Source organism: Trichoplusia ni, chromosome 12, assembly GCF_003590095.1.
Source record: "Trichoplusia ni isolate ovarian cell line Hi5 chromosome 12, tn1, whole genome shotgun sequence".
Lineage (NCBI taxonomy): Eukaryota > Metazoa > Arthropoda > Insecta > Lepidoptera > Noctuidae > Trichoplusia > Trichoplusia ni.
Window position 1 is genome coordinate 12,122,311 of NC_039489.1, and position 123,819 is coordinate 12,246,129.

General features: G+C 33.3%; 1 protein-coding gene across 1 annotated transcript; it reads left to right on the forward strand.

Annotated features, from left to right (window-relative positions):
* Positions 1-7,430: 7,430 nt before the first annotated feature.
* On the forward strand, positions 7,431-120,565 carry LOC113499241 (aryl hydrocarbon receptor). Its single transcript, XM_026879638.1, has 9 exons — positions 7,431-7,823; positions 68,760-68,950; positions 107,986-108,080; positions 110,550-110,639; positions 116,064-116,273; positions 116,562-116,749; positions 117,766-117,872; positions 118,108-118,249; positions 118,345-120,565. The coding sequence occupies exons 3-9, from the start codon at positions 107,991-107,993 to the stop codon at positions 119,120-119,122; spliced, it is 1,605 nt and encodes a 534-aa protein (XP_026735439.1). The 5' UTR covers positions 7,431-7,823; positions 68,760-68,950; positions 107,986-107,990; the 3' UTR covers positions 119,123-120,565.
* The last annotated feature ends 3,254 nt before the right edge of the window (positions 120,566-123,819 follow it).

Sequence of the window (123,819 nt, forward strand, 5' to 3'; positions counted from 1 at the left end):
AAGTAGTTTTCACCGAAATAGTCGGCGAAAGTAGGACCAGCCTTTGGTTAAACCAGTATAAAATAATTTTCTAACGTAGGTCACACGTTTATATTTATTTTTATGGTGACTAACGTGAGGATAACTTATAATTTAATGATATTTCAGGAATCCGATTGGGTCCGAAACTAGTGGGGCAATCCTGATAAATACTCGTAAGCAAACTGTTGCACCTTTTCATATGTTTGTATGTAGGTATTTGTCTAATCTAAAAAAAAGTCAAATGTAACGGTGAGGTGGGATCATACTAACCAGATGATAATACTTTTATACGACATTCAAATAATAAAAAATTATGCGCGCTTTTATTACATCACTTGTAACCTGAAATGTGGCTGGCTGTGTTGTGGTACAAGTTGAAAACTAAAGAGGTTTGTTAATTTAATTGGAGGTTCCTTGTTTTTTATCTTATTTTATTTACGGGTTTTTTTCTGTATAGAAAATATCACCCCGATGATTTAGACAAATATTTTTTGAAAGTACCTTCTTGCTTATCGTTATAACTTTAGTGAGCCTGGGGTATCTGGGTATGAATAGGGATCGCCCGTCTAGTTTCGGACACAACAAATATCAGTTCGGGATCGGAAGAGGTCGTAAGTCGAATTGAGTCTCTTTTTAATGATGGAAAAGATTTTAATTAATAAACACCAAATAACGAAAAAAGTAATATTAATCAAAAAATTAATGAAATTACTCACTGTTGGTTAAAAAATTCTCATTTTGGGTTTAGTGGAGGTTAAACAAATATTTAATTTTGAAGAGTAAAATTTGTACAAACAAATCACATTTTGCCTCTATTACATTAGTTACAGCTTTCACGTCGATTTAAACTAATCCATCCAATGAAAGAAATCTTGTACGTTTTGATTTACGTCTAAAATCATTTAAAATGACGCAACAAATACGATTAAGTCAATTAAAATCATAAATGTAATGAAACAGTAATCTCAGGTTAATTTTAATTAGAAACGAATGATTACAATTACAAATGAATCTTACTTTACCTAAGATTTCTTTATTTTTTTAGGGGTCTGTATAGAATGCAGTCGAATACTTGAAGAAAATTTGCCATCAATTAATCCAAAATATTTTGATCCGAATTTATTTTCTTATTCTTATGGTGCCTGCCTTTCCAGACAATGGACTTAAATTTCTAGAATGGTCAACGTTAATAATTCATGTTCAAGGGAATAGAAATGGCATTTAGTTTTGGTAGGTCACGTGACCTTGACCTGTCATCTTTATAAATTCAAGCGTGTTATATTGAAGTAAATGATTACTTAAATCGAATAGAACCTATCAGAGGCCCACATGCCTCTGATAGGTTCTAAAAAATTTTGTCCAAGTTCATCTGCATATTATTATTTGTGTATTTAAATCTCATGTCATTTCTTTTCTCTTTAAAACGTCAAAGAAAGCTTAGTACTAAAAGTGACTTAAAACTAATCACCTTTTCAGAATCAATCGTAAAGGGCACAAAGTACAGAGTTACTTATATGAAAAACTTTAGAAAAGTATCCAATTTTAGAATTGGGTCATAACTAAATTATAGTCATATTTAATCGGGTATATACCATCACGCTGCGACTAATAGGAGCGAAGAAACAATGGGAAATGTAGCAAAAACGAGGAAAAACATGCATCATCGACTGCTTTCGTTCACAAATTCCTAACTTATAGCTTCTACCACGCGGACGAAGTCGCAGGCAACGGCTAGTAATATATAATTACAGTTGAGGAAAAGAGATTCTACGCTTTATAATACAAAAGTTTTTATGGTAGTACCTAAGGTACATACAGAACCCCTGACTCACCTTTTAAACACACTTGGCTAATTGTTCCAAACGTCAAATTGTCCATAAAGAAACGCAACGCATCATAATCGTTTTGCACCAAAATCTAATTGAATTGTAAAACTAAACGGTTGATTGCCAACTGGATGAGAAATTAACATTATCATTATGACATGTTACTCTATACTTTGCTTATTCACTGTCAGTTGTTCCTAAATGTTAAATTGCTGTAAACATTAACTAGTTCTTTAGATCGAAAATAGATTTCGTCTGTTCGGCAAAGCTTAAAAAAATGAAATTTGAAAAAATAGCCTTTAATTAGTGATGATGATGAAATCCTGTTATATCTCATCAGGGACATAGGGCTCGCAGAAGATTTTTCCACTCTTTTCGATCATGAGCAGCAAATTCGATGTCTTTCTAGCCTTGACCAGCTGAGGCAGCCTGCTTCTCAACTGAACGCCTCCAAGTGGCACCTGGGCGACCCGTATTGATTGGTACGCCAAAAAATCTTTTACAAGGAAAGTGTTTAAAAAAAAAACAAGTTATTCACCAAAATCTTATACTTTAAGGCACATCGGACACAGACATTCGTAATGCGTGAGATTCGGCAGTTTTACTATGATTTACAGTGAGCCGCGTCGACGAGGGGCGCGGGACCATGTAAATCATAGCGGCTCATATTTTACGGTTTTGAGGTATTCGCTATAGCTTGTTTACTTGTAAAACGTATGGATTCAACTGATTTGTTTTATAACTCTTATGTTATCTGTGTAACTAATTTTCTTGTTAAGTCAGATCATATTGCTTCCATGGAGGTTTACTCTTAAAAAAAGTTGTTCATTTGTAACACCGAACAAAAGTAACTGAAGTCTCCTCGAGTCTAATGTAGGTTATCATGCCAATGATGATCGTGCGCGTGGTGTCAATCTCCGCATAGGACAAGCATAATCTAGCATTCAGTTATTTGTTTAAAAACATTGACTGTCTGCATTAAATGCCTCACGACTCCTTTTTAGTTGCCAATTTTTTTTTTGGAGTGGAGCATCGATTACATGCAATTTGGATCACGTGACAGCGATCCCGTTGCTCCGAATAATGCAATGAAGGTGGTATTTTAATCAGTGTTAACTCTAATAAATCCTTAGCTTGTTGACTGCAGTGTGTCAAAATCTTCAAATCCTGTGTTTGTGTAACACGTTCCACTACACACCCAATAATTTTGTCAGTTAAACTGCCTATTGACATTTATATTATGCAAGACAGTCTGCCAAAAAACAAATGAATCTAAGATACGTAATATACATAACTGGCGAGAAGTGGCTAAAGATCGAGTAAAGTGGCGCTCTCTCTTATGCCCAAGACACATTTTGGGTCGCTGAGCCAACGGAGTAAGAAAGTACGAATATACGATACATACAAAAAAATATATTACCTAATATTGTAGTCCCTAAATACAAAGGTCTGTCAAGTGAGTCATTTCCTTTACTTCTTCAAGTAATATAAATGAGGATTCCGTGAAGATCGCAATGTTTATGCTGTACGCTACGCTTTTAATTATAATTACTTATTTCATTCCTTAATGTCACTACAGCTATAAAATATAGTACCCACCGCATAGCCAATATAAGTAGATAATAACAATTTGCCATAATTATGTAAAAACAACAGTTTTTATAATTCACAGTTAGGGGAGTTTGTAGAGATTTTATAGCAGAAAGTTTATTTTTTATTGTGCTATAATGTTAAATATTCCTCTCTTTATTACGTTACAATTAAATTTGGTTTATGGTGTCATTAAGTCAAAATTTCTTGTCTGTCTATGAATGTAGACTTGGGTTTTTTGTTAACAGTTAGAAATATTATAGACAGATTATAAATGTAGGTATATAAATTTGTGGTAGCCTTGCGGTTACATGCATGGGTTTGTATTTGTATATACGAGGTGCAAGTTTGATCCCAACTCAGACAGGGTATCTACAACCGAGAATTTTTCAAATTTAAACTTTAATGAGACAATAATTTTGAAACAGAATATGTTTCAAAATTATTGTCTCATTAAAGTTTAAATTTCTCATTAAAATTTAAATCACCACAGAGACGGTAAAGGAAAACATCGTAAATAAACATAGATTAAAAATAATGAAATCTGAAATCGACAACCTGTGAGCTAGCGTGGTGATCAACGAAGAAGGTGCCCAGCAGTGAGACGTATATAGGATAGTATTATAATGATAGATAGATTAAAGTTATTTTATCAACAGTTAAACCCCATATATCTAATTGCTATGAAGATAGGAAGCCTATCTAGCGGTTTTGTCCAGCTCGCCTAAACGAGCAATCTGTATGACAAGTAGTATTTGTGAAACTCCCCGCGATACAAAGATTTCATTCCTTAGTGTGGAAGCCATTTTTAGTTAAACAAGAAAAAATAAACACACATTGGTTTCACCTTTTCGTAGAAGTCAAAGTAGACTCTTCATTGGTTGTTAAAAACGACAGGCAAAATAGTCTGTCGTTTTTTAACAACTGTATCCATTTTTTTTGGATATTCAATTATTCTAATAAGCAGGTTATATAAGACTTCAAAATAATTTTAGAATAGCATAAACGATTAAAATAAAAACAGAAAACCCACACATGCACATAATTTCTAATCAACAACTTTTATTAGGTATTACTTTTTTAATTACTAATTATAATTAGTATATACCCATAAAGTTTGTTAATACATTTTTTACCTAGATCTCATTAAACTGAAGTTCTTACACATGTATTTGTATAAGTCACAAAAAAACACAATCAAGTCGGAATCATGACACAGGGGGGTTCCGTAGAAATAGGCTAAAGATAAATAAATCGGTTCTGGTTACCCACCCTCAAATTTATTTGTTACCCACCTACAAATTTAGGACCATAACAATTAAAAGCTCTTTATTTTTAGTAGGCAGGTACTTGTTATAAGAGCAGAAATACACCATGTGTGAAAATTTCAAATAAAGATTTCGGTTCATGAGATACGGCTTGGTGATAGACGGACGAACAGCGAACTTCAACAATCGGGTTTCAATTTTAACTTTTGGATATGAAATTCTAAAAAACAAGACCTAGTGCCTCTCTATAAACTCTATCGGAAAGAGGTCAGAGATAAATATTTTTACTTTCTACAAATATTACGATATACACATACTTGAGAATATAGGACAGGAAATGTCAGTAGGAAAAGTCTAAAATTCTATCAGATTAACATAAAACATGCAATATGACTCGAATAAAAAAATACGATTGGATGATGCAGAGGGTGCAGCTATCTATTGACATACATACTTTAAAAATCTATTAATTTTATTTATTCCATACATAATTCTATCCATGTGTCTTCTATCAATGTCATTAGTTTTTAAATTGTTATGTCCTAAAGTAACAATTTTACACAAATCCTTCAGAAGTTATTGAATTCATCCCGCCGCATTACCTTTCTGTCATTTTTTTATTAGTTTTCTACTAAAATTTTACTTTTGTACTTTCATTCGTTTAAAAAAACGTTCTCAAAATTATCACAAGTTTTACAAAATACAGTAGCTTAATTTTGAAGTTATTTTCTGACTTGAAATGTTTTTAAAGTGAAATAAAATGAATATAAACATAATTAAATAGTTAAGTTATAACTCTGCAAGCAGATAGTATCAAGTATCAATTACAATTTATCTCCTGCTTAGGATTATAAAAAAAAATGGTAATTTAAACATAGGGTCCGTCCGCCCGATCGTAAGGTCGAGGGGAAAATGCGAAAACTCGCCCTCAGCCGGCGGCCATGTTGTGACGTCACCGCTAGCCGCAGGGGACGCATTTAGACGGATATTTTTTATTAATTATAAATTACGTTTTTGTTGGCAATCGTTGCACTTCGATTTAATCATGTATCGTATTGTTTAATTTAAAACTTGAGGTTTTTTATCGTTTCAGAAACTGATTTAGCTAAGCAACGAAAAACGCGATTTCAAATAAAACTCTTTGTAATTCAGCATACGTAAACTTAATAAGCGCTAGCAACGTTTCTTTGTTCCACTTTAAATCACTTGTCAATTCGTGTTTTTTAATTTTCATGTTGTCAACTGTCGACGGAATTGACATAGAACAATTCTAAACAAAAAATGAATTTCCACGAAACTTAAAAACTAATGCACTTTACAAATGCCAGTTATCCTTTCTCCTGAACGTCGACATTGCAACTGACATTGCAAACAAAACCTATACAATTTAAAACAAAACCATACAAAAAAGGTGCAAAAGAAAAACTTGAGCGCAATTGTTAAGAAAAATAAAAATGTGCGCTCAGTACGTCCCCGTGTGCGCTTTGATGATGCCGGAGCGCTGCGATTGGCGGACGGAAAGTGCCGGGCGTGGTTTGTTTTCGCCCCTCCCTCCTCCGTTAAGGGTCTTAGATTGTGAGGCTCCAAACGTCATCGGGCGCTTGCCGGCTGCGCCACGCGTACTCACAACACATATTATAACCTTCAAACACGTGCTCCATACAAGAAAATTAAACAACCGGTGATATTGACCGTGCAGTGACGATGTGGTACATTTTAATGTGACTCTACAAGAATATTAGGCCCAAACTGTGTTATGGGCCAAAATTATGATATAAACAACTGAAGTTATGAAAAGTGTTCAAACTAATGTTTTGTGTTTAGTGTTGTGGAATCGATCGTCTGAAAAGTGACCTCTGGCGGTTGAAATTGGCCGCGTTACATAAAACAGTAACAATACAGATATTTTGTGGAGTGATATGTTCAGTTGATCGACGGTTTTTTTTTATTTGGGCCAAAAGATCTTCCAATAAGAATCAATTTTGCGGCAGCTCAATACATTCTTCCAAAATTTCTTCAGCTTCTAGTAGCATCTCAGTTTATATTTTGAATTTAAATTTTACATTTTCTTTTAGTAATTCTTGACAGCCGTTTTAGGCTTTATTTGTGCAATATTTAAACAAAGATATCTTAGTGTTAAAGAGTGTAAATAAAGCTCAGGCTAGATCGAATTTAAGATCTTATTTTAGTGTAAATAATAGGCTCATTAGAAGATACAGATTAGATTAAGCAATTAGTAGAAAATCTAAATTTGATTAATTTGATGTCCTAAAAGATCGAAGTGATATCGAAGATCTCAAATACGTAACAATACCTACAAACAAAGGAACAATTGTAATTTACGAGCGACCTTTACAACCGGATGAATTAATTGCTATCAAACTATTAATTTTTGCAAGGAACATCTAATTCGAGGTCTTTGTTCACGAGTTTCCAATACAATCAAGATTTTAAGTGCCTGCAATTATTTGTAATATGGAGTACACACTTATAGAAGAATATGTTTTAACTGACGATAAATTGCAAAATTGATGACCGTTTAATATATCATTGGCAAAAACGAATATATTTTACATCAAACTGAAAATCTAGATTAATTTATCGACTAAGACACTTTCAAATGCTCTTGCGTTAATATTATCTTCACCACTGACAATTGAAACGAAATCGTGAATTAAGTGCACTTGACAACCGAAGCTGTGAAGTGATTGTCAGAGTCAGATGCACCATTAACCATAAGTCGCTTCGTTGAGCATCTGTCTATCGATCAAGAATCTTCAGTAGACTTTGCTACTGATAACACCCTCAATAAAATCTTCAGTAAACTTGAAAGGAAAAGCTCCAAAGTGACTCCGTCATCAGGGCCCGATGCATCACTGACCACATGTCGGTTTTCGGCTGACCGTCCGACTGTCGTCGAGGAGATCTCTTGCGTGGAGCTGGAAGCCGTCAAGATAGCCACTGAGAAGCTGCAGCTGTGCGGGGGCTGGAGTGGGCAGGCTAGCTACGCGCTGGATGGATGCGTGGATGCTGGCCTGCTCCGACCACCGCCGCAGCCGCACTCCAGCCAACTTGGAACTGTTTATGCTACCAAGAGGAGACGGAGGAATGGGAAAAGGTTAGTCCGATGTTTCATTACTTATGACAATCGATTTTTATCAATCATTTTTTAAATAAATGGTTCGTGTGGTATTTACACACGGTGCTTCTCGCCAACTTGAAAGTTGGAGAACTTGAACTTGGCTCGACATGTTACCGCGTGTCTAGATTATAATCCGCATAGATACATTTTTGAAAGGTATTCTTTAAGGTATTCTATTCGTTTTATAATACGGCCCTGTACGGATCTGTGTAAAATTTTGAGCATATCTAGTGTTATTAGAATTTAACAACTATGTGAGTATCTAAATGTTGTAATGATGACTCTGATATTATGATTTTGATTTTCACTTGGTTTCTATCGAAAAGAATTTAAAAGTAACGTGTCACAGTGACGAAAACAACAAATTACATTCATACTTCTGTTCAGTAATCTTTAACAGCCTATTATAAAGACATTGTATCTTAGATCGCCATGCAACTGTTTCCTTCGGTTTTAGCAAATCATTCCACGTGTTACTACGATTTACGCATCACGTACTTACTTACTATGATAATGTACGATCATCTTAGCGTGACAACTCGAAATGGATGGGCAATTGTTTAACGTTTGTAGGACTTGCATTCTATTTGATACTTTAATAGACAGTTTTCATATTTATGTAGATATATGATACGTAAATTTAAGAGTGGTTTAAAATGTATTTAAAGATTTTTAAAATTTCTTAGATCATAAACGATTTAGAAGTATTATAGACACGGACTAAATAAAATCTTAAAAAAATGGGATCGAAAATAAAACAGTATCTTATAGAATACGTTCAAATGTCAGTTATTATTGTTTTAAGCAAGCCGTAATTTTTTGATCAGTCAGTTAAATCATATTTTTAATTACTTTTCTAAATTCGACATTTATATTGTATTTTGTTGTTAAAAACATTTCGTTTAACAAGTTCTAATAATTTATATGTTTTCTCTTATATTAACGATTTAAATACCAAGTCAAGTTTAAGTGTACTCGAATTTATTTTAGAGAAGTTTGATAGTAGAGATTTTCTTCAAAATTAAATAAGTTATTCGTACCTAAATATTTATGATATAACTGAATGACTAATAGCCGATATAACGGCAAATATTTTATGTGACAAGTAATAAATAAATCACAATTAGGCGGGAAAATAAATTATTATACCCAATGTATTAGTTATTTTACATAATTTTACGTTATATCAAATATATGAAACGATTGAATCATGTACTTGTAAGTCAGCGTTTAATTTGCTGGGTATTATTTATTTGTTCAAGGCTTTTTTGGCGAAAATCTTTAAGTATAAATTAACTTAAAAAAAAAGATAGTATAATAACTCCTTTTTATCATTGAACTCAAATTGAAAAATTAAGGACACATTATACAGCCAAAACATTAAGCACAAATCAAATTGAATAAGGAACAACATTTCAATGCCGTTTAACACTTACCTAACACCTAAAATGCCGGATATGTGATATAAAATAAAAAATAAAGTTCAATAATCGTAGCAAATCGATTGTTAACAATTAATAATTTTTGGAAACATCAAAATTCTCAACGCATTTTGTCTAGGCCCTAGACAATTTTATACAAATCTATACTCTTTGAACGTAATTTTAAGGTTTAAAATTGATAGGTAGTGATGTCCTGTCAAAATGTGACGGCTAGCTGAGCTACCAAAGAGTTTGATTAACTAAAAGTGACTTTGAGTAAATATAAAAAGTTCTGTTTTGTATTCTTTAAAAGAAACAAATAAAATCAGTGGTAGAGGTATTTGTGAAAAGTGTAAGAAAGAAATATACAATATTTACTAAATATATTAAAAAAAAACGTTGTATGTAGTACGCGCATCTATATTTTATATACTGCTAAAATGCATGCTAAACTAACGTAAAAAAAGTTAGTAACCAATTACATTGATGACGAAATCAACCAAAAATATAAAAAAAAAATCATTAAAAGTCAATATATTAAACAGGCAAAAAGTCTATGTTTTCCATTTATATTAATTTAAACTCAAAACTAGAAACATTACGATTATAGAAACATAGTTTCATAACGAAAGTGTCAATGTAATGTATTGTGTGTAAATTTTGACATTTCGTAATAAATTGTTGATGTGACCTGAATGTAACAATGTATAGTGGTTTCTTAGGTTTACGCGAATATTAGACATTGAAATGAAACTACTTTTACGGATTTTATCGCGGTTTAATTTTAGATTTTTGGTTCCCGACGTTTCGAAACCTTTGCAGGTATCATGGTCACGGGCAGACTGAGATGGCGTTCGTCTTGACAGGAGATGTTGCTCGTTCTACCTTCATATTTTAATTAATTATTTGTGGTCCGACCTACGCAGTATGAGCTCACTGTGTCTTGATGTCTTGCAGCGGATGTCTTGTCTTGATGACACAGTGAGCTCATACTGCGTAGGTCGGACCACAAATAATTAATTAAAATATGAAGGTAGAACGAGCAACATCTCCTGTCAAGACGAACGCCATCTCAGTCTGCCCGTGACCATGATACCTGCAAAGGTTTCGAAACGTCGGGAACCAAAAATCTAAAATTAAACCGCGATAAAATCCGTAAAAGTAGTTTCATTTCAATGTAACAATGTAATAAAAAATTGGTTATTTACATTCGATGCGAATTTCAAGGTTTTTGAGTGAAAATGTATTGTTACAATGTTTTAGGTAATTTTTATTGTCGTTTTTTGTTGTGACATGGCTACTCAGTTTAAACACTTTGTTTTTCAGATCGTTCATAGGTATTTTAGAAAAAAAAAATGATCCGATAATTATACTGTAATTACACAGAATAAAAAGAAAAATAGTGTATACTTAAAAAAAAAGCACAGCATACATGCAGAATAATACAAATCAGAGCGTTAAAAACTATTATTCCATCAAAAACATGAAAGATGAATAATTAACATTCCCATAAAAATGATATGCAGGTAGCACGCATGTCTACTAAAATAAAATAATACAATAGACCGCTTTCTGCACAAAGTTTATTACCCTTTCCTCACATTTTCCAAAACCGTTACAGCTCAATAACCTAAAACACAACAATTAAAACATTGCACCAATTTCTTGCCAATAAAACTTAATATTCAATCACATCTAGAAAATTTCGACATCCATAAAACCAAGAGCGTTACGAATGGTGCGTTCAAAAATCAGTACTGGCCTATTAGGTTGATTCGATTATTAATTTATGAGGTGAATAAAAGCCGTGTATCGATACACTTGAATCGATTCTACTCGGTACGACCGTATCGATTCATTCGGATAACGGATTTCGAATGTGTTGAATTTCGAATTAGTGATTGTTTTTTGTTTAGCTGGCGATTCTGGAGGCAAAGACATTGTTGTCAGGGTATTGATGGTGTATTATGACGTCACAAATTTGCAATATGGCCGCTTTTGATTAATTCTGCAAAATTATAATAACATTATTTAATTCCGCCTTAAGGATCTAATTCCTTTGAGCAAAAGGCGCCTTATTACACTATTTTATTATAATAACTATAAATCATTGGTTATAGATAATAATGCTCGTTCGTTTCGAATCGTTTAATATCGTCGGGAAGAGTGTAGTACATATATTTTGTACTATTTTTTGCTGTGTTTCTAATACTATATTTCGAAATATACGTGTCTTATTATTAAACTGTGTAAATAAATCGATAAAACATATATTAACATTATATGAATAAATAGATTTAGTATTATGAGATACTTTTCTTCATTTTTAGTTTGGTTGACAACTTGGTCTCACAGTTTTTGAACCGCGCGTAGTCATGGTCACGGGGCCAAAATGTTATAATTTGCCGTTTTTGAAAAAGTTTCAAAGGATGGCTGAGTTTGCGTAAATATAAATGCCTATTGTGTTTTGAAAAACATCCAAAACTTTATAAAAATCTCTTTTACTATCCACCCCGAAAATGCCTCTATTTACTTGGTAAGTAACGGCCTTCAACCATGGCTACTAGGTAATGAATGTAAGGCTGACTTTACGAAGGCTATCACGAAGCTGTGACAATGTGTGGCGCTGGCTTAGTGGTAGGACCGCAGGACTGTCAAGTCTAAGGTCTCGAGTTTGATCCCCAGGCACATACCGACCTTCCGAGTAGGTTTTAGGAATAAACGTCACAGCTTCCGTGTTTCGGAAGGCACGGTAGATATAGGTCCTGCGCTTGATCTCCCCTCCGGTTGTGTCCGATTGCAATCCCATTTGGCTATGAGAGTTAGGGGAAAGAGAGTGCATCTATGTTAGCGCACGCACTTGTACATTATAACATGTCCCGTGCAACTTGCTGGTGTCCCGCGAGACTAGCCGAGTTGTATTGGTCACCACTCCAAACCCAATGTTCGCGATGTGTCGTGGTTATGCATTTGCTCTAACTCTGGGCATATTTATGCATGTGGCTTGATTTTTTGTGAAACCCCCTTCGTTCAATTCCTGAGTAAGAGAGTTGCTTTTTCCTAACGAAAGAAATAAATTGTAGGACAAGGAGTCACAAAATTTTCCGTTTTTTCTTAATGACTAAGAATTGGTATAAACAGAGGCGAAACCGAGGGGGTATGACGTCATCACCCTCGCCTATTCTAGGGTGTTTTAAATACCTACGGCACGCCTACGTGATCAAGTCTAACTGAGTGATAATGACCTTAAATAGGCTAATATCGTTATTAGTAATAGCTAGATATATTTTAGGTTTAATAATATACCTAGTTTTCAAGAAAGTTTAATAATTGTTTGTATTCTAATGTGTAAGAAATCAGGGAGAATGATACTTGTAACTAATTTCTGGGCTATATTTGTTTTTTAACTGAACATTAAAAAAATAGGACATAATAATGTTTATTTGTCATCTTTGTGGAAAAAACTTAACAGTTAAAACCACCTGCGTGCAACTCTAGCGCATCCATTTTGTCTATCTCAAGGACATAGACAAAATGACACTTTTTATCCTTAATTATTAATTCAGTTGTATGTTTGCACTTGGGTATACTCAAATTAAGCCTAACTCATCTTTTTTTTAAGTTTTTTTTATTGAAGCCAGTTTAACAATTTTATTTTGAAACTTAATTCAGAAGTATTTTAGTTTTACATAAAACGACTCTCCATTTTAACTTACCTTATGGTAATAAAAAGACAGTCTCCACATAATAGCGAAACATTTGCGCCAAATCTATTTGAATAAAAACAAAACAGGAATATTTTATGCATTTAATTTCTTAAGCATACCAATTCCACTCAACACTAAACAATCTATCCAGAATAATAACATAATTAAAATGAAAACTCTTAATTAAACTTGTCAAAAGTGTCTTCCTAGCAGACCCATTAATGAAAAGCAACAATTATTCTATGCGATCGTGAATAAATTACACACATAGCTTTAACAATATAGTGTAATAAACTATGGTTTGAACGAAGATAATGACGTAATTATTACGTCACGGACTCGTCACATACAGTGTTAGTAAGGCTGTTGAGGTTTTTCTGGTTCTTAAACTTAAAACGTGGGATTTTCTTAACGTTGGTGCAAGTTTTGATTGAAATTGATTTTTTTTGTTGTTTTTTGATTGTATGTGAAAAGACTTTGATTTTTGGTGTGTCTATGAGTCATTTTGTCACATATGTAATGATTGGATAACGTTGATTTGGGCATATAAAAGGTACAAAGGAATATGTTTTACAATAAGGTTTACTTCAAAATGTATAATAAAGTGGTGAAAAATATTTCATTTGGTGCTTGAAAAGGAGTTTGGTTAATGTTACCTATTCCTAGCCATATATATTTTTGCTTTGTATAAGTAAAGCATTGTCACAGACTAAACCCAACCGGGTCCCCGCTAATGGAGTTCTGGGGTTGCTTGCGCATGCTCTGTACGACTCCGCCGCCGCGCGCCGCGCCGGTTCATAATTACGGTCTCATCAAAATATTGTATAAGGGATCTCTAATCCGTGTATACGTTGTAACTACACTCTACAATTATCACAAAACTTTAACTTCTAAAACAAGATTGTCACTTGTTTGTAACTTCACCTATGCAATGCGACCTCATTTTTTAACTACATGATAGGTAGTTAAAGATATCTCAACGAAATTAAATGCCATCACACATGATTAATACAACATCATTTTCGTTTGGAAAACTAAAAATCGCTAACTAATTTACCGCAGTTAGGGTTCAAATGGCAAACTTATTATTTAACAGACTGACAGCGAGCCATCTGCGCGCGCAGGTGGTTCTGCACGTCGCCGACGCGCGCGCAATTTTGTATATTTCCCTTCTTTTTTTATAAATTCGACGGTTTTATTTGAATTTACGATTGTACGGAATGTTTAGGTAGCTTTTTTTGTATAGTTTTAATGTTTTTTAGTACTAGAAAGATATCTATGCGTCCTGTATGACGTGGGGAAATTATGCTTTATATGTTTTTGTAGTTTTTTGTTTTATAGAGTTCGTATTTTATTTCGAATTACTATTCTGAAGGAAGGAACGACAGTATCATGACAAGCTCATGTTACGCATCTATCATTAGTAGGTATCAATAGCAAATACATGAGCCAAAAATTTCAACAGCTTTTGAGCACTATGCCGGGCAGATTCTATTTCCCAACCAGTTTCATTGAAGATAACTTGGCCTTCAAACTCAACAAAACTAACTAAAACCAAGCACTTTACAAGTAACAATAATTTATTCTAGATTTGGGACTTTATTTTTGTAAGCGGTAATGCTAAGGAGAGGAAGCGCGTAGTGTCAGACTCTTACTGACTAAACCTGAACCGCCGTGATACGTCATCCGCGTTTTGGTGTCGGTGTATGGCAATGCATTGTCAAAATCAACATCAAAAGTTTTTATTTCAAGTGGGCCGTTACAAGAATGACTCTAGTTGCGCGGTTCCAACGTATCATTCTTAAGAAACTCCATAAGTACTCTTTTACTCATTGTAATTTACTCACATCTATTCCTAGATTCAAAGTGAAAACATAAATAAACAGTTCTAAACACACGTTTACTAATAAACTTGCATCAGTTCGTCAGTTGAATAAACTGACAATATCGAAACGTTTTTCTTATCACTCATAATTATTAAACAAACGCCAGTAAAAAATGATAAGCGATAGAAATTCTATGTTTAATTTATAAGAGTACGGTATCGCAAAAAGATTCTAGAATTTCCTACAAATTTAAATTTCTTTTTCCTTGTATGGTTTTTGTAAAAAGTTCTGACTAATAAGGTGGAGTAAGTATTTTTATTTAGATAATCTGTATGTAAGTTTGTATTGATCTTTTTTTCTGTTACTAACTACAATCCCTACTAATATTATAAATGCGAAAGTAACTCTGTCTGTCTGTCTGTCTGTTACGCTTTCACGTCTAAACCACTAAACTGATTTTAATGAAATTTGATACAGAGATAGAGTTGACCTTGAGAAAGAACATAGGATAGTTTTTATCCCGGATTTTTGAAGAGTTCTCTTGGAAACGCGATATAACCGACCTCGACGCGGGCGACACTGCGGGCGAAAAGCTAGTGTTCTATAATCTTCATGTTGATTGAAGAAATTTTGTAAGACTACCAATTATGCTGAGATCAGAAAGTTTAGTAGGGCCACAGAAGTAGTACATATGGCTAAATCAATTGTCAAAGTACAACTTTACTGTAAGATAATGCAAGTTAACTCACACTGGATACAGGTGGTGAAATGCTTTATTTTTTTTTACGAGGTGTAGACAATATGATTAGCCATAAGTAAAATACAGTAATCTTTGAATGTTCTAACGGTATTATAAAGTGCTGATTAAAATTAAATAGGTATTCTACACCGTACTTATGCAAACTGTGGCTAAATTTTCAAATATTATGCTTAAAATAATTAATCCCAAGTACGTTAAAACTAATAATATAAAGCAGTTTTTAATGTTATCACCATGACTTACTATGAACTATGTATTAAAAAACGATAGACAAGAATTATCAAAATAAACAGCCGCTCTACAAATCATAGACAAAGCCAAGTGTTACCAAGCTTCACAAGAAAGTAACAATCTATAAAGAATGATAATTTATGGGGAATCGCCTTTAAATGAGGAGAACCCTTTGATTATCTGGCGATATCGAAGGAACATCGCCTCGGGCGAAGTACGCCTATAATTTCGCGACTTCGCAATTTCGCAACTTCGCAACATCGCATTTTCGCCACTTGTCCACTTTGCTACTTAGCCATTGATGTCGCGTGCTTATTGATTGTGTTTATCGATGATCAAGTGTTAGTGATGTAGATAGGCCTTAATTGACACTTGTAGTATCACCCTTTTTAATGTAGAGACGATGTCTTGACTTGTTGTTTATCAGAAACCGCCTTATGTTTGTTTGTCATTGTAATAAATGGTCAAGAACGTGTCGGGATCTTGACACTGAGAATTAAGTACAAAAAAGGTTTAGAAAAACAAATCCGTTGAATAACAAATAAATTTGAGGTTTGGTACCCACAAATACCATTGCTTAATTTATAAATTTGTATTTCTTGGTAAAAAAATACATCATCTGTGAAAACTTCATCTATTTAGCTATAGCGGTTCGTAAGACCCAGCATGGTGACATATGTACGCACAGACAGCTGTGTCTTAGCAACATGGTTTTTGATTTTTGGTTACTGAACAATAAATATTATCTTAAATTATGAGACGGTATAATTTTGGTATAAAACCTCATAATGTTAGGTTGATTTGTTTCGTTGTCTATTTGAAATAATTTCGAATAGTATTTTTTTTTAGATCTATGCTGACAACCAATGTGCAGGCTTTTATAGCTTCACTGGAATAGATATGAACCGGTTATCGGTCATAAAAGTGACATTTATCATTGTAACTAGTTTTTCCAAAAAAAAAAATAACTTATACCAAAATTTTCCGAAATTTACTTTCCTACTCTATCAATAAAACTTATTTCATAATTAAGTACTTAAAATTCGGTTTTCTCATTCAAAAAGCCCCCAACAAAATGCAATGAGCAAACTCGCAAAAATTGTATCCTTCATTGTTCTAAAACTATTAATTTCAGAATAAAATTGAATGTCTTCATAACATAATACATAAAGTAATAATTTTACCAGATAACATGTATGATCAAACGATATTAAATATACTGCACTGACATTAAAAGACCAAGCAATAAAATAGACCTTGTAATTTCCCCTTACACTTCGCTATGACTAGAATTTGAAATGCTACTTCAATATTTTTCACCTTTAAGTTGACCACCCAGTGTCGAAAGGGGATGTTAATATTATACGAGGTTGCTATTTTTATGTTACCATATAAAATATTATATTTTTATATTTTAGTCATTGTTGTTCCACTACTTTGCAAAGGCTTACCTTTATCATAAAACCTAGATAAAGGATATTTTAGCAAAAAGTGTTATTTTCAAGAAAAGTTCTCTTCAACCGACTTTAAAGGGATTCTCAATTCTCTCTACTTTGTACTAGATGAACTGATTTTGAATTGATTAGCAACATAAAAAATATCAATAGTCAATGAAACTACTTCCTTCTGAACCGTTTACACCCATTTAGACCCCTTTACTATATCTTCTACATACACCAGCATGTAAAAATAATGCAATAGGAAATTAGAAAATTTTACATTGTATCAGCAAAAATCTTCAACAAAAACTTCATTATTCTCCTCCACAATTATGATTATCTCTGATCCGTAATTTATTATTCTGTATTTAAATTACTTTTTTAATTCTGATTAAGCCTCATACAACCTGCATACAAAAATACATTAAATTTAAACATGCAACCTTATAATACGTTCGCGATTATCACGTGTAATTAAACATGGTAAGTTTACATTTTTAACGTATCGCAGCAGTATTTAAGATTTTTAAATGTCCGGTAACAAGGTTCGTTTAATTTGAAGCAGATGTATTGTGGAGGAGCGTTTGAACGTGCCAGTTGTTAAGCAAGTGACTGGAAAAAGTTGTGCTTGGAAAGAGGGGGTGAGTAAAGTAGAAAATGACCGTGATGTATTTTATCATTTTAAAAACTTGGGTATAAAATGTATTTTTACTATATCCTTATGAAATAAATGGGGACCACTAGATTCCTAGACTTTTAAAATAACTATTTTTGTTAAAGCAGCCCGGATCAGTGAATTTAACGGGAGTGAAAATTCTGTAACTAAAAATTAGTCTAAAAACTACTTTTTTTTCTACTCTTTGTGAAAGTGATTTATCATAGCTATTATCTTATCTATCATAGATTAAAATCAAAATTAAAACAAGGCACTATTTCAATAATAAAAAAAAAACAAGCAAATGGACAGCAGTAACAATGGCTCCTTCTTTTGAATGCTGTTGCTGAAGACAGGGTTCAACAAACTCAATAGTACATAAACCCTCCAATATATTCGTACCTACCACAGTATACTAAACTAGCCAATTCAAACAAAGCACAATAACCATTAACCTAACCAACAAATTGCTATCAAGCAAACTCGCAAACACAAACGCAGCACCGTTTTTGCAAGTCTGCGCGTGCGCACGTGACCGCAATGTCGATTGTCCTAATTAGATCAAAGGTGACCGACGCAAACCGATGCCGTTATGATAAGAATTTTAATTTCACACCAGTCTAGGAACAGTTGTTCGAACCTAAAATAGTAATACTAATTGTATCTGTACTAGTATTCAAATTACTTGGAGTTACTCGTTACGAAATAAATATATGCAAAAAGCCCTTACCTAGTGCACTCTTGATAAGGGTTCCATTTGCCACACGTTTTTGTTCTTAAAACAAATGATTTTTTGAATCTAACGTTCTAAGACTTACAACTACATCTAAAACTAAAAGTATTAAGGCTATAAAGCGAGACAGCATGCTTTGCTGTATAGAGCGGCGTCTCTTTCCCATTATGACAAATGTTTGCTACAGATTACACATTCCAGCTAGCTTAAAAAAATCATGTAAAAGTGATGACGTCAAACTTATTTGCAGAAGAAGATTTTCATTTTATTTCAAGCCCACGCTATTTGGTACAACCGTCAAAGTGAAATATTTGCTTAAACTAAAAAAGCGCATTTCTATTGAACACTGTATAAAAATTATTTTCATCATTCTTCGAATAAAATTAACGGCGTCTTTTTAATATTATTATACGCAACATGCGCTTGATATTTACCCCCTATGACGACTGAATTTTTACTTCATACCAGCTATAATTAAAAAGGGAATATCAAAATTTCTAGAGAATCCTCTGTGCATTTCAAAAACTTAAAGTGCTAAGTATAATAAGTTCTGACAATTCATCATTTATAAACGTTATAATACTTTTTTCCGCAGTCTTTTCACCGCGGGATCCCTAAATCACCAATTAAAATACCATAAATTATACTTTAATAGTAAATTAAATGGCGTATCAACACCTTAGCAACGGCGTGACAATTGTGTAACAATAATAAGCTATTTCTTCGTCAAATGACAAACATTTCTAACCTTAAATGGGCGATCTTAATCACTATGGTATGAGCAAATTAGTATCTGAATCCTCCTAATTGGGTTCACGGACCATTTGCTTATTTTCATAACTTGTTACTTGAAGAGGGCGAAAAAAACGTATCACCCTCATAACGAGATGTGTAACACTCATCTTTTTATCAGTCCTTTGTCTCACTGAGTATTAATTTACTCTGTTCATGTCAAATATGGTGTTGACATGTGTTATTATTGTTCCATTATTTTATATGGAATTATTTTCATATCTTTATGCATGCACGAAACGTGGGGAGTCAAAAAAGTTTGCATTTCTTCGGGTAAAGGTCTCTCGGCAGCTTGTGGCCTGTTTCTGAGCAAGTTTCACTTGCGTTTGTATCAGAGTGTTTATTTAAATTAGGAATGAACTTGAATATGATTTGAAGAAATTATAATACTGGATTGGGAGGTAAGAAACCTTTAAGGAGAGTGACAAAAGGTTAAATAAAAAAATATCTGACTAAATTAAAACTGTCGAGTGATAAACAGTATTTAGAAAAACTGCAATATCCATATTAAATAAACTGTATAAATATATCTAGAATGGTCCTATGACCACCATGCATCACACCACTTATAGATATCAGATCCAGACTAGTAGCAAAAGGATAGAAAAGCAGCGGTATCAAAGTAATAGACTTCACCAATTGGGTAAGAAACCCTAAAAAGATGCAATTGATACCGAAACAATAGTATAGAGAATCAGTACACCAAGCTGAAGTTCAGTGTTCTTTCGTTCTTGACAACCAACAGTTTCCCTATGATATATCGATTCATATTTCCTCGTCATAACAACCTAGATTCCAGGTAAAACGAATCAATCAGTCTTATTCCCATTTGTGTGTAAATCCGGAGACACACAGCCATACATTTCAGTCTATATCTCAAACACATGTGTAAGTAAACTGTTATTTCCTACGTACCACAAAAAGTTGTTCATCCGTGTTAATTATGGCACTCATAGCTCGCCGATCCAATAAAAATATCAGCAATTCTTAGTTGGAATATACGGGATCTTATTGTGTGTGTTTACGTAGCGTCTAATGTAAGGTATGAATAATTCCATAGTTAATTTCATTCCTTGGCATAGAATTTTTATCATACTTAGTCATAAAATGATTTCGAATAATTCCGAGTATTTCAGATTTTAGATACCTACTAAAGATAAAGTTATACAATGATAATTACGAAAATGACTTGTTTTTTTCGATTACAAGTAACCAAAAAGTTTTTAGAAAACATTACAACAAATTACAACAACAAACATCATTGAGAACTCCGGTTGAGTCCGAATACCCATACCCAGATAAGCAAACTCACTACACGGTCAAAAAACGTAAGACATTGTACCCAGCCTTGTACTCAACATTTCAATCAGTTCTGACTTTGACAGGCCCGTTCGCAATACAGTTCCGTATGTTCCAAGCGCGGCTGCTTCTAAAGGAAACATCATGCAACAATGGTGGAATGGTATCAGCTCACAGGGTTGTCACCTGTCGTAATTACAATAAAAACTGGTGACTCTCACATGCGATTATACTTGCTACGCGTGGCGTGGAGTTTAGACTTTTTTGAGGTTAGGCTGTGGACTTGATGGTGTGGCGAAAGCGATTTCATGTGTGTATGGAAATGCTGGGTATTTTGCTGTACTGTTCGTGTATTAGTCGACTTCGACTAGAGTGGTCATCTTGCCAAACCCGCAGTGCGCGAAGGGTCGCGTTTTCGATCCTCTGCTTACAACCATCACTTGTGTGATCCAAAAATCACGCACTCTTAGTCTATGTCTTGTGCAGGCAACCTAAATGTTTGTGTTACCGCGTATGTCTGATACACGTCACTTTGCCTTGAAAAATCAGAAAACACGATTGCTGAGACACAGATTACTCCATTCATACTCAGCCTTTTCCCATGTCAAGGGTTTTCAACCAAAGCAGGAATTCAATTCTATCCCTAAAATAATACATTTGATTTTCAATTAATCACTTGCTATAATCTTTAGCGTTCGTAATCACTGTAAACCAAAACTCAGAATTTCCCTTCCATCCCGCTAAACTCTAACCCCGAACCGCTACCTAAACCTACCTTCACACTAACCACAATAATTGTCTGCGCGTTAAATGTTACTCCGCTATTATTAAGCGATACAGTGTCAAGCTATGAAAATTGCCTGCAATGGATGACTGGCATTTGTTACCGTCTAATCAAAATTGTACTTGACAAACTATGGACTATCTTGGGCTTAATTTTTACCCCTTGACGACGTAATACCGTTTTTGTAGTCTGAAGTGATGTTGATGAGTTTGGACTTGTGTAATTGTGTATGACTTATTGATATATTATGGGAGGGACTGTTTATTTTTATGTCAAAGTGGACAGGTTGGTTGAAAGGGGAAATCGTTGTTTTTCTCTGATGTGATGTGATGTGGCAAGATCTAATTTGTAAGTTAACATGTTCTCTAAGCATTTATTAGATACTATTTTTTTCGTTTCACATTATCTGGATAAACATTAGGGACGATGATGCTATCCATGCCATCTGCAACCGATAATTAATTCATCATGTACCCAGCCCACAACTAAATATAATTTTACCAGCGCTAAGCTGATCGAATCACTCAAATATATTGTACAAGTTATATAACAAGTCAAAAACGAATGTCAGAAAACCATCTGATCAGTCCATAGCCTCGTCCGATGTTAATTTCATCAATTCAAAGTACTCCATCATAATCCCAGAAATTCTCACCAAAAATCATACCTAAAACAGACACCAAAAAGTCTAATTAAACGTTAAACTTTCGCATACGAATCCGCGTAAAATCGCAGCGATTTAACGCTCATGTAACGGTCACATACGCCTATTAACTATTTAATAGCTTCACGCGTAATTTTACTTAGACATTTATTACTCAAGACAATGGAAAACTATCGATGTATGGTAATAGAAGCGTGAATTAGAAAAAAAATATGGCAATTTTGCCGTGAGGTTCCGTGGTGGAAAGATATGGGTAATGATAATTAAGCACATTGTAACAGTCTTCAGAGACAAACGTACTTCAAGAATGTATTTTTCCTTGTTTCTGCTTTTGATGAGGTGAAAATAACCGTGTAAACCGTGTAAGACATTAAAAAAGTTAAGCTAGAATAATACATAATATTGAGATTCTCCCCATCCAAATTATTTCTGGTAATAATAAATCTTAAAGTAGTTTTTTTTTGAAATTTTCTACTGCATTACTTACCCGAAAATCGATCTCAGTGGCGTGCACTGGGAGAGGCCTATGTCCAGCAGTGGACTGCGATGGGCTGATGATGATGATGATGATGATTACTTACCCGTCCAAGCCCATAGAAAGTTAATCACATTTTTAAATAGAACACAGAAAAGTGCTAATCTCACAAGCTGGTGCTACCGACCTCTGATCACCACCTCCTTTTTAACTAACACAGCAATAATGTCAATTTACTAGAAGCTAATATACCGAGAGCCGAGACACTGGCAACGCTACATTTTTACACCGATTTGATGAATAAACAATAGTAAAACAGTATTCGAAGTATTCATTACTCTACTGATTGGTAATCAAATGATTAATTCATTTTACTCTTAATTGATTCCGTTTATTCAATTAAATGATTTTTAAAAGACTTTTACAATTCATGTTTGTTGAAGCAGGTTTTTTAGGAGAGCAGGAAATCACCTTGAGTAAAGGAAAGTGTTGATCGCAATTTATTGACACTTGGGTTTCTGCAGGTAATGCTATAAGTCTAGTTAGTTTATAATTATTACCGTGGTTTATATATGGGTTAATTAAGTAAAAAGTTTTTGTAGGCAACAGGCTCGAAATAACCTAGACCTTTTTTTAAGTTGCTCATGGAATTTGCGGTATGATGGACTTACCCCCGTTTATTTTAAGATACTACTGAGAGTTTGGATCATGTAAAAATAAAATTGAAATAACTAGGCAGAGCACATAAATAAATAATAATAATAAATAAATGTGGACAACATCACATACCTTGTTCTGAACCCAAAGTAAGTTGCTGAAGCACTTGTGTTATGGAATTCAGATACAACGAAGGTACCACAAACACCCAGACCCGAGACAATGTAGAAAATGTGAATTTTTACATTGACCCGACCGGGGATCGAACCCGGGACCTCAGAGTTAGCGACACCTTGAAACCGGTGCGTACGCCACTCGACCACGGAGGTCGTCGACACAGGGTTGACGATGAAGATTTACTAAAGAATCTCAATTATTATTGAAACTATCGCCAAGATTCCTGGATTCCCCACGAAATAGTGATCAAGACTTGGACTGCGGATTCCTCTTAGGACAAGGTCCAGATGGGCAAGCCATATAAAAAGATAATAGGGATAAAATATTGATTTTTGGTGCCTTCAAGAGAATAGCACTACGATCCATTTCTAAATTACATATATCTTTAACAATTTTGTATACTCAGAAAAGGTTCTCGGACTATTCTTGATGAACCCTAAAAATCTTATTCTAAACTTCAGATGATTCTATAACGACTAATAAAGATTATTAACAACCATTGTGCTTCGATCACACGGCCATATAAAATGTTTTTATTTACACACAACGTGTACAGCGCATTTCATAGACCCATACCTACTTAAAGAGCTATACATTTTAGCCCGCTATTTTATTGGTTTGAAAAACGTGCTGTTTAGTATAGAAACCATTAGATTTAAAAGCATATTATTTGAGTTAAAATGTTGACAGTATTACAGTGGAATGGTGTGAAAATTGTCTGTTTCACAGTCAATATGTTATTTTAAAGTATGCATTGAAATTGTGAGATTCATTTTGTTGGTTGTGGTTCACATGTCGTCATTGCGTGCGTTGTTTGATGCTCGGTTATCAATATATGAGCTCGTTTTATTATAAACTAATATTGTATATTTTATATGTCATGTTTTTTTTAGAATACAATAGATACATTACTTTAATGTTAGTCATACCCGACATCTTTAAACACTGTCTCATTTTGCAGCGTTTCCTTAATAATGAATTCATATGCATGCTCCTATTTTCTACACTATTGTAAAAAACTGACAGCGTGCTATGCTGTGGAGTTTGTTGCGCTGTTTGTTCTTCAAAGCCAGAGCACTTGAGAAGTCACTTGTTGAAGGGTGGACGAAACGGGGAGCTGGCTATATAATATGATTCTTTGACGATTAAAAAAAGTCTAGTTTGTAGCCAGACAAGTGGGAAATATGTATTACAGGTAGGTATTCCATCCATCGTTTTTTGAGTTACAGACATTTTTGAACTTTATTTACCTATTCACACTAACTTCTATCTTTCAAATTTTATTTTGTTCCGCCCATCTTCAAACTAGCGGAATTATAAAAGGGTTTAGGGGAGGTCTTTGCCCACCTTAGATTTTCGAAAAATAATATTAACTGTTATAAAACTGTATATTAACAATACTTACCTACCCAAAACCTGGACGACGCTTTATATATTTTTCCGACCGGGAAATCGCTTTGGGTTAATCGGACAGAAGTGTCAGACTTATACCAATAAAACCCACCCAGATTTCATCCTTGATCCTTTGTAGAAAAGAACCACGGTAGCTACCTAACAATCCATTAAAAGAGGTTGCCTATTCCGCACTCGACCATTAAAATCAATCGAAACTTTATATAGTTTTCTCAAACAAACATCCCAATAATTTTACAATAAAGGCCTCTGCATAGGCACGCGTATCACTTGAAACAGTTGTATCAATACTTGTATAAATGAATTAATTTTCTGCAATGCTCGCCAGACGTGTTACGGTCGTTCGGCCCCGTTATACTGCGCTGGCCGGTAGTAAACATTGTGCATGTTTCAAAAAACATGAAAAAAGTTTAGATTTTTGTTTTTAAATGTGTTTGAGATGAGGCATTTCGGGGGGATTTTAAGGGATGGTTATATTTCTAGATTGTTTTCGTTTTATTTTTACTTTTAATTCCAATTAAGTGAATCTTAACAAAGGATGACAAAAAATATAAAAAAGTTTAGCTTTTGGTTATTTATTTTTTTAAGATGATGAATTTCTGGGAGTTTTTAAGGGATGGTTATATTTTGAGATATATTTTTTTAACAGTAATTAGGAATGTTGTTGTTTTATTTCTACTTTAAATTCCGAGAAATTCAGAACTTATTTAAGAAGTATAAATCTTAACAAAAGGATGATAAGTATTTATACTTATATTTCGTATTCCTTATACAAGAGTGTTGTCAAATGTAAAGAGTGCAGTTTGCCGCTGTGTGATGGCTGAAGCACTGCTAGTTTAGTTGCACGATGTGTGTTTTTGGGTCAAAAATACTCAAGCCTGTTAATTAACATCCAAATATATTTACAGCAAAGTAGACGGAATAGAACAAACATTCATAAACGAAATTAACACTGCACAAGATTTGTTATTCACTCATTTTGTATTGTCCACTACGATTCACTATGTACTAATATCTATCTATGTATTTACCAAGTTTCATCCAAATCCGTTCAGTGGTTTGAGAGTGAAAGAGTAACAAATATCAAGACAAACTTTCGCGTTTATGATGTTAGTAGAATACTAAACTTAAAAACAAAATATAATCGATTTTTCAAAGAAAATTACCAGAGATAAAGTAATGCTAGAAACTTGTTTTAAAAAAGAGTTTGACGTTCTCGGTAGTTCACGGTACATAGCTAGTTATGTATTATGCTAATGTTTGCCATGTAGGGATATAATGAGCTATGCTTATATGCCTATGCTCATAGCTGTGCTGTGATCATTGGTATGGCTATGGACTTCAAATGGATGTTTTCTATTTGTTATGAATTTATTATGTAAGTGTGGAAGAAAAATTTTCTCTCTGAAAAATATGGAGATAATAAAATAAAATTAGTTTTTCGGACATTGTTTAAGAAAGAAAAAATATGTTGATGGAATGAACGTTCAATAAACAATATTTGATGTTGTATGTTTGCAATAAATTAACTACAAATAATACAAAAGAAAAATAAAAACCTCGGGCAGGACTCAAACTGCTGGAACAAGGCACCACTCCCTTTACCTAGAGCATTACAGAAATATATTTTACTTTGCTGTATAATACTTACAGATTTAATGAAATCACTCCGATTGATAAAAGCAGTTCTCAAAATAACAATAATATAAAAACACTGTGTAATCAATTTTATTTGGCAACGTATAATTCTTAGCTTTGAGTGACAATGATAGATTATTTTATACTTGGATACAGTACATCAGTTTTTGTTTCACACTAAATAATGTATTGTCATTATAACAATCTAATGTTATTTTCATAATATCTTCCTTTTACTTTCTAACTAAGCCAATATCGCACCAAAGTAATTAGTATTCTAACCCACTCAAAACTAAGTCCACATTACGATAACAAAGAATACTTCAGTAAAAATTTCAACACAATACCTAGTGTTACTCACATTAATCATTCGAAACCAAATTGTTTTAGATCATTCGAAATGTGAAATTCCATTTTCAATCGTATCTTTGTGGGATAAAGTTGTAAATTGATTGAAGATTTTCGAGTACTTAAGGCGCAGTTCTTACTGAGAGCAAAAGATTGACATTTAAATACTTAAGTGGAAGTGAAAGGCTGAGAAAATGATATTTTTGATTAAAATTGGAAAATAATTGCGTCTCCCACGTAGCTGCAATGGTTCACGTAATGGTTATAGTTTTTTTAGTCGTTTAGTCGCATCCCGGCTGCTACTAAACTGGTTATTTCCGGTTATTTAGGCGTTTTTTGGCGGTTCCTATTGTTGGGAGTCTGGTTATCGGAGATTGCATCTGTGATAGATATGTGAAGAAACAGTGTCTAGTAGGTCAGAAGGAAAGGTGAACTTAAGACCTAACTGCAAAAATATTCGCTGTTGATTACAAGGCAAGATTAAGATCGGAATTTCCAGTTTTTGCTGGGTATTTGTATTAAGAAATACTGTTCGTCAATAAACAAAGCAATTTGCAAGATGTCTATGCACCCTACTGTCTGGCACAATATAAATTTCTCTATAACAACTCTATTAAGTCTGTTCATATTCCTTTAAACACACACAATTTTGCTCTTCTCCATACAATATCTGCCCGTATCAATTAACTTCGATACCATAAGAAGACATAATAACTGACTATAACAGTAGTTTTAAAATAGCAACTATCGTCTAGTCTTCAAAGATATCTGATAACTAAAGACTTGTTTGCTTGTGCAGGTCTTAGTATACTGGTTTAGATGCTATGAAATTTAATGAGGCTTGACCGCTTCACCGTATTGAGACATAAAAACCGGTCAAGTGCGAGCCGGAGTTACTACTGTAAAGGTTCCGTACAAAATTAAATTGACTCTATATAATATTTTTTTGGGGGAAATGTCACCCATTACATTTCTGACCGTAGCGATCGTTGCTTCACCTCGATTTTTCTTATTTGTTACATACAGCCAAAATTAACTGGGTGCCTTTTAAAGTTCAGCCTGGTTATAGACTTGCATACAGTATAGCTTTAGTAATTTGGTGCCGTTTTCACCTTTGGCTAGAGAACCCTAAAAAGAACGCAATATCAATAGATTGTAGGTATTATTGTTTTATACAAAATATCCTACATATACCCTGTAAGGAAGGCCAAATAGTTTATTTATAATACTTTTAATAGTTATAAGTATTCTACGAATAGACAGTCATTTGTTAATACTAGGCATTACTTGTAAATAGGTTTGCTTTGTAAATAGAATATAAAACAAATTTCAACTGCAAAATTCTTGTGGATCTGATAAGTATTTTTGTAGCTTTGTTTTTTTTTACTTTGTTCGGTGAATAAACACTGCAGTTTTATAAGTTCACCTCACATTTGTGTAAATCGCAAAGCGTTTTTAGTTTAACATTGGGCAGTACATTTTTAACCGGAGAATCGTACCGCCTAATTCGTCATTTAATACAAAATTTAAGAAAATCAAGTATCCTTAAAGTTAGAAAAACTAATACAATAGGGTGTGCTAATTTGATTAAAATCAGTAGTTCTTTACAGTTACTTTAAGAGTAAGAAGATTTTTCGCTTGAACATATCAATTGTCATCTAGGGGGGTTAGGTCAGTTAAATAGGAACTGTAAAAACGACTGCAGCATCCAATAATTAGTAGTAAAACAACGAACGGAAATATGTCCTAAAATAAATAATAAATGCAAAATCTTGCATATAATTTTGTGATTCAGAGCAATCGAAAAGCGAAATACAACTTGCTGAGATGGCATGACAGCTTTACTAGACGAGCTGATAATAGAAGTTAAAATAATACTGCTAATTGGATTTAGATTAAAATATGTGCTAAACACAAAAGCAAGATACAAATAAACTACATTTTTATCCTTACCATGCAAATATAACTATATCCGGACAAAAAAATATCTCAAACAATCATTATAATACCAACTAATGAAACTTAAATTATCATTTCAAGTCAAACGAAAATGATATTTTAATTAAAACAAGCTACAAAAATTAGTAGCAGTTTAAAAAAGCAGTTTTATTTAACATTTAAAACTTGGAACGCCGCATCTGTCGGTAATCACTTGGATTAAAAATTATTTTTTAAATATAGCAACCCTGTGTGGTCTAATAATAATATAATTGTCAGTAATTCATTCGGATAATTAAGAGAGTCAAGGAGATATGCGTTAAATGTGTTTTTTTTCGCATTTTGTTCAATGATACCTACGTGATTACCTAATTATTCCTCAGCTGTCTGGTAATGAAAGATTAATTCTGAATTTGTTTCTGGCCATGTCTGTTGAACATTGGAGAAGGCATAACAGTACTTCGTCTATAAAAGATTGCAACGCATTGCCATTCACCGACACAAAAACGCGGATGACGTAGCACGGCGGTTCAGGTTTAGTCAGTTAGAGACTGACACTACCCATTTCCTCCCCCGAGGGAGTAGGTGTCTATGAGAATTCCCTAGCCTTCCCGATAAAAAAGGCATAAGAGTACTTGAATGGAGACCTCAAATGGTCAAACGTCGTCTCCCAGGCCCGTGGAATGGTGAGCTATATGACTGTTGACAACAATCATAATAGCATAACAATGAAGTTTATTTCCAAAGTTAATACACTCATTCTGTGGTAATCATTCTCATTCATTCGCACTAAAGTGTTTATAGTACCACATTATGAGCAAGCGAGATAGCGCTATGCAAAACATATATCTCTATCTCTTTTCAAAACAGGCTTTTTATAAGGCTAGACAAGTCAACTTTAAATTTAAACATAACACTCTATGTACCTGTTATGTATTCTGATGCAGTCAGCTAAAAATAACAAAATATTTTTACATTCAATTCCATTCCATTGGATTTTTTACAATCCAGCAAACCAATTTACGCCAATAACGAAATAGTTTCGTACAAAAATCTACATAAAACAAAAAACTACGAATATAGTACAAATGTGAGTTTTTTTTTAATAATTGGGCCTTATTATGGCGCATCAAACAAATGCTATGGAATTTGTTCCACGAAAACTGTGGTACGGTCAGCAGCGAAATTACTATCGTAATTACCACAATTATTAATAATTATTAACCGAAATTGTATTATTATTTTCGGGAAAGCTGCCTCTATTATGTTATTTGAAGTGTTTTGTCGATTCGAGATAAGATTCGTGAATAATGTGTGAGCTATTGTCGGTAGCTTTTAATAAAATATATTATATGATGATTATTTTTGATTAGAGTATCTGTTGCTTTTAAATTGATTGTGACAATTTATTTTCGACACTTTTAGTAAGTCATTTTTAATAAATAATAATAATAGATATGGTATGGTAATGGCCAGTAATGTACTTATTAACAAATTATAGCACCAATCTATACAAACGAAATAGACTTTTAAGATGACGAAAACAATTCCGTCCAGAAAAAAAAAACAATAACATTTTCAGATTACAATATCGTTGCAATTAAACCATGAATCACACATACAAAATCTGCAAGTCATACAAAATTTCACACATAATAACACCTAGTTTCATCCAATTTTTTTGCTAACCATACATCAATATTAAGTCCACTACACCCGCACCGCAGGGCAGCGTTTAAATGACTTATCATTATGTAATTACTATCATTGTCCGCGCGTACACATACAAAAAACCCATACACACAAATCTCATACAAACACATACAAATCCTGCAACACATACGTACATTTACATAAACAGAAACGTGAATATATAAACGATTCTGTGAATGTATTTGTATGATAATTGTATGTGTGTTTGTGTGTGGTATTTTGGCAGTTATAAAGGTTGTTAGATTTTATTATGTTTTAATACTAATTGGATAATTTAGATATAATCCAACCACTTAAGGTACCATTACGCCTTTAACAGTGGATATGGGCAGAAATGTATGGTATTTTTTTATTAAGATACAGAAAATAATAATTATGTGTAACTTACTTTCGTAGGGGATATACAAATTGACCAGCTTAGCTAAAATCTATTCTCCATGTATTAGTGAAACCACGTATATTGTCGAGTATATTTCCCTGATACTTCGACAACGGTCATGTTTTTATGATCATATTAAACATCTCAAATTCACATAAGGTGAGAATTAAGAAGAAATGTGCAAGGAACGATTCCTGTAAGAACAGTTTATCGACTGACCAATTTCAGAACCAACCAAAGTCCTTAATCAAAATCTGACGCGGTTACGGAGAGTCAAACTGAAAAACTAAAACTCTCCAAGTGATTTGACAAATACGTCTGAATGAACAGTTGTTTTAAAGAATTATGAATTTTCCTTACAACAGTTATTATAATAACATTAATAACTATAATGCTACTATATGTTATGTCGCCGGTAAATTTCAATTAAAAGATATTCTTTATCAAAACTACCAAAAAACGATATAATTGCTTTAACAAAATAATTGATGGTTTCAGAATCAAATCTTGCAATCAAGATTCTGACAATGCCCAGTAGACAAATTGAAACCATGAAGGAACAAAACAGAAGTACTGCTTTTGGTGGTGTTTGAAATTAGGTATAGTTTCAAAAAAAACTAGTAATTTAACCATAATGTTAATAAAATTGTCTAGCTTCTAATTGAAAAGCAATTTTTGATATGGTTTCAAGTCTAAGCTAAGAATTTTATGAACTTTATTTTTACACGAAATCCGTTCGTCTTAATATACGTCAATATTCCTTCAGTTTATAATTTATCCGCTCTTAAAGATGTGTTCTTGTTTCGGATCAATACAAAAAGCTGCATTGTTATAAGAATATCAAGTGAAATAGATTTATACAAATTCATTCTACTGACAAAACAAATATAAACATACCTCATCTGAATGGTTTATTGTGTGACACAGATTCATCATCATCATCACCATGATCATCAGCCCATATTAGTCCACTGCTGGGCATAGGCCTCCCGTATCAATATGACACAGATACAATACCGACTTTTTTTTAATTTTGCACATCAAAAAATATTTTTCAACTTTTTAACACTTCTGCATGTATCTCTAAGGTAACATAACTTTGAATCAAGCATTGGACCGCTTCCCAGAAACTGAATAAACTTTAATCAAACTCATTATAACTGCTTTGTGACAGTCAGACTTAATGGTTATAATTATACTAGCCGGTCAATGACTGACTTTCATGTAGAGTCATGTTTTGGGTAATAGTCCTTAACTATTATGGATAGACAGATGAGAGAGAGATGTAATTTTGCTCTTTTAGTCAGAAACGAATACGTTGAATGCAATTGAAGATTTTAACTTTTTTTTTTACATTTGGTTATTTTATCTAGGTGAACTTATTCATAAATAGTGTTTTTGCCTAAGACAACTTTTGCCCTTAATTTTTCAAGCCTCGTTTACTTTAGCTTACTCTGTATTTAACTATATCAGCATAAGCAAGAATTGTGAATCGAATTTACAAAACAAAACAGGTTTAAACAGATGATAATACTTTCTGTAGCTATGTTTAGCTAAATATATATATATATTGTTCTAAATACATTTTTCACGATTTTTTCTTAAATATCTTGAAAAACATCATTAAAAGGTTAAAAGATATTCCTTGTCCAGTGATTAAAAGTGATGTTTAGTGGCAATAACTAGTACCATTCGCACAAACATTTATCCTATAAAATGTCTCTTTTAAGCTTGTTTCAACAATATTATGTTCTATTTATTTATTTAAACGCACCGGGCTCATTCAACAAGTAATTTAAATACAAAACAACACTGAATAAACTTTAATTGAAGTCCTTCTAAGGAATCTAATTTCCTATTCCAGCTTAACTAAAATGTAAAACATGATTATAGAAATTCTACGCCGTGCTATTGTTTTTATAACCTCTATTATTGTACTTTACATTATTTATATCTTATACAATAGGGATGATGACTGGGTATAAAAAGAATAAATCTCATTAGTCCCTCAGTTAGATAATTGAAAAGTATGAGACACGTATTTTTTCCTTTTTCAGAAAAACTAGAATTGACAAAGATTAACTGCTTTAAAGTCTAGGAGAGAGGGCTTGTGACGTAACGATAGAGTAAAATTTATACTCAATCGTGACGTCACGCGTAAGTTTCGTTCACTGTAATTTGGACAATTTATGTTTGCGGGACAAATAAAAAAATACGTATCCATTATTATACAAAAAACTACAAGACGGACACTGCAAAAAAAAATTGTCATCATCCCTATTACGGCACTCCTATATAATGAATACAATTTCATAGATCCAGTGAAGAATCGAAATAGTTCAAAAATTTTCGTTCGTTCGTTGAAAAATCTTGGTTTTAATAGTATGCTCTCCCAAAGTTTAGTATTAAGTATAGAAAAATCTTTAAAAGTACGTTAATGACAGTCTTTTTTGACAAGTGACTTTTCTAATCGTTTCAGTTCGTTGGCGACTTGTATGCAGGAACTACTCTTTGCCAATTGTTATATCAAAAGCAAACATGGATAACTGGCTATTGCCAGCAGCTCCGCTCTTTGTAAATGGAAAACGATCCCATCAAAACAAACTTGAGCTAAAAGCTATCCCATTTATTAATCCAGGTTATTAACTGCAACCAAACCAAATGATGTCCAAATCTGTCTAGTGGTTTTGCGTGACGGAATAGCAAAACCTCCATACATATAAATAAATTAGAAGACTTCCAGTATCATCCAGGCTCAAGGGTTATGTCCAGCAGTGGACGATTGTCTGGGTCAATTGATTGTTATATAAGTAACGATTGCTATTAAAAGTTTAAAAGAGGTCAAGAATTAATACCTAAATTTATTTATTCAAGTAAAGTGTGATATCAATAAAACCCTTAAGTTTTAAGTAGCAGTTTAAATGTCAACAGAAATTCCGGTGTGGACGGGGCTTATAAATAAGGTTTAACTCATTACACCTCTCGCAGCAGTCGGCTAATTTAATTGGATAAGTATTGTACTCCGCTATCTCCGGACGGCCTCTTATCTTTTGGTTTTAGAACAAGGAGTGGAGTGGAGACGTTAATGTTGTTTGTGTTTTTTTTTGTTGATGGTGTCATGGAGACCGTATTTGCAGGATATAGCCTCCGTGATTTGCTTTATTTATTAAATCTTTTAATGAAAATAATTACTGCTTGAAAGTTACGTTGGAGGCAATAATTCGGACCCATTTATGACTAAACATACATGCCACAGTTTTACTGCATAGATTTGTTCGAAAATAAAATTAAAAAAACTTACCAATGCATTGGAGAATGTAGACTAGGAGATATTTAAAAGTATTTTTTTTTAATAACTGCTAGCATTCATACTATAGAGGAGGCATAACTCAAACTCAAAACTCAAAAACCAAAAAGAACATAACTGCTTAAAATATAACAATTTATCCTCAAAGTATGTCTCTACGGTTTCCCTGTCCAATCCTCTGGTGAACCAGCGGCTAACAGTTTGACGTACGATGAAGGAATTTCGCGATAACCGGGCGACTCCACGTGTTTCTCTGTTCTGGCCCGATTGTCCACACCGCGAGCCTTCGTTAAAATGGCTTTTAAATGAACAGCTGTTGTTTTTTAGTTTCTGCCGTATTTATGTTCAAGCTTTTAGGAATATGGGGTAGTTTGAGTTTGTTTCTAAGTCTTCTTGGTAGAAATTTTACATTTTGTAGCATGTTTAAGTTGTTCCATGTTTTAATAATGTTATTTTTCAGTTATGTTACAAATGTCGTTTGCGTCTTTGGACCTTATTTTTATTTACCATTTTCAAAGACACCTCCCACAAGTTTTGGCAGGTGCAACTTTTTTTTCCACATTTTTTACCTAATACAAAAATATTATATTTCATTTCATTTTTAATATTATATATTTATTATACTTCATTTTCTTATTAAAGCTTTCTTAACCTTTTTATATCTCATTTGACAAAAAAAATGTGGCCAATGAATTTATTTTTTTTTGAAACCACTTATCCTGAATTGCCTTTTTTCACTTCATTTCTACTTCTTTTTCCGGAGCCCGCTCAAGCAGATTCTTACCATGAATGATCAAAATCATCCCTTTATTCCCAAAACCACCGTCTTCTTTTATATTCTCCTCGCATAGTACAAATCCTGCATAACGACAACCGGTATTAGCGTGAATATAGTTCATCGTTCGCGAAATCACGTCCTTTCGTCTTATTAAATGCCTTGATACGATTTGACGGACTGATGTTTACTGATTAATGGAATGGAAAACTCTTTGGTTTTGTAACTCTATACTTTACACCTCAAGAATTTTTATTGTAATCAAAAATCAAGCTTATCCTTAAAATTTTGAGGTACAATTTCCTTTGGCATAATCTTTGTAACTTCTTCAAAGCGTTTTGTGTTTTATGTTAGTGTCTTAAGGTTGCTTTTCCAATGGGGGAGTGGATTATTAAAAAGTGTAAATAAGCTACTGTTTTAGTGTCAGTTTACTTGTACGTTGAGTTTCGATGTCCAAAATTCGATTCTTGGTCAATTAAACATGTTATAGTATTCAGCAGACACGGCTGTATCAAATCCTTTCATGAGAATCTTTGGATTAGTCGTTTTATTTCTTTTCGAGAAATTAACACATTTAATTTTATTTTTAAAGTTTTAAGAATAATCTGGGGCATGTCCTTTATTCATAGCATCATCACCATCTCGATGGAATCTGCCAAGTCTATTACAGTTGCTTGAAAACACGGACTTTACATTCGATTTAAATTAATATACATTAAAATTATTTATTACCTTTTGTGTTGTTTAAAAACTAAACAATAATAATAGCAATAGCAATAAAAATAATAATAATAGCAATAGCAATAGCAAAAGCAGACAAATCCAATACTCAAAATCGGAGTTCCCTTCAGAACTGTTTTGTTCGATTGTTCTGGGCCAGCAAGTACTTCGGTTCACATACTTTTGAATCACTTTATCGCCCAATAGTTCATAAGTATTATCTTTCTTTATGGAATCATCTACTTTTACTATAACTAACCAATCTGCAGTGTCTTTTGCTCACTATACGCCAACAGACGCGCTCAGCTCAGCTTATATTCTCGACACAGTGTATAATGAGTCAAATGCGTGTTTTTGGAACAGTTCAGCTTTATTCAATGATATAAATTTAATCATGTAGTAAAACAATAAATACTACATACAATACCAATTCCTCCACAACGCCAATACGAGAAAAATATCCGACATCTTTATTCCCGTTACCGTAATTTTAAAACTAATGAGCCTCGATTTCTGCTCATCTCATAAGGATAAAAGAGCGAGATAATTCCAAGCTATATTGAATACTAACCCCCACTGCGCTTGCGCATACCGAGGCAGTAATTGAGACATATATCAAGTCTGTGTGTTTAGCCAGACAGTCCCGCGGGCCAAAACTCTACAAGTGCGGAATATTTTTTTTTTGTCTATAAATTAATGTGACCATCATAAATATTGATAATTAATTGGTGCCTCTAGCTGTTTGTGTTATCTATTTATAAAATCAAGTCTATTTGATTATTGATTTTTTTTCTTTTGTGAGCCCGGAGGTGTGTTGAGAAAATGTAGGAAGGTTGATTAATTAATTTTATAGGAGATGTCGGTTGAAAATTGAATTATGTTTTTTTTGTAAGCCAGCGTTCATTTTGATATTTTTCTAGAAACATTATGTTTAGGATTATCCATGAGACATTGTTATCCTTTCAAACGTATGACCAAGTAAATTGCGATATAAATTGTACCATTACACATTTTTCCAATACCTTTACTAGATATATAGGTATGTAATAACAAGCAATCTATTAGAAATCTTAGTTCGACTGTTTTCATTTTATCGTTTAATTAATCTAGTGCATATGCAGCAAATCCAATGAACCCTAAAACCGATAACAAAATTAGAAAGCATAAGAAATCTTTAATACCCACATCAAACCATTCATTACACGGTTCCGTATATTTTTTTCGTATCAAAAATTATGGTTTGCAACCAACAATGAGGTATGCAAATCGGTCGGGAATCGAACGTTATACTAAAATTAGCTGCCGTCTAAGACATCGAGCATTTGCACTTATTATAGAGTTTAGCCGATTTTCAGAGGTTAATGCCTGATCGGCAGGGATTTAAATACATGCCCTCAAAATGTTTTTGCAACCGATGCATCTTGATACTTGAAAGTTTTGTGCAATTTTAAAGAGCAAAACGTGTTGGTCCTTGGCTATAATAGTATTGATACCATTTGTATATTAGCCATAAAAAACAAAATTTAATTAGTATTTTTTTATAATTCAGAAATTTAAAAGTAAGTAAGTATTTTTAATTTTATGCATCTACATCATGGTGATAGCACGCAAAACCCCCTGTCAAGAATTTGAGGAAACTGTGTTCTAGAATAAAATCTAAAATACCCAATCCCAGAAAGCAAGCCTAGATGTACGTCTTCTGATATACGAAGAGAACTTATCCGGAGGTGTTAGAAACCGACGGCATTGAATATGAAATGAAATCATTTATTCTGCAAGTAGCATATATCATCACTTTTACATGTCTTTTTTGAGAACGCTAGAGTCGACATTTCCTCTCCGACTTCTCTGAGAAGAAATGTCGAAACAAACTCATGGGTCGCAGTCTCTTTTAAAGTCCGTATCCTTGTCCACATACCAAAAACCTTTCACACAAAAGATGCGTAGACGTGTTGCCCAAAATCCATTGAGGATCCAACTGCACTTTCTCTTTCCCATCATCTAGCACCATTACCAAAGTAAACAAACAACTGCAGCAATCTCCAAGCTTGTCCAAGCTTCCACAGTCAAATGCGTGCCCGTCTCGCGTGCTTTCATTGCGTGTTATGTAACCAACACGTGTTCAAAACACGCAACCAACGTACAACTGTACTGATAACACTATGTCTCAATGGATAGCGTGAGGTTTGCTGATTTTTAATCATGGGCTCGATGGGATGTTTGCGTGACAGTTTCTGATGTTGAGAAAGGTCGATGATGATGAGAGGCTGTTGGAGTTGTGTTTGTTTGTGGGGAGTGAGGAGTTGAGGATTTCAAAATTAATTAGAAGGTGAAGAAAGGTGAAGGCAATATCCCTGATGACCTAATTTGAGTACTAACGGATGAGATTTCGAATGGTCAAGTGTCATGCCTTAAATTTGAAGGTTAATTGGTCCCATGAAAGCCAGTTTTTGGTTGGCTTAATACAAAAATGAACACGAACCGTGTATCCCCAATTATAATCTTAATTTAAGTTAATTTGTACTTCTTAGTAAGCATCATGCTCTTAAATTCCAAACAAATGATACCAAAAATCGTTAACTTGTTTGTTCATCGAAAACCAAGCGAAACTGATTATCATTTGATAGAGGATCAATTAACTCCATTTACTATTATTTTTTTGCTCGAATATCATCGTAAAGGATTTATGCATGTGTGCATCCGTTTATTACATTTCTCTATGTGTGTGTTCTTTTAATACTGAGTTGAATAGTTCTGAGGCTTATCTTTTAAGAGCTTGGTCAACCAAGCGTTGGAAATGGATAAAAAGAGATTGTTAATAAACTTTCATCTGAGCGTAGGTATGTGTTACTCTGAGAGTACGTACATTTATTGAGCACTAAATGTCTGACATAATTTATTTACCAATAATAATAATCTAATTATCTTTATTGGGTATCTATGGCCTAACGGTAGATGTGTACATTGGCGAATTTACATAATTACCAACTTTGTTTTTAATGAGATATTGTCCTATTTCAAGCTGTGTTTTATTCACCTGAGGAATGCTTACGTCCAGCATTAGATTTGAATGGGCTGTATTGTCCATTTATAATTAAAATTTCATTTATTGATGATATTTAAATTCTTGAATCAAGTTTCGAATATTTGACGAATTTAGCTTCGAACGATGCGTAAGTAAATGTTCGTTCATGATATAACACGAATCTTCAATATTCTGTGACATTAGGAACTGACAGTATGTGTGAGAGTTTATAAGGCGATACATCACGAACAAAATACTTGGCCTCGGAAACTTACACTGCCATGTGAAACTTAAATATCTTTAACTAGACAATATATCACTTTAAGTAAAAACTACTGAAAACACATTTCTAACAATAACAAGCCAGACTACAAAAGTCCCATTTCCTTATAGAAAATTCAACACAAAGCTTCCAAATCCAGAGGTAAACACCCTAATGATTATCCCGGGAATCGAACCCCTATCAGCTGACCGCAGTGTACCGTGTCTTCCGTGATACGAGCACATTTGGCCTCGGACACGAAAACTATTTGCTATTACTACGTATGTGTATCGTCAGCAACAAAGGTCGATGGTTAAAATGAGGCTTGCGAAATGGCGAAATAAATCGCTTTGTAAATAAAATATTTTCAAGCCATTTAATAACAATATTAATTTATATATAGTATGATGTTTAATATTACTTTTAGTGTTAGGTATAAAAAATAAGAAGATATAATTACTGACAAAATTGTTTAAGTGCCTGAAATATCGGTATTCTAGTATTCCAACTACTTTCTATCTTAGTCCTTATATTAATTTAGTGTGTTTGAGATTGTAATATGTCCACTTTTCTTGTTGACTGTACCAAGTATCTGTTTCGAAATGTATAGACAAATTGTTTTTTATTTGAGGAGCTAAACGTTCTTGGTTTGGGATGATAGATAATATTCTGTAGAATACAAGAATATTGAATTTTGGTCAAGGTGTTATTTTAAACTGCTTTTTTTTGTTTTCATTTATCTTTGCTGTTATCTTGAGAGTCGGTTTTGGCTACTAACCGGACCGTAAATGAACTAATCCAATATTGCCTATTTAAATACTAATTACCTAAATCATCTGAAAATTCCACTTACAACAAAATAAAATCCCAACTCCAAGTCAATCACAATATAATATATAATATAATAATTACAAAAAATACTTCATTTTCTTGATTAACAAACCCCATTATGACTTCTATTTTATATCGAAGTATCAGAGTATTTCACTAGAGGTGCACCCTAGTAACCAAGTGCAATAAACTGGCTATATAGTCACCTATAGCCACTGGGCGTGACGCTGGCTGCACTTTTATGCACCTTTCATGTTCATTATGTTGGTTAAACTTTGAATGGTGTTTGTGCAATTGTTATAACACGTATAACGTGTATATCAATCATAGTATTTATTGATAACTGTTAATACCATCTACTAAAGCTCAAAATTAATGTTCAAAAAGAGTAAATCAATGAAATTGTTTATTACTATCCCTAATGTACACTTAAAGTTGTGAAAATAGATATAGAAGCAATATGGGGGCACATTTTGCTGTAAAAATCTCCATCATTTAATGATGCGACGGTTAATTTATGCGTATTGAACGGGTTTTGACCCACTATTGGTTTTGTCGGTGGTTTGCCGTGCAACCTCGTCGCCGTCAGCTCATGATTAAAGACTTGAGACGTTAGGTCCATCTCAAATAACCATACGAAATTGCATTAATACTAGGTAAATCGTGCAAGAAAAACGAGGGCAATTGAGTAGACTATGGGGATATTTTCCAAAATTATCGAATAGAAACACTACAGATTCGGTAGCATCTACCATTCTTTAATCTATACGCAAATCTCACACATTCCGAATATCAATTAATAAATGATTTAATAGATTTAACCCAATAATTATCCTGTCACCATTATCCGCAAATTTCAGGCATTTTCGCATAACTTTGTTAATATTGATCATTAATTGCATTAGTTACGTACATTATAATCTGGGTCTTGGCATTGGGAAGGCTTTCAATCGTGAAGGTCGGTAATTCAGTCGCTGAAATATTGTTCTAGTTTCATGATATAATGATTCGAATATACGATTGGTTGTTTTTGCGTGGTTGTATTGAGATATAATATTGGTATTTTATTAACTAAAAGAAAAATGTAAGAATAAAAAGGAAATTTTATTTAGTTATGTTATGCAGTCGTAAAGCCACGTGGAATAGCTGGCTATTAATATAAAAAATATCAAATGACATTATTTGAATAGCTTTAAGCTACGATATTTAACTTATAAAAATAATCCACAGAATGTCTAAGGTATTATATTTCAGGGAGTAATGTTAAAATAATAAAAAAATATGTATGTATACACCGGTAAAACAATATTATCTAAAACAATTTGGACTAGCATAATTTCCTTAGCCTTGGCAACTAGAAAACAATTCACAAAAATCAAAGTCACCCCGTCTTTCTACAACTTGAAATTCATAAAACATTTACAAACTCCATACAAATTCATAACCCATCAATCGTATAGATTCAAATGTCGGCCAACTGCAAGCCATTACCATAATTTACCATGGAAATATTTACCAAGAAAGTTACCAATATCATTGTATCTAACTTTGGAGGAACTTGTGGCTAAGCTACAAATGCACAAGCTGATCGATCACAGGTTAAGCTACGTTTGATACGATCGATCCGTGGATGGCATAGCGAGTAACTCCGTGTTTCGGAAGGCGCGTAAGTTGTGGGTCCCGGCTGTTATTTGTTTGATACCTTAGGGTATCTGATATGTATGTTTATCAATCAAAAATAGTAGGTACTTATTAATAAAAACAATTGTGCACATTGTTAATTTTCGAGGGCCTTATTTTGATTTTCATTTGTCACAGATTTGTTCGCTTACTTTTAGCTTCATTCGAAACAGACTTCTTCAAAAGGCGTACAACGAAAACCATCAACAGAATCTATGACTTAACATCCAAGAAAGTAGAACCACAATATCGTCTAATTAAGTACCCACAAATTTGACGTAAAATCGAATAATTCAAAAGCCTAAACATGACTCACCTATCTTATATTATAATCGCGAGCTGAATCACATTGTGAATGGACAGGGCATTGCGTGTCTGGTAATTATCTACGATATTGGTGGAACTTTCATTACGTTGGGGCCTTAAAGGGCACGCGCAGCACAGAGGGGTTGACTGATGTAGGAAATAAAACTTCAAAAGTGCACGGCGTGTGAAGGGTTGGCTAGACGCCTGTATATGATGTATGTTTCTTGGAATCATGTTAACATTTAACTTGACGTATGTTCCCATTTTTTTTTGTAATAGAGATATATAAATAATGTTATTATGTTATTGAGGAAATATAGAAAATGATAATAATTATGAAATAATTCGATTTAAACGTTATTCTTTAATTTTATATCTCAAATGATGTCAATAACCTTGTATTTAATAATAGGACACAGTTCTTTGTTGCAAGCAATCTTATTGCTATTATAGGTTCAGCTTATTACACAAAACATAACTATCAAATGACAAGATAACAAAAGAACTGGGAAAACTAAACAATACAAATAAATAATCAATACCTATTATATCTTAATCATAATTATTAGCAAGAGCAGGTAAACATTAATATCTACTCCTTTCGTACTTAAAGGTTTGAAGTTATATACCTGACATACAATACCCAGCCACAAAAACAGACAACACCAAGAACAAAACGAAAATAACCTTTTTTCACAAAACACACCCCAATTTTCGTACCCCGAAAACCGAACCACGTGCAGGCCAATTACGTCTCAGCGATCATTCACCCCTGAACATTACAGGGCACCTACTACCAAGTATTAAAGCAAGATGTCGGTAAAGTGAGATAGAGAGCTAAATTCCGTAGAGTGCCATCCCACTCGCACAATTGCAACAGTGTAAGTTTAAGCTATAGTGGTAGGAGCCAAACAATGTGACCCTCGAGACTTCCCTCTAAGAAACAAGAAAGGGGGCGTGGTTAGGGTGGATCTTCCATCTCGTTCTTACTTATAGATTTCTTGCAATTTTTCAGGAGTAAGCTTTCGATTTTATTTCAGTTGATGTAAGAGTTGGTTCGTTGCTATGATACTGTTTACTTTCAAATAGAATGCTGTTTTAAAATATACATTTTTTTTAAACATGTAGTAAGCTATGATGCCTACGTATGAAATATGTTAGACACTTAAAGATATAGTATTATATATAAAATACAGGTGCTCATGGCAGCTTCAGTAAGAAAACTAGTGCTTAGGTTATTGGTAACAAATACACAAACGGCAATTTATTTCAGTCTACTCATAAACAAAATAATATATACATCATTAACCTCTATTTTTCATCTAATACAAAGCAATAAGCAAACAGTTCGACCAGATAGGCACTTAAAACACTAAAACACTTGATAAAGTAATGCACTCGTAACGTAGTATTCAATCCGTACCACCTAACTACGGCTACAATTCCCCATAAAAAAAAAACCATCACGCAAACAAAACAATTTCCCTACTCGGCAATAAAACAAGATCAATTATAAACCAATCAATTATTACAAACATCTATCATGACAGCGGATCGTAATGTACGACTCATTAACTAAACGGTACCGCCCAATAATTATAATGAAATCATGACATTTCTCTTTAGAGGAATGCTGACTTTCCATGTCCAAGCTAAGAAAAAGCGGTCGCGAGACGCTTGCAGATTCCGTACATGGACTTGTTGAATCATATTCTATTCTTTGTGTTCATTTAAAACAGGATAATAAAGTAACTTGGTGCTGTGGAAGTTATGATCAATGTGTAGAAGATGTATTCGTGTTATCCACGAATGCTTAGTCTGGGTGTCTTTGTGCATGTGACTTGAATGTTTGTTAAACGCCCGCGACAGGATGATTGTTTTTTTTTTGTAAACAGATTTTTTTGCTATTTATAGTCGTAAAAGATACAATAAAAATTATGTTTTTAGACCAATAACCAATATGACAATATAGCTAGTCGAACCCCTAAGAAATAACTGAAAACTGTTTTTTTTAATAGTATGTATTAGATCTACTATTAATTTATCGCATTGCCTTCAAGAAACTAGCAACACTCATGTTATCACTACTTCAGAACCCACTGATCATCCATTTCTTCATAACATCAAAAAAAGAAGACCTTATCACGACACTAATTCCGCTATATACAATTGCCGATAAATGAATGGAAATTGGATTAAAATGACACTATTTGCATTCTCCGAAGCATTTAGCCAGCAAAATAATAGGAATTCAGTACGGGTCGGAAAACTCACTGTCAATATATTTTAAATAGCGGAATCGGTGACCAGAAAGTGACCTAACCACGAAAAGTGAATCGCAACCCACTAAAACTTATTTAAGTTGTAATATGAACCCTAAAACCTGTCTATAAACGTTCAAATCCCACACTATGATTACAACCACTGTTTTTCACCATTAATTAGTTTATTAATTATTCAAATTTGTATGCGAATTCGCGATGCTTTATGCGATTATTCTTATCGAGATTTTATGCCTGATAATGTTTGGTCCAAGTTATGACATATTGAGATAATTGTGACATGATGTATTAGTTGCTTGTTATTCGTTTGTTGTGTGATAGTATCTTGTGGATCGTTATAATGTATTTATAGATATAAATGAGTGATGGTTAATTAAATTCTATAGTGTTGGCTGTTTTTACGATTGTTGTTTTTTATTCATTTTTGTAAACAAATTATCCGTGTGTTTCTGGGGCTTTTAAAACGTTTAAGAGTCATGCTTTAGGCTATGTCGTGTTGTGTATCGATATCTAATTCGAATAGATATAAAACAAAACTCGTTCATGGCAAATCGTAATCGCTTCAACTATAAGAACACTGAGGAAAACTTAATTTCAAAATTGTCAAAACTACGCTTTGGCTTCAACAACTAATCTACCAACCCGTTGACATTTATCCATAAAATAAAATCAGCAAAACCGCTCCCCGCTACCGCCTATGCACTTGGACCATACAAATGAGTGTTTGCCTTAACTAACGCCAGTTATTGCCTTATTGTATACATACACTTTGTCTACAATGTAAGCGCTTATTTTGTTCTATCACTTGATAGTTACACTGTCAACTTTTCACTTGTTTTACATTTTAGTAACCATAGAATATTGAAACTTAAATGGAAGTGGTATGGGTTTGGAATTATTAGGGCTGACGATTAACCTTGACGTTTATAGGTTAGGAAATAGATATTTTACCTATGTCTAATTGAGAGATTTTTTTTCTTTCTGCCGTCGATTTTTATACCACAAAATCCAAGTTCTAAATTTTATTTTATATTTCTTGCGTAAAGTAAACGATGCTACTGCTTCCAGGGGACTTACCGCAAAAACTTCAAAATAAAATTATTTTAGTAAATCTCTTAGTATTTCTATTAGCATCTCTCTTCTACAACTGCATTAATATCACTTTAAGACGAGGTGGCAGGTAATAGGTACTATAACAGTGTATGGCACTTCTATCTATTTTTCAATGTTCCATGTTTGTAACCTTTTTAGCATCAGACTTGTTCTTCGAGGGTTGCTCGGAGATGGGACAACGTGTTACAATATTTGTATGACACATTCTTTTGTTTAGCATTCGTTGGAAACTTTGAATGTGTCATCGTCTGCATGTGGCTGGAAATAGTACTTATAAGCGATTGCTTTTTTTTTGCTGTTGGAGTCACATTTTCGAATTTGATAAGAAATAATTTTATTTGTAAAGACTCGAGGCAACAGATTAATTATTTCTTTTGGTGTAATTTTGAACTGAATGAACCAAAATCTATGTCAGTAAATAAATAAATCAAAAATATAAAACTGACATTTTTTTGCAAAAAGAAGCGAGTGAAATAATGCAACCAATACCAATAAATAAGCGTGGCTATATATTAAATAATTATTACAAACGAGTAGGTCATTCTCAACTAACAATAAACTACCTACCCTTGAACCACAGTCTTACCCAAAGATTCCGAAGAATCCCATCAAAGAAAAACGCCACACCTTTACAACAATGTGACAAAAACATCATTTTCACAGCCTCTCGATACCTAGGACAATGTCACCGATTGAAAATTAATAGATTCCTAATAGCATTGTTCAGATTCTAGGTCGACTTAACTTTTTTTCTGAAACCGAACAAAGGTATTATTCAGTTTGCTGTGCATCAAGACGATGTAACTGTGTCAGCAATTAAAATGATTAGGTACTCGGGTGCGGTGCGGTTGGGAGCGGCGAGGGTAGCGGAGCGGGTTATGGGCACGTGTAGAGATTATTTGGTTAAAAAGAATCTTAAATAGGGAATATCCCTTTTGTCATCCGGAGAACATCTTCATGACGAAAGCAAAGTTGCGCGTCGGCCCCTTACTGGTTTAACCGCCGAAATGTTTTACCGTTTCCTCAAAACAGGAATGTTTTCGCAGACTGCAGCGGATTGCACAAACTACTAGGAAAAATAGGGAAAATACTTAGAGTTAATTTACATTTAGGTAGGGTTTCCTTCGATTAAAATACTGTACTTTAAATTTACAAAATAAACAATTATATTGTATAACCAATTTACTTTATCAGATGACATTTAACCCTAAAACGTATACGTGTACTTTTTCCACCACCCGCCACCATTAGGACCACACTCATCAGTCGGATGATTATGAATTATGTAAATTATAAATGTTAAACAATCCAAGAGATTGTTGATGCGATGCCATGAAAAAATACTCCCTCCATGCTTCGGCTAACGCTCATTAAAATAATTGCTTTTTGCAACCGTGTTCTCTCCGTCCGTCTGTCTGCCCATGTGTGTGTCTACACATGCACAGCTAAATTTCAATGTGTGAGTGTGTAGTGATAAACTTGGTTTCATGGTAGAGTAGTGGCTGGTTTAGATAAAGAACTTTTTATTAAAAAAAAAATTGAATGGTAAAAAGAAAGTTGATTTGAGATTTATGATTCGACGTTAGATGTTACGCCTGTGATTCTTTTGTATTGTTTGTCATAGTTTCTGATGATGATTTTAATGTTAATTTTTCTTTATTTTCCTTTTGGATCCGGCTAGAGAATGAAGGAATTCTGATTTAAATCTGTGGGAATAGTTGCTTCCTGTCTCATTTTACTTTCAATCTAGATTTCTAGTCAAAGTAACGTTGTAACTAGGAGTAGCCCTTTGGCTATTGCATCTGCGTTTTTTCTGAGAAAAAAAAACCTATTTATACAGAGATTGCGTATCATGATTACAAGAACATACACGCAGACGTGTGACTGTCAGGGTTCTTAGACAAAAAGAGGAAAAATAACTATTTCCTATTTGAATAGAAAAAAGAAAATTATTCCATTACATTTTTGCAGTTAACAGAATATTTAAGACTAATGAATATAGTATAATTGAGGGGCCTACAGACACTTCTTAAATATGATCAGTGTATTAGTTGACGAGAGACACCGCCTTGCGCCGTGTAATGAGCTGTCACGTTTCAATTATATTACTTTTAGACACAACGCTAGATGCCCAGAACCTTTCATTGTTTATTTCCAAGCCATTAAGTAAGACGTAATAAACTTAATACACACAGAAAATGTTTACAGAGATAAGGAAAATATTGAAAAGCAGTCCACAACCCAACCCTTTAACAAAAGCCACAATAAAATTAACCCTACAGATACACTAGAATTAAAATAAATAAATCACATATAAGAACTAAATCCGGTGCGTTCACCTTAATTCAATCAGCGGCGTATACTAATCGAATAAGCCGCTAACTTCGTGGGGCAAGCGTAAGGGGCGACGCATAGCGTGCGGGGGAAACGCTGAGTCACACTGACTCGCGAAACCGACGACGGCGGCCGATTGAAATGCAATGTGTGCTAATTTGATGATTATTTATTATGGATTTGATTGATGAGTTTTATGTTACGAGTTTATGATTTGAGGTTGTGTTAATTCCTGTTCGATTGATTGGTTTTCTGACGTGTCTTTTTAGTTAGGTGTCGTTTGGAATCATGAAATGTTATAACAGATACGTTACTGCACTTTTGTGGAAACTTGGACGAAATTATATTGTAATGAGAAAACGCAGCTTAAGTTTGGTGTAGTCTCTCACATTTAATTATTTAATTTCCAAGTAAAATGTCATAAACAAATTATAAATCCGCTGAAGTATTATTTAAAAAGGAAACGGCAATGATATGTCATTATAAATAAGGTTAACATGATAATATATTTTAATGACCACTCACGTCTTTTTTATATTTTAATGTCTAAACAAATCGTGCGTTTATACGACAGTTTTCCAGCACAGTATCGGCTGCACCTAACCGCCACAAAATGCATTGACGACGCGCCGCCGGCAAATCCAATAGGTTTTCATTTAATAAAACCCTTTTATTGGCTTACCTCAGATTTACCGGCTTTATAGTTCCCTGGCTTAGCGTTATGTGGACTATACGCTTTATTTGCAATGTGGATGTGGTACTTTAAGTAAACATTACTTCAATTTTGATCTGAAATTATGGCAATAAAAGTTCAAAAGACGAATATTTATTTTCTAGACTGAGTTCGTGTGAAAAATGGGAGTTAAGCAAGCTGTGTTTGAAGCAATTTTTCATTTGCAACAGTTTTAACAAGTTTTGTACCTATATCATAGGTTTTAAAGGCTTTTATTTGATAGTTTGAACGTGGACCGGTTGCCCCTATACGTCATCAACGTAATTGATTAGCTGTCTGTCAAAATATTACAGAAAACAGACAGGACGATCTGAATAATACATTCAGCCGCCATACTCGACGTAGTTAGCCACCATATTGAAGCGGTAGAGCTCCGTACCTACGTGAAATCGAAACAAAACTCTTTAATAGGATTTAATACAATAATACCTGTATAATAAAAACAAGTAATACTAGATCTTATCCCAGAATACTAAAGACTATTTTACTATAATCACATTTTCACATACCCTTTCACATGGCAACTGGTCAGCTCTTCTCCAACGTGAACAGGGCGTGGTTGTAACCTCATAGGTCACTTCGTACTAGAAAAATATATAAAACACAGGGAAAGGTGTAAAAAGTGACGCCTTTAACAAATAATTGTGTTTACAAAGTGGATTAGTGTTTAAATCGCGTTAGCGACCACACCTCCGCGGCAGCAGGGTTAATTCAGATGACAGCGTTGCTATGGCAACGGAACGCCCCGAAATTTTACGAGTCTGCGCTGTTGGTTCGAGACGTTTTCATTCTCTTAATAAATATGGACGAAAATTGATCAAAATTTGAACCGTTACTGTCAATTTTTTGCTGGAATAGCGAGAAAATTTTGCAATTGTGTTCAATTTATGATCATTTGTCGTTTATTTTGCACATATTTACTAGAAAAAAGATTAAGAGCTCTTACAAAATCTACAAAAATACAAACTCCTACCTTAAATCAACTACAATATTTTTGTGAATCAACCCTAAACTGCCAGTAGAAAAATAAGTAGAAAAATTTATTGGACATAATAAAAATGTAAATTATGATAATAATTTTCGTATAAAGATATTATTTGTCACCTTTATTGCCATAGCGACCTAGCTCCGCGGTCATAGGGTTACGTGATGATACCGTTACCATGGCAACGGATCGCCATAAGTACTTCGTTTCCCATGCCGCATAGACGCGATAAATGTTTGCAAATCACAATAAAACCTAGAATTGTTCAGTTATTTATTATTTTTTATACTCTACCTCACGTAAATTTAACTGTTTATTTTGTTCATTTTTTAATTTAACTACCTTAAATAACTAAACTCAAAACATATTATGCACTTAAAATATCCTGCAAGGATTAAATCCCAATCCCAATCACCCAACTGTGGGATCCCACTGCTGGGCAAACTAGGTTTATCGACTCTATCCAAATCTATAATACAACTCTTTACTCTTCAAGTACAGTTTACAATTTCTATGAAAGTTAGCCCTACAAGCATTACCTAGGAAATGTAACATAAAACCTTAGCCCTTGACCTTTCAAAGGCAACAAAGAAGCTTAAAGGTAACCCAGGCAAACCTATGTATGTTATAGGTCATTGCCATTTTGAACTCTACACTATGCTTAACAGGAATCAAATTAGCTTCGTTAAAGTTAATGTTTTTAATTTCACCATGTCTTAGCCTCTATAGGGATGGTTTGAACATGATTCATCGGCAAAGGTACCAGAAAAAGTTTTTGAAAAACAATTAAACATATTATAAAAGGCTCTAACTAAGCAAAGCTTGTATTATGAGTACTAGACAACTAATGGACATACTTAAATTTCTATGTTTCTAAATAAATATATAGATAAATTACACCCAGAACATCACGATCATGCTTATCCAACAAACATTTATCTTTGGTGGGCATCGAACCTACGACCTCTGGTGTAGAAGTCAGGGTCCTACCTACCTAGTTTAATTGATGTACCAAATCACAGGCAAAAGCTAGTCTTACAAACGAGAGTCACAATTCATATCATCCAGATTAATAAAACTAGACTATATTTTAATATCAATTCTATCGAAAAAGTGCATTTTATTATGATTTACAGTGAAATGTTCACTCGAGCAAAATTTATTCTTAGAATACCAATAATTTTATTATAAGGGAGCTTGTACATTGATCGGAAGATCGTTATGTACCGCTCATCAAATGTATTTGACATTTCTTTGATTTGATTTTGTTTTTCGGAGGTTTTTTTTATTTTCCGTTTTTTTTTTTTTTTGGGAAACCGTATGTTTATTGTATCGATAAAATTTAATTATTTTAAAGAAATGTGACGTCAATAAATTTCCAATCATTTCTATTTTCTCTTCATGACATGATATACATAATTTAGTTTTAGTTTATTAATAGCCAGAAAGATATTCCATCATACATTACAAAATATTTACTTATTAAAATACTAAAATCAGAAACATGAACATCCAACACAATCAAAACCTCACAAATACGAGATCTCGCTAAAACACCAACATAAACCCATTTATTTCAAACGTTTAATTTTAAAAGCAATTTTACTGCGGTCGTGTAGTGTATAATCTCTTCAATTCATCTACCTATCACGTTGACTACTGTTTTGCCCCGGCACCGCTCGAATCCGGTTTGTTTTTTTACCGGTATCGCAAATCAAGCGTTACGGTACGTTTTCGTTTTGTGGCAGCCATCTTGTTTTCTTTTGTTTTTGAGTATTTCGTCTTCGCGCGAAATTTTGAATTAATTAGCTGTGTGGATTTAGTGTTTTTTGGAGTTTTTATTTGATTAGATAATTTCATTAGGTTTTTGTTCTTAAGTTCAATTCTTCACGGTATCGGAAGGGCTATTTGTCCGCGTAATGAAACCGTTTTGTTTTCGATTATTATTATTTTTCTTTTTGCAAATAAATAATAAAAACTATAAACAGTATATTGAACATGCATCCAAAAAATAAAATACAATTTTTAACAAGTATTTCGTTGTCACTTCCTGACATACTAATTAAGAAATACCGCCAAAATGGCGCCTCGAAAAAAAAGCAAACCAAAGCAGACCAAATCGACCGTTAACGAACAAATAGCTGCAAGTTAAAATGTTTTGTGGGTTATTTATAGTAACCATACCAAGGCCTACTCAACTCTTAATATAACATCATTGTAGATGTGAAAGAGAGAGACAACGTTCTACACCGTGCGTGCGCTATCTTGCTTCCACAATTGCAATATTCTTACTATAAAACATGGAGGTTGGGAATCAGGGTAGAACCAGTCAATAAGATATTAAAAAGTAAATAATAATATAAGGTTGAGCACATCACTATAGACAGGTAATAGCTTAGTATTACTAACTATGTAGGTATATTATTGTACTCAACTCGACGGAGTAACACAGGCATGTGTAGAAAAGTTTTATAGTTCAGTATTTAGTTGTGTATGTGCGATTTCTGTTCATTTTAAGTTAGATTATATTTTTTATGTTTAAAAAAACCTTAACAAGATGTTAAAAACTAACTATGGAGGAACTTTAACTTTTATAATAATTGGTAGTGAAAAAAAAATAACTTTAGTTGGAAACTTTATGTCTGCATAAATATTAAAACACGGCAACCTTTTTTATAGGAACTGAGCACTCTATTTCTAATTACAATTGAAATTGCCACCGTCGTTTAAAATATCAGCCAATGCCAATTAGTGTATATCATAGGCTACTTAACTCACCTATTTAACTGTCTCCAATTTCAATGGCCACAGGTTTAATTGTTACAAACAAGTTCACACTAACCCTTCGCAAGTCCAGTTACGCGGTAGTTTTAATTAAAACTTTTTGCAACTGAACTCAAGCATACATTAATACTAAAATAATGCAGGCCGGTTTAAAAAAAAAACTGCCAAACTCGTATTTTTAATTTTTTCGCTCTATTTTCGAATTGTTTTTTTTTTAATGAGCAAGCAAACATCTCGATTAAGTAACGGTATTTAGAAATGAAAAAAAAGTTTCGATAAATGCGTTTTTTCCTTGACTGTTTTATTTTCTTTTTGAATTATTTATTTCTCGCTTTGTTCGTTTAAAATCTAATATATCAAGTCGTAATGCGTCGTTTAATGAGTACTTTTATCGTATTAATCTATAGAGAACCTGTTTGCGACACCTTTTGGTATAAAATTTTGTGAGTAATAGCATTTATTTGCAGTGTGAGGTTAAGTACCGTTGGATTGAGTTTTTAATTTTGTCAATTTATCAAAAACTTTATTATTATAACCTTTTTAAGTAATAAAAAAATATAATATTAAATTATTACGAATGAAATTTTGCTGGAAATAAAATAGTAAATTCTTATTATACGAAAGTATTAACTATTTTATTTCGCGAAAGTGAAAGTCTAGCCTCACTTTAAGTCACTTTAACGCTAAAAAAACGCACACAAATAGATAAAAAAATAAAAATTTCCACAAAAACAACAAAATCCATTTTCTTACAACTCTTACTTTTCGTAACTCACATACCCATTCTAAATCCATTAGCAAAACCGAAATCGCACGATTAAAAGCTAACCCTCGAAATGCGACCGGTACTTAAAGGGCATTAGTTCCGCTCGTGTGGTCACATAGACCGTATTGTGTGATCACAATGACGCTGCAGGGGTTATTGGGCTTACCTGTTAACCGATAGCTGTGGTTAATGGTTTGAGTTTATTTCAATTGAAGTTTTAATAGTTGTGTAATTAAAAGGGTGGGTCTGGTAAGTGATGTGCGGCGGTGATGTAGCTTTGTTTGCTTGACGGGTTGTGTTTCTTATGCTTTAAAGTGTGGAGTATTTATTGGTAGTGCATATTCTGGTATAATTGTTTATAGGAGATAGGACAGTAAATATTTTTTAAAGTTTTTTTTTTCTGTCCAGGACAAATTCGTCTTTCCTTTTCAAATAAAAACTTCTAAATTTTTCTTACTTTTTTCTGTATTTGTAAAAAAATAATTTTTTTATGAGGATTGTTAATGCAAAATGTCCCACAAAACATTCTATTGCAATGCAAATCATAGATACAATTATATTGATTGACCTATGGTGTATTATTATTAGTATTAGTATTATTTTTATACTAAGCGACATTGAACTAGATATTCTTTTATACCATTTATACAAATAAACAAAACAACACTTGTAATAGATATGATACAAGCTGCGTCATGATTTGACCAATGTTTGATGACGCGTCATTAAGGGCCGTTAGCCCGAAGCGTACTTAATATAGTTATAATAGGCTCTCTTAGAACCATGAGTGAACATCTTGAATGCTTTCTTATTCCTTTTTTGTGTCGATCATTTCGACCACAAAGTTTATTGTTTGAATCTAAGTTAGATTTGAGAGGGTTGAGATTTGGTAGAATTGTTCAAAAAGCGATATCAAAATGTGCTTGTTTTTTTTTGTATTATCTTGCAATGTTGAAAATCGTTTAATAAATACCTAATGATACGATAAAACTTATGAGTGTAAAATATATAAGACAGAAGAACAATAAATATTAATTGAAGATTACTATATTATTGAACAACAAATACCTAATAAAGCCTAATACTCAAAGAGAGCTTTTGAATATGAAGGACTAAGCTTTTGCCCAGCAGTGGGATAACATAAACTACCATAAAATCCCCAAACAAATCTTAAACAGTACGCAATAGTTTTAATATGCTGTTTATTTAAACATTAACATTGTTTTAAAAAGACTATCTAGACCGAAATCCAAGCTTGATCTAGACAATTAAATAACGGCTATATTGATAGAGATCTTGTTTATTGTGTATCAGTATAACGATCGTGTGGGAAGGGAACTGTTGTGATTAACAACCCAATCACATCTCCTAACGTTACTATTTAATTAATTTTATGCTGTATATGGATATCATGGATAAAATGGAATGAATTTGATAAATAAGACAGTCTTCTTTATTGTTACATACGTTTTTCTCTTTTTTACCTCCGGCAGTAAGGAATTTAATCCTTGTGACGCGTGGGTTTAACAAACATACAAATCACGTGCACAATGACACACAGACTTAGAACAAGATTGGTGGAACACACAAATGCTTGTCACAAAGTGAAAATTCGATCCCGACACAGACAACTATAAAAAACGACTTTTTCAAAGTTGCATGCATTTTCTTAACTATTCTAAGGCCCCGCTAATGGTAAGGTAAAATATCGTGAGGTAACCTGGATTCCAAATGTTGGATCTGAAATCAGCAACCTGTAGTAAGGTAGTGTGTTGATCAATGCTCAAACTGTGCCTATGTGGCCTATGCCCAATAGTAGGATGAATATATTGTGAAACAATTACTTTTTATGGAATATTAATGCTTCTCATAAGCAAGTAATAAATTCAAGAGAAAGAACATGACTAAAATGACAATAATACAATTCCAACATTAACCAATTAAATACACCACAATAAGTTATGTACTTATACCGTACAATAATCCGTATTTTCACGCCCAACCCTAAAACGCGATCAATGCCTTTATATCCAACCCTCCGATCGCTGTCTATGGACAAAGAGACCGCGTTTTGTATTTTGACAGGAGTTAATGTTGCAGGGGTCCTGACATCTCTACCTGAATGGTACAATAGGCCCCCAGCAACGCGTGTCGTATTTGCAGGGTTAGATAAATTGTAAGTGCACTTGTTGGATTGGGGGTTACATTTTATTGGACATTTTCTGGATAATGTTTCCTCTATTAACGGAACTTATTTTAGTTTATTGGGAGGGATGGATTTATTTGTAAAGAGTATTCTTATCCTATTTCATTGTGTGTAACAATTACTATTAGTAGTTGAAATTATGATTTGATGAATTATGATGAATATAAAAATATCCTATTGAACTTCACAACCAAAATCATGACAAATATAAGCACACCTTTATACCAGCAACTTTTGCTACTCCCTCAAATATTTTCAAGTCAATAACTGAATGACTCCTAACTGTATGTCTATCTATTACCATCAAATGTCAGATAATAACGAATCTGTTTACGTAGTTAAGCGACGGTTGTCCACTTCTATTCAGTATAAATTGCTACGATTTGTGGTAATCATGCCTCTACTTACCTAGTTGCCTACGTATGCCCCATTTGCTACAATGATATAATACCAATCCGGTTAAAAGGAAGTTTCTATGCTTATGTTAAATTGTTACTCAATTTTGAGTAGCTGGTAAAGCAACTGTCATGATGACTTTAATATTGAATTGTATTTTTACTTTAATTATTATTCTACTGTTCATTCAAATATTACAAAATTGGTCCAGCCGTTTTTATAGTTGTAATTTGCATTGTCATCGGGTTTGAAACTTATCGGTTAGTGCCCCAAAATTGGGCTGCAAAATCCAACCGGAACGACAAACAAAGAGATAAATAGAAACGTGGGAAAAATAGGAGAGGAGGAAATATTGTGTCTTTAAAGGCGAACGCAAAGCTATAAGATAGCCATTTTTAGGAATCCGTATCTGAGAGGTTAAAACAGAGCAATATTTCTGAAACTCTGCTATCCGTCCGTTCATTGGAGTTAGAAATTTAAAAATTTTACTGATAATTTTAGTGATATTTTTTCACATATCTGACGAGTTCCGTTTGAAAAATTTAATCCGTGTGACGCATGGTTTATAAACATTCAAGTTACATGCACAATACGCACAGACTCAGAACATGCATTCGTGGATAACACAAATGCTGGTCTTAGGCGGGGATTGAACCCAAGTTACGTCGCGCACATAGGGTTTTTTTGTGACTTATACAACAAGGGTATTATGCAGTCATTAAATTGAAAGTTTACCAAAACTTCAGCTCGTAGCCTCAACAAATATTATTTTCTCAGTGTTAAACGACCAACAAAGTTTACGTATAAACCTTGACAGAAATAGAAAAACACACTTCATGTATTACGAGAAAAATCGTAGGAAAACGCTCATTCTCTGAAGGCTGTATGCGATCAAGCGCGAACTATGGTATTGGCATACTTAATTTTACTTGGCATACATGCTCATCGGACTTTAACGCGTAACCCACTGACGAACAAAATTTGACCCTATCATCCTTACCACAAGATAGAATTTCAAACATAGATCCAAACGCACTTACGACCGTTTGCTATCAGACTTTTCGGTGTAAAAAAATTGCATACTTAATTCGGATTTCTCAATTTATGATTTATGTTGTGGGAATAAAGTTCGTTTTCGATTGGTTTGTAACAAAGATGAGTTGTTTGCACGTCCTAAATCTGGCGTTCGTTTATTCAATTATAAGATGATCGTTTACTGTGCGAAAAATATTTTTTTTTACGCGAATGAATCGTCAATTGTTAGAAAATATTATACAGGTGTGTAAGATAAGGTTGTTGTTTTTATTGATGTATTTTATAGATGATAATTGACGCCAATTATTTCGTATTGTCTAAGGGTATAATTGTGTTAACGTCTAATGATGGCGGTTAAACAATTGACAGTTAGTTAAGATTTATTCAAAGGTAATCTGGAAGCGGTTAGACCGGTGTAATCTGATGATGATATCCGTAAACAAAGTAGAAAAACTATAGTTAAGTTTAACACATAGATGAGTGAGAGAGATTTTCTTGGAAAAAATAACTTCACGCTTTGATTTTCTCTTCGTAGCGGCGAAAGAGAGTTTAGACGTATGTTACGTATGCATCATAACTCACCCAGTTGAATAGAAATAGAACTGTTACACCTAAGTACAATATGATAGGTAGTTAAGGTCTTAAAAATAATTATTCACACTAATTATGGCAGACGGCAAAAAGGTTGACAGATTAAGTACGTGCACTAAAATATTACCACCTTTCAAGAGGCAAAAACAAATATAAATAACTTTGATGTAAGTACTTGTCTCATAATATAGTTTTATAGACAAAAATGGGTAATAATTGTGCACCCAGCCGGACACAGCAAAACGAGGAGAGAGGAGATAAATAGCACTACGTTGCCAATCTCCATTCAAAATTGCAATGGTGATCAAAACTACGATTAGGTTGTCTAGTTTCGCACTGAATATCTTATCCTTGGAGAAAGCGTTTTGTGTAACAAAACTGTCATTTTAAATAATTATCATGATTCGAGTTTTGCACCTGGTAAATTATTACTTTTTTAATTAAAATTAAAAAAAAAACCCAAATTTCGCTATAAAAGTGGAAAAATATAAAAATTTTACCTTCACAAACAAACTCGAACTTTAAAGATAAGGTCAGTTTATACAAAAAAAATCATTAAAAAGTTCTCAAAACAATGCGTACGGCCTTAACCCGTCCAACGACCTTTCTAATATATTTATAATTATAGTCCACAACACTCCACATTTGTAAACATACGAGTATTATGTGACGTAACGATTTTTTTCCTGTCCATGATCAACGATTTTTTATCTCGGACTATCCTTTAAAATGGGTCCGCTTGTGAGGGTTAAATTAAGAATGACATATTATTATGTCAAATTAGAATTAAGAATTGTAGAGACTGGATCACCTGCTTGCTGCAAAGGAGTTTATATACGGACTTATGTTTTTTAATTAAATGTGTGTTTTCATTTACTTCAAAAGAATCTGGCTGGAAATACATTATTTTCCGTATAGTTTAATTAACTACCTACACGAGGTATTTGATTCCAAAATAAATGAAACTGAAATACCTACAAGACGAATAAATTCTGATCATAAATTCAAGTTTCCAAAGAAATCGGTATAATAAATGAAAAATAAAAAAGATGAATAAACAACCTCCACATTTTTTGAAGTCGGCTAAACGGTACAAACAACCAACCAGTACCATAATTCATTCATATATCATTCAAAAGATTTCTGGTACATTTGAAGCGTAGATTACGGGTTCGGATTTGAAAGTAATTCAATCATGCTATTAAAATAAGATTAATGTAAGTATATGTAGATATTATTATAATAAACTTCCCGTTATAAAAACTTTACTACGGTACTTGAATATAGACTCGTATAATCAAATTTTAAAGGAAGTGTTTTCTGAATCTTGAAAAAGATCTACCAATAAGTCTTAAAGTTATATTATCATGGCTGTAAAAGCGTGACAGCGCAATATACGGCATAGAACGGCATCTCATTCCCACATTCTCAATAATATGAACTTACCTAAAATTATAGTGTTTTTATCTGACTACGGCCGAGAATTATTTAGAGAGTAAGTTTGTAGATTGTCTTAAAATACATAATGTCGAATTGACACTCAGTCAAGTGTTTTTACCTTTTCTCTATTTATGAGAACTATTTTACAGAACATCTAATAGTGTTTTTATCGGTTGGAATAGTTTTTGTTCTGCCTTTTTCTGGTATAGGCAAAATTTTATTAAACTACATGACGCCTCTGATAGCCAGTGATTCTAAAAGACGAAAAATTCAATTGAATAATGCAACCTCAATTCAAGACCAAAACAAAACAAATGTTACTTATACACAACAATGCAGCAACAACACATCACTCCTTAACTCATTCAAACCCCATAACTCTAAAGACGCTACGTCACTGTCATACAACGTCACAGTATCAAATGACGTCACACCAATTACGTAAGTTAGCGGCCAAGAAAACAGTAGGGACATCTAGGTGAATGAGTTGTAAACGGTCTTCGTGCTGACATGCGAGCGTGTTGTCACGCATCTTGTACCGGGTCACGTGACCATCTGAATAGTCAAGGGTTGGCTTGTAGGATAGTAAGATGCTGAGGTGTACGTGTTTTGTTTTTTGATCGCGCCATCTTTGAATTACTAAATGACATCAATCAAAGTGTCGCGAGCATTGTTTGTGTCAGCAGACTCAAAGTTAGAGCATTTGGTTTTGAATCAGCTGATACAAACGATTATGAACAAGCATGCACATGGATAAGTTGCAGACAAATTTTGACAAAGACAACGAAGCGATGAAACTTAATATAAGAAAACTTTGTGTGAATATAAATACGTCATGCATTTTGGAAAGATTCAAGCAACTTTGATCGTTTATGCATCTAGTAGAAAGCGGTTGTCGATTTTGTAAAAGACTTCTTCAAAAGAGGTGTATCACCATGTCTTAAATTAATATTATTGGAGATGTGGAAGTAAGATGCCATTGGAGAACGTCAGGTCTATCTAACATATAAAATATATCTTAAAACATTTGGTCATCTAGGTGGCTTTTGATAGGATTTTGCCGTAGTTTGACCTCGTGATTGGCTTACTTTGTATGGGCTAATACGAACGACGCTTGCTTCCCCATGCGCTGATTTCAGTCATTTTTGTAGGACTCAGATACGAAAATATTTACAAGCGTATATTAAATATTCAATTGACAACTAACACATACTATATTATTATGTCAAAAGGTAAATGGAAAAGGTATAAAGGAAAGCTTATGGTTAATTTAAAAATAGCGCTTAATGTAAGAATTTATTGTTCAACAAGTTATAAAAAAAATACCAAACCTGACTGACTACTCACTAAGCGACTCGAACGAAATCCAAATTACTTTTATCCCGTTCAAAATCGTTAAATTGTTATAAACAAAAGCATAAAGTTTTCTCATATTTAAGTGTAATTTCCTATCATCCGTCTAACGATCGTTTAATAGTAGCTATTTATATGCACTTTTGTTGTATCACTTATAAAAAAATTCAAACATGAAGAATAAAATAAAAAGAAACAGTCCAAACTGTTGGAAGTTATTTTCATTCGTTTAAGTGACAGTAGCGACTGCAAAAATGTATATTAAAAGAGGTTTTATATCTATCCTACTACTATTATAAAGGCGAAAGTTCGTAAGTATGGATGTATGGATGTTTGTTACTCTTTCACGTAATAACTACTGAATGGATTTAAATGAAACTTTACCACAATATAGCTTATACATCAGAATAACACATAGGCTACAATTTTTGAGGTTTCTAATGTGAGGTCGTTAAAAAACACATTTTTTGCGCTTACATTGCAAACGCTGACTGAATCCTTCAAGATAGATAGAAGGCAGATAGATAGATAGAAGGCAGGTATAAATTATAACTTATATCTTCTAACCACGCGGACGAAGTCGCGGGCAACAGCTAGTTTGAAATAAAGTGTAGTTTTGCTTCCGTAGGAACTTCGGTATTATCCTCCGTTTTATTAAAGTTAACATTTCTTTCAGATGTTCTTTGTGTGTTGTGTAACTGTAGAATCTATAGTGATGTAAATAGCATGAGGCCACGTCATCTTAAAATTGAAATCCTAACAATATTCAGCAACCCAAAACTCGTAGTAAACTCGTAGTTTAGAACGCCTATCCCGAGGGATTAAAACGGAGACCTAGTAGACTCCGATGTTTGTCTGTCCGTCCGTCTTATATCAGGCTGTATCTCATAAAGTGTGGCAGATAGTCAGTTGCGATTTTTCTGATAAACAGCGCAGAATATAGAACAGTACTTCGATAACGGTTCATCATCATCATCATCATCATCTCAGCCTATAGCAGTCCACTGTTGGACATAGGCCTCTCCATAATTTCTCCAACGAAACGCTAACGGTTGCCTATGAAAAATTAAAATGCCCAACTAAATTATTTTGTTTATTTCCTTCCCTTCCCTTATTTAACCACAGCCTCTAGTCTCAAAAGTTCGTACCGCATTTGACCTATTCTCCTGCAAATTAAACATTACCTAAAATAACAACTACATTGGCATAAAATATAAGAGTAACAATAGATCTGATGACGTCACGATCTTCATACAAACCGTGCTGTTTCGACGTCACAAGTAGGCCTATGTCAATCGTTGCGTGTTTAACGCGAGCTAGCTCACAACTACAACTAGATACAGAGGAATTTCTTATACCGTTGTTTACCTTTGAATTTTGTAATGTGTCTGGCTCTATCGTTTAGTGGTTCTATGTACAAGGTTTCGCGTAACGATATTCATTTGGCATTGATATTGTGTTCAAAGTTTTTATATATTGATTTTGATGAATCGAAATACATATAAATTAAGGTAATTCAAAGAGGGGGAAAACGAATTGGGCGAAAAAAAATTGTTAGAGATATGTCACTATAAAACATTCCTTGATAAATGTTTTGATTGTTCAGGGTTAGTTCTTTTCGATACAAATTTTCAAAGTAATAATATTGTTTAAGAACAAAAACATAGAACCGACATGAAAAATACAACTGGGCCAAAGCTTCTGAAAATTTATGGAACACTAGCTGTTGTTGTCGCGACTTCGTCCCCGTGGGTATAAGATATAAGTTACGATTTATAACTGCCCTGTTTTTTTCACAATTTCCATTGTAACTTCGCTCCTATTAGTCGCAGCATGATAGTTCATCGCCTAAAGCCTTCCTCGATGAATGGTTTATTCAACACAAAAAGAATTTTTCAATTTGGACCAGTAGTTCCTGAGCTTAGCGCGTTCAAACAAACAAACTCTTCAGCTTTATTTATTAGTATAGAGTATAGATAATGACAGATATTTTACGCCCGATTTCCCGCCCGAAGTTCGGTACAGACAAATTGAAAGCCTCCTCCTTTTTTCAGCGGTTAAAAAAGGTTTATTTCAGTACATTCAAAAGATTTTAGTTTAGAGTCAGAGTTTAAACATGCATATTTAAATTTTAACTACCTCCACATACAATCAAACATACTACTAGTTATTAAAACAATTTGATACTACTCGTTTACGCAAATCAAAGCAGAAAACCGTTTAGAAACAATCTAAAATTTCACCAAAACTGTTTATTTGAAACAAATTTTTAATTAAACGAAAATCACCAACCGTATAATTAAGAACTTTTTTTAATATAACGAAAGTATACTTTATTAATTCTATTTGTTAATTGTTTAAGATTTTAAATCCATTGTCCACGCTACGCCAATAATTTCGCAATGAAATTTGTAATCACTTCAATATATTTAGTTTTTGATATAAAACTTCTTCAATTATTTATTCGATACGTTAAGTGTAATAAGTTTGTGGGTTTTCGTTCCCATGGTATGGTGATTTGTTTATAGCTGTATTGTCTGTTTTTGATAAGTCACATTGGTGGTACGCGTTATGTTTTTGTTTTTGATCAAACGGAGTGAGTAGAAGTGTTTTAGAAATTCGCGATGGTATTCGGAGGCTGCAAAGTCGGACCACGAGACTTACCTTGGGGTACTCAACCCATTTAGCACTGATACAATGCTAAATGGGTTGAGTTGGGCAGATTAGGCGGTTGCTTCTCGTAAAGACTGGTACTTAACTGCCTCTGATTAGGTTAGAAGCCTAGTAGACACCAACACAATTTGGGAAATATTCGTTTTTTAATAAAATCTCTTTGTTATGTACTATCGACATACATTAAGTCTATGCCAAAGGTTTGCTTAAAGAAAACTTTGAGGACTTATGCCCGCCTGTGAACACTTAATTTCAAATTGTACATTTAAATAACGTTCGTTTTCTGCACGTAATAAGGAATAAATAAGAATGTAAGTAGATCCGTCCTCCAATTTGTTCTAAACTTTGATAAAACCTCCGACAAATGTTTACACATTTTTTAAGTTATGCCGTACACAATATTATACACAGGTTTTCAAGAGTAATCAGACACTAATACTACGAAAATAACACAACGAAATCCCTCAAAACGATCGCTACTTAAATTCAAAAGCTTCAAAACATTTTTCTTCACTTCAAACCTTATTATGTTCCGTTTAATTTACTTCAAATTTACATAAAATACAGTCACTTTTTAAGGATAATCCTTTCTCACACAAATCTTATAATAATTTGTCAACAGAAAATTACCGGAACGGACAAAAAAAAGGGGACGACATCACAAAAATATATCGATAATAACGATACCTATCACAATCGCCAATCGATTATAACTTAATCGAGTTACGATTTATAGAAATAATCGGGCTTGATTTATATGGCACTTGCACTTTAGATCCACAACCTCAAACCAACCTTAACACTTTTACATAAAGTTTAAATTTGTTTAGCATTATTGTGGTGTATGAATACAAATTGTATGGGAGTAATATCAAAGAGTGCGCGTGCGCCGTTTGATACTAAAGTTTGAATAAATCAACAAAAGCGACGGGCGGCGATGACTAATGTACTATTTATAATTTGTGTTGGACACCAAAATAGCTGGAATAGAACAAGCTGTTTTCTTGATAACTGTATCAATAGCTTGTTATTTAACGGAAGTTAGCTAAGTAAGCTGTCATTGTAAGCTGGACTTAAACTAGGTTTTGGTTTCAATTATTCATTATTCAGAAACACAATGTTAATGGAAATAAGGTTGGAAATTTCAATGAGCCACATTACAAGCAATCTTTAAACAAAAATCATCTGGTTTTTTTTTAAAGTGTAAAAATGCTTATATTGAAGGTACTTAATTCGTATGAATGTTTCCAAAAATTAGAAGAGAATATATCAGAATATAACGTGATTTAAGATTAATATTATTCTTATCTAATGAAAAAAAAAAACAATTTAAAAGACAGATTTCTTAGAACTCTTGCATTGCAGCTAAAAATAACCCATTTAAGTTTATGGCTTAAGACGTCCTTTAAAACTTACCTGACTTAAAATTAATTATAACACCATTACTATTCAAATAATATAAAAGCTCTAATAATATACAAGTTTAAAATATATATATAGAATACCTCTCCATATCTTTCCGTGTTCTCAATCTAATTTAAGTTAACCCAATACAAGTTGGGCCCATAAACAAATTATAGAAAAACAAACAAAACCAAATAACTTATAACGCATTAACAAAACGTTAATTTAAATAAATTACACTGTAATTAATATAAACTCGATGATAGTATACATTTTAAACAAATATAAGAAATTTTGATTTATGAGTTCAAATATTTTGTTTACGTTTGCTTAGGTACCGAACCAGTAGTAATCTTACTGTTGAGGCTCCGCTGTCTGTCCGTCCGTCACCAGACTGTATCTCATGAACCCTGACAGATAGATAGTTGAGTGTTTCTCATATGATCCTAACACAGGTAATGTTCTTTCATAGTTATATGTACCTACTTTCTTCACTATTATGACACCATTGACAAACTGTTGAAGAAAAACTAGGATATATCTTTATTCCGGTTGGTTTAATCTTTATTAATCTCTAAATATACTTAATTGCAATAAAAAATCATCTCTAATGCCATTACAAGTATTGGCAAATCAAAATGAGCTTAATTTCAATAGCCGTAAAGTTTTATTTTCAATACAGAAACAATATGTTAAAACAATGAGTCTTGATCAATTCACTGTAATTTGTCACGTCAGTTACAGGTGATAAGTTTAGACTGATGTTTGCACCCTCGCATATGCGAGCATGAATGCTTATTAGTTAACGTCTAAAGTTAAAAAACCTCTTCAAAAGTAAAAAAGTGAAACTCGCGTAGAGTTGCTAAAAAAAAGGTTTTACCCACAAATGTGAAATCAAAAATTTGACTCAAAATCTAAATTTCAACATTTTTTTATGCGACAAGATTAAACTCGGACAATATAGAACATCGACATTTCTCAATTCCGACAATACATTGGATAGACATGTCTTAACTCCGATATTACTGTACTCCGACAAAATGTTGGTTCGACAACTGTTTACTAGGAACCGTCGCGACTTCGGCAACAGTCTACTACGACAACAACTGTATAACGACATGAGGTTACTTCGACTAACGCTACTTAGAAATGCTATTATGTCGACACTATTACTGTGTCTAAAATCAACACCACGCTTTTTAGAAACAACAGTAATATTTACTAAATATATTTGAAAAGAAATAACTTACATACAAATTCAAAGGATTATTTATTACAAAGCTATAATTAACATAAAATCTTATTTCCTTTTTAAATACATAATGTAGGCAATTCCTTCTAAAAACTCTATAGTTTCCATTTCTTCTTTCATTTGCAGATGATTTTTTAATCTTTCATCGTGTTTCTTCTGGCGCTTATAACTCTGTTTTTGTATTTGAGCCCTTATTCGAGATATTTCGTTCTCAGTGTTTCTTTGCTCTTTTTTAACTCTGTTATTGTTTTGAATATATTCATTTTTTTTCTGTATGTTAGTAAGGTAAGTGAGTATGCACGTTAATTCTCTTACTTACAACATGGTGTTCATCTTCATGTTTTATTGTTTTAATCCAGACGTTACACGTTTTATTACATTTTTCAATGCAATGCCAATAATAAACATTGTCACGCACATTGTTCACACAGTAAATAAATCCATCAACGACCAATTGCACTTTTCCCTTTCGAGATGTAATAATATTGCAGGAAGACATTATATTTATTTTCCGCAAACAAATATATACAGTCGCTTCTGAGTAAAATCAGTGATTGAATAAAACGTCATTAGTAATGTAACAGGTCAACAAAAGCTTTTTTCGATACACCCCCAAAAAATATTGTAGTTATTTTCGATACACACCCAAAAACATATTGTAATTATTCCATTATTACTATACAAATATGTTTTATTTTGAAGGCAAGAATGTCGACATAATAGCATTTCTAAGTAGCGTTAGTCGAAGTAACCTCATGTCGTTATACAGTTGTTGTCGTAGTAGACTGTTGCCGAAGTCGCGACGGTTCCTAGTAAAAAGTTGTCGAACCAACATTTTGTCGGAGTACAGTAATATCGCAGTTAAGACATGTCTATCCAATGTATTGTCGGAATTGAGAAATGTCGATGTTCTATATTGTCCGAGTTTAATCTTGTCGCATAAAAAAATGTCGAAATTTAGATTTTGAGTCATCAAAGATTCCTGAAATGCATCTTGATAACTGGCTGACGGACATACACCTTAGTTTTGATAATAGGGCTCCGCTTGTACCCGTTGCAACGAAAAATAAAAAATAAATAAATACCTCAACTACTCAAAACACCCAACAATTAAAAACAAAACAACGAAACATCAAACAAGCCGACTAAAACTAGAAAAAAAAAACTCAATTTTCCTAAAAAACTTAGCACAATAATTCTGCAAGCCCACCCCTTATCCGGCGCATAAGTTATGCTAACTAGAGGAGTAGGCTCGCGTGACCCGGCTCTCGTTAGGGAAGCAAACCCGAATGCTACTGTTATTCTCGGTAATGTGATGTGTCATTTTAAATAGCCTCTCAGAAATGAATGGTACGTAGGGTGGCTATGAGTTTTTGTTTTTGAGATATATTTTGATTAGTATTTTGTAAAAATCCCTTGGATTAGGGGACACTGACTGTAACGACATCAAAATTGACTTTAAGCAACGGCTACAGCCACGAATATAATAGGTATCGATTCCTATATTCAGTTGGTTTTAAATCCTAATATAAAAACGTGGAAAATGGAATTACCCACGTTTTTAAATGTAAAATTTTGACAGGTTTTATAGTTGTAAATAGCATTTTCATCGCGTTTGAGGCTACCCTGAAATTTTAAGCCTGCTATCTTATCGGGAAGTGCATCAAAATTGAGTTGCAAAAATCTAACCGGAACAACAAACAAACAAGCAAGAAAAGTGAGTGCTTAAAAACGTGGGAAAAAATAAATTCAATCATCACCAATAACCACATTTTTGACAGTTCCTAATAATTTACCAATTAAAGACCTGGTTAGTTTGTTACATACGTATTCAAATCTATATAAATTTCACTTGTAACTGGGTTGTTAAATAAAGTTATAAAAATCTTGATATAACAGTGGCTACTAAGAATTGCGTGCTGAAACCAGTATTTATAAACTGTTAAAAGAAATGAAAATGTACTTGGGCATAAAGTGGAATATTAATATTACATTGTTAGGTGTTTGTTAAACATTGCTTAAGGAATTACAATGAATAAAGAATGTAGAAATGGGTGACCTGCAACTGTACAGCTTAAGTAAAAACTATAATCTTACGTTTTTAGTACGAAAATCAATTAAATATTTTTCAAATAGGTCCCTAGTACGAAAACGTGGTCATCTTATAATTATATAGCTGTTGCCCGCGACTTCGTCCCCGTGGATAGAAAATATAAGTTATGATTTATACCTGCCCTGTTTTTTTCACATTTTCCATTGTATCTTCGCTCCTATTAGTCGCAGCCTGATGATTTAGCCTAAAACCTTCCTCGATGAATGGTTTATTCAACACAAAAAGATTTTTTCAATTTGGACCAATAGTTCCTGAGATTAGTGCGTTCAAACAAACAAACAAACCCTTCAGCTTTATATATTAGTATAGATAAAATCCTTTACTCCTCCGAAACGGATTACGAGGATATTTAAAGTCCTTTCTATACCAGGAATTCCCTGAAAATCATATAGAATGCAAAAGAACGTTCGCTGGTCTAGCTGGTATACTAAAGAAAAAAACAATTTTCTTTATAAAATAATAACTAAAGGTTCCTTTTTTACACACATCTAATACTCTACATTTATTTATACACATATAAATGCATTTCAACAATTGTCTGGAATTGAAAAGAGACAGCGACCCTTGGCTTTGTTTCAACATATCTTTTCAGGAGTCATATAGTTTTTGACGACTCAAAAAATATACTGTCCACTATAAAAAGACCTGACGTATCCTACTTATGATTTAATTTCGTATCCAAACTTATTACAAGCATTTTCTCGTTTGGAAATCATCTTTAGTTTCCTTAAAGAAATTTGTCAATTTTCATACTAATAATCGATATAAAAACGTGCATTTAAAACAACGGTTCTTAACCCCACGCACACAAGTTTACTGAACTATAAATAGAGTACAATTTACTCTAGTTCTAAAAGGGTTATGAATAAGGCTTTTTATAGGCCACATATCATACACATATTATTCCCAAAGGGGAGTAGAACGTGGCTCAGTAACATTGTTTCAAAGTAATAGGGGATGCCTATCATATTAACTATATTATATTGTGGTTAAGCTTCCTTTTGTTACTCATAGTTAAAACTGTATTTAAAGATGTTTTCAGAAAGTTGTAATAGAACGTTTTTTGATAAAGAAGATTTTTGGTCTCATGTCAAATTTAGTCCTTTTTACATAATGGTTTTATTTTTCGTTTGAGACTTTTACATATTACGCTGAAATTAAAAATGCGAATGTATGTCATGTATGAAAGTATGTGTTGCTTCTTCATACCCAAACTGACTGATTCCGATATCATTTAGCATGGAGTTAGCTATCATCTGGGATTTACACGGCCTTTTATCCGCTCTGAGTAAGGGAAGGGAGCACCAGGTTTTTATCAACTAAAACCCACCCATGCTCCTTCCTTTATCCTTCGTCTATCGGTAACTCTTTCAGACAATCCCGCTGCCCCAACAATGAACCCTAATACTCCACAGAAAAATTAACTGCTAAGCCCAGTACCGATACAACGATATATTTCTTCACGATTTATTCTTACCGGTTTTTTACCACCCACAGCATCAAACCACCTTCAAAAGACGGCGTCACGAAGAGCAACCCGAGCAAGCGCCACCGGGAGCGCCTCAACGCGGAGCTGGACACGCTGGCGTCGCTGCTGCCCTTCGAGCAGAACATCCTCAGCAAGTTGGACAGACTGTCCATACTCCGGCTGTCTGTCAGCTATCTCCGGACCAAGAGTTACTTCCAAGGTCAGTGGGAAATAGAAGGTTCTAGAAATAATGCAAGGTGTTCGAAAGAATCTGTTTGAAGATCCTTTAAATATCCTATAAATAAAATATAAGGAAAAGTATCGATTACATTACTTTCAGCTATTTCAGATACTGCTGACAAGGTCTTAAACATACATCTTGATTTATTTATTGCATTATGCTACGTAGTTATATATTAAATTACAATTTTTTTATTAATCTTAAAAAATAGTCCTATAATTCTCGATATAATGAAACACAAAAGCGGCTACTTAAACCCACAAACAACGAATCTATTCTCATTTTAAACCCAACACCTGACGCAAAATTTAATAAATCGAAACTTAGAATCGGTACTGCATACCGATGTATCGATTACTTATAAATGCCTTTCCCGGCACTTATTTAACGCTGTCAGCCAATTTTATTGCGGACTACAACGTATTAATATATGTGCCGTCTCACCGAGTTCTCGATTCTCTGGAATCGATACTCGATAATCGATAATCGATGTTGTTTAGATGTACTTTGGAGTAATCTAGTGCAGGTCGACTCCTGTAATTTTAATAGCTAGGTTAAGACTTGGGAATTAAATATCTAGTTTATAATTCAGACTCGATTTAAGGATGTTTTTGCAACTGTAACTTTGAGGAGGATGTAGGAGAGTATTGAATTACATCAGAGTTAGTTTGAACGGAGTTATGATTTATTTTAATAGTTCTTTACTTGCTGAATAAATAAGAGATTTGGTATCGAATTGAAATTATACTGAAATAATTCATTCTGCGGTATTTTGAATATCTAGATCTTAATAAAAAACTTATCTGAAAATTGACGTAAATAAAACTGCCGTCGCAATAAGATAAATCTATTGGCTATAAAAAAAAAATATAGCCAATTTATTTAATGAGACCAATTCGAAGTACATTTTTTCATTCCATTCAAATGTAAATATTTAGAAATCCTAACAATAAACAAACAACATCAAATACCAAAAATAAAATCTTTAATTAAATTACAGAAAACCACATCAAATACTAAGTCAAATTAAGAAAAAAATAAAATGACACGCAGAACTCAATACGGTCGGTTAATTGGTTCAATAAATTATAAAGGGACTACCAGTACAAGAGTAAATCATCAAGAAAATTATGAACACTGCATATAATTTTATTCAGTACCGTTGAGATATAAAAATCAGTAGGGGGCTGGCTCTGTTTTATTGTGGACCTTCGTAACGTTTAAAGTACTGACGACGGGTACACTTGTAATGTTGCTAACACAAGTCTTAAATTTAGTTAATTGTAGAGTTAAATTATTTTAACTCCTTTTTTCCGGAATTAGTGGCCATTCTCTCCATTAGTTATTGATCCATTCTGTGAATGAAGGGGACCAATGTGATTTGTAATTTTGTATTGTCAAAATTGGAATTAGTTTCCGAAAGGTTTTAAAGTAATGAAAAATAGTGGATTTCTTTGTTTTGTTAAAAAGTTTCTTTGTAATAATTACGTATTCTAATATATCTACTTAATAGTGACAATGAGTAGTGTGTCTCTAGTTATATAAATATCTTTCGCGAAATGAGCGGTATCCTTTATGAGGATCTAGTGATAGACTGTCTAAAATAAGTAAATGCGGACATCGCATACATTGTTCTGAACCCAAAGTAAGTTGCTAAAGCACTAGTGTTATGGAATTCAGATACAACGAAGGTACTACAAACACCCAGACCCGAGACAATGTAGAAATATGAATTTTTACATTGACCCGACCGGGGATCGGACCCAAGACCTCAGAGCTAGCGACACCTTGAAACCGGTGCATACGCCACTCGACCACGGAGGTCGCCATAAGTCTAAGTAGATAACTTCACAATTATAGTTATTTTTCATCTCCCATTTTACAACCTGCGACTTTACATATTAAAAACATAAGCTATAATGGTACTATCGGTGACATAAGTTTTACAATTAATTTATTTTTGAAACCATGATCTAGTGAAGTTATCTTCTTTTTTCCTTTGTAAACAAAATCTTAGGTTATACTTTGATAACGATGAATTTACACAAATGGAAATCAAAGGGAATAATTCAAACAGTTAATTCAGTATGTTTATAATATATTTCATTGTGATATTCGTGTGTAGGTAATCTTGACAAATTATTGCTTTTGTGGGCCATTACGGTGCCAAGATATTTGGTTCCGCTTCCTTAACTTATAATGAACTGTAACGGTATTGTGTTAAATCAAGGAATGTGGAAAACCAACCGTATCTCTTTGCTATTAAGTTTATATTAGGTTGTAAAATTGATCTATGTTATAAATTCGTCCCCTAATGAACTACAAATCTATATACTAGATATTTTTTTGTAAATTTAAGTATTATTTAACAGATTCGATTTTTTGCTAAAATTTGTTGTAACTATCGAAAATTCTTAACACCAATGTCGACGACTATACCTCAAAACTCCCGATAATTCTAATTAAATCGATTGTTGAAGCATCGATTACAGCGGTTATTTCGAATCGAGTTATTTCGGCTTACACCACGGGGTACTTGAATACGACAAAAAAGTACCAACTCAGTACCGGTAGCTTGAAAATTTATCGGTGTATTCTTAGTACCGATCATAATGCATGATTAATGTTCCCTTGAAGTTAATAACTCATGTAACTTTATATCAGGACATCCATCTTCCGTCTCGCTTTCTCTTGGCTGATATATTCGGTTATTGAAGCTTTGTGGTTGCATCATCGTAGAGATTTTTGTTTCTATTGGCGACATAGTACCATGAGCTCTGCCTGAACGAAACAAGGTTTGTCAAAGACTGGTCTTATTATAAATTGGACTGTAATGTTTATTACCAGTATACTATTTCTCGGATCGTAAGCTACTTTTTAATTCGTCATCATAATTTCAACTTGGAATCATCTACAAGGAGTACATATTCCCATATTTCCTCAAGTTGAGAATACATAAAATAATAATTTACTTAGTTCTCTTCTTCTTATACATTCTCCACTAAACCTTTCAACTGATTTAGCCGGCCGTTCAAGAGAATAGAGGCTAGATTATATACATAGATTGACTCCAGGTCGATAAACGACAACTACGTTAATAGAGTTAGTTAGGGCAAAAACTAGTTCCAAATATTTATTTGTTATAAAATTATAAACTAAAATTCAACAAATTCAAAACCAAAAACCTACAGGAAGCATCCTACTTTTTAAATCACAAATCAAAACAAACACGAAACGATCACGGAACAATCTTTATATTAAAAGAAAATACATCGTAGTAACTCGGTACCTTCCACCACCGTACACGGCCCGGAAGAACATATTGATCCGATGCTAATTCAACACCGTTACTTCACTGTATCGATGGGAAATCGCTCCTATACCCCATCTTTACCCCATAAATGCCACTATTACCCCATTAAATGAAAAAAAGTCGCGGAGGGTTTGTTTGGGGTAATATCGGGATTTATGACTTGAATTTTGATGATTATGGTCTTGTTTTATAGTTTGGTTCTGGTTTTATTGGTTTTGTATGTTATGTGGAATAAGGAAATGAGAAATGATAGCAACTATTAAGGTTTATTGCATTTGGAAAAAACTGAAATTAAATGTTGATGACATGATTACGTCAGATTTGATGTCTCTCCACGTAACATACAGCAGATATATTTTTTTTAAATTTGACTAAACCAAAAGTTAGCTAAGCTAAGTGCCTGAGAAACGGCCTATTTGAAATAAAAACTTTTTGATTTTCAGCTGAAACATAGTTTGGAAAAGTCAAAATCTGTTAACATAAAAAAACTAAATCATTTTCACTCACCATCATTTGTATAAAAAAAGAGAAATTCGAAATTCCGCAAATCTAAAAGGGTCTAGTCACTTTTTCCAAAAAAAAAGAGAAATATTATTCGGATTTCCTCGTAGTTTTTCCAGTAATTAAATTCGTTGGTTCCAAGAATTGTACGAAGCATTTTATAGTACGTTCGTTGTTCATTAGTTGACGGCAAGGCATGGCTTGTTCACGAGAATTACTGGTCTGGGCAAAAATCCAGGCAAGTATTTATCGAAGTTTCAACCTAGGTATCCTAGATTAGAAAATTAAACGATTTGAATTGGGATTTGTTGTTTAGCTTGGGTACAATGTGATAAGGAAATTCATTTTATTATTTGTATCTTGTAATAATTTTGCTGTACTGATAAAAACACAAGTTTCATTGAATAAGATATTAAGAAAAATGTAACTGAAATTGCTGAATCATTCAAAGAGTAATAAAATTCGTTTTAAATTTGCCCAATCTTAGGCATTGCATAGTTTATTGAATAAACCGATAGATTCTAGAACTAGTCTATTGAACTCTACTTTTTCAAACTAAATTTATAACTCCCATTTTCTTCTACCAACAACTTTCGTTTCTTACATTGTAAAATCGACCTTAAGACATCGTAACAAGACCGAGATCCGCGTATTTCCATTAAAGTTGACTTTAATACTTGAAAGCCCATAAACAACGTCACAAACAGCCAACATTCCTTTACTTTTCGTAAGCCGAAAACCTTAATTTCCACAGTAAACATTTTCCGTCACAACATTAAATAATTTTCATAAAGCAATTTAGCTTTTATAAGAAAGGTATTAAAAACTAATTTGGCGTGCACCGTTTGAAGGTTGCCTCCTCGTCTAGGGATTTAATTGATCTGATAAAAGCAAGCAAAAACCTCTGGCCAGCCTTTCGTACGTCCTGTAGTTTAATTTAGTTTGACTTTTATAAAGTTTCGTCAAGTTACGTGGGTTTGAACTGAATTATGTATTTTGTTCTTTCATGTATTACTATTTGAGTCTGTTGTTTCAATTTTAATGTCTGTATACATGTATTGTTAAATTGTGAGAAAATATGTTTTTATTTTTTATTAATTTTGATATTACGGTTTGTGAAAAAATAATTTTCATATTCATGAGTGTCTATTTCATCCTTACGTTAAATTGTAAGACTAAGGAATCCCTATTAAAAAAAAAAAGAGTAAAAGTACATTTTTTTATTTGTTTTTCTCGGTTATAATACATTTTTTGCAACCTTTAGTAAAAACTTAAACCCACTCATAGTAAGTAGTTTTCAGCCATAATGCTTAGGTAAACAGATATTTCTTCTGTAATGACATCATTTTACAATAACTGTGTGACGTCATCGTGAACAAGGCCTTTCAAACAACAGTTTATAGATTTTCTTTGTCTTTCAAAGTATAGTTCTTTGTTGACTTAAGAGTTATAATATACAAAGGCTTTGTTATAAATATAATTTTATTGTGGGAACCAAACTACTATTCAAGCTTTCTATCTAGTATTGTATTTACTCATATTATAAGGATTTTCCATGCATATATTATATTTTCCCCTATAGCAGAATAAACGAAGTTTTCCTAACACAATTTCTGCAAGAAAAACATACTTTCGTTCAAACAAAAAATTGATCAGAAAAAAAAAATATTCCCATCAGCGCTGTATTAAGGTGGAAACCCATTTTTCCTAACATTAGAGGCCAGAGGCCATATGATTGATTAGCCTCTTATCAGACATCATTGTTTTTCATAAAACACTCTATTCCAGGGGTAAAAAAGGCTAATTTGTCACATCGAAAGCTTATCGCAGTGTAATTGATTTCAAAATATAAAAATCTTGATCGAAAATTAATTCTTGGTGGCGTTAATAAATATTATGAGTGATTTCTTTAAGAAGGTAAATGTAATTATGGCTTGGTTTTCCCCATTACAGTGCATGCATGTTAATTCTCACTTTTTAAGTTTTTTATAAAATAATTATAATATGTTAGGAGCTAATGAAGAAAATGAAGTTTCATACCGTCGCTGTATTTTTTAGATTTAGTTTTTTTGTGTTTTCAGTTCGAACAATATTTAAATCACATTTACTTAGATTAAAGAATAAGAAATAGGTTAAAAATAACTAAATACTGAAATACCCAACGATTACGCACTCAATTTAACTTAATGGTAATATTATACTATTATTTATAATCTCATAGTTCTTAGTCGTAACTTACAATGAAAAGGTACCTACTTCATTTGTTTCCCCTAACATATATCACAGTTATTTGAGCTGTAATCTATAGATTTTATCCAATAAGCTCTAACCGTAATGGGGTTATGTACCTAAAACGTTTATAGCATTAGTTATTAATTAATAACACGACATTTTTGGGTATTGTGTTGAAGGTACTTAACATTTAAAAAGGTTTTGTTTTAAAATATAAAATATCTGTAAGTATAAGTAATGATGTATGATGAACTATGAGTAAACTATATGTAAATATTCAAATTTTTGATTCTTATTGTCTAATAGTGACAGAAAAAGTCTTACTGTATATTTTCAACAAAAAATATTTACCGTATCAGTTTTTGACCTGCTAGCGATTTAGAAGTATGAAAAAAAAAGATGCTGGACTGAATTTCAGAGTTTCATTTAAGGACAACGTCGAAGTTTACAGATTTCAAGAGTAGATATTAACTTAAAAAAACCTATGAGTTTGGTTAAAAAATATGGAATACAAGATGGAATTTCACGTTGAAATTGTGTACAGTTTTGTTACTAACTCTACACTTACCAGTATAAATACAGAAAAAGCAACAATTACATCCAGTTACAAAACAAATACGAATCAAGTAAGTAATTCCTTCAAAGAAAACCGTTTAAACTTATCCGGGTACATAATAATGAAATTAAAAAGCACTCTATAAGAGCCGGGTATAACCGGTTAACGAGTTGAAAGTCGTAAAACGTTGCTATAGGGATCACGCACACTGGCGTAGCCGGGTATTGTAAACACTACGGGTATGTACAGGGTGCTTGAGAAAAGTAAGTTTAAAAATTAGTAGAAATAGGTGCTTGGTTGTAAAAATAGTTGATTTTGATAGAATGGTTTTTAAGTTGTTAATGGCAAGATGTAGGTAGAAAAGTGTTTCTAAGTTATACATATTACTTTAGCTCGTGGCTAAGCTATAACAGGTACGCTTGACGCGGTTGGTCCGTAGATGGGTGACCATCTTTGTCATAACGAGTTCCTCCGTGTTTCGGAAGGCACGTTAAATTGTGGGTCCCGGCTGTTATTCCTACATCTTTGACAGTCGTTACAGGTAGTCAGAAGCTTGAAAAAAGTCTGACAACCAGTCTAACCAAGGGGTATCGTGTTGCCCAGGTAACTGGGTTGAGGAGGTCAGATAGGCAGTCGCTCCTTGTAAAACACTGGTACTTAGCTGAAACCGGTTAGGCTGTTGGCCGACCCCAACATAGTTGGGAAAAGGCTAGGCTAATGATGATATTACTTTAAATTATGTTTAGCCTTCACTGTTCAACTAGTATTTTAAAGATCTTCTCCATACCTTATACCGTCTCAGTTCCTAGTTTTATAGTTACAGCTTCCAAGAAAGTTTTTTTTTGGGCACAAAGATTTTGGTCTTACTAGATAATCTCTTCATTTACTAAGAAGTTAGTTAATCTCGAAGTAAAATGTATATTTTTTGAACTTACCTTGTACTTTTCTGCAACATTGTAACATCCAAAAGTAAAACAAAAAACCGAAAAAAAGCAACATCCTATATAAATAGGGCGGCGACGAGTCCGCCCGCCCTGCGCTTCGCACTTATAAAATATAAATAAGGCTACATTGTACACAATCTATGCATCGAAGCTCGGCGCTTACGGAAAGGAAATTGTTACCTTACGAAGGGAGCGGGGAAACCTTCGACACCACGAGGTGAGACTGAATTTGTTGGGTATATGCAATAAATGTATATTGTAGAGTAGACGTTAGGCGTGACTCTATCGACGCTTATAGATGTGAAATGGGTAAGTTTATTGGTGGATATCTGTACCGTATAATCAATAACATTTTGGTAGGTGTCATTTCGACTATATATAATACCTACCTATTATTATGTCATATTCTGCCATCAGCGTCTTGCCAGAGGCCAAGTTACGATGCTGTCAATAGAATTTTTTTATTACTTCTTTACATGTCAAAGCCATGATTCTAACTTCGTCTCATTTCAAATTGACCGTTGTCTTACTTTGAGTAGAGTGGAAGGCAGCGTCACACTTATACTGACTAAACCCCACTCATGTTCTCTACTCTTCATACCTATTACTCATATTATACATTTATTAACACTTCTTTGATATCGTCAAAGCGATTAAATAAACCTGCAAATAATGCCTTCATAAACATTCATCAACTTCTAGTTGAAGTTTCAACTCAAAAATTCAACCACTCTACAACGTAATATAACACAACGTCAAACCGTTATCAATGATTTGGTATTGTCTGTACAAGTCTAGAATAATTTAGAAAAGGTGAATGAATTGAAAGTTGCTTGTTGTCAAGGTTAAACGACGGTCAAAGGAGTACGGTATATGTAGAGTTTAGAATTAAATAGTGAAGTTAACATAATAAAACGTATGATTTGAATTTCAAGTCTGTGCCAAGCTGTAAGGCTACAAGTATACGCGTACAATAAGTAATTTTGAACCCCTTATGGCTATTTCTGAATAATTCAATGTCAAGTTGAAGTCGTTTTATAACTTACTATTTGTAAACTGTTAGATAGTAGCAGTAGACGCATAGAATAGAATAGATTAAAGTTTTAGAAATATTTCATTAGGGTAGAGTTTTGTGAATATGATTGATGAGTTTTTGCTAAATTATTTCTGTACGAGACTGCTAGATGAAATAATCTTGGATAAGATTTAATAATGTAAAGAAGGACGGTAACTAAGAACAATTATAAACGCCTTTAAAGCCAGCTCTGCTTGACAGCTGAAAGATTATTCAAACGCTAAGATACACCCTATCTATACAGCACAACAAAAAAAACCGTCATTAAAAATCACGACAGTAAAAACTGCATACCATAAAAAAATCCCTATGAAATCCCCGGGCCAATGGGGATCGCATAAAAACCAGCCCCTTACGGAGCACCCCTATATAACTACGAAATTACGGGTAGTTTGTAAAATTCGCCGACTGTTGGGGGGCAGAGCAGGGGAAACAACCCTTAATGGCGGCATTGCGTGACAGAATTTCGGCAGTGACCCGACTTGGCCTGTGAAAGTGAAAATATCTATTTGGAGTTGTTAATACCAGGCGATTTCAATGGAATTATCTTTTAGTTTTTTTTTATTTCGTTTGGAAAAAGTGATTAGGGTGTTATGAATGGCTCAATATGGAATAAATTGTGCTACTGTTATTTATATTAGGTACTGTAATCATTTATTTATTTCCTGATGACCTTTTTAGCTAACCCAAAATTTTATTTGAAAATACGAGAATCTTAAACCATGCAATTCAATTGTAATAGATAGTCATTTTTATCTTAAAAAAGGACTTAAATAAGATAATAAAATAAGACGATATTTTTATGTTATACACATCTAAATAAAAAAATATAAAAAGCTCTTTTTCTTAATTTCACTCTACAATATTTCTCAGTTTTAATTACACTGCTTTTTGAATAAACAATCTTTATAATTATTATTAACGGTGAACAGCGATGGAAATTGTCCGGTGGAACTATTTCAATGGAACGATTAAGGATTAATAGACCATAGCTCTATTTTACGACGTCCAATTTACATTACCTTTACATAACAAATTGATTTATTATTGGGTTGTTAGATTTTGCGATAATTTGGTTGGATTTCACATTATTTATTTTAATATCTTTTTAAGTATACCTACACTTGTTTGTTTTTAGAAGTATGTCTGGAATAAAGAACCTTTATTTTGTTTAAGCTTTTCAATTAGAAAACGAGTCGAAGCTTCACAGTTCGTATCGGTTGTCATAGCAACGGGTTTAGAAGTGCAAATAAACAACCTTGAATGCAAAGCAATTTGAACATCTATACAGAATTTTAAGTGGGACGAGCTTATTAATTGAAATATTGAATCCGCGGCCCTTGGCAAAAATAATGAGATGAAGAAGAACTCCTGGAAACATCCTAATTCAAAATTAAGAATGCGCATAAATCGCTAGATTTGATGTCGACAAATTGTTATCTGATTACAAAATAATCTGTACAATGAAATAGTACAAAAATATATTTGGTATTAACAGCTCCATATAAACGCCCAAACATTTCAGCGCGCTACGAAAATTTTATTATAACCAAATTGTGAACAATATTTTCGTAAATATTTTGGAACAAGACCAGTCTTTATGCAGACTAAGGTAAACACTTAATTTATGTTAAGATACGTCGTTATAATCATTCAACATAATAAAAAAAAAAATTAATTATAGTTGGCAGACACGTGCAGAGAATTTAGAAAAGGCGAAATTACAAGAGAGATTTGGAAAAACAACGCCATCTAGTCTCAAACTAAGCAAAGCTTGTATTATGAGTACTAGACAACTGATAAACATACTTATATACTTCTTAAAACATACATTTTTAATGAGGATAAATAACACCCAGAAACCGAACAAATGGTAGTGCTCATCACACAAACATTTGTCCTGGAATCGAATACACGACCTTCGTCGTGTACTAACCGCAAGACAAACAGGCTATTCAAGTCGACATACAAACGTCAAAGAGCACAATGTTTAAATGATATACAATGGTAGAATAACTTATCTATATTATTTAAATTTCGTTGCTTCAAAAACAAATGCAATCTCATAAAAAAGTAATAAAATTAAAAAAAAAACAACAACAATTCGAACGTCAAAATAAATCTTCAGTACCGAAACCAAGCGTCATAGAATGCAACTGAAAAACAACAAAACGATTTCATTTACGAGAATCGTAATTAATTAAGCCGATTCAAATTCTCGACATATACAGAAACCCACGCAATAATCATGTATCTCATTAATCTAAAGAAAAATCCGTACTCGGAAATGTGGAAAGCGAAACATTGATTCATAACGAAAAATATGGAAATTTATACCAAATATTGCAAAAGTTATAAATCATATCGTATGCCGTTCGATATACGAACGTTATTTTCATAATTATGGCATTTATGTTTAACCGGCTTTGAAAAGAGGGTTTTATCGTTCGATTTATTTTAAGTGTTAAAATGAGGTAAAACTGGTATTACTTCATAATATGTTCATATATTTTTTTTTCTATTTGCTTGTCCAGTGTAACTTTTCTATTGAATTCATAACTTTTATATTGATAACACAATATGACTTATACAGTGATAAAAAAAATTCACAAGGATAAATTATCGTATTAGTAACACAACAGAACCCTAAAATGAAAAATTTAATCTAAAACATTATGATAACCTATAAACAAACGGGGCACATAAAAACACACCCCAGAGGGCGCTGCCCGCGGTTTTATTATAACATATTTATGTAATTTATAACACACTGCTGCTAATGACTTTATGCTAATCGTAACTGACACCATGTTTGCTGATAATAAATTAAATGTCTAATGAAACAGCCCTGAAAATTATGTGAAAAATTTTCAGGCATATTTTTGAGTAATAAAAGCAAGCCTGTTTTCGCATTCCACAAGTGTAACATAACTATACATAAGTAATTTGATAGTAATTGTTTTTTAATGATAAAATACTAGACTAGTTCCACTGCTGGCCTAAATCCTGCCGCCTCTCTCTAGCAATAACAGCTCTTTTGCAGTTCCTGCCAAATTAAAAGGTCCTCCCGAATATTCAGGCAATTAACTTATTTAAATAAGTTAATTATTTAATATAGGTACACAAAAAGCTGCTACAGGGACAATATTTGCAAAATAAAAACAATGAAAAAAATCAAAGTAAAAGTTTATTTTTTAAAGAAAGTCCCCCAGTCTTTTCAATACAAAACATCTCTTTCATCGCTCTTTTCTACAAATCAGTCTTTTCTCAGACCAATTATCGAAAACCCCCTTATTTCTTCCATCTCGATTTTCAAGCTAGCAAATGTTTGCCAGGTAGGATTTCTAGCTGTACCTAGTAATACCTTGGTATAGCGAAATACTTATACTTCTACGAATCTATATTCTACGCGTCTTTAGCTTAAGAAAACTCTACTGACCAATCGACTCTAAATTTTTCACCCAAACTGCCAATACCACACCATGCAGGCTGTAAACCAAACATATCTACCAATCGCTCGTCAGAATACTATATGGAACAAGTCAAGCAATATTTTATTTCGTCATCATAACTCCAACTTACTTACGACGAGTGTCAAACATACAAACATATGTAGTTATGAACATACGGCGTACCAAGCTGGTAGCATTCCTTCAAAAATATACCCTAATGCGTTGTGATAAGGGTGATTTCAATGGTGGTGGGATATGTGTGGACCGCTGTACTACCTACTGACTCGCTAATTTATGTGCGGCTCTCAACGTTAAATAATTAAACTGGGGTTAAATGCGGTCAGGAAAATGGTTTTTAGTTTACTGGGCTTTTGTTAACACTTTTTCGTTTTAAAAAGGACAAAAAATCCTGAAAAGTTTTCGTCTTTTTGCTAGTCTTCCCAAATTGTTTGGATTCTTCTGACCAAATCCTTGTGACCGGCGGGATTAATGAACGTTCTTATCACATGCAGAACGACAGTCAGTCAGACTCAGTCAGAAATGCTTTCCAACGCAGAGATCAAACCCGCGACATAGATTACTCGACATGGTGACCACACGGCTATCCCTTCAGTCGACTATTCCAAATAGATGCATCCGATTCCCTTCGAACATCAGTCAAAACAAACACAAAACAACATAACTACAAAATCAGTACACCAATAATGGTGAACACTGCAATTACGATAGCCGTGTCAAGGAGACAGCTTCAGCTAATAGTAACAATTTACCGCCACTGGCGTCAGTAACCCGGTAACGGAGTGTAACACTACCATACATAGATGTATCTTTATGCTCCTTTTCCGTTATATATGTAAGTGGGTAACAGAGGCGTTAATGCGAATCATTTTTAGTAAATACTTTAGAACAGGATGTATTGAATAGGTGTTTTGATGTGGAACTGAAAATTTTATTGTTTGGCAAGTTTTAACTCTACATCTTAGGTTGAGGGGTAGAAATTTATTTTGATTATTGAGTCCAACTTTTAGCTACATAATATGAACCAAAAACTTCGTAATCTTAGACCAAAAATAAATAAAATATCAGCAAAATGACGCAATGAACAATAATTTTTGATTAATAACTCACAATATTTACGACAATTAATGCCAAAAGTTGAAAGAAAAAACACTCAATATTAATAAGCAATAACATTCTAAACCGTTACAAACGACCACAAGTTTAATCAAAAATATCTTTACAATTCACGTTTAGCGATCATTACCATAATACTTCGAATGATTCCAAGAGACATACACCACTACATTACCGTTCAGCAGAAAAAACAACAATTGCAACATAATTGCATAATTGTCGTAGCATCTGCAAACGTAGTGTTCTCTATAATAACTGGAGTTTCATGCTTTCTAACATAATTATTGTAAGCAAAATGGACGGAGCCGGGGGGAAAACGAAAGTTTAAGAAGAACTGTTGTAATTGATAGTAATGAGATCGGTGATGGAGAGTTCAGCCATGTTTATAAATTATTTGATATTTGGATGAATATTTAAAAAGTTGAGATGAGAAATTCGGACAATGTAGACTCTTCGAGTGGTCAAGTTTTATTGATTTGAAGAACAGTGATTTTTTATTTAATTAACTATCCATTTTAGTGGTAGGTATTTATATGAATAACGAATATATTCTTTTATATTATAACAACATGTATAGGTATAGATATACATTTCTTAAAACGAGGGATGAAAGAAACGCATAAGTGGTAAACTTTTTCACAGACTTAAATCACTCGAAATATATGACCTTAAAATATGTACAAAAAATCGCTATTTCTTAATACACAAAAATCTAAATCGCAAAATATGCCACCGAAATATCAAAGTCAATTAAAAAAAATACCAGTCAACCCCTTAAACCTCTAATAACCGTTCCTAATTTCCTTAATGCACTCTACATTCAATATTACCGGCCAGTATGTATGGGGCGTGAGCTATAAATTGGTGCGCGCGCGCAACCGTCGATCACAATCGGTACATTCAAATGAGCTGCTGACCGAATTTATGACTCGGAGCTCGATGAGTAAGACATTCTGATGTAGAGTCGTGAAGGGAATAGATGTGGCTGGTGAAATATGAAGTTGGATTTTTAGTGGAAAGTGGGAAACTTAAAGGATGTCTTTCCAATCAATTCAATCATTTAGTCAATTTATTCAAAAATAACAGTTTTTTAGTTCAAATTCCTTAATTAATCACTAAGGTAATCTTGAGAAAAAGCTGCAGGTTTATGTATGTTTTGAAAGAGAATAACGATGTTAGCTAATATTCGTGACATTTGAATAAAAGTGGTTTAAGACAAAGATACAGAAATATTAATATCAATATTAGAATTATGTATGTACTAACGAATTATAAGAGTATTCTGTCATCAATAAATCGGTTCACCTCTACACAATTCACAACTCTATGGCGACTCGAAGTTGAACCGAATCCCATATTTAACAGGTAGCCGCGTGGACACTGTACCCGATAACAGGAATTAAACACAGCCACACTGCACTGTGTCGAAATAAAACAAACGCGAGTAATGATTGTATGAAATTGACGCACCTGTGTGTGTGTTTGGAAAACCGGTTGTGTGTATAAAGGATTTCGTCCGAGAACATCGTATGTGACCTATATAATCATTTCTTTAATTTTAATTTTGCAGTTCCAAAATCAAGGTTCTTCAATTTCAAGGTTGAAATTGAAGAACCTTTTTAAAACTGGCAAGAATACAAGAGTGGGCTTTGTTTCGATTTAATTTGCAAAATTAAGGAATTATTTAATAGTTTATGAAAGCCATGACTTTATAATTTTCGTTAGTTTAGTATAAAGGTACTTAATTAATTAAAAGACAAAAAAGTATTTGCTGGATTTTTTGAAAAATCCTTTTGATATTCTGCTACAGGGAGCAAGTAAATAAGTTATTAAAAAAGTAGAGGCCACGAAAACCGAATAATATCATGCAAGGCAACAGCAAGCAACAGATTTTGAAGCGTGAACGTGTTCGGGCCATTCGCGTTGCTCCCACATTTTATAAGCAGAGCTTTTGCAGGCCTTAATGGATCATTAAAGCAAACACCGATAAACGAGACAATCCCATGTTTCACACCGAGCAAAACAAAACACTGCACGACTCACGATCTCAATGTATTAGTGACAAAATGTTTTTACGCCTGAATTTCGACCTTCTTGTTTCAACCGCTTTTGTTTTATTTCAACCTCTTTTGTTTTATGGAGATTTAATTAAGTTTTAATTTTATCTCGCGGCTCCCGTTGTTTTAATTGAGTATATTTTTTTAGTATCGATACTGTTAAGAAAGAGTTATGGGGTTGTGTATTATTTTTAATTGTTCAACAAGCGTGGATGGTGGAGTGTTCATCTTGACTAATGTGTTGAGATTGTTCCGCGATAATTACTGAGGTATCCTTGTTGAATGTATTTTTGTTTATTTAATTATAAATAACAATCTTTCTTTCGTTCACTTAAATATGTTTTGATAAAGCGTTCAATTCTCGAGCTAAATAACCTGTTCTAGATGAGCCTTAAATAATATAAAAAATAAAATGTGTTGCTCTCAAAAGGTTCTCAAAATGTTGAATTATTAGAAGCAAGAAGTGTTAACTATGAATACCAATACTGTTTTATTTTGTTTGAAAATAGTAAGGTCCTTTTTTCAAACATAAAAAAATCCCGTTGATATAATAATACATACATACAATTAATTATAAGTATTCGGGCTTAAAATCGTACTAACGCAAGTTATTGTACATGAAACGAAATTAACACAAACAATTGAAAACGTAATAAATATATCGATACATCGTAGCTCAAATTACAGTTATTATACTTAAATAGTGACGGGGCGTTGCGTAAAAGCAACTTAATTGTATCGATAATTACTATTCGTATCAATTACACATTTTATCCGAAAGAATGTTTTTTACGACGATTGTAATTTTCGCATTCATATTCGCAATTAAAATACGTTGTAATGATGAATACTGTTATAATGAGCGTTACGACCACTGACTGATGAAAAGTGAAATCGTTATGATTGCAAATGTTTTTCTTTTTCTCCCCCACGTTACGATAGATAGCTCCGGTCATCGAAACGTATTTTCTCTCGGAATGGCATCCATACTTTATTATGAACTCCTTGTATAGAGTTCACGAATTATCTGTTGTGTTGGTAGTCATGTTTTGCCCGAGGATAACTCAAAGGCATAAAGTATCGATGTTTATAAAACAAGGCAGAACGAAAGGAATAGGAATACTCAGTTATATTCTGAAATAAAATAGGCACTGTGCCCGCTGTTTCAACAGCTATTCCAGAAATCAATAAGAAAGCCGCGAACACACAATTTATACTTACCTGTCGATCGTAAAACAGAAGTCGGCCTTCTAATATATGCAGATAGTTACAATAGTTTTTAATTACAAGCGCAATGTAAATTAACTTCGCATACTTCTTCATATAAGGATGACGTATAGGTTCTGACAGTCATAACTAAATAAGCAACGCCATGTGATCGAGAAATAAACAAACAAAAAAAAAACCTTTAACGTAACGACTGGTGTCGACAATCCATAATCGATATTACATGCAAATATGACACGACAACACTACGAAAAACCACTAGGCATGAGCAATAACGCTTTAAAGGTATCGAATAAATGACGATAAAGAACAATAATTATTCGATAATTATCACTTTTGAATTTAAATAATCGAATAACGTACACGTCGGGTGGATTCGAACGTTAATTAAAATTTGTATCGAATGAAGAAATTATAAATAGAAATGTGTATTTTTAATTACTGGTTTTGTGTTCATAACAGTTTTGCTTTTCGACGTAAAAATACGTCTCTTTATTTTAGAATTGATCGCTCATTGTGTGTAAAATAATGTTTATAAAGTGTGCTTATTAATGTATTGCTTTATCGCCTTTTGAATTTAAGTTCAGTGTTTAAGCTTATGGATTAAGTATTTTTCTCAGGTATCGAATAGTTAAAACCTATATGGCAGTGTTGATTGTCCATATTATGCGATTATCGAAACATTTGCATTGGAATTTGTGTTTTTAACTAATTCGTTTACATTCCATAAAATTATTCTAACACTTGTTGACTGTATACAATAGATAGATTAATGCTGTTTGATAATTTATTCGATAGTTTTTAACAGGTGATAGAATTGTATCAATGTGAACAGCTAGACTTTGTTATTGGTAGGTTTGGATGCGTAGGTACGACGTTGTTGGTTTGATTCTGAATATTTTTGTCATCCCATACCTATATTTGTACAAAATCTGAGGTTCAGGGTCTGAGTGTTTTAAGTGAAAGAAGAAAGAAAGAAAGAAAAAGTGTTTTATTGCGAACTTGAACGCATACATAACACAACACACTAATATAACATAAAGAAAAAGATATAACAAAAAATAAAAAAATATGTATATAAAATTCAAACATGAGGGGGTAGTGTGCGTAACAATCTCGCAATACTTCCCTCGCTCAGCATAATGCTGCGACCTAATGCGAGAAAAAGTCACAGCGCTGATTTTCAGCGATAGCCGAAACTAACAATGTGACGTCAAAAGGGTACAAACATAAATAAATAAAATACATATATATATACTCGGTACATAATAATACGAAAAATAATACGAAAGTTCATGTTTTTTTTTTGAAATTTGTTTAAAATAAATCTTTCAACTTTAAATAGTATTATATATGTATGTCTTCTGGGTCCGAACGATCACAGACATGAACCTCATGACTTTAATGCAATGACGAACGGATTTCTACAAAATATGTATATCTTTCGTAAACATTGAAGACCAAAAAAGTAACAATTAAATATCCATAACATTTAATTAAAGGGGTTTTTGTGGTTACCACACAAAGTAAAATATCCATCGACCTTTTTAAACACAATCTTTGACAGCTGTCAACATTGGTTACCATGGCAACGCGAAACTAACAATTTAATGCAAAAAGTGGTGAAAGAAAATTATGCAACCAGGTGCAAGATTAAAAATGTTTATCAAAGGAGTAAAGTAATTGTTAGTACCCGTAATTAGTAATTAGGATTTAAAACACCGGGCTTCAAGTAATTTAGTTAAAGTTTGTAGGCAAACTGTACCAGGTGAATGAATTAAAAATTCTAAGTATGCAAATTAAAGTCGTTGTGAATTAAAGTTCACTAAAATGACTTGTATTTGCGGATTTCGAAATCCTTCTTCATATTCATTAATGTGGACGCTTGCATGTTTGTTACCCTTTACCGTAATACACGTTTAATAAACAAATGCTAATCGGGGAAGAAGGAATAACCACTTGGACATTTGACAACCGCTTTTCGAATGTCAAAAATAAAACAATAGAAGCAATATTGATAGAAAATTTACCAATTATGTGGCTGTGTGAATCTGAATAGTCTAGATATAAATATTTGCTATACACGTACCTATTACGTATGATAGCGAAATAAATAAACTAAGCACTCAAATGTTAATGTCAATTTAATGTTTTATCACTAGTCCAACGGGAGAAATTATAGCTTTTAATTCTCTATACACTTAAGTTGTCAGCAATATTGTAAAAATTGCAATGACTAAATAAAGGTCTGTCCAAGTTTCTAAAATACGAGCAAAATAGGGTGGCCAAATAGACCTAACGATATCTTTTCTAACAGGTAATAATCGTTTTATTGTAGGTGCTAATTATACTACAAATAAATGGGGTTCCCACGGCTCACACATGGCGTATACTTCACCGCAGAAATTACTGACAAAGACCTCATAAATAGTTTATAATAAAACACCAGTTTTCGATCGCGATTTCGTCCATAAAGGTTTTATTCCCACGTTTCTGTTGACGACAAAGTTTATTTTTCTGATATTGTTAAAATAGATGATTTCAATCTTTTTTTGACGACCTAGTTGATTCTAGGGCTTAGGGGTTTCAAAGTAGGCGTTTTGTTTCTCAAGGACCATGCTAAAATATAAAAATCGGCGGAGCGGTTTTGGAGAAATTCGTTTTTCAAACACGAAATTGTTAAAATATCAGGAAAGAAATAAGCTACAAATGTCAGAAAAAAATCCAAAGTCGTTTATTTTTCTTTTAAATGACAGCAAAAATGACAAGTATATTTATAATATCACTATCACTTATCGAAAAGAAATGTCTTTTTCAAACATTACGACTGGCCGAATAGACGCCCAGAAATCAACTCAACACCAAATAGAAAATAAAAAGAAAATACTTCTACTATCGCACAAAAATGTCACTTTGCTGGAGTGAACACGTCACATGACGTTTATAATTAATTATTATTCTTTTCAACCCTTAATAAGGACTTTAATGCAGTTTGAAGGACGGAGAAAGTTCCTTTGCTAAGCCTACTTAATAATATTATTTACAAGGTGTGTTGTGTCAAGTTTATGTGGGCATGGTCAGTTCAAGAGGGGATTTTAACGGGGAATATATTAATAAGTTATTTTTTCTAATTATTATAGCCTTCATTGCAAGTAGGTAAATTATAAAAATAAAATCTTTCATTGCCATTTTGTCAAAGGAGGTGACATGAGACAAAAAAGACGATCATCGCACCACTCAGTTTACGATTTTGTTTCTCATATCTATCGGATGAAATACGATTCCAATTATGTTACTTTATCACTTAATTTATCCTCTAAAGATAGACTCAGCGTAGCCTATCAACTGCACCCCATAGGTTTATTTTCCAATCGCGATCGAGCTTCAATATCTCGATACTTACAAAGACATCAACCGGCCAATTTACCGATAATGAGTAAGTATAACCACGTGCACACACCGCACATCAGAAACATAAACAAACACGTACAATCAGGCACAAAATGATTTAAGCGTCGCAAGTACCCGTAAGCGCATACGATTTATGCGTTCTCGCAAGCAATCAATGAGCCAGATACTTTGACGTTTCATTAAACCACTCGACATCTTCATATCTTGCTCGCAGTTATTTATGTGCCCGACTGTACCTTTAGGCTCTTTACACAACACTTTATACTGCCAAACAATTGCCTCCTTATTTCATAATTCGTAAGACGCAAAATCGCGTGCGTATTTTTTTAATAAAAATGAGACATAAATTGATGCTTACACAATTAATTTTCTCAAGTATCTATGAAATTGTTCTCGTAATTTAGTTCCGAGTCATTATAATGCAATTTAAAATTTACAATATTAAAAAGTGTGGCGGCTAATATGGTGTTGCTACATTGCCCTAACGGCGTGTTTGTGTGAAAATTGCGAGAATGTTAATTATGAAATAAATTGAAAAGTTGTAAGTCATGTGAGGGGTTTATAAGTTAAAACGAAAGCCGCATTAATCGATGTTAATTTAACATACTTATTTGTTTTTAAACAAGAGAGGCTGCAAGTCATTTCCACAAAGATATTCAGAACAAGCATTATTAGAAGCACACAAATGCGCGTCCTTTGACACGTCGCGCACACGTGGGTTTGGCGTGGCTTTACCGTGCCGTTCGTTACACTAACTGGTTATAAGTATTTTCTTATCATTCTCAATGTCGCCTTTTATCGACAGTTAGTACAAACATTTACTATCAAATGACTTTTTGAAATACACACCAACATTTTAAGTAAAGTACGAAAACAACACACAAAATGAACAAAAATCAGTCAAATGCGAGTTTCACAACAATGAGGGTTCCGTACAAATAGGCTAAGAAAAACATATTTGCAAAGAAAGTTGCCCAAAAAATCTATGACCAGACCAATTATTGCAACAATTATACATCATATAAGGAAATTTCATCTGTCTGCCTATCTCGGTTCGTGAGACACAGTCTGGTGACAGACGAACGGAAAGCGAAGCCTTAATAATTAGGTTCCGTTTTTACCTATCTCTTACAGAACATTAAAAACACATAATTTGGCTTGAAACTTGTACCACAGCTTGTTCCGAATTGAAATAGTTGTAAAAACCAGATCTTCTTATTTTATGTGAAAAAAACATTATTTAAAACAGACCTTTTCAAAATACATAAAATAATTGTTCCACATGTTCTCACAAATAGTGACGGACGTTTTTATTTGAAAACGACTCGTATTAAAATATCGATACCAAATAAGTGTAGATGAATTTTAAAATCGATTCTTATCGATATCGATAAAACTATACATGATAATATATTGTTCATTATAATAATTATAATGACACTTAATTAGATTCAGAAGCAAAAGCTATGGTTTATGTAAACATTAATAAAATATTGAACGGTTTTTACGGCGTAATACAGAAATTGCTTGAAGTTAATATATGGTGACCATAAGTTTATGCAAAATATCTTCGTTGACCCCTGTGGTTCAGAGTAAGATGGTTATTAATATATTTTCTATTGAGGACTGATCTTTATAGACCTGTTGAGGCATCCTTCTAGAAATGTGAAGAACATCCACTAATATGTCAGTAACACAAGCAAATAACTAAAACTGCATTGAACATCGTTTACCAAAGCGGTAAACAAAAACTGGAGTTCCGAAAAAAAAAATCGCCACTTTTTTTTAATCCGCCAAGTCGACGATATAAATAAAATTTACAGCTGCGGTGTCTCGCGTCATTACCGATTACAATCGATTAAAACGATATCGATCATAATTGATCGGCGCACGGGCGCTCGATTCTCACAAAATACCGTAACCACTGTAATGGCCTCCACCTACCAGTACCACTTGAAGTAAGATCGTTACAGTTGTGGGAGCAAGATGGCGCTCTACACTAAATCGTACTATCTCGCTTTTTGAACTGTAGCTTCACTATTTGAAATCTGTTGCTGTATCATTGAGACAATTATTTTCGTTGTCAATTGATCTGGACGAATGTGAGCGTGTCCAAATCTTAGAAGAACGGAGATTATTTAGTTAATTGTTTGAAAATGTTGTTCTGAAAAAGTATTTTGTTATATTAGATCTGTTTCAGCTTGTTATGACTGTGGCAACCGTAGCTTAAGATATTTGTTATTATGGCAGCAACAGAAATACATCATGTGTAAAAAAATCAATGCTCTAGCTACAACGGTTCTTGAGATAAGCCAGACTGATAGACATACACAGTTTAACCTTAATTTAGGGTACCGTTTTTACCTTTGGTAACGAAAAACTTAAATAAGAAAACGAAACAATAAAACCACACGACACTCCAACAGTAATCGATCTCATATATCACTACACTTCAAATTCACATCAAATCAGAAATACTCGATATACACAATCACACTATCGATGTTAATTGCCGAAAGTTAATTAATCGCAAGCATATCGATAAAAAAATCGTTTTATCGAACGCTAGTCTCGGATAAACAGTACTGGTGTTTTATATGTTGCATTTAGAACAAAATGATCGTCAAATCTAGTCAGATCGAGTCGAACTCGCGACTCTGGGGTCCGTACAAATAGACGAAAATAAAAACGAATTTGGAAAAAACCCTTAAAACCTTACTAACAGTTGCTTAACCCTGATTTTTATTGGTTATTATACTTAGCTACAACAAAAATACTGTCTATCTATCTGTGATAATTTCAACAGTCAAGCAAACGAGGGTCATGAGTTTCAGCCTGATGATAGTCAGGCAGATGCAAGACCTTAGTAATTTCCGTTTTTTATCCTTTAAGAAGGTAATCCTAAAAAGTACTTGCAAAATTTCACTTTCTATATTTTCCTCGTATTTTCTTAAGATCCAGAAAATGGAGAATGATTGATTACTACAGATTGTTACTTAAAACAATTATGTAGAAGATAGTGATCTTTATAAAAGACGGTTGGAGAAAACGTGTCAACGACAAACTGAGTTATGTTACAGATTGTTACACAGTGAGATTACAATGTATTTATGAAGTAATTGTAAAGAGAGATGCTTGTTTTACAATTAAAAAAGTATTGAAATAAAACAAACATTATAAAGTAAGAAAGTTGTATCTTCTTAAATTTCACTGGAATTGAGGGAGATTGAGAACTATATTATGTTGACACTTGGCACTCTTTTTAATTATCTCACCTAATTATTTACAAGTTTTATATCATTTTAAAAGCACCAAACCATAATTATATATTTTTGTATTAATTGACCTTATTGTAATTGAAATTGGATTACAGAAAGCCTACAGGTATACCATACCATCCATCAGCCTTATAAAAACGCTACAAAAAACAGTTCTCATCAGAGAAAACAATATTAACTACCATATGACACAATAATTGCTAAAAGAATTGCCTGTTAAAAGCGTTTAAAAATACCCATATATCGTCACGCCGAATCCGTGGGCTGGTCGATGTATCTGCGAAATAAATGACACACAAAACTGACTGGATCAGATACGAAGGTTTTAATTGAGCTGCACTGGTCTTTCTGATTTATGTGAAGACCACGCCAAAAGTTATTCACATAACCGCGTTTGTTTGTGGGATACGGGCGAGTAGGATGGCTAGGGAGTTCTATGGCAGGTTGGTGTATTGGATATTTGAACTGTTTGGGATGGGTTAATTAGGGGTGTTCTTATTATAGACCCATATTGTCTCACTGATGGGCAAACGCCTCTCTCTGCTCTTTCTTTTTTTTTCTTCTAGAGAATGAGTTAGGGAATGTGGAAATATGCTTTCTTATTTGATAGCCCAGATGAATGCTTATGCTTCGGTTTTTCTTTTTTATCACCTTATTAAGTCTTCTTTTATTATCTTGTTAGCAAATATCAAGCTTGTTTAAAGAATAAAATCGAAAACTTCTGCATGACTTAATTTCAAAGTGACCAAAAAACTATTTCACGTTGAACGAAAAAATAATCAACTAATTCAGTGCATACAATCCGAAGTACTGAGGTCAAAAAATACAGGCGAATTTACAACCCAACTCCACCTTTTTCAATTCGGTTTAAAAAGGACTTATGTTCGCCCACTTACAAACCCGTGTGTCCACATGAGATCTTAGCATCCGATACACAGGTTAACACCAGCCCCCTTACAGTTGGTTTTATCCTTCATTTCAACGTCTTAAATAAAATATTATTTCATCGCGATTGAATTTTCATCACCTTATAGATCATACCAGATGTTATTATGCTTTGATGATAGCCAATAAATATCCAGAGATGAATACGATTATAAATGCAAGTGTTATATGACCAGGGAGCCAATTTCGCTATTTACATTGGCCGATAAATGAAAGGAAATTGGATTCAAATTACACCACTCTTTTAAGCATTCTCATTCTTTTAAGCATTTTGCTAACACAATAATTGGAAATTCAATACGAGCCGTTCTACAGAAACATGTCTAAAAATATCCTTAGCTAAAACTTCCCGCAATCGTATGATGTCGGGAAGTTTTACTCACGCGTATTCATCGGGGTAGCCCGACTAGTTTCGGACCCAACCGGAGTCCTATTTTTTTTTACACAAATGTATCTATTTATTACAATAAATTAAACTAAACTATTATTTACATTTTTAAAACTATATCAATATAAAAAGAAAAATATACATTATTTACAAAGCGTCAAAAAAGACATCCTCGTCCTTGCCAAAGTCGGGAAACGTACCCAGAAGGCTGTCTGCATTGCCACGTTGTATGGCAATGCTTATTCTTTGGGCAAAATATACCGGAGTCCTTAATCATAAGCAGACGCGGCGGGATCGCGAGTCGTTAGTTGGGTCCGAAACTAGTCGGGCTACCCCGATAAATACGCGAAAGTAAACCGATACATCATTTAATAAATTAGGTAAAGTTCGAGGTTTACTTTTCTGTGCGTGTGACCAACCCAAAAAATTCATTCTTCATTTTTTTTGGGTTATTCACCCAACCGATTATTTTCTTTAATCTATTTGTACGGAACCTTCAATGTTGCGAGTCTGATTCGCACTTGATAGGTTCATTTGTTTCGTGTTAGTAATCATTTGTATGCAGTTGTTAGAACGGATTGTCGACAAAACGTTCAAATAAATTATTTTGAATGAAGTCTACAAAATGTTTTGCGAACAAAAACGATCTTGGATTAGAAGGTTCGTTTCGTACGATTAATAATTATTCATTAATTTGTCGAATTGTCGACATTCGTCAGTTTTGTAACTTGAAACAGTAGTGTATTGAACAATTGTTTTAAAATGCTGTTTTACGATTCAATACTCCAAAGGTAAAACGCAACTATAACGTCTCCGCTGTCTGTCAGTTTATCAATCCATCTGTCACCAGGCTGCATCTCGTGAACCTCAGCAACGCTTAGTGTGGTTGTACAGATCCACCAGCATGGCGATTCCGGTTACACTTGACCAGTCTATATTTAATACTGTTTTGATAAATGTATAAAACAAGTCGTTGCTCAACCCATTGCGAATAATTTAACAACTTATTAATATAACAAAGTATGACCACCAGACAATGGTTGACGTTGATAAATTTAGCATCCATTACTCGTTCTGTATTAAAACCATCCGTCAATTCAATCAATAATTCATCAATGTATATTAAAATATGTCAAATTAGTAAGGATTCGAAGCGTGAAGAACATTATTTCAATTTGTTAATATGCACATTGTATTACAGACAAATATGGTTTTGTACTTATGTTTATTTTATGAACTAACCTTAACCATAAAATTGCGGGTCAAGTGCGAGTTGGTCTCAAACTGATGGTTCTGTAGGTACCTACAAACAAATAAACAAATTTGATAAAACATTACGGCCATAAATTTCTTGACTATAAGACCCGTTACTTTACCTCGATTTTACTTTTTTATGTAAAAGCGACAACAGAAATATATATCCATATTATCTTTAAAAGAATCCACCATTTTGTTATCATTCGTTTATTAGAAACAGCTTGATGACAGTCGGATGGACAGATGAACGGAAAGCGGAACTTTATATTTTCCCCTTCGACAACGAAACCCTAATAACTTGAAGTAAAATGTAGCATGTGTGTCTTACCTTTTCATATTCCTAGTGTGGGAACGAGATAAAAGATTTGCCTTTTAATGGTACTTCACTGATAAAGGCACTTTTACTTGTGTTATTTCATATTAATGCGTTTATAGTTCATGTTTATTCTTTTTTAATTATGCAATTTCATTTTTATATTTCTTTTATAAAACTGTCATTTCTTTTTGACATATGTTTTATTACTGCTGTAAGTACCTACAGATGTCAAGTCATGTTAGTTTTTTTTTTGGTTTAACAGGCAGAATAATTAAAGTGTAACTTAAGTAGCTCAAGGATAGACTTAGCTTGGATTAATTTCAAACCATAAAATTTGGTTCTAAAAATAATTATTCATTAGTATTAGTAAATTTGTACATTAGGAGATTTTCTGAAATATTGTCGTATTTTGTAGTAAATCCTTTTTCTAAAGAAACAAATGCGACTTAGTTTTCAAATAAGAAAATGCTTAATTAAAAACCAATTTACTAAATTACACAAAACACCCTTTAAAACTATATCATAACTTAAGCTTAAAATCTAACCCAAAAACAAAAAAGAATAACCATAAAACTATGGTTAAGTTATAAATAATTAAATAAATTAAAATTATAATGCCCAATAAATTAAATATTTATGAGCGTTCCTTAAGAAAAAAACATAAAGTATTATTTTATCTGATATTCGTAGTCTATCATGACGAAGTGCTAGTAATTTATGAATACTTAATATGCATTAGTGCAACCTTTAATGCCAATTCATCATTCTTATGTTCTACGCAGGCTTACAGTCAGTGTAATAAGCTCATCACTCTTGCGGCCTGTTAATATGGTCCTCCGGTACCGGCTGGCCTTAAAACCGCAGATGTTTTCTCGGCACAGCTACTAAGTTTAGATACGTTTTATTAGTATTTTTATATAATTCAACCGTGGATTTTTACTAAAATAAAAAACAGAAATCATATTAGTATTTGCACTAAGGTTTTTTCGTTCCTTGTCTACATATTTATAGGAAGAGACGTCTTTGCTAAGTATTCAAGTGGTTCAATTACAGGCTAAAATTATTGAAGTCAAATTTTAACACTATAATAATTCGAATTAATGTACTGCAATGTATATGTTCAATATTAACTAAGCCAACAAATTGACGCGTATCTAAATCAGTCATTCGAAATTCTACCAAAGCTGTTAAGGAATCCATTAACAAACATTGAAGTCGAAACGTAACAGTATTTCCCACCCTTTCACATTAAAACACCGTAAACACATTTACCGAATCAAAAGCATATTAAATAAGTAATAATACAAACGCATTTTATAAAGGTGGACGCACAAAGCCGTGGACATACCGAGATGTGATAATATGGTCCTTTTTTTGGTCCTTCGAGCATCGTGACCCGCCGGCTTCTGTGCACGCGACCGGCTCACATGCCTGCGATTATAAAGATATTTATTTATACTTTTATTGTTTATAATATTTGTTGTTTTAGTGCTATGTTGTTTCAAAACTATGATGTTGAATGAATTATGTTGAATGTAGCTGCATCCGAACCAAAGAATCCTTTGAATTTAACGTTTAAAGAACTATATTAAATAATGCAACGGTTTACTCACTCATTTTATCGGGAGTGCCCGACTAGTTTCGGACCGAAAATTTAAGTACCGGCCAAAAATTGTCACAGTCTCTTGTGACAACGGAATAAAAAATATGAATTCACTTTGTACGCTGCCATTATCATAACTCTCTAAATGTCGTTACACGATATTCTATGCATGCTACATTTTGTTCCAATCAGTGTAGATTGTGTAGATTATATTACCTATTGGACCAGAATAAGACCAAAGAAGAAACGCAGAAATGCAGAAATGCAGAATGCCGTCCATAAATTGGACAATATTATGAGATAGCTAGTCTTTGAATTACCTTGTCTTAGAACTTGATTAAAAAATACATAAAAAATCAATGACATTTTCACACTTTGTGCAACATTCAACAAAAGCATTTTGACAAATAAAATCTCCGCCATATAAACCCTCAACACACGAGTGTGAAATCAGTATATTGATAAGCTAACGACCGAACGTACCGGGATTCTCGGCCGGCTGTATCAATTAAATGGACGAAGCAATCTCAACACTTTTAAATTGAAACCAAAGCGACATTGGTACACCTCGCTCCCGTAACGGGTAGTTTAATTAATTAGCCTGTGATCGATGGTGTTCCAAATAGTTTGGTCGTTTCGTACGGATTTCGTGTTCCGCTGAAGTCCTGATTGAAGTAAGAGATTAGTTTGTCTTAGTTTTTCGCTGCTAATTTAAGGTTAGTGTGAAATAGAGGCTTGTTTTTGAAGGACATTCTTCATCATTGTCTTGATCTTTTTTTGAGCTGTGGTTTTATTTTTATTTTTTCATTTATTTATGCCCCATCCATAGGCCTCTTTATCTTAAAATTCGTCTAAAATTATCTTCTTCACTAACCCCTTTCTAAAACTTTCAGGTGCATCTAATCTGCCTTCAAATGTCATCAACATCGCCGCTAACTTATAATAATATCAACCAAAACCAACTGCCAAAACAATTAGAATATACTTAACAAAACTCTGCTAATTTTAATTCAACATTCCATATTCCGTACCCCACATTGCCCCACAAAGGCTACAAACTAACCCATTCAACGCCACGCGTCTGCTCCCCGTGACAGCGACCTATCAAATGAGCCAATCTCACGATTACCGCGCCACTGACGTTTCGTTTCACGCAACTGACGTCGACAGTTGGCCGCATAGATAATGTGCCAACGGTTTTAATTGGCGTTATGAATATTGATTTTGTCGTAATAATTATTATTATGATTTTATAAAAAAAATGTATGAGTAATTTATTAGTGTTTTATACTTTGAACTGGTTTTAAAGGTTGTGCAGGTTATATTTTTATGGGAAAAATTGTGTATGAGTGTCAACCATGTAATTTTATGGTCTAGTTATGCATTTATGTATCATAACTTTTAATATTGAGGTGAAAAAATATTATAAACTTATAAGGAAATATGTTTCAGAAAAGGATGCAGAGAAGATATTATTGGTTGATTTCTAGAGTCTAAAAACAAACTATTAACTACGATCTATTGTTATCTAAATTTACTTAAATACCTCTGTTCGTGAGGTCAAAGGCCTACACTCTACACCCTTCAAAGACCATTAACCTTTAACCATAAAGTATCGATATTTAGGCCAGTTTTTTTTTAATCCCAAGACACCAATAACGGGCGCACAAGATTTAAAATATTCGAAACATTTACAAAATTGTAATTTTAAATTTAGAATAAAGGGTCTTATAACTCTTCGGGATTCCCACAGGGAGCGTCGACGGCAAATGATTTAAAACCATTTTGCTCCTTAATTAAAACGAAATGTAGGATCGTTGTTCATCCCTTTCTTTCATACGAAATTTTAGGGAGTGACTATTGTCGTCTCGTTTCTTCTAACTGAAATTACTTTGTAGTATATTGAGACATCTTGGTCTGCCGTGATTTATTGTGAGTCGGGAAGAAATTTTATCAATATGTTTACTTAAGGAATTAGTGGTAACTGCGTCACGTTTAGCGATTTATGTTGCTATGTTAATTCAGTATTGATATCACACTTTATGTTTATAGTTTTAAAAGGTTTCGGAACATTTTTTAGGCTACTTTCTATTGTACGGAATCGTGTTTTTTAGGAGTCGGTGTCCCTTTGATTGTTTCCTGATTTACGATGTAATGTTAACAACATTATTTGTGTAGGCACATCATTTACATACGTGTACAAATGTAGGGTTTTATTTTGAATAGTATCTCATACACAACCAATAAGTAACAAATTTTAAATTGACATACCGAAGGTACATGTTTAACTTTTGGAATTATACTAACTCCGTAATCTAACGTTTTTTTAGCGCCTGTTGTAGGCCAACTGGTCTACGAAAAATAAAAACATTATGAATTTTTAATCTTGAACCTTAATGGAGATCTGTGAAAGTTTAACTTAAGTAGGGTTCTCGTTTTTTTAAGCCTTAATTTTTAAAATTAAAATAAAGGTAGGAAAATATCAGTACAATAATAGAATTACTAAACTATTAAAAAAAAACATGAAAACTATTCCATCCTGCTTAAAATATTTTTCTTTCATACTTTCTTCCTTAATTTCTTACCTATTACAATGTAATATTTTCATAAGATAGCCATAAAACAAACAGAAAAAGAAAACAAAAATCAAAAGTTCCAATTACAAAACTTATCCGACCAAAAAAAAAACAAAGCTTTGGAACGCGGCGTCGTCACACCAACCTAATAAGCAAATAAGCACGCTTGAAGTATCCTTACCTAATACCAGCGTGACATTATTGTAATAAGCAGCGTGTCACGCGAGCGGCCGCGTGACGACTTGTCCCGCTCAAGTGCTAAGATTACTATTTATTTGCATGTTCTTGTATGTTTTGATAGGGATAGTGACGTAATATACGTTTTTATATGTGATTGCCATAGAGATCGTAAAATGTAGAGTTTTAGCTACAATAAAAATTGGGTATTTTTACTAATTTAATATCTAGATGTTCCGTCACATAGATTTCCATAAAACATCATATTGTTATAATTATATTCGTTGACGTATAAGTGCCATCATCTGACGCGTTTTATTTTTATTATACGTTTAAATTAAAATACGTAACCAACGTTTTTTTGTCACATATAACTAACCATCGTAGCTATTTAGCTTGATATTTCTAACTATTTTAAAAAACTGATGACTTTCTGAGAAAACAGAAATTACAGTATCTATATTATGTTCTATGAGGAATATGTTCAAAGTGAAAAATTAAGAGCCTTAAACTCATTTTTATTTACAAATTAATAATCTATCTTTTACCTTACTATGAAGAATTATCTAGTTAAAATAACAACATGATTGTCCTATAAAACCTACAATTAACATTTTAACATCACAATTTTTTTTGATCAACCGCTGTCCAGTATTTCACCTTTGCCCGGGCATATACCCCACATGTCCAGTCATTAAGAGGTCACGGTGCGCTACCTCTGTGTGGGGTTCGACCACGTGCCATATGTGAAACGGTTACAGCAGATGTGCTCCCCAAATTATACGTTTTTAATTGTTTTTCGTGAATTATGATGTGTTTTTGTTTCTTCGTTTTTGTGGGTGGACTGTTGATTGAGGTTTTTGATGTTTATGGCGTTTTAATGTGATATTACAAAGTAAAATATACAGAAAATATTGGAATATAGAGTATGCTATAATAAGATTACAAAGTTTTCATTTTTCTTTATCGGATCGAGGCACAATAGATACCTAAAGAGTAGTTTCTATAAAATCATTTTTTATTTTTTAACACATTTTTAGACTTACACCGACTTAGACTTAGAACGATGTCTGTACTTTTATAGACTTGAACCTAAAAGGTTTTCAATGAGATAACTATTTACGAGTTCCTTTGAAATTATGGTATTTCATTGAGTGTAGCTAATATAAATAGGTAAGATTTATATTCTTGTTTTTGTGTGGTTGATGAAAATCTTTACCGCTTGTTGGGATTCGAACCTATGACCCGTGACTTGGCAATCCAACAGTCTCACCACTAGGCTGTCGCATACCTATTCATGGCATCAATAAAATTACAAAACATTAAAAATACTAAAAGACGATAAGAAAGATGCATTAAGTTACCAAGTTAATTTTTAACCAAAGCTCTAGCAAGTAACTAAGCATGTCACCAAAAAAGTTAAGCTTGAACTAAGTTAAACTAGAGGCGGATTATGCAACGTTAACCGCTCGACTTGAGTCGGTAACTTTATGGTTAGTGATCACGAACTCCTTGTTATGGTCAACTTTAACCAACGTCTGTTAGTACCGAATTAACATATATTTTACATTGACAAATATGGGAAATATTCTGTAATGCGTTGGAAGATATTTTTGGTCATTTTTCAAATTCCTATTAATTTAACAAAAACTTTTTTAAATTACATCAATTCTGCAGCTTCTGTAGTGATATTTTTACAGGAATTTGAAAAGGATATTTTTTTAGAAAGTCATCTTATTTTTAATTAGAATTTCATTACATTAGAATACCATTTATATCGTTATAGGTTTTCGTTCATCTACGTAGGTATATCAATTTTACATATTTTTTTCTCTCTATTAAATATTTATTTATTATAATATTTATTTATTCAATTTACACACAATTTAGGACGCCACAAACAAAACTACGATTTAAAACTATAACCACTATCTTCTAACACGTTTAAAAGCAACATTAAATTGTTTTTCAAATCGAAACACTAACGAGTTACAAAGCAACGCAAGGCGTTCTATTCGCACAAACATTCTTACATATAACAGGTCAGTTGTCGGCAATAAATCTCACGCACAATCACCAAGACATTGTTTATGATGTGTTTATGTAAACCAGTCTAAATAGTGGAGGACACGAAGAGTGCAATAGTTCATACTTGGGTTTTACGGCGGTAGAAAGGTGCCTGTGATGAAAAAACCGTATTGAAATTGGTACAAGTGTTTAGGACACGCTTGTGCATACAAGACGAAAATGAGAAAAATGAAGGCGGATATAGAAGTGGTTAAGAAACTTCTTTTTGGGTTAATAGAACTGGCTTTTAAATATGTATTACTTTTTTGGTAAAAATATGGCCAGTATTACTTGTAGAATAATATTAAATAATGTTAGAAAAATCGGTTTTCACATTCAAAAACTATGATGGAATTAAGCAGCTAACAAAAACGTAAATGCTTTGCAAATATTACGCTCCTTTATTTAATATTAATTCAACAAATTATTATCTTCCATGTGTGTGCAGGCATAAAAGTAATCTTAGACAATTCAACGGTACCCTACGCATATTTATCAGGATTGCCCGACTAGTTTCGGACCTAACTTGAGTCCTTATTCTTAAGTCCGATCCCGATAAATACGCGTGAGTAAACCGTTGTATAATTACTTCTTTTATGTCACTTTAAAAATGACAGAATACAAAAACCATCGTGGTTTTAGTGGACTGGTTTTCGAACCTTTCAATATGAAATTGACAATAGATAAACGTGCACTTTTAACTTTATCAAACATATACAAAACTAATCGCAGGTGATCCCACCAAATTAACTGCACATTATCAAGGTTCGCCTAAAATCGCAATAATGAAGTCAGCCATTCGCAATTACAATAACATAACGCTATCTGCCGTATGGTAATAAGCAGGGAACACATTGCTTGCACCTTTACATCCGATGAATATTTATATACTGCGTATAAATACTTGTGTACATTACAATATTTGCTTGAGGCCTTAATTAAGGTCCAAGTTTGTTTTTTGTTCTTTGATAATTAATATTATGATTGGTAAGTGACACTTATAGACGTTTTGTCAATTTGTTTTTGCCTTTTTAGTAGAGAATTTGGGCTTTTAGGCTTGGATGTTTGGTCCACAATGTGACACTGTCATATTATAAAACATTGCTTTTTCTAATTATGCGTACAAAGCAAATCGTGAACTATTTTTTTTTTCAATGCAATTTCCACATTTTATTGCTTAAATAAACATCAGATTACTATTATTGAAAGAACTTTATAGGAATATTTCCATACTTTCGTTACGTAGTGCTTGTTTGGAATTCAAAGAATGAGAAATCTCATAATAATGCTCTTTTTTCATGAGAGAATAGTAAAAGTAATCAAAGATCAATTAAAAATTGAATAAATTTAAACAACAAAAAAACTATGAATAAAATATTTTTTCAGTAAATTACATTCTTAAACACTAATAAAATCTATTTTAAAATTAGTGACGAAAATTAAAAACTAAAGTTAATTAACAATAATGCAGCTAATTACGTACTAAACATTACCGTCCATCATTGCATGGAGATTGAATGTGACAATGAAAATGTATGACAAATAATATGACACGCAATATTTTTTCAAATTTCCTAGAATTATTATTAGTATTTTTTTCTTTGAAATTTTAATTACGTTTGTATATGGTATTAGAATGTCCGTTTAATTGAAATGCAATGTAAATTCCCGCGGACAATATTATTAGCGTAAATAGAGTACCTGTGTTTGAATCGTAACAATAATTGTTAAAGACTGCAATAATAGGAGACGTAATTCGTCAAATTTTCGTCATATTTCAAATAAGGTGATATTTTTTGTGAGTAAATTAGGAAGAAAACAAATATCTAGTATATTGTAATAAATGTTATTTTATATTTTTGGATTTTTACAATTCACATGCTAATTTTCAAATCCCTACTTTAAATATGACATAATTATTAAAATATGTATTATTCTGCTACTTTGTAAAGAAGTAGGTTAAGCACAAAAATATACTATACAGTGAGATTACAAAAAGCTAAAAATATTTACTTTCAAACTCTAATTTATTTCAATATCTAGCCAAAGCCCAAAACTTATAACTCACAATAACAAAACTATGTTTTTTTTTTCAATTTATAAACAGAAAGGAAAAAAATATTCCCGATAGTGTAATGAAATGACGATTATAAAGGGTGATAAACCGGCGCGCATTCGATTAGTGACGTACCTAAAGACATTATCGATAAATCGGTAAATCCATTCGATTGCGGCCAACGCTATCTTGATCTGCGGGTCGCAAAACAATAACTTTGCGCTTTTTATTAAAAAGTAAAATGTATTGCAAAGAAAATAATGGAAGCATTGGAATGAAATAATTGCAATTGTTTTTACTTTTAATGGCTGTTTCTGGTTTATATTTAAATTTAGATTATTAAAAATGCATATTCATAAATTATAGTTGTAAGTGGTATTTAAGTTGGTCTTGTTTTATGTAAAACTTTATGTAACATTAACATATTTTTTTGTGTTATGAATTACTAGTTGTTGCTCGCGGTTTCGCCCGCCTATGTAGCTACAAAAACATTACCCTTCCTTAACGAATTTGAAAAGTCTGTGTGTAAAAGCAAGGTGTTAGTCACTTTTATCGAAATCGGCCCAGTAGTTTGGACATGAAGTGATAACAAAACATATGCACCTACACATACACACACTTACATACTTTCCTATTTTATGTTACTCGTGTGATTTTAAGGCTTGTAGGTATATTTTATTGTATTAAATAACGAAAGTTGATATCCTTTCTTACCCATTTAGCTTTAGCTTTAGCATAGCTACCCATATTTTTGTAAAAACTCTAATTATTTTTTTCTCAACAGTACGTTCTGCTATATGCTATGCTCACAATTACGTTCCAAACGATTCGATAAAAAAAATAAAACCTTAAATCACAGCCTTTCCCTGTTGATGCAGTTTTAGCGATGACAGATATAAAGATAATTATAATTAGTTAATTAAGGTCTTTCGTAACTATCTGATTGAATAACAAGTAGCTATAATAGTTTTTATATTTTGTATGTATCACTTTTTACCTACTACCTATTGATGATTCAAAATGAAAGTAAAATAACTGGTAAAGTGCTATTCAGACTCGCGACACTAAATTAATTCGTACAAAATACGCTAAAGAAAACTAATTTGCAAAAAAAATGGTTCCTTTACTTAAGCTCAAATTTCATTTATAGCATTTGTTGCATAGCATTTTTGTTGAATGACGTATATGAAATGAAAATTACAATGAGAAAGTTCACATACAGCCGGGTGACATATGAACGGACAGATGGGCAGAGAGCTGAGCCTTATTAATAGGCTTCCGTTTAATAGGTTTCCGTTTTTCGATTTCTTGCCTTCATATATTTGTATTTTGTTATAAAATTAAATGCGTGTCTGTTAGCCAACCACTTATCGCAGAAAAAGAAACATGAAGGCTTTAAAGTTACTAAAAACAACACCCTTTATATGACAAGTTATCAAATAAATACACCTTTCATACTTTGAACAAAGTAAAACTCCTCAGATATAACATTACGACACAAAAACACAATCAATAATAACTCATAGCCAGCCAATTGAAAATGACATCGATAAAGTATGATCTATCGACATAAATCTATCGATAGTATCGCGTCACTAGCGTCCACATGGTGTCTCCCAGCGTCGATAATTGGCCAGCTCGGTCGTAAAGTGTGCCTTACCGGTGGTGACAACACTACAAGCTTGTAGAGAATTATTATTTATTTTATATTGGCATTGGAAGGGGCTAATCGGTAATGGAAGTCGGTCAACCAATTAAAAATTGTTGCCGTTTGTGCTTTTTCTTGATATTCTAAATTACTGTTAGTATTTATTTAAATGATGTTTATGTTATGTAACCCTTAGAATACTTTTAGGTTTGTTTAGACATGGCACCCATAGAGTCGCTTTATTGTTCGTCAGTCCATATGAGTGTCGTTCTGTCAAGTTTCTAGTGAATTCAAGGCTTCAATGTATAAATCATATTGGTTCACATTATTAAAACCCCATTATTAACACCTAAAAGATTCTGGTATTTTGACGATAAACTGACTGAATCTTTGACGATAAAGTGACTCAAACTTGAGTGATTTGCTAATTGATTTGATACAATTAGCAAGACTCTTCAGTCACACTTGGACTCTTTTTATATCGAGCACGTCGTGTGTGTGACAAGTGGGATTAGCTTCACTCGTATCACTGAACTAGCTGTTGCCCGCGACTTCGTCCCCGTGGGTTGAAGATATAAGTTATGATTTATACCTGCCCTGTTTTTTTTCACATTTTCCATTGTATTCTTGCTCCTATTAGGCGCAGCGTGATGGTTTATAGCCTAAAGCCTTCCTTGATGAATGGTCTATTCAATACAAAAAGAATTTTTCAATTTGGACCAGTAGTTCCTGAGATTAGCGTGTTCAAAGAAACAAACAAACTCTTCAGCTTTATATATTAGTATAGAGTATAGATTTGACTACACAAAGGAACATGGAAAGAAAATAATTGCCCTCTACCTTACCATATGAAAATTGTACTTTTAAAGGATAGTACCTACAACCAAAAAACATACCTCTCATTTACTACTTCTGTTATCTCATTTTCAATCAACAACAAAACTATTTGGAGTTCATATCTGTAATGAATACGAGTTTGTATCGCATTTGAGTCAGTATCAACGAAAATAATCGTTCTGTTGTGACCTACTACTACTGAAATTACAGTTCTAGGTATTTTTTGTCATTTTCTATGTTTTACGTTATACCTGGACGGTAATACCTAACTTGATGCATTTCTGAAGCAATTTTAGTATGTTTTTTTTTCGAATATTTATTTGGTAGGTTCATCAACAAAACAATTTGTTACCTCATTCCAAAAGCTATGGCCAACTGACAGTGGTCCGATCAGTTAATGTCAGTTGCAGTTAGTTTGATAAAGACTCTCTGATCAATGTCCGAAAACAGCTAAATTAAGGTTTTAAATAAATTCAAGAACAAATTAAGCTTTTTGAAAAAGTGCGCTCACTATATGCAGTGTTTAGCATTACAAACTAAATAAAAAGATTATTTCAAACTTATAAATATAAAATTTCCTCGCCTAGTCAACAGAACACACCTAATAATGAAACAAAACGCACACAAAATTCACCTATAATCTCATCTAACACAACCTCTTATACCTATGCAAACAACACAATCAAATAAGGTCCAAATTCCTTTAAAAACTTCTACAATAATCCCTCGGTGTGTCGCAGCATCCCCTGCAATGAATCGAATCTGATTTGTCGCGGAAGCCACGCCCCTTCACTTAGCAAAGATATTCAGATAATAGATTTATATGTATACGGTAGATTATACGCCTACCGGTGTTAGCGAATGTGGTAATTATATTATTTATGCTAATATTTGTACGTATTACTTAGGTTTAGATATGTATGGGTTTGGGCAAATATTTAAGAGATTATGAGAGAGTATTATTCAGATCGTACATTTTTCTGGTACATCAACGTTTCGAGGTGCAAACACTAGGTTAGATCATCTAGTAAGGCAGTATTACCCTATGTTTGGCCGCTTGCGCTCTTGTACGTCTGTCCGGCACTTCTTGATCAGCTTAATCACCTTGATAACTAGGCAGTTGAAATTCATGAATTATGTATTTCAGTAACTGCTGTAATAACAAATTATAAATACTATTTGACAAAGGTATTTCACACCTTTAACTTATGTTGGGAGTAATGCGAGCACAACTGCAGTGCACGCATACACCATAATTTATATAGTTTGTTATATGAAAGTCGTAGAAAAACTTAATTAAAGAGTTTTTAATTAGATATGTCCACTACCATATCAAACCCACGACGCTACTAACAGACAATTTCCTGACAGAAAACCCGCTTTTCCCGTCAGCCAATCGAACCGATAAAACATCGTTAAAATCGCCATGACCTACAATAATTATAATTTAATATAATTATAAATGTTGCTTTATCTTTCCATACCACCTTTAGTGTTAATTGCTACGAATGCTTGATAAAGGCGCGTCTTTGTAAATATCACAAATAAAATAATTATTATATATTTTTAATTAGCAGTTATAGGTGCATTGACATCACTAGGTTGGGCGCACCTGCTTTTGACAGGAAATAATAATACAGCGGCTACATAAAACGATGACTTTAACCTACTATATCAAGCGTAGTTATATATATATATATATTTCGTAGCAATACTCGTAGCATTTCAAATAGATTACGAAATATTACGGGTTTGGCTACGGCGTAGTATAATATTAAAATATATAGCCAGATTAATGTGGATGTGGACTAAAAGATTCAAAACGCGGTATAGATAAATTCCTACACTAAAATTATATTTAATTGCAACAAATAAATTAATGATGTTATAATATTCTTCCTTTTAAAAGTAATTAGTAATGGATATGTTTGAGTGAGCCTAATTAGATGTTTTTATTGTTCCAGTGGTCATGCATAAGGAAAAAGAAGACATCCATGGTCACAGGAGGGAGCACTCGCCCTACGATCACGCTATGCCAGACGGGGAAATGTTTTTACAGGTAAGTGTTATAATATACTAAGGGCCTGTTTCACAACTGCCACATAAGTTCCCGTTAAATTCTTTGACAGTTTTTTTATACAAAGAATGTCAAATTTTTCAATTTATATGCCAGATAGCCGCTAATTGGTGTTTGTGATACAGTCGCTAAGTTAATTCATTTTTTATCTCTTAATTAACATAAAGGAGAACAATTTTTAGCTTCACACGTTTTTTATTAGAAAATTGCTATAATAGAGGGAAGCAATATGATGCAAGGGAAGCAAAATGTTACACAAATCTTGTATTATGAGTAAAAGATAACTGATAAACCTACTCATATATCATAAAAAAGTTACAGCTAGACACAAAACAAATAATAGTGCATAAAATCATTTGTCCAGGGTGGGAATCGAACTCACGACCTTCTAAACAGCAGTCACGGCCACTAACCGCTAGACCAACAGGCCAGTTAAATACTACAGTTACCAACACTACCCTAGAATTACGTAGTAACAACAAAAGCCAATATTTACAGAAGCTACTGAATTACGATACCATTAAAGTTAACCTCTGACCTTCGACGTCAAGGTTACGTGACCTTGAGAACATTGTTACCCAAGTTTTTCAATTTTATTAACTTTTTCGATTTATGCGATGCAATTGTCTGTCGTAAATTGGATGAATTTTGTGTCATTACGTTCTATAAGTCGTATTTTAAACTGACTGCATTTGAAGATATTATTTTATAAGTTAGCACTTAGTTTTGTATATACTGTTATTTTTCTTAGCAGTACTCTTGCAAAGTTTAATTTCGATTAAATAAATTGAAAACATGAAAACTTTTCACTCGTGTCCAAAAATCTCTCTCCATTTTTGGACAAAACGGAGCCCTCCGACTACAAAACACTTCGCGTTTTTAGTCGAAAACGAAAAATATAATCACCACTTAATTTCAGATTACCAGTTTTCGTAATTGACATTTACTTGCGATGTTATTCACCAATAGTACTATTCTTTTAATTAAATAAAAAAATTTAACTTAATTTTAACATCAAAATGTGGTTTGAAACTAAAAACCCTAACTTAACTGCACAGGAATCGAACATGATACCATAACTTGTAAAGCCACTGACAATAAGTTGTCGTAGCAATAAATTATAGTTAGTTAGTAAGTATATAAATCAATAGGAAGTATTGCTACTATAAATACATAAACACAACAATGCGCTTATTTTCCCTTCTCTATTTAGTTCGGTCTGTTTCCATTTGTATACGAGACGATATTTTGAATAGTCTTTGATTAAAGAATAACCTACTAGAGAAGGTGCCAAACATTGTCTTTGTTATCAAATTTTACTATTCTATAGAGGAATGCTGATTACAAAAAAAAACTTATTGTAATGTTGTACTTATCCCAGCTGCTTCTCTATTTGACCCAAAGATTGACTGGTAGATAATGCCTAACCTCATTGTGTCCGCCTTATGCACCAAAATTGTATTTGAAAGTTTAAATAAATAAATATTTTAACTTATTTTTATACTTTTGAACTTATGTCTTACTTACCTCGACAAGCCGTTGCCCGCCTTCTACAAAACGAAAATGAGCCCACTTCAACATAAAATCGGGATACAATCATATGGCATAATCCTCGTCATAAACTATCTGTATGTTTCATCTAAATCCTTTCAGTTATGCGTGAAAGAGGAACAGACATCCATACGTGCAAACTTCCGCGTTTAGTATATAAGTACGATGAGTAATGCAGAGCTATCTACAAAATAAATCAATTAAAATATTTGTTTGTCGTCGACGGAAAGCCAATGGGCCCGAGCCGCATTTCTCCGTCCAACTCGCCTCGTAACTCACTATGTCTGGCCGAGGAAATAACTACGAAAGACTTTAGAAACGTCACGAAAAACTTAGCGAAGTCTTTTGAAACACCACGAAAAAGTTAGCAAAGACTTTATACCCGACGGAATAATTTCGGCGAAGGCAGTAACTTTTGTTTTGTCGCGGAATCGGTCGGGAAATTGCTTTATTTTGTTTCGTAAAACTTGTGTAGGTATTGAGGTATATTTTTGTATTAGTAACTTTAATAGATACCTACATCTAAGTTTTTTTTTTTGAACATTAATATTATTTTAACAAATATCGATACTGAAAATATAATAATGGACAGCCCTTGTAGAATAGTTATATTCATCTTACCTTTTGTTCTTCGTTGAGCTCACCACGCCAAACGCACTGTGCGCGACGTGTCGCGTGTTCGATATCCGCGTAGGACAAGCATTTGTGCGATCCACGAATGCTTGTTCTGAGTCTGATTTAAATTCCTTACTGCGGGAGAAGTTTAAAAAAAAAAGAAACGAAAGCACATATTTAAAATTTAACAATGTCCACAAAAGTTCGAAAGGTCTATGGTCTAGGTCTAGGTCTAAACGGTCGAGTTTGAGTCTGCGAGTTAATGTATTGTTACTTTTATTTCAGGCCCTCAACGGTTTCCTGATGATCTTGACTTGTGAAGGCGAGGTTTTCTTCGCGACGCACAGCATCGAGAGCTACTTAGGCTTCCATCAAGTAAGTACCTGCCTCTAAATGTCCCTGTGTTAATATCCATGTAGAAAAGGATCAAGCTTTGGTCAAAGACTGAAGGCTAAAGATTCCTGTACTAAGAAACTAAATCCTTATATCGCGAGGGATTTCAAAAATGAATGACAATAATAAATCACGTGTGAATATTCCGCTATAAGATTTTTTACACCAGAACTTTTAATTTTTCGTCAAAGTTTAAACAATTTATTAAATAACTTCATCATTTAAAATTATATCAAAGCACCAAAATTATATTTAAAGGCATCATAAATAAAATGTGAAAGATTATAGTTGAAAGCCACATAAAGAACTTATTAACAACTAAGGCCAGAAACACTCACAAAAGTGAAAACAATTTCACAAAACAAAAAAAAACACACGAAAAACAAAATATTTCAAATTTAGTACACACATATTTTCCCACAAATTCACTTTAATTAATTACATTATTTCCATATAAAAATTACCCTATTTTCCTTATGAAAGGCCACATTAACCTTATTAATCACTTACCATGAGTGAGATAAGGTTTTCACGAAATTTAATTATTCATAAATAAAAAAAAGTGTGCTATAAAAATATTAATTAAGTCGCGATAAGTGAGCTTTGCGGTCCTAGTACCACCCTGTGTTATCAGTGGCACCTTTATAGAGCTCCAACGAATGGGTTTGTAATCTCTCTGGTATTTACATATTTTCACGTTAAGTGGCGGTGGGGGTTAAGTGAACCTCCTATATAGCCTTCGAACTTGGGTATACTTAGCCAGTAGGGATCTTTGACCTTATGTCTTAAAAATGACTCCCGTTACTAGCTGTCTGGTTCTAAACGATTCTTGTTCATTTAGTTCTTAAACGATGTTTTCTTTTCTCTATACTGAGTAAAATAATAAAATAAAGCTACTGTCTAAACTTAGTTACTATACCTCCGCAGTATTCCCGCAAAGAATTGACATCATTGACCCAACTTATTACCATTTTGAAAACTCCGTTAATAATAGGCGAATAAATCAAATCCACTCCCAACTCCAATTTCCTTCAAAACAACCTAAATTAACATATCCACGGAATCCCAAAAAAATATTAAAACAAAAACTGCGACGCATATTAAAACTGCTCGTTAACAAATGCCCTCCGCATTACAGCTAATAAAGTCCCCGATGAAATATTGCTATTAGAATGTAAAAACCCCGGTTTTCGACCCCCCCAATAAAGCTTACTTGGCAGTGATCGTATGCGTATAAATTTTACGTTCACCCTTCACCCCTCTTTGGTTTTGTTTATGCTCAAAGCGACCGGGTAATTCGGTTACCTGAGCAACATTAGTTTTGGCAAAGATTATGCTGCAGATAGTACAGTCACGCTCTTAATCTTCGATGCCTTTAGTCTCCCATGAAGCTTGTCCTAATACTTCTATAAGTAAGCCATTTGAGGAGCTGATGGCTAAGAAATTAAAGTTATGCGAAACACTGTGCAGAAGTTTACCAAGATTACTTCAAGCCAGTCCATTTGCCAAAATTTTGTCGAAATACGCTATAAGCTTCTCCATGGCTACTCAATGTAATTGTGAAAATAAGTCATTTTATTACTCTACTATAAAACATTTTAGTACTGTGTATGATTTTAATGTTAACACATTTCAAGGTGGAATAATAATGTTAAAATCTGAATAGCCATCAAGGTTTAACAGCAGTCTAGTATTTTTATAACTTTTTTGATGTTACTTCTCATCAGACATTTGATAAGGCTTAAGACTTTTTCGGAATATGTTTAAAAGCTAGTAAGTAAAAAAATGTAACCTATAATGAAACTAATTAATATTGTCAAAAATAAATAAGCACCTATTAACAAGAAGGTTGCACTCAATCAAGATAAAAGTTTTCTACCTATTTCAGCGTCTACCCAATTAGTCCATGCCACACAAAGTGCGTAGGGTGGGCCGCGATTAAAACAAATCGATTTATAAATCATTAAATCGGTACGGGTACTTGCCACTTCCTGACATTGGCGTGGCACGTGGCAAACTGAGCCGAGCTTTAATGAGCCCGATTATACGCAGTAAAGATTGCCAGAGTAAATATTATTGTGGAAATTAAAACCGCTTGTATTAGCATAGAATTTCAGGTAAGGCACAATGTTAGGTGCTCGTAAAAATATGAATAGAACGAGAATTTCAATTAGGTGAGAATTTGTTACATGACCTTAAACTATTTAATGTTCTAAAGAATCTCACATTACACAGACTAAGTCACAAAACTTTGACACTTTTGCATCATTTTTGTCAATCTACTAACATTTTTTTTCACGATTTCTTTAAGTCCAACTAGTCTATACTAACTATACAAAACCCACGAAAATTATCTAAAAAGAACCCAGGTGTTTAGTCCGAAATGATATGGTACATCAGGGTGAATTTCAACAGGTCCAAAAAAATCTTCATTTCCGTGGATTTTTTATTCTTCAACTTTAGAACAATAAAAAATAGTGTTTTCTCAAGTTTTCGATCAGATATGCAGTTTTGCTTAATATCTAGCAGATAGCTTAAAAAACTAACGAGATATACAAGATTGAAAATTCCGTGCCACGGCGATGAAACATGCATGCACGGCAATGAAACAGGCGTCCATGGCAATGAAATGTTATTATAGTGTACAAGATTATTTAAATGATAAAGTTAATCATTGAAACAAAAATAAATACTATTAATTTATACGCAATAATAATAGAATATAATGTGTAAAAATCCAGTCACACATGATATTATTTTTATAATATAACTATAAATAGATACATTCCTGTCTAGTGGCGAAACAAACATAAGTCACGGAAATGAAACACGTGGCCACGGCAATGAAAGGAAACTGTTTTAGAAGGCACGGCCATGATATTTTTTTCATTCCCGTGTATTTTTTTTCATTGCCATAGCAAATTTTGTCCACGGAAACCACGGAAATGAGAGCACGGCGATGAAAATCAAGGGGTATAATTCAATTTACTAAAAAACTGGTAATAATTCACAGTAATGAACACTTTACAAATAAGCTAAATATAAATGGCATTGTATTGAATGCTCAATCGAGATTAAAAACTTATTGAAATAGAAGTTAGACCTATCCACGGCGATGAAAGAAAAAATGTCCAGTACCAAAAAAATTGAATACTTTTAATTATAGCTCGAAAACGCAGGCACGTACACACGTCGTTCCTTGTCTAGCCTTTCGACGTTACTTATATGCAACGTTTAACGCAAAACGGGAGCGACGCAAAACGTTAGAATATGCAATATTCTCAAATATGTTTAGGACATGGCGATGAAAGGTAGTTCTGGGACAAACGGTTTTTTATTAACCATACGTTGTATTGTGTAAATATTTGAATAAATGTATTCCGAGTCAATACTCTAACTATTCACGAACCAAATAAAACTAAGTTTTAATATAAATAACGATACATTTTTGATCAATGATGACTTTAATACATCAAGGTGAGTCGTGGACAAACACGGCGATGAAAGATTATGTGGTTTAACTTTTTTTTTTGGAAAACCTATTAATTATATTAATAAAATATTTAGTGCTACAGATAGATTTTTATGTCATCTACCTAAAAAAAAATGTTAGAACATTATAACAATGCTTTTTAGTACCGATTTCATCGATGCCACGCAATTTTTGGGTCCGGGAAATTCACCCATCAACATACCTCGTCCATCATTAAACTTTACAAATAAATGGGCAAACCAGATGCGAGCAATGATACAAAACAAAATCTAAAATTCGTAAACCAAACGCATCGAAATCGTGGGGTGGTTTGAATAGGAATATTAACTCCAATCCACGCCAGGTGGTTGGCCAACACTATCGATCGGTAATGGTCTGGGCTCCTTCGTAACCACAACCAAGATAACTTTTATTTGTTACTATAATTTCTGTTGTTTGACTTTTCGTTTTTATGTTGTCTTGCTTAGCGAGTCTTGCGAGTTTTGTGAGGTTATTTTCCTTTGGTTAATTAAAGCTGATAATATTTATGATATTCTAGTTCAGTGCTGTATAAGTTAAGCTGCTTATTGCAGTTAAATTGTGACTTTCAAGTTAAAAGCTTTAGAATTAATACCATGCTGACATTTTAAATTCAAAATATGAACTGAAAATGGTATTTACTAAATATGCTTTATAACAATTTATAATAATGTTAGCCTATAGCTGTGTCACAGGTGGGCAAAGGCCCATTTACATTTAGATAACATTTTAATAATTGTATTAAACATTTTAATTTTCATTTAGATATAGAGCTATGTTTTTCTTTTCTTGACGCACATAAAAATGGAATTCGTAAACAATATCATGATTCAATCAAAATGCTTCATCATGATAAAAAAATGCGCCCTAAAGTTAAATCGCAGCTAATCAAAACTTTCTATCTCCCCTACCAAAATAGGAGACGTATAACGGCAATAATTTCCAAAAGTATAACAAACGAAAAAAATATATACAAAAACGACAACATCTATCAATATAAAACTACAAGGAAAAATCGCCAAAACAAAGGTGTATCAACAAAACATGATTCCGTAACATAGCAACCCCCTCCCCAATGAGAACAAAAAGCAATTACCTAACAAATCATCTTTTGACGTTTAATGCCAACGCAATATGTTGTTACTCATACCAGCCCCATACATATTTTACAAATTCATTTATATATTTAGAGGGGGCCGAAGTTCATGCCTTGAGTAACCCTATTGATTATCAATTAGTTTTGTACGAGCATCATATGCTGTTGCATTATCCACACTATTTATACGGTCCTTTGTTATGTGGCGTGTATGAAAATGTGTGAGGATACGTCACAAACAATTTTGGAACATATTCTAACGTGGTCAAGGTAGTCATTAGCTTGTGGTAGGTCCGGAATTAACACGTCCATCTTCGTTACAGATGATTCTTTAATGATTGAGCTTCGAATCGATTTCTAGGGCTCGGTGTGGATTATTGATTTACGGGTTTATTGTAACTTGCTCTTTTGATGTAGTTAAGCATTTATTTGTGAACTAATTATCTTGTTATCGTTTGATTTAATAATGATGATCAGACGGAAATTAAATTGGGTTTAAATAACCGGACTTCTTCGATACCAAGTATGGTACGAACGTGTGCTGTTATAATATGAACATGATTTGCAATTACGCGGTGCGTAATGTGCGTATAATTTATTAGTAGTTTTTGTTGCGATATTAATACAATCGTGCGAGAATTACTGTCAAGTTTAAGGCTCATTTGTAAACATGAATTAGTTATTCATTAACGTCTCGTCAATCAAAGGAATGATGGTTGACGTTTAATTGATTTCTTCGCCTTAGTTTTTACACAATAGAGTGGAAAAAATGCCTACTAATCATAATTTTCTTTTTCAGTCAGACATCGTCCATCAGTCAGTTTACGAGCTTGTACATTCTGAAGACCGCGAAGAGTTGCAGCGACAGATCCTTTGGAACTCCTTCCTGCCTCCAGAAGTCAGCAACCTGACGTTGCAAGACGTCCTGCGTCCGGACCGAGCGCATCTTCTAGAAAGGAGCTTTACTGTCAGATTTAGATGTCTTCTTGATAATACTTCTGGGTTCTTGGTGAGTTGTTTTAATGCCGCTTTATTCTTCATATATATTTTTCAATTACCTGTTTATTGTGTGTTTTAAGCCACCATAATATACAATCAAATTTTGTTTGCACGTTTGTTGCTTTTAATGTTTCAAACATTGATTTCACACACTCAACTTAACATCAAAAAACTTTATCGTTATTACTGTTATTGTTGTAATTGGTGGTGAAAGAAAATAATTTGAAACTATACTGTGAAGATTCTTCTAACACAAATGATTAGATCGGAATAACTGAATAAAGTTTAATTTCAACAGAGGCTTGACATCCGAGGTCGTATCAAAGTCCTTCACGGGCAGAATAAGAAGACAGAGGAGCCGCCACTCGCGTTATTCGCGATATGCGCGCCCTTCGGACCCCCCAGCCTTCTCGAGATCCCGCAGAAGGAAGTCATGTTCAAGAGCAAACACAAGCTCGACCTGTCTCTAGTCTCAATGGATCAACGGTACGAACATTGCCTTATTTATAAGCGTATAAGATTTACACGGAACTAATACTATCGTGAAATAATCCTTATAATCCGGTAGATATAATCTGAAACAATATCTGTCGGAATGAAGCAGTGTTTATAAGGGTAGTTTCGTAACTAAGAATGAGGTGGGTGTATTTATGCGCTATATTATATAAAACACTCACCCTAAACTTGCCTACGCAGTCTTATGAGGGAGGATTGATATGGCTCCTTTGTTACTCCTTTGCCTTATACCCTGTCAAAATATTGAACCAAAATTCTGTGTTTTACTATATCGGAGTTGTGTTATGTTATTTCGTTATTAAAGAACATAACCTTTATATCTTGATCAAATACCAAGGCAGAATCAATTTGTTTTTATTGCATTAATTGAACATTTTTTTTTTGTGAACCTATAAATGAACCAATGACCACTGCTCATAAAGACAAACATTGCAATGTGTAATTATAGAACGCTAACTTTCACTTCGAAATTAAAATCGACATCAGTTTCGGAAATACACTTTCATATAACAATGCCTCATTTGATATAATTAAAAGGCAATAAAAGGTACCGCAAAATATTCAAGAATGGTGGAAAAACAGATGCAATGCAGAATTTGGGTTCAAACTATTTTAGGAACCATATTATAAAAGTGATAATTACCACTTAAACAGCAAGAACAATTGAAGCCCTAATGAATGGGCATGCCTTAAGATTAACAGGACGAATTATAGATAATTTCACAATAGATAAATGGGTAAATACAAAATTGAATTGAATTCAAGAATTTAATGGCAAATTACTTAACAGTGTCTCAGCATTCATTCCATTAGAGTAAAAACGTGGTACTTTTACTAAAATGTTTTATATACTACCTTTTTCATATACTACTATTATTATTGGCAGGTTCATGCTAAGAAGGCAACAGATGCATCAGGATAGAAAAGAAAACAAAGAAAAATCCTTTTGGAAGTCTATGTTATAATGTGAATGCGTTTTGTTTCAGGGGTAAAATGCTGCTAGGTTACACGGATGCCGAGCTGGCGAACATGGGAGGCTATGACCTAGTACATTACGACGATCTAGCCTACGTCGCCAGCGCTCATCAAGAATGTGAGTTACCTAAAAGTCAATAAGTAAATTAGCATATTTACAATTAACATTAAATTACTTTATTGTTATTAATTCACTCGCCCAAATATATATTTTTAATTAGAATTTATAAAATTTAAAGCAAAATTAATAAAATCGTGCCACAAATCTATATTTTTGCCCATTTTTGGGAGTTTTTTCACCTAATTCTTTAAAAAATCGACAAAGATTTTGTATTGAATGTGTTTTGTTTCAGTATTAAAAACAGGTGCTTCCGGAATGATCGCATATCGCTTCCAAACTAAGGATGGTCAGTGGCAGTGGCTGCAGACATCCTCCAGACTAGTCTACAAGAACTCCAAACCAGACTTTGTTATTAGTACGCATCGGCCGCTCATGTAAGTCCTTCATAACATTATACTTTAGCCCGTAGTTAAGATACTATGGTTATGACTTAAACTGAGTCACTGATTATCAAATTTATCAATTTCAGGGAAGAAGAAGGGAGAGATTTACTTGGTAAACGAACGATGGACTTCAAAGTGAGCTACCTCGACACCGGCCTAACTAGCTTATACTTCTCGGAAACCGAACAGCTCTCTGGATGCGAGACAAACGTTACTACACCTCCAAGAACCGCAAGGAGATATAAAACTCAACTCCGGGACTTCCTCTCAACTTGTAGGAATAAGAGAAGAGTCCCCACAACTCCAGCACCTCCACCAGTGGACTATTTAGCAGCAGATGCAGTAGCCGCAGCGTACACGAATTTAAATGGAGCATACACAGCTCCTTACGGGGAATATCCACCAGCCCCAACATTACACTATGCACCGCCACCTTTAGACGACAGATTCCTAACAGCAGACAATCTCTTCCATCAGTATAAGCCACTATCGTACCACTACACTCCTTACGCGCCCAACGGCTTCTTAGAACCAGCTCCGCCGCCTGGGTATGAAGTCGCGCCGGCCTATCACCGACCACCTTCGAGAGAGTACACTTACGTGGATAGTAGCGGGAGGTACATGAGTCCTGTGACGGGGCAGGAGAGGAGGTCGCCTTCCGTAGTGCCGGGACCAAGTCCGGCCGGGTCGAGCAACTCGGAGCAGGAGCGGATGCAGCAGCCGCAAGCTTCGGAGATGCCGCGCCAGACGGTGCTCATGTGGGGCGCCGGCGGGGCGGCGCAGGAGGTCCCCGTCGAGTACTCCCCTCCACAGGTTTGGCGTTACCATCCATCGCATTACCATACCGCTGAAGCCACTCAGTAAACTCAATATGTATACTTCCTAAACTGGATCGTCGAAATTTTGAATTTTGTATTAGATGCCAATTTAAATTGTTATTTAAATGAAAATTCTTAATAGATGATCGAAATTATCGCAATCTTTGTTACCAAGATTTATTTTCTTATACCTCGCTCAGTGGTGAGACCGCATCGGTCTTTAGGTCTTCTCAGACTTAAACAGGGTCCTTCCAGTATCTTTGTAGATACGTCTTGATGTATATTTATAATTCGAGAATTTTATCCAAATATATTAAAAGATAAGCGTTTTGTAGAATAAATAATACGGATCACGCAACGCAATGTTACACATTATAGGTTTAGTGATTACTTTGTAAATATTTTGAATAGATAGCTTGCTTTGTATGGGGGTTGGCCACAATGGTTCCTTTTGAATCATCAATTAAGTTGAGCCAAGCGATATTGTTTCATAACACTGGCGACTTGTTAAAATGGTCAATTCCTTAAGATGCCTTGTTTATATGAGGATCCTTATCTAGTTCATCTAAATTATGTTCATTTCAAGCTATTTTATCAACCCTCTGTATTTAATCTAGTACTGGTTTGAATCCTTTATATCTGGTTTACCAATTAGGTGCATATTATGAATTGTCGTTGTATGTAAATTGTTGTGTATTATTATAATTTGTTTTACCATTATTGCAGGCACTTCACAGTACTTTAAGTTATGCGGCAAGCCTCGTATAAACAAGGTACATATATTTTTAATTTCGCTTCTATAAATACAAGGCGAAATGTCAATACTTCTTGAATTATGCAATACATATCATTATTTAAGCACGCAGTTATAATCACTTATCACTTAAAGCAGTCGACCATTTTAATTCGAAATGTGATTCGGTTAATTCGTGTGTTTTATTTAAAATGAAAAATCTGTCTTTAGTAGCCAAATTATTGTAAAATACTGACGCATCTATTGTAAAAAAAGAAGAACATTATGCAAAAAGGATACAATCATATTATTTCTTATAGAAGTGAAACAAAATTTAAATTAAGATTATCCGATTTTTTCAAATGTACGAAAGTATGCAACAATGGGCTTATTTTAACATTCATCGATGATTTGATAATAAGTAATTGTTTTTTTTTTAACTTAAGTAGCAGATTTTCTTTGTAAAATGTGCCCATTGTTTAGGCTTTTTGTCTTGCTTTTGCACTGTCTTTTGTTAAAAGGTCGACTGCTTGCACTGCCGAACCAACGCAATGAAGCACTGTAAATACACTACGCGTGCCTTCCACATACTTCTTTTGTTTTTTCTTGTACACATTTTTTAAAGCATACTCTATATGAGAAGACTATATCAAAGACAAGAAATAACAATGGATCGATTGTTTTTGGAGCCATATTGAAGCTCTCAATTTGAAATATTTTCGTCTAGAACAAAAGTAGAAAAAAAAAATTATGTTACTTTTTTGTGTTAAATTATACTCTTTGCATCGTTAATGTTTAAATTATGACAAGAATTTCGTCATTTTTTCTTTAGCATATAAAAACTCTTTCAATCAAACTCTCTCGTCATATGCTCCTTTAACTTTTTAGTTCTCAATAAGAGTATGCTTTAAAACTACATAATATGTATTATCAATATATTCAGCCCGTATATATGTGTATTTCGTTGTGCTCCAGTGATCGGCGTTGGTACGGCAACAGCGACTCGCGTTCAAATGATTCTTCCGCCGTCGACTTAGTGATAAGATAGCATACAATTAAATGGTTCGTTGCGAAAACACTCTTTTTTTGGAAAATACAAAATAATTGTAATTTTTAGCGTAAAAGGGCAAAGCACGATATTCCAAACGAATTTTTGGAAAAAAAATAATGAGAATTTTTGGAGTTCCATTTTATCGATGAATTTATTTAATAGTTAATGTTCACACAAAACAGTAAAAAAATACTTTTTTTTTATTAATAAAGTTTTTTTTTCTTAAAATAAGTGTTCTTCGCAACGTAATCAATAATAAAAATATTTCGTCTTCTAATTGTATATTAAAAATAGTTTTGTCGATACGGGTCGTACGACTTTAGGTTTTGTATTGTATCGAATCTTGTCGATTTTAATCTTCCATTGTGTGACTTTCATTTCCAATATAAAATAAGTAAAAAAAAAACATTTTGAGGACAGTGCGAAAAGGTTTATCGAAAATCGTATGGACCAGTAACAAAAAAAGAAGTCTATCGATTTTTTTAATTGTATCGAGTTGGCTTCGTTCGAATTCTCTGAATCGATTTATAAATTAACTTATTTAGCTGTCGATTTATACTCAAAATTAGTCACTTTTGATGCGGAAGGAGTGTGATGAATTTACTTGTAAAATTATAGCAAAAAGTCAAAACTATTTCACTCGTTGCTCACTTATTATAACAAATATAACAAAAAAAAACGAACATTTACAAAGACACTTGTATTTTGGTAGTTACAGTTTGGTTTAAGTTTTACCTTAAACGGTAATTAATTATAATGGTGTTAGTCTTACCAATCAAAGTATATGAAACAGATTTCTTTCCTTTTCATTTTTTACCAAAATGGTGTCTTGATGTCCAATTCTGGGCAAACTGTCAATATGGCAACTTGAAAGTGTGTTCAGTTAACATTTTTCCATTACTTAATTAAAATCACCATAATTTTACTCTAATTTATTAATGAAATTGTAAATAAATAACTAGGTTTAGAAGCTTAACCGTGTATTATTGAATTAATTATTCGTAATTATTTAAATGGACATAATTATAAATAAGATAAAGTTATCCGAACAATTTCTGTATTTATTTTAGCATATCGTAATACATAATGTAATTAAAAGAAAATCAAATAAATTTTTCATGCCACTGATACGATTTTTTATTTACCATAACACAAACTGGTCTTGCGGTTCTATGCAAGATGCAGGTTCGACCCCAACGCAGGCAAACACACTACTGACAAGCGGTGAAGGAAAACATGGTGAGGAAACCTGGATTCCAAATATTGGTACGAAAAATCGCCAACCCGCAGTAAGCTAGCGTGGTTATCAATACTCAACTCTTCCCGATACGAGAGGAGGCCTGTGCCCAGCAGTATGACGTAAAAAGACAGGTATTATTATATTATAACAAATACAACTATGAACAAAGCTATTCGTATTTAAATGCACCGACAACAAAGCGCGGATGTCATAGTACGGCAATGCACCAATGTGTAGGTGTAGTCAGTTGGTGTTTGACACCATCCACTTTTTCCCTAATAAATAAATAGGGCCCACAATGCTCCAAAACTAATGTATCTTGTGTACCTACCACCTAAGTTCACATTGTGGAATGCAATAAACGTATTGAGTATTAAATATCACACTATACCGTTAAATGAAACAATTATTGTTTCACTTCTGCATAATAATTTCTCTATCCATGCATTTAAATTAGCATGCCAGCGCCATCTAGGGAAAACTTGTGAAACTACTCACTACATGTTGAGATGAATTGGTTTGCACTCAAAATATGTCTAAGAGATGGCGCCTCTAGTAACAAAACGTAGTTTCGCGCCAAGACAGTTATATCTGTAGGTTTTCAAAATAAAATTGGTCTGTTTACTGTTACAAATAATACACAAATAAAACTGAATCACTAAGAAAATATTAATAGTAATCACGATCAGTTTATTCGGATTGCCCGACTTGTTTTGGACGCAAACGGTGTTCTTACTTTCATGATTACGGACTTTGCTTGAATCGGATAGGATCAGACCGAAATTTTACATTTGTCATGTGACTGAATAATATGTTTTAGAAGCGTTCTCTGATGGCCACAATTACTATATGATGTTGGAAGCTTGAAAAGACTCTCCGAAAAGTCTAATTAAGCAGTCAAAGCCTTTTTTCCTGAGTGACAAGCTAATGAGTTCAACCCACGCCGAGGGTATGTCACGGGGATATGTCGGACTATCACCGACTAAAAACATCCCGGGCACATTTGCCTAAGCCATCCATGGGATCGCTCACGCATGCTCGGCGCGACAAAAGTAAAAGCAGTCAAGGCCTTCGCTTAGTCTAACTAAGAAGAAGAGATTCGAAGAAAAAAAAGGGGTTACAAATATTGTGATAGGCCTCCTGCCTTCCTTCCATTTCTCCCTTCTGAAGAAAAGTGTGGACTTAGTTTAATTATATTAATGTATCACCAGGAGATAATTATATCGGATAATGTTTAATAAATTAATGTATCAAAAGAGAGATTCTCTCCTTTCATTAGTGCTGGTCAGGTCGATAAAGCTCAAATGTAAGAAGCGCCAGGTAAGACGTATCATGAACCGTTTTAGCTAAACAGTGAAATTTTCATAGTTGATGTCTGCTATAGCCACAAAAACAAGTAAAGACCGAGTTTAAGCAAGGTTTTTGAAGGTCATACATTTGTGGGTGGCAAATTAATTTGAGCGTGAGTACTCCTAAATTTATTTTTCATAGTGGTTTCTTAGGTTTACGCAAATGTAAGACAATTTATTTTCCACTCAACTGTTTCTTTTATTTTTAGTCTATTTGCCCGGAAGCCTAGTGTCAGGATTCGGATTCGCACTTAACCGGACCTTAGACATCTAAGAAGATCTTAAAGTTGAGTAACGTTTAAGCACAGAGTTAAATAATGTATTACCAATAGTTATATATTACACATTATGTTATAGTTCACACTAATTG

Coding starts and splice junctions, on each gene's coding strand:
- LOC113499241 (XM_026879638.1), top strand. CDS start 107,991: ATGCATAAGGAAAAAGAAGACATCCATGGTCACAGGAGGGAGCACTCG. Junction 116,750..117,765: donor CTAGTCTCAATGGATCAACG/GTACGAACATTG, acceptor GTTTTGTTTCAG/GGGTAAAATGCTGCTAGGTT. Junction 117,873..118,107: donor CGCCAGCGCTCATCAAGAAT/GTGAGTTACCTA, acceptor GTTTTGTTTCAG/TATTAAAAACAGGTGCTTCC.